The sequence below is a fragment of the Nuphar pumila genome, chromosome 1 (assembly GCF_984573655.1).
Source record: "Nuphar pumila chromosome 1, dmNupPumi1.hap1.1, whole genome shotgun sequence".
Classification (NCBI taxonomy): domain Eukaryota; kingdom Viridiplantae; phylum Streptophyta; class Magnoliopsida; order Nymphaeales; family Nymphaeaceae; genus Nuphar; species Nuphar pumila.
Window position 1 is genome coordinate 33319083 of NC_143249.1, and position 144179 is coordinate 33463261.

The following is a 144179-nucleotide window of genomic DNA, read 5'->3' on the forward strand; positions in this document are numbered from 1 at the left end:
GAGGGCCTTTTTAATTTCAATTCTTGTATGCTTTCTGAGCACTAGGCCCTACAACTCAAGGACTGAATGTTTTTTAGTGGCTGGGTGCAGCCGGTCAAGGCCTTTTTTTTTTTACCCTTAAATTTGGTTTCTTTTTTGGTGGAAGCCAACTTGAGCCACTTGATGGGAATGTTGGTGTCGTTGCATGAATTTCTTGTCTGATTTTGTGTGTTAGGCCAGTATGGTACTTGAACATATTTGCATTATTTACTTTTATCAGATCCCATAGACTATTATTTCACTATATGAGGATTTTGAAAATCTATTCACATGGCACGTATAATTGCCTCTCAAAAAATTTTGATTAAAAGAATTTGTTCACATGGAATGGGTGGTCTAAACAGTACATCCTGAATTCATTCAACTTTTCATATTGAAACGCAAGAAACATTAACTTACTGTTGTTGCTAGACGCAGAACTAAATTTTAATTTGATTTATGCTATGTTTCATGAAGATAATGGAGAACTTCTGATGTAATATTTACGTTATCCACAGTTTCAGAAAAAATATTATCATCAATGCTGGTGAAGTTCTATAAGAGACAATCTATACTGATAACTTATAGATCTGGATCTGCATTGCCCACAATTCATTTGTAGATATTCAATGCAATCATTCAAGCATGAGTTTCATCTCGTTAATTATGAATATGCTTTCTAAGCCCACTTCCATAGTTGATTGGTCTTCAGTCTTCCCTGTAGTTTTTTAACATTTTTTTTTTTATATATATATATTTACACGGAGACCCCCCCCCCCCCCCCCCCCCTCCCTTACAAACAGAGACCTAGCCGTGCTGGCTCTGCCTGCCATACTTATGGTTACTGTCCTGACAGCGTAAAACTCTATGGACTTACCCCTTGCCCCTAGGGAGTAGCCAGGCTTCGGCTTGCACATTTTTAACATCATCTTGAAAGCAAACCCTTTTATTGGACGATGGAGAGAAACCACCAATATGGTTTGGACATCTTGTTACGGCCGAGAAGTGTCGCGTTGACCATGGCTCGGTTTCAGTATGCACAATGCAAAAGTCCGGGGATGGTTACCCATTGGCTTTGACCTTGTGGTGAGGGACATGCACCTTGGGTTTTGAACTCATGACATCCTTCAACTTGAATGCCTTAAAGGCAAACATGTATCAAAGGCTATTTTTCCATATCTGTATACGCTTGAATTAGTGTCATGTTGATCGAATTGTATTCCTAGAATTTCAGGATATTGAGATTAATAAGGAATTCTCAACTTAGAAAAATAGGTTAGAAATTAACTGGATTTGATTTTGCCAAAGACGCAAAAACACACACATTTGCTTGCATGTCATTTGATTTGAAATCACATGATTTCCGTTATATGTGGTTCAGAACCATGTATGATCTAAAACCACAAGGTGGAGATGTGATTTGGAGTCACATGAAAAGTGAGTAAAATGGTCTCAGAATTTCAAATCTCACTGTATGATTTTTTGATGTTTGGATGCACATGAAAAATAGGGCAAATGAGAATCATCTTCTCACCATGAATCAATGAGTTAAGCCTCTTTTAGTACCTCCACTTGTAAAAATTTCTGAAAAACAGAACAGAGCAACACTCTTACAGAAAATAAGAGAATTTGACAGTGGCATGTGCACTGCAATAAGAGATAGATGCATGAGTTGTATTGTCATAACGTTGTGTACTACATGTTGAATAACAAATGGTGCATATTATATTTTCTCATGAAACATATGGCTGGCTTCAAGAAAATGACAAGCAAGAGAGAATATATTTGAGATAGTGACTTTTAAAGCACAATGATTCATTTGTAATTTGTGTAGATATTTTGAAGGGTACCCTTTTCACCATGTCATCTTTGCGTGGTGAATCTTAGGTAGGCATATCAGTCGAGGAATGGTCAGCTTTTTTTTATGATCAACCAAAAGATATAGGGGGTCCATTAGGGGCCAACCTTTTGCTACTAATTTCAAAAGTAGGCCACACTTTAATGAATTTCTTAATATGGGCCGCACTTTTTCTAAAAGCTGTCCAAGACCACTGGTTAACCTCCAACATCTTGGAAAATGTGGTTCTTTTGAGTTTTCTGTATTGCTATTTGGGGTTAAAAAAATACTTATTTACCCTCATGAAAAGAGAAGGGTAGGTATTTGTCATTTGAAGGTATTATTGTCACTTGATAATTCAATTAAACTAAGATTTAACCTGAAAGCCCAAAGATTTGGAGATTGGAAGGGATTAGTTATCCCTGTATTTTTGTAGATTCCTTGTGTATGGTTGATGTAATTTTGGGAATCATTGTATATAATTTTTTTTGGTATAGTTTTGTTGGTTAATGAAAGCTAGGGGGCCTTCCCCCAGCTCATTCATCAAAAAAAAAAAAAACAAGAGGTTTTTGTTTGACATTTTTCATAAAAACATAGATCTGTATCAGGAAATTGAGAAATATTAAGCTATTTGTTGGGATTAAGGGCAAAAGGTTGGCCTCCCAATAGAATTTCCCTTGATAGGAAGGATAGATAGAAACCATGGAAGTGGATGAGGTAAAAGAAAAAATAAATTATGGGACGCGGATAGATTTGGGGGGCAGTGGCATCCACTAGAGGACATTTTATGCCAGTTGGATGAAGTGATATTCATGCTAATTTTAGTGCAGATGCTCCTCTGCAAAGTACAGTAGGACAAGAAATGGGTCAGTGATGGCTAAGGCTGTGTATTTTTTTTTTGGCTGCAAGGTAGGAGAATATGTTCTTGTAGAAATGACATTAAAACTTCAACAAAATCAATGACTTCTTTGCAAAGGAAAACCAAACATGAAGTTGGTGACTGTTGGTTGGGGTCTTTGATCTTTTGTAGAGGAATACAATCTGCAAAATATAGACATACAACTTAATCACCCTTTTTGTGGATGTCGAGGTTCATAAGACAAAGTTCCATTCAGCTCTTTAATCTTTTCCTCTTTTTTTTTTTTTTTGATAACAAGGAGAAACCGCAACTATGAATCGGATATCGCGTTCCGGGTTGACAGGTGCCACATTGACCGTGGCCCTGTTTCAATGTCCACAGTGAAAAACTCTGCAAATACTCTTAATTGCTCATAAGAGATAGTTTTCCATTGGCTTCAACCTTTTCTTTTTGAAAGGCAAGCTGGGGTTAGGCAGACCGTCACCAGTTATTCTATGTACCACTGGGTTTTGAACCAACAAGGTCCCACCACAAGGAGACGTGCACTGACAGCTCCTACCAACCAGGCGGAGCCCACTTTAACCTTGTAACCAAAGAAACACACCCCCAGCATCCAACTCATAATATCCTTCAACTTGAATACCTTGAGCCAACCCAGCTAGCCAGGTGTGCAAAGACCTTGTGGGCCACTCCTTCGTATTAGTATTACAGATCATCATGGAACAAAAAAAAATGAATGTACACAAAGCTGAGTAGAGATCACAGCTTCAGCATTTGCATATATACAATATATATTAATCAAGGGAAGTAAGAAACATCATTCTTGCTGATGACTTACTACCACCAGAAAGTATCACAGTGGCAACAAGATTGCCTGCTATAATTATTGTTCTCATTTCAGAACTATTCGGACCTACGCTCTGCTACAAAAATACTAGAGGTGTAAATGAAACTAGCCTAGCTAGAAACCAAGTAGAGTTTTGCATCTCTCTTTCTAACTCGGTTTCTTGATCCCCACAAGTTATCACCATCTCATTGTTGCTAAGATTTTTGTAGTTGCTCAGGTTATTTCACATGGATACTCCATTTTGACTCGTTCCGTTATCTTTTTATATACAAGTCATATTGAAACTTTCATAAAAATAGCCGTATCCATGTGACATAGCAATAGGTATTCCCAGTAGGAAAAGACTAAGTCTTTGAACAGAGGTCCAGCTGAGGAAGCTCATTACTGTATGCTAATGGTAGCCCCAATTTCACATTCACAGATAGCATTAGCTTCAAACTCAGAGGCAATCATGCTCAAGGTTGTTAAATGCGATGAGGCGAAGCGAGGCGTTGAGCCTGCGCTTCGCCTCTGAGGCGTACGCCTCTCACAACATGAGATGATTTCAATATTTTTAATATATGTTTATTTTTTACACTTCTTTGTTTTTTTTTCCTCGTAGGGTATGGCCCGATAAAATATTGAAGCGTACGCCTACCTGATTTAAATAGTTTTAATATATGTTTATTTTTTACACAGTACCTGATTTCAATATTTACCTTAGGCGCATCACTGCAATGCCTCGGTACCTTGAGCGTGCGCTTCGCCTCTGAAGCGTACGCTTCAGGTACTGAGGCGTACGCCTCTCACAACACTGATCATGCTCATCTGCTTTAGCTTGTAAAGAAAACATGTCCTTTAACTGCAATATTTTTCTCAAGCTAGTGCCTGAGTGTTGGAGAAGCAAAGTAAACCTACGAGGGAAAAAAGAGGATATCAGGTCGGAGGCACCTCTTATGGTAATCTGTCAGAGGTGCCTCTGATACCATTCATCTTATAGATAAACAGCCTCCCAAATACTATCACAGTGTCCTTTGTATCTTAGATATAGGCAGTGTTGTGAGAGGAGTACGCCTCAGTAACTGAAGTGTACGCTTCAGAGGCGAAGCGCATGCTGAAGGTACCGAGGCATTGCAGTGATGCGCCTAAGGTAAATATTGAAATCAGGTACTGTGTAAAAAATAAACATATATTAAAAATATTTAAATCAGGTAGGCGTACGCTTCAATATTTTATCGGGTCATACCCTACGAGGAAAAAAAAAACGAAGAAGTGTAAAAAGTAAACATATATTAAAAATATTGAAATCATCTCATGTTGTGAGAGGCGTACGCCTCAGAGGCGAAGCGCAGGCTCAACGCCTCGCTTCGCCTCATCGCATTTAACAACCTTGGATATAGGTCCAACAAAATTTTTCCAGAGCCATTGATGTTATAGATGAAGTACACCTAAAGCATACAAAATGGATGGCTGAAAATTGAAACCAAAAGCTTTTGTTTCAGAGGCTGTTCATCCTGTGGATGAACGGTACCAGAGACACTTCTGACGGATTGCTGTTAGAGGTGCTTCTGACCTGATGCGCTCTCGAAAAAATAGACATATCAAACGTCAAGTCTAAATAACTTGTTCAATGTCTTGAGTATAAAGGGATTAAATGACCACCGCGGGGTCGCCGGCGTGGCCAGTGGGGTGATTGTCAAGGTGCTGAGATGAAGGCGCAAGGCGCAGATCAAACTCCACTGGCACACAGGTGTGTCCGTAGCTTTCGTGAGTCGCGTAAGGCAGGGTGGGCCTGGGTTTTCTTAGCTTCGGTCATCATAAAAAAAGGGAGAGTGGGGGATTAAATGGCTTTTGATTGGACTAGGTTTTATGATGCAACTATGTCATTATGTTAATAACTATATCACCGTAGGGCCACGTTCATAACACGAGTTGAATATGCTATCACAGTGACATATAACTTTGACACGTATGAACATTATTTTAACATTTTAAATATTACATTAATATGTTTTTATATATTTTAACCAAAAAATATATATATATATTAAAATATAAAAATTTATCGATGAAAATTAAAAAATCATGTGGCCTTAACCTGTTTTTCCAAAACAAATTTGAACTCGTGTATCGGGTCAAACTCCATATCTCTTAGACATAGGTTAATGGGGTGACTGCCTGCCTTGTAATCTGTGTAATTTACCATGTCTATTAGACAGTAACTTATGCCAGAAACTAACCAAAAATGTTAAAAGTTTTCCCAACAAAAATGTTCTTCACCCTTTCAGATGAATGAAAAAATACCAGATTTTGTAAAATTGGCAGCATAAGATCATGGTGATTGACATCTTCTTGTTATATTCTGGCTGTTTGTAAGCCCGTCACTTCTCTACCATGTAGTAAGATTTAGCTGATTAATCTAGCATCAAATTGTTAAAATACAATAAAATGTCAACATGATTCCGCTTTGAATGCAACTAAGAAGAATGGATTTGTTCTCCCAACATAGCCACAAGGTGTAACTGAAACTTTTAAAATTCCTGCCACTCTTGGAACTTACAGTGACTGAAAAATTAATTATAAAGCTCCTCTACAAACATTTCAAACAAGTTTGTCAGTCTCATCCTCCTGGAAACATGTTTCTGCAGGCAACCTAAAACTTAGACAAATCATCTCCTGCGGAAAAAAAGATGCAAACTAAGCAGATGGCAGTGCAGAATGATAGCCTTAAATTCCTTGGTGAAATCAATGTCTTATTGATGACAAACTGAAAAGTGCCGAAGCGCTACAGCTTCCACATACAACAAGCAAATTAGAAAACACATTGATGCTTGGGATACATAGGAAAAAAGAAGGCAGAAGCCTCCGTTATTGCAAAGCTTGTATAAAAAATCAATCTTCTATTTCACACTGAATGAAAATCAGTAAAGCCACTCAACTTAATTTTTCACTGGCTTCCCATATTTTGTAAAATTTTATTTAGTAAATCCAGTAGTAAAGTACTCATTGACCTTGTCAGCAGAAATACATGAAAGATAGGATGCATTGAAGCACACATTCTTCAGGTATTATAGATTTATTCATCAAGACTATTTTAAGAGTGTTGTCAAGAAACTTTTTTGTTAGTGCTTGAATTTTAGCAGGTTCCGCATCCACCTTATTGAAAAGGCACAAATATGCAGTACCAGTGGCATGAGGGTACAAAAAAGTTGCTTTGCAAAAGAATGTATGTTGCAAACGGGTTGTGAAATATGAATGGTGCACCTATTGATAGTTCTTGACAAATGACAATCGACCAGAACCGAAGTTCCAAGCTCAGGTTTATGCTTAAGAAGAACTTAAAAAATATAATTCGTGGCTGTCACAGGGATTCGGCCAACAGGGTGCCACACCAGCGTCGGCGCGATGCGACTCGGGTGCGGGTGGTCATAAATGTCCAAATCTGGACTCGAAAAAAAAACTGTTAAAAATTAGTGTTACTGCTGTTAACTGTTAAAAATTATAAATATATATAATTATATATACCCTCCCACACCCAAGTTTTTTTAAAGTGCCGCATCGCCGCACCCGCACCCGCACCTATGTGACAGATTCTTGGCAATGATACACTATCTAAATTTCACGCAAAAACATTGGCATACCTTATTTGGAGCGACATCCCTAACCCTATGAATGATTGGATCTTGTATCTGAGCTTTCAAAATAGCATCAGCCTCCTAGATGTAAATTAACAAAAAACATAATGAGATACTTGTGAAAGAAAGAGGTAAATATCTGCATATAATTGAATTGAATAATTTGCAAAATATTGATATTCTTTTCAAGATAGTTGTAGGCAGAATAAACAAACTCTCACAAGATCACAAATAAGCCTACAATAAATTCATGATTAGGTTTGGTACTGGGGTGGGTAACCTGTAGCCTGGCCTGTTTGTGCAGCCAGGCCCCAAGTCTTTTGTGACCCAGCCCAGCCTAGACCATGAACTGGTCCATCCAAGGACCACAAGCTTTAACCGGCCTGTGGCCCATCAACAGGCTGAGCGGCCCAATCAAAATTATAGACCAAATCCAGGTTGGCCCTAGACTCTCCATTGAAAATAGGTGAGCAATCTGTGGGCTTCCTGTGGAGAAGCTTGCCTGAGCTAGGGTTTTGAAACTCAGTCTTGGCTCAAACTGAATTGTGGCCTGGCTCCGCCCAAATGGATGGACCACTTTGACTGGGCCAAGCCAAGCCAAGCCAATCCAACTGTTGGCCACCCCTATATATGACCAACAAAAATTCAAGCAGCTGAATAACTGCAATATACAACTTACTGTCTACTAAAATAAATTATCACTTAAAATCAATTAATGTGACTGCAAAATTTATAACATTTTTATGTATTCATTATTGAGACTGGTTTATTCGGGTTACGGGTTTGGATCTGGACCCGGAAACATGAATTTGTGTAATACTTTGTATTCGTATTCGGGTCTGGAACAGATGTAATGTTATGTAATATCCAGACCCGATCCAGTTTGTAATACATATATATGTTGAATATAGGGTACGATCCCCAGTAAGTGGGATTGAATCTTCTATTGCAGCCGTCCCCTCCTCTCTCACCGTCTCTCCCTTCTTCTGCATCAACGATACTTCTGGAGACAAAATCTTACATGGTATCAGAGCGGGGCTTCGTCTGATCTCTGTTCAAGGGCGTGAAGTTGATCCCAGAACGTGTCTCGAGAGATCGGTCTTCAAGCTCCAGGTTAACATGATTCTGCCCTTCATTCCAACTTCTTCTATTGTCTCTCATCGTGAGTCTCATTCTTATCATTTTTTTTTTCAAGATAGATTTCTGTTTGCATCTTTACCCCATCTTTCAGATCTGTTTTCGATTTCAGATCTATGTCATCATCTTCTTCTTTGTTTTCATACCTAATTCCATACGCAGATCTGTTTTCGATTTCAGATCTGTGTCATCACCTGTTCCTTTGTTTCCAGATTTCCCACTTCGATTTCTGTTTTCAGATCTGACCTGATTATTTCATCAAATACGAAATCTGATTGTTTTTCCCAGATCTGCGTTACTTTCTCAAACACGAGATCTGATTATTCATCTCACGAATATAGATATATATTTTATCGTAAATCAGTCTTTGGTCCTTTTCTCTGTCACGGTTTGAGCACGCGTGAAACAGATTGTAATATGTTCACGCTCCATCAGTTAAGATATGTTTCTTTGTTCGTTACCAACATTGACGTCAGCAGCACGTTAGATTTAATATTTTTTTTTAATCAGACTGCTATCTTGATTGCCCTTTGCTGAATACTAGGCAGCACCAGCACAGTTGGGAATATTCGATCATCTACGACTAACTAATCTCAAAAAAAAAAAAAACTTTGATTGTTGGAATTTCTGCTACGTTGAAATTTCTATTATTGTTGTATTGGTTGTTGCCTTGTATTGCTGCTCTTGTACTTGACGCTTTCCCTTATTCATCCTGTTCATATTATTTTGTCATGGATTCTCCTTCTCTACCGTCAAGTTTCCTTGGTCAACTCATCTCTGAAAAACTGAACAATTCGAATTACTTGACCTGGAAGAGGCAAATTTTGCCCTTTATCAGAAGTTTGGATCTCTCAGGACACATCGACGGGACCGTTCATGCACCTCCAGAGTTTGTGGTGCAGGAAGAGCGATGTGTTACAGAGTACATGAACGGTCCTGTCGATGTGTTACAGAGTACATGAACAAAGTCAAGATCCTCACCAATCAACTGACCATGGTGGGTTGTGAAATTACTGACAAAGAAAAGGTTCAACAGACACTGAATGGACTTGGCTTCAATTATCACATGTTGGTCACTTCCCTTCTATGTCTTCCTTCATTGCCAAGTTTTGAAGATCTTCGCGCGAAGTTACTACAGTACGAAATTACCATTAGAGGAGAGGAAATGGCCATCAATTCCAGTAATCATGATGTATTGGTTACAGGGATGATGTCAGGAAGAGGACGTGGAGGCTTTCGAGGTGGACGCGGCCAAGGAAGGAACAGTCAAGGAGGTCGTGGGTTGTTTACCCACGCCCAATATGTCACTCAATTCCTTCTCAGGAAACCAGAGCTCCAGGAATATACCAACATGTTTTCAATGCAATAAAAGGGGGCACATCAAAGCTAATTGCTCGCACAACCCACAGAACAAAAGCAAATTTAATGGTGCAGGATCCTCCCACAAAGGAAGAATAGGAGGAGACTCGAAGGACGATGAAAAGGATAATATGAAGAATCTTCTGATATCTACTCTCTCAGAGATAAGCTTCAAGCAGAATGAACAAAGAACTTGGTACATTGATTCCAGGGCTGCGGCACATGTAACAGGTGATGTCGGTAAGATTTTGAAACCCATTCCTTATCATGAAAAATTTCGTATTAAAACTGGAGATGGTACTCTTCACTCTATATCTCACATTAAAAATGTTGATCTTCCACTTCTTAATTCTTCGTTAAATTTATCTAATGTCTATCATTCTCCCAGTATTGTCAAAAATATTGTTTTTGTCTCTAAACTTGTTGATGATACTAATTCTTTCGTCGAATTTACCCATTTTCTTCTGTACGTGTCAAGGATCTTCTCACGAAGAAGACGCTCGTTGAAGGAGAACGACAGGGAAATATGTATGTCCTCAAGGAATCTTCTCTTTCTCTTCGTGGTGCTTCATCGAGTTCGTCGGCCAGTCAGTCAGACCATCCAGTGTCCTTCAAAGATTGTTTTAGTTTAGCTCAGTGTAATAAGCCAGAGATTTGGCATCGTCGTTTGGGTCATTGTAATAAATCATTCATTGAGAAACTTGTGTCAAGTGGACTTGTTCCACGGTCTAGTTTGAGTGTTGAGTCTGAGACTTCTCTTTGTTCCAGCTGTCAATCATGTAAGAGTCATGTTCTTCCTTTTAGTTTAATAAATCAGAGAACTACGCCATTTGAAATTGTCTATTCTGATGTTTGGGGACCTGCCCCACAATCTTCCTTATCTGGTAGTCGCTATTACGTTATCTTCATTGATAGTTATTCCATATACACTTGGATTTATTTTATGAAACATAAATTTGAGGTGTTCAAGCTCTTTCACTCGTTTTACGCCCTAGTCTATAATCAATTCTTGTCCAAAATTCAACATTTCCAATGTGATGGGGGGGCGAGTATTTATCAAAGGAATTTACTGGTTTTCTCCAAGATAATGGAATAAGTCATCGTATATCTTGCCCACATACACCACAACAAAATGGTGTGGCGGAAAGAAAACATTGACACATTGTGGAAAGTGCCTTGAGCATGTTACATGACACTCACATTCCCATGAGTTTATGGACGGAAGCCTTCCATTTTGCTATGTATATCATAAATCGTCTACCCATGAGATTGCTAGAGAATCAATCTCCTTATTTCGCACTTTTCAAGGTTCAGCCTGATTACAATGAATTATGAGTGTTTGGTTGCATATGTTATGTTCATATTGATAGCTCTCAACGTGACAAGTTCCAGGACAAGGCATGCAGGTGCAAGTTTGTTGAATATGCTGATCAGTACAAATGGTATCGATGCTATGACTCCACCACTCATTGCATTAGAGTCTCATGAAATATTACTTTTGATGAAAACACTGTTGAGAACTCGAGGAATATAGATAGACACAACAGGGATGTCGAGTGGTATCAGCCATGGCTTGCCGCTGAGTTACTTAATCAGTTGGACACAGGGACACATGATGTCACCTCATGCCATACACCACCCGTTGAATGGAGTGAGACCAATGTAGAACCTCAGCCGAAAGGGCTGAGAAATATGCAGGTTCCTGTCATGCTTACTTCAGATGCCGCAAAATTCAAAGGAGTCGTCTATGAACGACGCCACAAGAATAGTGCTCAACACATCGATGTGCAACCCAGGAGAACAGGAAGAATCGGGCATCCTATTGAGCGATGGGTTAGTTATAACAACTTCTCCACGGATCTACAGTTATTCGTTTCACAGATTGAAAAGCAGGATGAACCCATCAATTTCGCGCAGGCATACATGTCAACTAAGTGGGTTGAGGCTATGAATGAAGAGATGGAAGCTTTGCATGAATGTGGAACTTGGCAAATTGTTCCTAGGCCCTCAGACAAAAATGTTGTAGGTTCTAAATGGGTCTATAAGATCAAGTATAAACCTGATGGATCCATTGAACGCTACAAAGCGAGACTTGTAGCCAAAGGCTTCACTCAAGAATACAGACAAGACTATGATGAGACCTTTAGTCCTGTTATTAAAATGGGAACCATTCGATTAGTTTTATCTTTGTCGGTCCAGTATGGATGGACTCTCAGTCAGCTTGATGTCAAAAATGCATTTTTGCATGGTAGTCTGAAAGAAGAAGTGTATATAGAGCAACACCCCGGTTATGCAGAACACAGCCCCAACACCCATGTTTGTAAATTACGAAGAGCCATCTATGGGCTAAAGCAGGCCTCCCATTCTTGGTTTGATAGCTTCTATGTTGAAGTTCAACGGCATGGGTTCATTCGGTCTCACCTCGATCATTCTCTATTTATTTTTCGGGATCGTCAGGTTAGTACATTACTTCTCATCTATGTGGATGATATTATCATTACTGGGAACTCTGATGAACATATAGAAGTTACAAAAGCTCTCCTAAGTCGAAAGTTTAAAATGAAAGATTTGGGGATTCTGCGTTATTTCTTAGGGGTTGAGGTAGATTGGCGGGATAGTTCTCTTTCACTAACTCAACACAAATATACCCTGGATTTAATAAATAAGGCAGGCATGAAGGATTGCAAAGCCCCTATCCACTCCCAGTGTGTTGAATCATAAGCTCAGTGCTCAGGATGGGGAGGTATATGGAGAACCCCGACAATATCGCAGCCTTGTGGGTATGCTTCAATATCTCACTTTCACAAGACCAGACATTGTATATGCAGTGAATCAAGTCTCACAGTTCATGCATGATCCACGCACAGAGCATATGAATGCCGTCAAGAGAATCCTTCGATACTTAAAGGGTACTCTTGGGGATGGCTTAATCTATCATCAAACTAAGACCAAAGGGGAGCAACATCGACTAGTTGTATATGCAGATGCTGATTGGGTTGTAGATCTGGATGACAGAAGGTCAGTTTTTGGGTATTGTGTTTTTATTGATGGGAACTTAGTAGCATGGAGTAGCAAGAAGCAACGTGCAATTGCACGATCTAGTACTGAGGCAGAGTATCGATCTATGGCAGCAGCCACAACAGAGGTTACATGGCTGAGACTTTTTTTGATGAAAATGGGAGAAACTATTCTACCCACTACTCTCCTATGTGATGATCAAAGTGCTATCCAGATTACTTTCAATCCCATTCATCATAGCCATACAAAACATATAGAGATTGATCAACATTTTATTCGGCAAAAGGTAGAAGAAAGAGAAGTTGAATCAGCCTACATTCGAACGGTGGATCAAGTAGCAGATTTGTTTACTAAAGGTCTTACCAGCATACGATTTTGGTTCTTGAAAAGCAAGTTGTCCATGGTGCACGACCATGCACAACTTGAGGGAGGGTATTGAGACTGGTTTATTCGGGTTACGGGTTTGGATCTGGACCCGGAAACATGAATCTGTGTAATACTTTGTATTTGTATTCGGGTCTGGAACAGATGTAATGTTATGTAATATCCAAACCCGATCCAGTTTGTAATACATATATATGTTGAATATAGGGTACGATCCCCAGTAAGTGGGATTGAATCTTCTATTGCAGTCGTCCCCTCCTCTCTCACTGTCTCTCCCTTCTTTTGCATCAACGATACTTCTGGAGACAAAATCTTACATTCATACTCTTAACTGTAGCTGGTACAATGCAAATAAGAAAGCCAACATTTCAAGATATAATCACCTCATTTCAAGATTAATACTATCAACCCAATTCAATGAAGTTCTTGGTATGAAATTTTGTTATGCCTGATGAAAATCACAAACTTGGCCATTACTTTATTAAGAAAACTCAAACAAGCATCCAGGTCAAGAAATTCTTTAAGCAAATTTATAAAATCTTAAAGCAACTTAAATTAATTTATTAAGTTTGTACAACAAGTAAATGGAAAAGATTACACTTTGTCTAGTTGGTACATGTCCACAAAGATCAAGTTTCTCAGAGCATGGTTGGCAACTGGTGAAATTTTTCATTGAAAATTTTAAAGTTTTCTTTTAGTATCAAAGGTGCCAAAATTAATTTAACATGCCGATCTTGGTTTACACACAAAAGAGAAAATTTCTCCGAGTCTCAGCAGATTACCTTGATGCTTTTCCATTATAAGAGAGGTATCATTTTCAGTTGGTATGACCTTTCTGCATTGATTCTTTTTATGTTTTGTATTGCTAAGCTCATTTTCTTTAACCTTTTCTTTACTAGGTTGAGTTCAGTATATACCCCATAGGTTTAGCTATGCTTACCCATCTATGTTCAATATTTATTTTCATTTTAGTACATGCATAGAAAATGCACGCATAGTTTCATTCTTATTCCCTACATCAAGAGCAACTCAGTTCATGGTAGTGAAAGTTGCACCTAGTTGGTCAACTAGGACCTAGTCAACCTAGTGCAGGTCTACACCTACTCGGACATTACTAGGTTGACCAACTAGGAATGAATAGGTTAACTATTAAGTTACACTTGTTCTTAATTTTTAACATCTAATTCTTAAGTGATCAACCAGATCAAAACCTTCCATATCAAGGATAGCCAGTTATATGAAAAAAATCAATATGTTGATTTTTAACAAAATTAAGTTACTAGTTAAAACATCTAACAAGGACTTATGGAAGAAATACACAATAGAAGAAAAAAAATACTACAAAAATCCAGTATATTGACCTTTCTCTGCCTTGGCTATTTCTGAAAACAATCCAAGTGTTAGGGAACTAAAGTGCCAGACGTATCTCTTATATGGACACAACATTGAAGTTCTTTTATATGTGTGCAACATTGAAGAACCGATGTGACACGTAATTCCAAATAATAAAAATCAGATAGTTTCTTCTATCACAACTGCTTTGAATTACAATAATATGGGTTTTACAAACTCTTTTATTCTTTTCAATTGAAGAAAATCAAGCCAAAGGCAAAAGACTCCAACAATACACACACGAAACTCGGGCACTTGAGAATACCAGCAATAGAAAAAAAATGGCTATCATGTTTGAAAAAAAAAATCAGGTTCTTACTTACAGCAACAATTGATTCTTCAGTTTCACTTGAATGCATGAAACAATAACAATGAATCCAAGGCAATGGTCCAGTCCAGTATCTCCTTTGGAAGAGCCCTTTGAAGACATCTACTTGAGGCACATGGAAAGCAGAATTTCATGCACAGGAGCATGGTGCCAGACAATATTAACCAGAGTATATAAACGATATGCAATGTTGACTTGAATATAGAAGAAAACAGAAGGATGACAATGTAAACAACATAATGCATAGAAATCTTAAAGAGTGACAGAGTTGCATGGCATAATGGAACATGCAAATATAGATCTATGCCAGCAAAATGCAAATACACCAGAAAAAAAAAATTGCAAATCTGAAAACATGATATTGCCAAAAAAACATCAGAAAAATCCAGCCATTTCATCTTTGTAAGCTACAGAATGCAACTCTAAAACTCAAATCTAGTAAAGTGGCACAAAAATAAAAGTTGTAAAATTGTAGTTAAAGAAAAAGCATATACCTGAAGCTAAAAGTTCATATGCATTACCATTGATTTAATTATCAGGTTCTTCAGTTGCAATATGTTAGAAGCCCCATGGCTTGGGCTAGATCCAGTTGGATCAGACCTATGTCACATAGGTGCGGGTGCGGCGATGCAGCACTTTAAAAAAACTTGGGTGCGGGAGGGTATATATATATATATATATATATATATATATATATATATAACTTATCCATAAAAAAGCTCTCAATAAAAAAATCTGTTTTTCACCAGAAACAGTCAAAAATTTAGAAGTATTGCTTAATCAAATTTTTAATCGGGTATTGCTTAATCAGATTTGGATTTATATACATTTAATACAAAAGTTCATTCCAATGCAGTTTTCACTTTTTTTATTAATGCATTTAATACAAAAGTTTGACCTACTCGGTTCTCTCCATTTAATACAAAAGTACATTTAATACAGAATCCAACCTACTCGGTTCTCCCCATTTAATATAGAAATTCAATCAAATGAAGTTTTCACTTTTTCTATTAATGCATTTATGACAAAGCACTATAAAAAGTATAAAAGAATGTAATGGCTCAACTTTTTATGACAAAACCTTTTAAAAAATAGTAAAAGAATGTACGTGGCTCAAAACATTTAATGCACAACTTTTCAAACTTTCAAAGCTTTGTATACGGGACAAAACTTTAAATAATTTAATTTTTATTTTAGTGTAACTATTTTGGACAAAAATAACCCTGGGTGTGGGTTGACCGCACCCTGGGTCACATTGACTGCACCGGGTGCGGAACCCACACCCGCGTCGCGTCGACGCAGGCCTCTATGCCGAGTCCCTGTGACATAGGATCAGACTACTTATAATTGGGCATGGGATATGTATTTTGGTCCACTTAGCTTGTAAGTTGGCTTAATGATCTTGTAATTGGGTCTTGGGTTTGGGATATCCTAGTATTAGGATCCATAATCCATGTGGAGGGTGTCAAAGGGAAACAAGGGTATTTTGGTCTTTTGAGAAGCTTCCTAGAGAAGACTTGTAGTAGAAATGTCTTGTATAGCTTCTAGAGGAAGCTTGGGCTTAGAAAGTCTATAAATAAGACCTCTAGCCTCCATTTTACAATCTTTTAGATAATTAATGAATTCAGCACTCTTCTTGAGTTCTCTTGGACTACCCTAGTCCTCTAGTGTAGGTTTGGCTCTAACTTAGTGTTAGAGAGCCTCTAGGGCTTAGATCTATCTAAGATCTAGAGATCATCTCATGCTCACCACTCCATCATAGTAGTCCATCTTATTCCATCTAAAATATTCCTCAATCCTAGCCATCCAACCTCTCCTTATTCAATTCTCCGTCATTTCCTTCTAATTCCACCTATAAGGTTGCAAGCTTGAGGCTTGTAACACAATAAACAGTATTCCCTACAGATCATGAAAAAAAATACAAGTTTGTAGACATGAACATAGCTAATGACAGTAGCAATAGCCTAGAAGAGTCCAAATCATGAGATAGCATGATTACATCAGAAGAATAATACTATCCAATGAAAGTGATCCTTACCTAGAAATTGGAGAGCAGAGGCAGGTAAGTTCATTATGACATGATCGATATGCTCCCAGGGTTTAGAAATAGAATGTTCAAATCCTTCAATCTTTTTCGTAGGAGCTTCTCTTCTTCTCTTCTTTCTTGTTGCAACAGCAACACTCACGTCTGAATCTTCTGTTAAAGAGAAAACACAAGCAACAAAAAGGGTGACAAGTAGACAAGGTCAAGTTTGATCAAAGGATATTTCAAAATTCAAACCCTAATAAATCTTCTCATTTAACAATTAACACTGTTTTCTGGTCGGATTATCAGATGGGAACCACAGAAAGTATACTAACACCAAGTGTTAACTGGCAAACAAATGTGACCAAGCCAAAGGTGCCACTTGAATTCCTCAGTTTATACAAATGCAAGCCTTATCACAGTTTTTTGAGAAAACTTGCAACTTACCGGATTTTGGGAAGCTCCCATCCAAGTTAATTTTATCACCTGCATAAAAGTCATTTGGAGAAACTTCTTTCACATTTCCTGACACAGAAGTAGAAAGTAGTAAGAACATCTGCTCCTGAACAATCCCCAATAGAATAACTAAACCTTGATCAGATAATGTGCTTCACCTTCATGTTCAGGGTATTCTGCTCCACTGCATTCCCGGACATTTTCTTCATCAGCATTAATTGAAGTAGCATCCTGGTCTGCATTGTCTCTGTAAGTTGAAGTCATTAAATGGCGCATGAAACTTCTGGCATCCATGTTATACACATGGATATTTGAGCTCACTTTGTTGAGAACCACATTTGTTTGCAGATAATTTACACTGGTTGGGTTTAAGTCGTTGGCATATACAAGGCATCCTTTTTGGGCAGCTGGGATGGCAAAAGGTCCAACTCCAGCAAACATATCACAGACGGTCTCCCCAGGACAAAATTTTGAAACCAGCCGTACATGCTCATGCTCCAGCCTTGAGTTCCAATACACTGAGCCATAGTCAAGCTTGAATCTGGCCCCATACTGCTTTATTTCTGTAACTAAATTATCAGTTCCGGCTAAAATTTCAAACTTTGGAACTCTAAACTCATTTGTAATTGTTCCAACTTTATTAACAACAGTTTTGATTCTTGGCTGGTTTTTCTGCTTAAAAGGACAAAAAATCAAATCAAAACAAGCTCCACTAAGAACCCATAGAACATAAATAGATAAATAAATAGATAGATAGATAGATAGATAGATAGAAATGGAGAGGGATAAAGACAGAATTCATTTACACAAACAAGAATTACTTAGACAGTTGAAAAAGATTATAACAAACGGCTGAGATTTTATAACAAAATCTAATACGGTTAGAAACAGAATTCATGATTAGGGATTCACAGCAGCAAATGTTGAAAACACATTGATATCCTACACAAGCATGCAGTAGATGTGTTAAAGGACAACAGAAATCCAGACAGTTACTGCATAACTTTTATCTCCAGCAGCAAAATGAGATAAATAACAGATAAAAACCAATAATGCATGAATTCAGTAACCAACAGCCAAACTCAAAAGTCACTCTTTCCTTTAATTCTCCATGATGAATTATTAACATCCAACTACTATAACAATTATCCATACCATAAACAGCCAAGGAGAGCACCACATGCACTGTAACTACCTTTGCCACGGTTAAATGTTTCTTTGTAATTCATCCTATATTGCTGATTACAATTTTTTGTAATGAACCATGCTTTGAACTGTTCAACGGTTTCATCTAATGTATACTTTACTTCTATGTCACACGGACTCTTCTAACAGGGCACCGCACCCGCACCCAGGAGGGTGCGACACTTGGAAACGGCTTCATTTGTGTTAGGTGAAGTCAACCACACTGAGGTCCATTTCTGTCCAAACGTAGATTCAATTAACCCTAATCAAGTCCATTTTTATCTATATTATATATATAAATACATAAATGCACACACATACACGTAGTGTTAACTTAAAACTGTTGTACCCTCCCTGCACCCCCACACCCAAGTTTTTTTAAAGTGCCGCATCGCCACATCTGCACCCGTACCCGCACCTATGTGACATAGCTTTACTTTATATACCCATATGCTTTCTAAAACATTCATATTTCTTGGTCTCTCCAGTCTCCGCTATATCTTAAGTCTTATTAATGTGTAATATCTTCAGTCATTACTTCAATCCACCTTGGATTCTTTATTGCTTCTTAAAATTTTGCAGGCTCTTTAATTTTGCCAATTTCCTGCAAGAATATATGAAATTCATGAGTAAAAATCTCAGATAAGATGAATCTCTCAATGGGATGTTATCTTCTTGTGATTCTTTGACCACTTCAGGTAAATTACAGTCTTTTTTTATTGAAAAAACATTATTTAATGACGGCTGCTTTATTGGATTGATATTCATTAGCGAATACATAAAGATGTACACAAATCCAAGTGTTTGTACGCATGTGTGCAATTATCAAGGCCTGAACCATAAAAAACTATAAGTAATATTTACCACAAACACCCTTACCTAAATCAAGTACCGTTTCTTACAGTCTACCTAAATTATTAGGAGTTTCACTTTCACTTCGCATAGCAGGATCAAACAAAGGTTTTATCCAAAGGCAAATGCAAAAGACAAGCACCAACACAAATAACAAAGCACTATTGAGTTTTAGTTCTTAACAGTGGCAAATTTATATCGATTTAGTATATAAAATTCCATAGAGCCAATCCTCCCTGTTGCGAATTTTAGGAGCTATGTCACACGGATACTCCATTTTGATTGCCGTTTTGAATCCCCTTATATACTAGTTACATTGAAAACTTCATAAAAATGGCTGTATCCCTATATCTTCAGTCGTATCCGCGTGACATAGCTTAGGAGTTATGAAACAGTGTTTCTCCTTGATTTGCCTCTCCTCTCTATTGCTGGCTCAAACGCAGTTTGTCAACATGTCTATATGATCAGCAAGATGATGAGCACAAATGTTGATGTGAGTCTTTAGAATATAACTTACAAAACTCTGTTAGAGAAACACGAGAATTCATTCTAGATAAATAGAAGAAATGAATTAACACTCATTTCACAAAATTATGAAGAGAAAAGCTGCCCATGGAAACTAATTCCAATAGATCCAGCATTATAGCATAATATAGATGATATGGGTTGATCTCAGTGAAACTTTGCCTCCACTCAGCTTAGATCTCTTGCAACTTGGCACAACTACACCAATCTTAAAAAGTTCACGTGATATTTATAGCATATTAAACAATGATGGGAGAGGGAAAGAAAAATAAAACTGATAATTGCCTCTTAGGGAACCCAAAACTCAGTCTCAAACACCAGGTAAAGGGTTCAACAGTGCATTTAATTAAAGTGTAAACAGGATTTAAGGTTAAAGTTGTTACAATACTTTTCCCGAGAATTTCCAAATGAATAATATCTCAAGAATCCCAAATTTTTCAAAGTATCACTAGATTTGAGTGCATGACAACAGTATCACTTTGTTATCACAAGACTATCCTGATACCATCCCCACACATTGGAACCAAATCAATTTTTCCATGTTTTCTCCCTTTTGCATAAATTTAGCTAATATTTTGAAAAATAAGTACATCACAAGAAAAAATCATGTAGCTAGTTAAACAAAAATATGTCGAGTAAGATATAATAACACAATGAGAAAAGTTTGACACCAGACAAGGAAAACAACAAAATAGAAGCCCAAAGGTTATGAGGACAATGGATGAACACGGCAATATGATGGCCACAATGCAGATAATAGCCAAGGGGCTGGGCTTCACATTCCAGAACCAACAAAGAGTTACATTGATAAGTGGAGAAGTATACACAATTCATAGATCGGTGAATGCGAGTTTAATCCTACAACACTATGGATGGATGAAGAAACTTCAAGCTGGAGTCCAATAATGAAAAGGTAATCAATTAGGATCTATATCACATAGGTGCGGGTGCGGGTGCGGGTGCGGGTGCGGGTGCGGGTATGGGTGCAGCGATGCGACACTTTAAAAAAACTTGGGTGCGGGGAGGATATATATATATAATTTTTAACAGTTTTAAGTTAACACTATGTGTATTTGTGTGCATTTATATATATAATATAGATAAAAATGAACTTGATTAGGGTTAAGTGAATCTACTTTTGGATAGAAATGGACCTCAGTGTGGTTGAATTCACCTAACATAAAGGAAGTTGTGTCCAAGTGTCGCACCCGCCTGGGTGAGGGTGCGACACGGGTGTGGTGCCCTGCTAAAAGAGTCCGTGTGACATAGATTAGGATTGAAGAAAAAAAATTAATGGAAAGGTGTATATCAAGTAGGTGACTGTCATCATACGTGTATGTGCATGCATGTGTTTCTTAATTGGAGAAAATATAGCAACCATGAATCTTTATAAGAATACAAAGTAGTTCCCACACAGAACTAACACAAGAGCTTTGATCGAAACTTGGACATACATCATAGATAACTTTTGCAATGACCTCTTTGAAATGTGAAAGCTCACCAGGTATGTTTAGATGCGCAATATGCCCTGAAACAAATGATAAATTGTTCATAGAAATTCAGTACAGTGCCAGAACTCATGAGATCCTAATCAAATTAAAAAGAAGAATAAAAACTAGTATTTGAGACCAATATTACCTATCGTTTCAAAAGAAGAAGGAACTTCTAACCCTGGAGGCAATATCAACTTCAGTATATGGTCTGCATTTAAAAAAAAAAACACTAACTGACAAGCTTTTTAGAGGGTCAAGTAGAATCAAAACAATTTCATCCATTGTACAGATAAAGATTATCTTTTAAAATCATCTTAATATAATTACAGAAGATTAAAAAAGGAAAATATCATGATATAATCAAAATATTAGCAAACTTTTTTATTTTTCTATTGTTCTAAATAGGGTTTCTACTAATTCTTCATTCTTTTATTTTAACTTTCCATCATTTATTTAAACTTTTGCCAAAACATTCATTTTGAATTACTCTTTATATATTCGCTTTCTAAATGTTATCTTCCTGATATTTATTAAAAACCTTATAACATTCCAAGAACTTTTCCTTCCTGAGAAAGAGCCAAGACTGATATGTTAGCACCTTTATTAAGAAGGTTTTGATGGAGGAGAAGGATCCATCAGATGAAGGAGCACTCCCATGGACATATCTTCCTCACCAAGATGGTCCTACCAAAAGGAATCTGAGGTACATTAAAGGTACACATACCGATGGTATTGTATACAGAAGATCTACAGGAAGATGCTTGAATGTTTTACAACTAATTGTTGCTCATTTGGATGTGGATTGGGCAGGTGATCCCGATACTAGAAGGTTAGTAACAAGTTAGTGTTTATTTGGGTTTTAATCTTATTTCTTGATCGAAAAGAAGGCAAAGGACCGCGACAAAAGTTGAGCATTGTGTCATGGCTGCAATCACAGCAAAAGTGTTGTGCACTCGACATCTATTATCTGCCTGCTCTACATCAGCCTCTCTGCAGATCCTTACTGTATTGTGGTAATAAGAGCACAGTAGCCATCTCAACAAATCCAGTACATTCATGGAAAGATGAAACATGTAAAGATAGATCAACACTGTGTAAGGGAAAAAGTAGAAGACAGGAAAATTCAGCAAGTTTTCATTAAAGGAGAAGATCAAGTTGCTGATTTGTTTACTGACTGTTATCAACATATCAGCATAAGTTATATAACTCCATGAATTCAGCCAGCACCCTTCTGATACATGTTACAACAAGCCTTTTCAGCATTACTTTGGGCAGATCCTTATGCTAGTATAACTCTCAGCAACCAACATAAGATAATGTAAGCTCCTGATGGAGAAAGGAAGAGAGACGTGAATGAGAAACAAAAATGTTTTGTGTAGAGTGAAGCAATAGAGAAAAGTTCCCAGATAGACAAGTGAGGCAAGTAAAACATGTCATTCAAAAGTATATGGTGTGTATAAAGTAATATTTGTCATAATCCAAGGTGGTAGCAGAAGTAGGTAACAGCAGATACATAGGTAAGGCCAAGAATCTAAGGATGCATCTTACATTTTAGGCATGATAATATATATTATCAAGGATTCAACTAAGCAAACAAATTTAGCAGGCACAAAAAGGCAAATGTCTCAAAGATATTAGACTGACCAGCACCCCAATAGGAATAGCCAAGCGTCAGTGAGTACGGAATGACTTCAAACCTGCATATCTTCTTTACAGCATCAAGCTTTTCCTCAGGGATTTCAAATAGCTCTGTTTGACAAATCGGAGTCAAAATGTCATTTACAATAAGCAACCTAACCTAACCTAACCATCATGAAATTAACAAACAGATCATAGAAACTGATAGCTTACAAAACCATCTACATGCAATTTAATACAAAATAATTAAGATGAGTGCCAGATAGAAAAATAATTACTGCATTAAAGCAATCTATGAGCCTGAGAACAAGACCAGTGACATTTAGAGAAAACAATGGAGGATGCATGAGAATAACACAAATAGACATATCGAAGTTACAGGAAAGAAATGTAGTCAGGGGCAGGTAGAAAACAGAGGAATAAGGGAATGGACCACATATGAACTGCAACTAGCAAGGAATTGCTCCCTAGTCCCTAGTTACCAACAAAATCCTGCTGGTACTTCCTCTGTTTCCTCTGCAAATAAAGGTAACTAATCCTAGGCAACTTCTTCGGCATCTGCAAATTGAAATAATTCTAGACTCAGATCAACTTTTTCTCTTTACCATTAAATGGTCTTAACATTAGGACTTTAATTGAGTACCCTCTAGTGCTTGGAGAACAGAGTACAGATTTTTTACTGTTATTGTAGATAATGGTATGAACCATAAACGAGAAGCTAGACGGTGTGCAAGGAGATAGAACATGATTGCTGCATGGGATAGAACACTGGCTAAACTTGATTGGGTACTGAATCCCTAGATACCTAGGGTAAGAAAACATTTGTTTAAATCAAATTTTAGTTTAACCAACTTGAACTGTAATTATAATTTTACAAGTGTGTTTAAGTTAAAAGAGAATGACAACATTCATGCAGTAGAAAAATGTACAGTAGCCCTTTTATGTATCCATTTTCCAAGAGATATCAGTTACAAAGTCTTATGAATTTATACCATACCACTACAGAGTCAACTCATCTCAAAGTTAGCTACAAAGTACAAAACTGCCGTTTATAGGCACGCTACATAAACTGAGCATTGATCTGAAGGGAACACAGTAGCTTGCGCTGTAATATATCATGCTTTGGAAAAAAAGAGGCACATGTAACAAACTAACCCTAGTGGCTAAAGTGACTTCAAAAGGATGAAGCACATGTAGCAACTCGGTTAAAAAAAACATTTGCAGCCAATAATAAAGGACAAAAACCTTAGCTTCTGGTAGCCTCGGGACTGATACATACATATATATGTATATATAGAGAGAGAGATGGGAACCTGCCGAATTAAATATGCAAAAGGGGATTTTCTGGGGGGTTTTGTTTTCCTTTTAAATTCTGACCATGTGATCTAGGTGCTTGATTTTATAGGGACTGACTCTTGGATCGTCCCACTCTCACACATGGGTAGGATTTTATAGGGTTTGAAAAACCAATGTCCCAAAATCTTAATAAACTTTTTGAGGCTCAAAAACATGATCCAGTTGTCGATTTTTAGCAAATTGACCATGCCGAACACATCTGTGGGATCAGAATTGCAAAAAATGTGCCAAAAAAAACAAATTTCAACCCATTTTCCACATTCCCATCTCTCTCTCTCTCTCTCTCTCTCTCTCTCTCTCTCTCTCTCTCTCTCTCTCTCTCTCTGTATATATATATATATATGTGTGTGTGTGTGTAGAGAGTAATGTGTAAGTTCCAGACCATTTATCTCCCAGACTATCCTAGATCCCTTTAAAAAACATATTTATATGTATTTTTTACTTAATCTAAATGTGTAGATGTGATCTCTATGCTTTATTTACTTGAAAACATGTATTGGCTTTAACATTTTTCATGTTTAGATGTGTTTTTAGCTGAACAAAAAAATCAATGGTTTATATTACACCAAAAACTTCATTAACTAAAAAACAAGAATTCTTGTCAAATTGATTCGATCTAAAGTATGACTCTTAGTGAATAATCAATGATAAACACATCTACAGGTTTGGATTAAGCATTAAACACATGCAAGTATGTTTTTTAAAGAAGTTTGGGATGGTCTGGGAGATAAATGGTCTGTAACTTACACATTACTCTCTCTCTCTCTCTCTCTCTCTCTCTCTCTCTCTATATATATATATATATATATATATATATATATATATATATATATATATATATATATATATATCAATGTCACCAATATCGCCGATATTTTGAAAATATTGGTGATATCAAGTCAGGTGATATTATCTGCAATTTATTGCGATGTTTGTGGGAAAACTAATTTTTTAATATTTTAAACATACATTTTCTATTTTTTGTTTCTTTATATTTTGCAAGAAAAATCATGTAAGACTATTATTTTCTTATCCTTTTTATTATTATTTATATTCTTTCAATATGTTTAAACTCCTGAGATTTTCTAACTTTTGAAAGTCTCTCTGAGAAATACTCTCGCCAGGAAAATACCTTAAATGATATAGGTGACTATGATATATATAGGGTTAATGTTTTCTATCATAGTGTGTAAGGAACCCCCTAGTTAAATAATGCACTATTTAAAAAAAAAATCCATATATTAAGCTTAGTAGAAACCAGTCTTTGGATCATGGTTTTCTGATGTATAATGTCAGATTTTACGAGGGTTGAAAAATCGATGACCTACAATGCAGCAAATTTTCAAACCTCAAAAGAATATATGTTTACATCAAAAAACTATGATCCAAGGGTCCATTCTGTTAGAGATCAGGACTCATCACCCACCAAAAGAGAGTCTTGGTGAAAGAGGTAACGTAAAGCCCACCAAAAGATCACGTCTTGGTGAAGGAGGTAAGTTCACCAAAAGAGAAAGTCTAGAAGGTAACACAAAGCAAGAAGGAAAATTCATTGAAAGAGAAAGTCTTGATGATGGCTTCAACATGAAAAATCTTCAAAAAATTAAGTAAACTAAGTTTCCTAATAAAGAAGGAATGCTCACTACTAAAAGAGAAGAAAACCTTCACATGGAAGAAGTTTCCAGAATTGATAGTCATAAGATAAGAATGTAAACTTCCAAAACGAAGTGAGCCTTTGAAAACTCCTCTAAACGTTGTATGTGGTTGAATCTTTATTTAATAAAGATCCTCTCTCTTTTGTTATCATTGTGAGAGATAGAGAGAGGAACATATCTTGGACGTAGATCCTTGAGATCGAATCACGTTAAAATCCCTTGTGAGTTTTTTGCTTTCATGGTGGTTTGGAAAGTCTAGTACTTTTGCATGGTATCAGAGCCATAACCACCATCATTGTTTCTCTCATCCAATATTGTGTCGGCATCATACATGGAGAATCACCAAAACAAGAGTGAGTTGTCCTCTCTTCCCATGCTTTCTGCTCCAAATACATTTCAATATTCACTGAGCACTAAGCTCACTGGAGAGAACTACACCTTATGGGCCTCCCAGTTCAAGCCCTTGTTGATCTCTTATGATCTATACGTGTATATTGATGGCTCGAAGACCAAACCAGCTAAGGTCATAACTCAAGACGGGAAGCAAGTTTCTAATCCTGAGTATGTAGTTTGGAGGAGACATGATCAGTTGTTAAGCTGAATGACCTCTTCCCTGTTGGAGATTGTCCACACTCAAGTCATGGACCTTGACACCTAGTATGAGGTATGGAAGACTCTCAAGGAGGCTTATGTTGCACATGAAAAAGTCATGCAACATAAAGAACAACTTGTATTGATGAATATATCCAGAAGATTAAGTCGATTGTGCATCAACTTGCAATTGCTGGAAAACCCATCCAAGAAGAGGATCTTATCCTTTATATTCTTCAAGGTTATCCTCATGAGTATGACCCCTTTGGGGTGTCGATTAGCACCCGCTCTGAATCCGCCCTAATTAAGTTGTCTGAACTTCACAATCTTCTTCTTTCACAAAAAGCTCATCTCTCTGAAGTGGATGAAAGCAAGAAAGATTTGCATGAAGCTAACTTTGTTCAAAGAGGCAGCAATCGAGGCAACTACCGAGGAGGTCGAGGTGGACAAGGGCATTTTAGAGGATGCGGTAGTGGTGGTCGGTTTTATGGAAGGTCGCCCAACTCGAATTAGTTTGGAGGACAGGCTTCATCAAGTGATCATGGCAACTCAGGCAGCAGTATCCTGTTTGTCAATTCTGTGACAAGCCTGGCCACTCTACCAAGACCTACTGGTTGATTTCAAGAGAAGGTCAAAGCGTACCTACTCATAAATATCACGCAACACCAGTTGTGTCAGGAGATGATGCATGGTATCCTGACTCAGGCACTTCTCACCATATCTCACCGGACTTGAATGCTCTATCATCTCATTCAGAATATCAAGGCCAAGACTCTGTCAAGAATCAAGATTGGTAATGGCAATGGTTTAGAGATTTCTCATATTGGTAGTTTTGTTTTTCAAGCTGAAAATTCTAAATTTCTTGTTAATGATATCTTGCATGTTCCTAAAATAACCAAGAAACTATTTTTTGTGCAAAGATTCACACAAGACAATAGAGTAGTGTTTGAGTTTCATCCATCTTATTGCAGTGTGAAGGACACCAAATCTGGACGAGAGCTTATTCGAGGGAAAGCAAAAGATGGTCTTCATTTCACAGATTCGTTTAGTAGTTCTAGTAATAAGACTGCTTATATAGGAGAAAGAGTTGATTTGATACTTGGCATAGTAGGCTTGGACATGCTAGTTTAAGAACTTTTCAAAAAGTTATTCAGCAGTTTGGTTTGCCTTATGTTAATAGTGATGTTCATGTGTGTATGGTATGTCAAATGGGTAAACAACATAAGTTACCATTTTCTCGTGTTTCTTATGATAACCTTGAGTCGTTACAAATTATATTTTCTGATGTGTGGGAACCAACCCCTATTTTGAGTGAAAACGGCTATAGGTATTACATAATCTTTGTTGAGGCCTTTTCAAAATATTCTTAGCTTTATCTGATGAACTACAAATGTGATGTGAATATTTTTTGAAAGTTCAAAGTCTTGGTTGAAAATCAGATTGGGAAGAAGATTAGATATTTGCATACTGACAGTGGTGGTGAGTATAGAGCTCTTGACTCTTTCTTAAAAAAAACAGTATTGAACATCAGGTCACTTGTCCTCACAAACAAGAACAAAACAGTGTGTTTGGGCAAAAGCATAGACATGTGATTGATACAAGCTTGAGACTTATGGCTCATGCAAGTGTTCCTCAAAAGTTTTGGACATATGCCTTCTGTACAGCTGAATATCTCATCAATAGATTGCCTACACTGAGGTTCTTTCAAAAAAAATGCCTGATTATAAATACCTTAAAACCGTTGGGTATGCATGTTATCCAAAACTAAGACCTTATCGAGTAAATAAACTTGATTTCAGGTCCAAGTTACATGTTTTCTTGGGTCATAGCAATAGTCATCATGGGTATATTTGTTTTGAGCCTCAATCACATAATGTTGTTATATCAAGGGATGTCACCTTTGATGAAAAAAAATCCTTAGGTGAAACCCAAGAAAAGTAGAAACTAACAAATAAGGTCAATCCCCATGTTTTCGTGTTTGTCAACCTTGAGCCTGTGACACCAGTGGTGAATTATTCCCAACTTGAGCCAGCCTCACCTAGCCTCACCTGTTAGAGAAGAAGAGTTTGAGTCTTCTCATTTTTCTCTACCTAACTCACATGGTATTAACGTTATTGTTGATCATGAAGAATTACAAGAAGTTCTTGGTGAACCTCATAATGTCATTCCTCTTGTGCCACAAAGAACTCATCATATAATAACTCGTACTCATGATGGAACACTCAAACCCAAAGTGTATCATGTTTCTAAATATTATCTTCCTATAGCCTTGTTAAGTGAGCTTACACGAGATCAGGAGTCATCTTCATATAGTCAGGCAGTCAAAGACCCTAGATGGCAACAAGCTATGCAAGAAGAATATGTTGCTCTTATAAAAAATAATACTTGATAGCTTATTCCTCCATAAGAGTCTTGCATTCTTGTAGGATGCAAATGAGTCTATAAGATCAAAAGGAGAGCTGATGTACAAAGCTCATTTGGTTGCCAAAAGATTTTATCAAGAGGAAGGAGTGGATTTTTTTTTTACTTTTAATCTAATTGTCAAGCCAACCACTATTCATAATGTGTTGTTTGTTGTCTTCACTGCAGGATGGGAGGTCAAATAACTTGATGTCAATAATGTGTTCCTTAATGGAATGTTAGAAGAAGATGTGTACATGATTCAGCCACCTGGTTTTGAAAATCCAAAAACTCAATAAAGCCTTAGCAATGCATTGATTAAGAGAAACTTTGTTAGCTCTAAAACTGATCCTTCATTAATTGTTTTTCATAGAGACAGCCTACAAATTTTTATATTGGTCTATGTTGATGATATTCTAGTCACTGAAAATTGTCAATCTTTCATTCATGATTTGGTTGCTTCTATTGGGAAACAGTTTTCTCTTAAAGATCATGGCAGGTTGCATTACTTTCTTAATATAGAAGCTATCTATGATCAGCAGGGTCTCTTTCTTTCACAAAGGAAGTATATTCCAGAGGTCTAACATGCTTGACACCAAATCTATTTCTACTCCAATGTCGGCTTCACTCAAGCTTTCAGCTACAAGTGGTCCAGAATTTGATAACTCGACTCTCTACGGAGGCATTGTTAGTGCTCTACAGTACGTTACATTAACAAGACCAGATATTGCATTTAATGTTAATAAAGTATGTCATTATATGCATCGACCCATTGTTGAACATTGGACAGTTGTTAAGTGCATACTACGGTACTTGAAATTTACTATTCAATATGGATTGTTATTAAGACCATCAAAATCTCGTGTTATATCAGTTTATTCTATGTTGATTGGGTCGGCTGCCCAGATGACCGCAAGTCAACTTCAGGATATGCAGTCAACTTGGGTCCAAATCTGGTGTCTTGGAGTTCTAGAAAGCAACACATTGTATCTCGGTCTAGTATAGAGGCTGAGTAGAAGGTTGTTGCTAATGCTACAGAAGAAATAACGTGGTTTCAATTTCTTTTTCAGAAACTTACCTTATCCACCTCTTGTATGGTGTGATAGCATGAATCCAACATATCTTGCAGCACATCCAACTTTTCATAACCAACTTTTCATAACGGGAGCAAACATATCGAAATTGATACGCATTTCATTTGTGAAAAATGGCTAAGCAGCTGTATGTTTAAAACCTGTCATCACGTGACTTGATTGTTGATATCTTAATAAAACCCTTGTCAGTTTCACGATTTCATTATTTCAGGTCCAAGCCCAATGTCACCTAAAAGACATTGAGCTTGCGGGAGGATGTTAGAGATCAAGTGTAACGGCTCGACAGATTTCAAACCAAAAATACCAGGAAAACTTTTTTTTCTAAAATGTAATAATGCAACGGTCTCATCAACAGACTCATTCCAACTGTACCAAGTACTAGACGGCCCGCCTGAGCGCAAACGCGAGAGTGTCTTAGCCTCCTAGTACCAGATCCAATACGAAACCACCATTAAAGAATCTGATTGAACCATTACAAAACAGAAATCATTAATCCAAGTTTTTCATCATTGACATCGCCTTAATCGAATCAAGCTCTAGGGAGTCAGCCTGTGCATACACCGGCGTTTAATAGCTCTGTAGATAAAGGTTCGAAGTTAAAGCATTCATATGACAAAATCTTTATGTTATTATTATGTGAGTAAACACAGCAAAAAATATTGATTTTGGAAATCAATTTCATAAACTGGTTTCTTGGTTAAATCTCCCGGACACATTACAAGAACTATTACCATCACATACCCGAATAGAAATTGCAATTCAGAATTGAACTAATAAATCAATTGTTTAATTAAAGTCATTCAAATAATCAAAAGATATTAAAATTTAAATGAAACAAGAAGCCCTTGGGATCATCGAAAACATCAATGTGCACAACCCCCTCCAGCCTCATGCACTCGCACTAGTCATCACATATCTCCTGAAAAATATTTTATTTTGAAACAATGAGACTTTAGAAAGTCTCGGTAAAATTCACACAGCTAATGCAAGATACAACACATAAAGCTTGCATGATATAAATCTCAAAATTTGCATCAATTATCAACAAGGCGGACATAAAATTTCTACAAGCTATTCATGAATTCAAAATTCATAAGTATGGAATAACACTCTTAGGCATGCTAACATCAATTCTAGATGAGAACAAGATATATATCAACGAGCATGAATTCAACAACTTTCAGGAAACATGAATAATTTGCAGTAATATAAAGTAAAGTAAAACAAAGTACAATAAAGTAATGTGAGCAAGTATTTTATGTTTTCTCTTGATTACCTAGTCTACCTGTGTATGACGTAGACCAACCCGAAACAGGCTGACAACTCAGGTGTTTATTATGTTATGTACTTTATTATGCTCGAGAATCCCCTTGAGTCGTAACCCCAAAGTACGGAGCCCACACACCATGAGAGAAAACGGTTGCTCCGAGAGAATTCTACTCAGGAGAGTGACGCTCGTGTCACAACGATGATCATGATCACTCACTTCTACAGTACCCAAGAATTGTCTACCTAAGACAATGTGACAGTCCTGGTCCCCTTAACCTCCCTAACTAAAGAACCGACGAGGTAATGCCCATCGCAAGCTCAAACCAACATGTTCAAGGAGTTTCATACATTTTACCCTCTTTAAGATAGATCGCTACCAAGCAATCGATTAAGCATACCTTGACGAAACAAGGCATACCCGGAAGAGCTATCACAAGGTATCTTTAAATTAGGCCATAAGTAACACATGCAACTACCATTTAGGCTAATGCACTTCTATCTCATTGTTCTCTCTTATGGAACCATTAATATCTTAATTTCATCAAGCACACCAAGTGTCCATCAAACCCTGTGGGATTTCACAATTCTTACATGTATTTACAAATACCGCATATCAAAGCATAACATGCATTCTCAAAATCAGGAATCATGTCAATCATGCTATTTAGCAATTCATTCATGCAGTATCATATTATTTTCAATATTTCAGAATAAACATGCAGCAATATCACATATACATCATCCTACATCCGCATATATGGCCAATATGTAACAACATTAACATGCTCATATTCATTTTTTTTTGCATGCTTTGCATTTACAATCATGTTCATAATCAGTTTATCATAAAAAACCACATGATCAAACTGTCATACTTAAATAAATCCAAAAATCTCAATCATAACATGTATAGAAACAATAAATCTCACAATTATCTCTATTACAAATATTTATATCAGATCAAATACGATTCAAAACTGAATTTATGAAAAGTTTAAAAAAAATATCAAAACATAATCAAAGTCATAAGCTCGACTTTCCCGATAAGAGCTCTCATAAACCCTTACCGATCAAATTCATATAACTCCAATTAATATCTTGACCTGTCAGTTCTCAAATCATATCAGACCTAATTAAAATATCTATGGTAACATACACATTAAAGAACCCATTACAACTGGCTCGTAACTAAAAACACCTAAGCCTTTTTCGCCGATTCAAGCCTTCATAAGCCTAAACCGAAAAGGCTCACAGGTTTCTAATTACATTCAGTTGTATTCATGCTTAAACAAGATGAATACACATAACTTAATTCTATTCATGTTGTAAAAACATGTAAACAAATCATATCTCATTTAAGTATGCCTTTAGAACCAATCAAGATAATTTATTTGCAAAATAATATGAAACGAGTCATATCTTACGCATACAATTAACATAAATCTTTATTCAAATCTTCTCACATGTCAAATACATTGTTTTTTTTATGCCATATGATTAACACTAATAATGTGCAATACATGTCAGAAATATAATAAACCCCTAGATCTTTAACATGTTACTAATCAAATACAAACATAAGTTTTCAGGATAAATTCAGATCTTTGTTGACCTATTTTTATAAATTCTGTCAAGAATAACAGAGCTCATATAAATTCATGATATTTTTACCGTAGTTACATGTACCATTCAAGAACACAACTCAACAAACAGATCTCAAAAATAATACGCAAAGAAATAATTAAAAATCATTTACGACCTCTGTTCTGATAGTGTTTCGATCCAAAATCTGCAATCTTCAATATTTTATTAGATTACCAGATTTCTTGAAATTTATATATAACGTTTTTAACAAAACCCCTTTTACACAGTCTGTTATTATGTTATAAGATTCACCCAAAAAATTTATAAAATATTTGGAGTCGTTTTCCAAAGGCGTTTACAACTTTTATCAAAGATGGGTTGAAATCATCTCGTAAACAGGGCCAGAAATTGGGGCTCTGTTAAAACAGATATAACTTCAACAATACGGATCCAAAACGAGTGAAACAAAATTCTAAATTCAAGATCAAGATGTGTAGATAATCGTGATGATTTTATTTAAATTTTTTGGTCTGATATTCATAGAGTTATCAATTTATTTCTGAAACTGGTTGAAAAATATATATCAAACATCGCAGCTTTAAGTTTCTCATAAAATGATTTTGTAAAAACCCTTTTTAAGATTATAAAACCTTTAGAATCTAATTATTTTTTGTTTGATCTGACTTAATATAGATTAATACATGAATAACACCATAAAGAATCATATTATAATTATATCTAATACAAAATAACAACAAAGCCCTAATTTTGTATGTTCCTCAAAATCGTTTTTAGAGAAAACTTATTATTTGTGTTTTTCGATTCAAGAAATGATTTCTTCAACCAAGAAAACCTGTAGAACAAATCAAGAACATGATCATATGCTGCTGGAAACAAAATAATCTAATCATGCATGCTCTAAGTACGTAAAAACATCGGCTACGTAAATCTTACCGGTCAAACTATAGATTTTTAAGGTAGAACGGGGTAAACAAGTGATCCGACTTTTATTCCACCACCACCAATCGAATAAGTGCAGGTTTAATGGTTGCACAAGAGTTCTCCAAACCTCCTAGATGTTTTGGAGGAGAGAAGAAACCAAAAGCAAAAAAGAAAAGAGGAGAGAAAGAAAGAGAGAGAGAGAAAACTAGCACTATTAATCCTCCTAACGAGGGTCTCTATTTATAGATGGGCTCAGGCAAGAGTCACATCTCTAATATAAGAGGTTAATATCTATTAATCTTTTTTATTAAAAAAATAAATTATTATTATTATTATAATTCATTAAATTTCAAAATTAATTAAGCTAGAGAAGAAAAGTGAGAACTTCTTACCCTGGCTTGGGCTCTAGTGACATGATAACCTTCTGATAGGCCTACAGACCCAAATACTCAACAAAATTTGATGTTCAAATAATCAATTTGATAGCCCTCAAAACGTAGATCATCGTGGTGGTCTTAGATTTAATCACACGCACACGGATTGGCAATAAAATCTAGTCGATGTCGAAAAACGTTAATTTTTTACTTATAATTAGGCATGAACTTCGATCGATGATAAAACGCTCAAATCAACACCAATTTGGGCACGTAGATGGTCGAATTTTATGCCCTCAAAATGAGGAACGTCAAGGTTAAATCCGAATTAACAAGTGAGTCACCGATCGGCCAAAATTTTTGTCGAAATAATAATGATGTTGTTCGGAGCGTCCTACGCTATGGGTCCATCATTTATTCATTTATTCATTTATTCATTATTAATGATGTTGTTGAAACACTAATAATTCATCATTTATTCATTTTAACTATCAAAGAAAAATCTCGGGTTTTCCATCAACCCTCGTCACCCACAAAAAGAGAAAATCTTAGTGAAAGAGGTAATATAAAGCCCACCAAAAAAGTGTGTCTTGGTGGAGGTATGTCCACCAAAAGAGAAAGTCTAGAAGTTAACACAAAGCAAAAAGGAAGTCCATTGAAAGTGAAAATCTTGACGATGGCATCAACATGAGAAATCTTCAGGAAATTAAGGAAACTAACTTTACTAATAAAGAAGGAAGACTCACTACCAAAAGAAAAGAAAATTTTTATATGCAAGAAGTTCTAAGAATTGATAGTCATAAGATATAAGAATATTATGAAACCTTGTAATCTTATATATTTTATATATATAAAGGATGATACATATATATATATATATATATGATATATATATATATGTATCTATCCATTTATATATATATATAATATATTTCTTTATTTTTAGTTATAGGGGTAGTTTAGTCATTTCCACTATTTTACGCACATTCGCTTTTATGAATGTGTGTAATTTATTTTTATTTTTTCTTTTATTTTTTTATTTATTTCTTTTTTTGTTAGTACCAAAAGGTACCTTGGGGAGGGGGGGGCACTCAAATAGACGTTGGAGGGGCTCCAACGCCTATGAGTGGAACCCCTCCAAGGCTCCTTTTTGGTTGTTATAAATAGGAGTTCTCCCCCTTGTATTTTTAAATGGCTTTGGGTCAAAGCCCAAGTGATTAATAAAGTTTTCCTATTGTTTTATGCTTTTGAGCATTTGTGAGATTTAGTGGGTTGTGATTTTGTGCACAAGTGTTCTAAGAGTTCTTATTGTGCATGAATGCACGTGTTTTATCATCAAGAATATTAAGGTCTTGATCATAGTATCTTATTGAAGATACTTTCACATGGTATCAAAGCAAGGTTTGAGGAAGGAAGATCGTGTGTTTCTCGACATTCTTGGGTGCTTCGAAAAGCGTGTCTTCAAGCTATTGGAGATTTGAGTGGATCATTTCCTTCGGCCAATATTTTAGAAGTCTTCTTTGTCAAGAAAGACTTAAAAATCTATTGAGGTGCGTGTTCCTTTTTTATTTCTATCCTCTCTACTGGGCGAAAAAGACTCTCACTTCTCCCTCGGGTTTAAGCTCAATGGTTTAAACTATCATGTTTGGGCCGATAACATGGAAGCACATATTAAAGGAAAGGGGCTTTAGGGGGTATGTTCAAGGTTCGATACCGAAACCCGAACAAAAAATTATCATTATCGAAAAATGAGATATTAAGATTCTTGAAGGAGAAGAAAGGCAAAGAGCTCTTAAAAATTATTCAAAAAAACATGACGAATGAGAAATGAAAAACTTCAAGATCTTATCTTGGTTTTTCTCATCCGTTAAAATGAAGATCAATGCCAACATCATCAAATTCAAGAAAACTTCCGAAGCTTGGCTATATCTTGAAAAAATGTATACTTCGAGAGACTTGTCACATAAATACTGTGAAAGTATCTTCAATAAGATACTATGATCAAGACCTCAATATTCTTTATAACAAACACGTGCACATATGCACAATAGGCACTCTTAGAACACTTGTGCACAAAAGCACAACTCACTAAATCTCACAAATGCACAAAGGCATAAAAGAATAAAAAGCTTTATTATCAAACACTTGGGCTTTGACCCAAAGCCTCGAGAAAATACAAGGGAAAGGGGCTCAATTTATAGAGCACTTAGTGGGCCTTGGAGGGGATCCACATGTAGTCGTTGGAGCCCCTCCAACGGTTACAAATGTGACCATTGGAGGGGCCCAACGACTATATGTGGGCCCCCCAAGGTACACAAAGTACAAGGAATAAAAAAGAAAAAAGAAAAGAAATAAAAAATAAAAAAAGTACAAACATATTCGAAAGATGAATATGCATAAAAAGAAGAAAAGACTAAAATACTCCTACAACTGATATATATTTTTATATATATAATTAGATAGATACATATACATATATATGACATATATATGTATATATATCTTTCTTTATATATATAAAATATATATTACAATGATAATGGATTACAATTTAACACCCCCCCCTCAAACTTAGGGTAGGATGACCGAAAGTTTGCCAAGGAGGAAATTGAATCGCGGAGCACACAAAGCTTTGGTGAAGAAGTCCGCCAACTGATATTCTGAAGTTACATATGGAAGATCTATAACTCCTTTCAACTACGCTTCTCGAACATAGTGACGGTTCATCTCAATGTGTTTAGTTCACTCATGAAAAGTATGATTTTTGGCAATGTATATTGCACTCTTGTTAACACAGCATAGCTTGGTGGGTCCTTCTATTGTGATCCCCATGTCTCCTAATAGCTGATGAATCCTTACAATTTTCATGGTAGTAGTTGTCATGGCACGATATTCAACTTCTGTTGAGGATAGAGACACTTTTTGTTGCTTCTTACATCTCCATGAGATCAGCGAGTCTCCTAAAAACACACAAAAACCAGTGGTGGAGTGACGGTTATTTGGGTCACCTCTCCAATCAGAGTCAATATAAGCAATTAACTTTAATTCAGAAGAAGAGGACAAAAATACTCCATTATTTAGTGTGCCCTTTATGTATCTTACAACCCGCAAGATGACACTCATGTGGACAGATGTCGGTGCATGTTAAAATTGACTTGTAGTATGAACTGCATGAGAGATATCTGGTCTAGTAATACTTAGATACATTAATGATCACACAAGTTGTCTGTAGGGGTGGGATCGGAAAGAGGAATACCATCATCAATCTTCATTTTGGCTCCTACTATAGCAGGAGTTTCACAAATCTTATCATCCGTAATACCTGACTTGTCAATAATCTCAGAGGCAAGCTTAGTTTGAGATAAAAAAATATCCTCTATGGGAGTAAGCTACTTCAATACGCAAAAAATAAGTTAGAAATCCCAAATCAGACATTTCAAATTTATCCTTCAAAATTGTTTTTATTCTTTTAACCCCCTTAGAATCACTTTCGGTTATAAGCATATCATCCACATATAAAAGTAGAATGACAATCCCTGCATTGGTTTTTCTAACAAATAAGGCAGTGTTAGTGAAACATGATGAAAAACCATTTTCTAAAATTACGGAGTTAAACCTATCATACCAAGCCTTGGGGGCTTGTTTTAAATCATAAAGTGTTTTTCGAAGATGAAGCACTTTCCCTTTGGGAGTCTCCATTCCTGGTGGAGCCTCCATATATACCTCTTCATTCAGATCACCATTTATGAAAGCGTTTTTAACATCCATTTGATAGATGTTCCATTTGTTGATTGAGGCAACGGTGATGAGACATCGGACAGTGATCATTCGAGCCATAGGGGCAAAAGTTTATTCATAGTCAATCTTGTATTCTTGACTATATCTCTTTGTTACTAATCGAGTCTTATATCTCTCAAGAGATCCATCGCTCTTAGTTTTAACCTTAAAAACTCATCTACATCCTATTGCTTTCTTACCCTTAGAGAGATCTTTGAACTCCCAAGTCTTTGCCCTGTTAAGAGTTGAAAGCTCACATTTCATTGCTTTCAACCATTCATTATTCTTTTTGGCTTCTTCGAAGTTTTCGGGTTCTATATAAAAATGAATAACGTTCAGGCAGGCTCTATGTTTAGGAGTAAAAGAATCATATGAAATAAACCTAGAAGGCATCTTTCTACTTCTCTCAATCCTACGTAGGTTTTTAACATTTGTTGAATTGGAACTACTAGGTTCACTATATTTTTCAATTGCACTCCTAAAATTGTTCTTATCTCTATGGGTATATGTTATGAGATCTCTCAATGCTCTTTTATTACTATGTTGGGAGATAGGGGGATGGGAAGAACCATCTTCTTTATCAATGACTTCATTATAAATGAAATTGTCATCACTATCATCATCATGTGCTAACATTTCAAATAAAAAGGAGTAATCCATATTTTCTTCAAGGGGTTCACTCCTTTCAAAACCATTAACATTTTTCAGAAAACTCACATTTCTGAAGACATATAGCTTATCATTCTTAATATCATAACAACGAAACCTTTTTTGGGTTTCCGAATATCCGAGAAAAGCGCAGGCAATGGCTTTAGGTGAAAGTTTGTCGTTCTTGTTAGTAAGAACGAAACATTTACAACCGAAGATTCTCAACCGACTATAGTCGGGTTCTTTGGTATATAATTTTTCAAAAAGCGAGATATTGTTCAAAATTTTAGAAGGTAGTCGGTTTATCAGATAAACAGATGCTAAAGCCACTTCAGCCCAAAAACCTTTTTGGGTGTTTTGAGAAACAAGTAATGTTTGAGTCGTCTCTATTATATGTTTATGTTTTCTTTCGACTAATCCATTTTGTTGAGGGGTTTTCGGAGAAGATCTTTGGTGAAGAATACCATGACTTTCAAGATAAATTTTGAATTCACTTGAAAGGTATTCTCCTCCAGAGTCAGTTCTAAAATTTTTTAGATTCCCATTAAATTGGTTTTTAATCATCATGTGTGAAATTGTCTACGAAGAGACAATACGCATACAAACATAAATACTTAAAAAAGAATTGTACGAAGGCACTCTCACAGCACTTGAACACAATACGCAAAAAGCGTATAAATAATAAACATGCAATAATGCATGTATTTCATAAAGAGGAAGCAAGTGCTTGAGACTCTCAAGCTTGAGAAATACAAGAGAGGAACACCCCTATTTATACAAATGCAAGAAGGTGCAAAGGGGGGGCTCCCAAAGGAGTCGTTGGGAGCCCCCAACGATCACATTTGTGACCGTTGGGGACCCCCAACGACTCTATTGGGGGACCCCCAATGCACATTAAAAAATGTGAAAAATAAAAAGAAAAAAAGAATTACAAAAAATAAAAAAGAAAAAAGAAAGTTACAACATATTCCAAAAGGGAATATGCGCAAAACAGGAAATGACAAAAATACCCTTTCGGGTAAATATATATAAATATATATATATTTATATATAGAGAGATATATGTACATATAATATATTATATGTAAATATATCTCTATGTATATAAATATATATATTTATATTTACAATAATGATTTTTAGGAGATACATTTTAACACCCCCCCCCCTCAAACTTACGGTGTGATAACCGCAAGTTTGTCAAGAAGAAAATGAAATCTGGGCGAACATAGAGCTTTTGTGAAGAAGTCGGCAAGTTGATACTCAGATGTCACATATGGTAGATCAATGACCTTCTTCAAGTATTTTTCTCGGACATAATGACAATCCATCTCTATATGCTTTGTTCGCTCGTGAAAGGTGTGGTTCTTGGCAATGTAGATTGCACTTTTATTGTCACAGCATAGCTTTGTTGGTTCTTTGACAACTACTCACATATCTTCCAAAAGACGTCGAATCCATACAATTTCCATGGTAGTGGATGCCATGGCTCTGTATTCGGCTTCAGTGGATGACAGAGAGACCTTCTGTTGCTTTTTACATCACCATGAAATCAAAAATTCACCTAAGAAAACACAAAAACCAGTGGTGGAGTGACGGTTACTAGGGTCACCTCCCCAATCTGAGTCAGTATAAGCAAGTAATTTTAAATCAGAAGAAGAAGATAGAAATACTCCCTTATTTATTGTGCCCTTCAAGTATCTGATGATGCGAAAAACAACACTCATATGAACGGTTGTGGGAGCATGTTGAAACTGACTGGCGATGTGTATAGCATGTGACAAGTCAGGTCGAGTAATACTAAGATACATTAACGAACCTACCAACTGCCTGTAAGGGGTAGGATCGGTTAAGGGAACACCATCGTCAATTTTCATTTTTGCTCCCACAACTTCAGGAGTTTCGCACACTTTGTCATCAGAAATCCCGGATCTGTCAATAATCTCACAAGCAAGTTTAGACTAAGATAGAAAATAACCACGTTGCGAATAGGCAACCTCAATTCCAAGAAAATATGTCAGAAAACCCAAGTCTGACATCTCAAATTTTGAAGTCAAGACAGACTTAATACCCTTGACTCCTTGAACATAATCACCTGTAATTAACATATCATCAACATAGAGCAATAATATGTCAATCCCTACCTTAGATTTTTTTGTAAATAGAGCAGTGTCAGTATAACATGAGGAGAAACCATTTTCCAACATTACACTGGTAAATCTGTCATACCAGGCTTTGGGAGCCTGTTTCAAACCATAGAGAACCTTTCGAAGACAAAGAACTTTATCTTTAGGAATCTTCATGCTTGGTGGGGCATCCATATACACTTCTTCGTTAAGATCACCATTTAAAAAAGCATTTTTCACATCCATTTGAAAATTGTTTCAATTTTTAATAGATGCAATAGTAATGAGACATCTAACTGTAACCATTCGGGCTACAGGAGCAAAAGTTTTTTCATAATCAATTCCATACTCCTGCCCATACCCTTTTGCAACTAAGCGAGCTTTATACCTTTCCAGGGATCCGTCGCTTTTAGTTTTAACTTTAAAAACCCATCGACAACCTATAGTTTTCTTTCCTATGGGTAGAGTTTGGAAATCCCAAGTTTCAGCCCTTTTGAGAGCACTAAGTTCATTTTGCATGGCTTCTTGCCATTCTATACATTTTTTAGCTTCTTCAAAATTCCTTGGCTCAAAATAAGAGTGAATGGCACTAAAACAAGCCCTATACCGGGGTGAAAAAGAATCAAAAGAGACAAAACGAGTTGGCGGTCTCCTATTCCTCTCAGATCTTCGGTGATCGAGAGTAGGTACAAGCTCACTATATTGGTCAATGGCACTTCTAAACGTGTCTTGGTTTCTACGGGAGTAGGTTATCAGATCACTTGATATCCTGTTTTCTTGATCATTGAGAAGGTTATGTTCTTCAACATCACCATCATTTTCCTCATCGTGATTTGATGATACATCATCATCACTAGATATATCATTATTACTAGCCAATAAATCAAAAAGGAAAGAGTAAACAAAATTTTCTTGTTGAGAAACATTTTTTTTAAATCCACTCTCATTTTCTAAAAACGTTACATTTCTAGAAACATATAACTTATCATCTCGAAGATCAAAGCAACGAAACTCTTTTTGAGTTGCGGAATACCCAAGAAAGGCGCAGGGGATAGCTTTGGGAGAGAGCTTGTCATTTTTATCCGTAAGTATAAAACATTTACACCCAAAAACACGTAACCTATTATAATCAGGTTCAAGTTTATATAAGATCTCAAAAGGGGATATTTTTCCTAATATCCTAGATGGTAAGCGGTTTATCAGATAAACAGAAGCGAGGGCTGCTTCAGCCCAAAAGTTCTTAAGAATGTTTTGAGAAATAAGCAGGGTCCTAGTGGTCTCAATGATGTGCTTATGTTTTCTTTCGGCCAATCCATTCTGTTGAGGGGTTTTAGGACAAGACCTTTGGTAAATAATTCTGTGATCCTCAAGATATGATTTAAATTGGTTGGAGAGATATTCTCCTCCAGAATCACTTCTAAAAATCTTTATATTACTGTTGAATTGATTCTTGATCATTGAGTGGAAGGTTTTAAAACATGTAAAAACTTCATATTTATACTTTAGGAAATAGATCCATGAATACCTGGAGAAATCATCCACAAAAATAACATAGTAAGAAAAGCCTCCTTTTGAAACAACAGGTGCGGGTCCCCAAACATCGGAATGAACAATTTCGAAGGTTTTAGATGAGAACATAGTTCTTTGCTCAAAAGGTAAACTTTGCATTTTTCCGAGAATACAATCATTACAGGAAAATGAACTTTTACATAGATCCTTTGCAAAATGTAAATAAGATAACTTGGTGACATTAGGATGACCAAGTCTTTTGTGCCATATGTTTATATATTTGTTCCAGGCAACATTACAAAATGATTTTGGAACTTGGAGAGATTCCATATAGTATAAGTCGCCTTTTCTAAAGCCTTCCCCAATCAATTTCCCGGACCGGCGATCCTGTATAAAACATTTGTCACATGAAAATTTAATATCGCATGGTCCGAGAGTTGAGAAACAGAGAGAAGGTTTAAGTTAAGTTTAGGTATAAATCTAATTTTTGGAATGAAAAAATCTTGAGTTTCAAAATTACCTATTCCTTTAATTTCAAGAGAGGTTCCATCCGCAGTGGAAACAAAGGATGGAGAAACATTTTTTGAAAAATCGGAAAGTGAAAACATGTTTGGGGATATATGAAAAGATGCACCTGAGTCCAAAAGCCAAGAGACTTTACCTGGAATGGAAGAGGTAGACACGGCGGCACCGGATGTAGCTCCCTTGAGAAGAGGTTGAAGGGCTTCCACTATTTGATTCAACGAGAGTGACCCACTTGATGATGCCTCTTCCTTTTGTGGTACATCGGTGGTGGCCATAGCGAGAAGCCTCTTCCATTTGGGACATACGGGCTTGATATGCCCCGGTTCCTTACAAAAGTGATAAATAGTCTTGCTATAGTCCCTCTTTCCTCTTTGTCCACCATCTTCTCCTTGATTTTGGAATTTGAAATGAGGAGGACGATAGGTCTTTACATTATTTCCGGGTCTTGATATGGCATTGACCTCATTGTTTTCTTCATGATTACAAGGAACCACAAGAACATTTGATCCTTGTTTACATAAACTCATACGAGTTTCCTCACCACTTAATTTGGTGAGAACATCTTCAAGAGATGGAGGAGTAAATGAGGATAGAAGTGATGACCTTATTTGCTCAAATTCTGTTCTTAACTCATTCAAAAAGTTGAAGAACCGATCTTCTTCAAGTTGCTTGTGGCGGAGTTCAATTGCCTCTCCACTCCATTTTGGTTCAAGCATGAAAAGCTCATTCCAAATGGAGGAGAGGTCGGCATAATATTCTCTAATGGACATTTCACCTTAAGGGAGAGGGCCTTCTTTTGAAGGTAATACTTATGGGATAGATCTCTTGATGTATACATTTTCTCGAAATAATGCCAAGCTTCTGATGCTTTCTTGAACTTGATAATGTTGGCATTAATCTTTGTTTCGACGGATGCGAAGAACCAAGAAAGAATCTTGAAGTTCTTCATTTCCCATTCGTCGTGCTTCTTGGAGTATTCTTCAAGAGCTTTGATCCTTTCCTCTCCCTCAAGAACCTTGATTTCATTTCTGTCCATCACGGTTATTTTGGGTTCCGGTTCCGGAATTGTGCCTTGCACATAGCCCCATAATCCTCTACCTTTTATGTGAGCCTCCATGTTCCCGGCCCAAATATGGTAGTTGGACCAATTCAACTTGAAGCCAAGAGCGAAGTGAGACTTTTTTTCACCCATTGAGGAGTAAAGAAAAGGAGGAGGCGTACCAACACAATGCTTCAACTTCTAGCTTGCACAAGATCCTTCTAAAATATTTGAGAAGCAAGATCCACCACTTAAACTTCTAAGAATCTGAAGGCACGGTTTTTGAGGCACTCGAAAAAAGAAGAATCTCACGATCCTTAATCACCAACCGAGCTCTGATACCATGTGAAATTGTATACGAAGAGACAATACGCATACAAACATAAATACTTAAAAAAGAAGTGGACGAAGGCACTCTCACAACACTTAACATAATACGCAAAAAGCGTATAAATAATAAACATGCAATAATGCATGTATTTCATAAAGAGGAAGCAAGTGCTTGAGACTCTCAAGCTTGAGAAATACAAGGGAGGAACACCCCTATTTATACAAATGCAAGAAGGTGCAAAGGGGGGGGCTCCCAAAGGAGTCGTTGGGAGCCCTCAACGGTCACATTTGTGACCGTTGGGGGCCCCCAACGACTCTATTGGGGGACCCCCAATGCACATTAAAAAATGTGAAAAATAAAAAGAAAAAAAAGAATTACAAAAAATAAAAAAGAAAAAAGAAAGTTACAACATATTCCAAAAGGGAATATGCGCAAAACAAGAAATGACAAAAATACCCTTTCAGGTAAATATATATAAATATATATATTTATATAGAGAGAGATATATGTACATATAATATATTATATGTAAATATATCTCTATGTATATAAATATATATATATTTATATTTATAATAATGATTTTTAGGAGATACATTTTAACAATATGATAGGTTTTAAAGATCGAGAAAACTTCATATTTGTGTTTAAGAAAATAAATCCAAGAATATCTCGTGTAGTCGTCAACAAAAATGACATAATAAGCGAAGCCTCCTTTTGATAAAATGGGTGTCGGTCCCCATACATCCGAATGGACAATTTTAAAAGGGCGTGTTGTAAACATTGATCTTTGACAAACGGGCAATTTTTTCATTTTCTCAAGTATACAGTCATTACAAATGAAATCACTTTTACATAGATTTTTAACAAAAGGTAAATGGAAAATTTTTACAATATTTGGTTGTCCAAGTCTCTTATGCCACACATTAATATCCTTTTATTGGACAATATAACAAAATGGGTTCTTTGAAATTTGAAGGGAATCGACATAGTATAGATCGCCCTTCCTAGAGCCTTCCTCAATCAATCTCCCGGACCAATCAATCTCCTGGACCGGTGATCCTGTATCCAACATTTGTTAGATGAAAACTTTATCACACCCATGATCCAAGAGTTGAGAAACGGAAAGCAACTTTAAGTTTAATTTGGGTATAAATCTAATTTTTGGAATAAAAAACCCTTGTTTTTCAAAATTTCCTATTCATTTTACTTCAAGAGATGTTTCATCCATGGTTGAAACAAAAGAAGAGGGATTTTTTGAATATTCGAAAAAAGAGCTAAAACTTGGAGTCATGTGAAAAGAAGCACCCGAATCTAAAAGCCAAGAGGTCTTACCGGGAGGAGAATAGGTTGACATGGCGGCTCCGGAGATAGCCCCTTTTAGAAGAGGTTGAAGTGGATTCATGATTTGTTGCAATGAGAGAGCTCCATTTGAAGATGACGAGCACTCTTCCTTTTGAGGTTGGGATGTAGTAGCCATCGCTAGTAACTTTTTTCACTTTGAGCAGATAGGCTTAATGTGCCCCAGTTCCTTACAAAAGTGGCATAAAAGCTTGCTATAATTTCTCTTTCCTCCTTGACCACTTGAGTTTTGATTGTTGAAGTGAGGAGGCTTGTAGGTCCTCAAGTTACTCCCCGGTCTTGAAACGGCATTAACATCTTCATTTTCTTCATTGTTGGAAGGTGTAGCAAGAACACTTGGGTTGTTCTTGCTAATACTCATATGAGTCTCTTCCCCACTTAGTTTAGTGATTACATTTTCAAGAGAAGGAGAAGTGAAGGCGGATAAAAGAGAAGACCGGATTTGTTTGAATTCAGGCCTAAGCCCATTCAAAAAATTAAAAAATCTATCTTCTTCCAATTGTTTATGACGAAGCACTATGGCTTCTCCACTCCACTTGGGTTCGAGCATAGCAAGCTCGTCCCAAATAGAAGAGAGTTCAGCAAAATACTCTCTTATAGTCATTTCTCCTCGATGAAGAGTTAGCGCCCTCTTTTAGAGGTAATACCTATGGGACAAGTCCCTAGAGGTGTACATCTTCTCAAGGTATTCCCATGCTTGAGAAGCCTTCTTAAACTTGATAATATTGGCATTAATTCTTGTTTCTACGGATGAGAAAATCCATGAGGATTTTAAAATTCCTCATCTCTCATTCTTCATGGCTTTTGGTGTAGTCTTCAAGAGCCTTGGCTCTTTCTTTGCTTTCAAGGATTTTTATTTTTCCTTCCTCCATCAAGGTTATCTTTGGCTCTGGTTCAGTAAGCGAGCCTTGGACATAGCCCCAAAACCCTTTTCCTTTGATATGAGCCTCCATGTTTTTGGCCCAAACATGATAGTTGGATCCATTGAGTTTGAAGCCGAGAGAGAAATGGGAGTCCTTTAAGAGATGAAAAAGAATACGTACCGCAAAGAATTTTTTGATCTTTTTTTATAGAAGAGTCTTCTACAATATTGGATGAACAAGAGAATCCACTCCAATCTAAAAAAATTGAGAGCACGCTTTTCGAAGCACCAAAAAAAAGGAGAATCAACACAATCTTTCTTTCTCCAACCTGGCTTTGATACCATGTGAAAGTATCTTCAATAAGATACTATGATCAAGACCTCAATATTCTTGATAACAAACATGTGCACATATGCACAATAGGCACTCTTAGAACACTTGTGCACAAAAGCACAACTCACTAAATCTCACAAATGCACAAAGGCATAAAAGAATAAAAAGCGTTATTATCAAACACTTGGGCTTTCACCCAAAGCCTTGAGAAAATACAAGGGAGTGGGGCTCAATTTATAGAGCACTTAGTGGGCCTTGGAGGGGCTCCACATGTAGTCGTTGGAGCCCCTCCAACGGTCATAAATGTGACCGTAGGAGGGGCCCAACGACTGTATATAGGCCCCCCAAGGTACACAAAGTACAAGGAATAAAAAAGAAAAAAGAAAAGAAATAAAAAAGAAAACAAACATATTCAAAAGATGAATATGCGTAAAAAGAGGAAAAGACTAAAATACCCCTATGACTGATATATATTTATATATATATATAATTAAATAGATACATATACATATATATGTATATGTATCTTTCTTTATATATATAAAATATATATTACAATGATAATGGATTACAATTTAACAAATACTACCTTCAAAAGAGGGCCTTAACCTTACAACAAAATGAGATGACTATTCAGGAATACTTTGCTAATTGTCTTCCATTTGAGACGATCTTGCTATGCTTGAACCCAAATGGAGTGGTGAAGCTATCGAGCTTAGACACAAACAACTTGAGAAAGATCGTTTTTTTAACTTCCTAAATAGTCTTAGACCCGAATTTGAACAAATTCGGTCTTCTCTTCTTTCTTTCTTCACATCTCCCACCATTGAAGATGTTATTACTAAATTGAGTGGGGAAAAAACCTGTATGGGCATTAGTAAAAGCAATCCTAGCATCCTTGCCACCTCCTCTACTCAAGAAGAAAGTGAAGGGGTGAATGTAGTTTCAAGACCGGGTAACAATGTGAGAACTTACAAACCTCCTCATTTTAAGATTTAAAATCAAGGAGGAAATTAGCAAAATGGAAAGAGAGACTATAGCAAATTAACTTGTCACTTTTGTAAAGAACTGGGGCATATCAAACCGATTTGCCCAAAATGGAAGAAATTTCTTGCAATGGCCACCACCACTCAACCGGAAGATCGGCCATCCTCTTCCAATGGGTCTTTCTCTCTTTATAACAAATTATGGAAGCTCTTCAACCTCTTATCAAAGGAGGAATTTCCAGAGCCGCTATGTCAACCTCTTCCCCTCCCGGTAAGACATCTTGGCTCTTAGATTTCGCTGCATCATTTCATATGACCCCAAGTGCTTGTTCTCTTTCTGAATACTCTAAATTTTTTTTTTCATCTTTTGTCTCAACGGCGCATGAAACATCCCTTGAAATTAAAGAAATACGCAATTTCGAAAAACAAGATTATTTATTTCAAAAATTAGATTCATACCAAAATTAAATTTGAATTTGCTTTCGGTTTCTCAACTCTTGAACCATAGTTGCGATATAAAATTTTCTTCTAATAAATATTAGATATAGGATCGTCGGTCCGGGAGGTTGATTGAGGAAGGCTCTAGGAAAGGAGATCTCTATTATGTCGACTTTCTCCAAGTTCCCAAGAATCAATTTTGTAATGTTGTCCAAAATAAAGATATTTGTGTGTGGCATAAGAGACTTGAACATCCCAATATTGTTAAAATTTCATATTTACCTTTTGTTAAACATCTTTGTAAACGAGATTTTACATGTAATGAATGTATTCTTAGGAAAATAAAAAGTTTATCCTTTTATCAAAGATCCATGTTTACAACAAAACCTTTTGAAATCGTTCATTCCGATGTATGGGGTCCGGCTCCTGTGATATCTAAAGAAAGATTCTCATATTATGTGATTTTTGTTGATGATTACACTAGGTATTATTGGATATACTTTCCCAAACATAAGCATGAAGTTTTTTCGACTTTCAAAACCTTTTATATCATGATCTTAAATCAATTCAATGGGAACTTAAAAATCTTTAGATCCGACTCTGGAAGAGAATACCTATCAAATGAATTCAAGAGTTATCTTGAAAGTTATGGTATTCTCCATCAAAAATCTTGTCCAAAAACCCCTCAACAAAATGGATTAGCCGAACAAAAGCATAGGCATATTATTGAAACAATTCGAACTTTGCTTATTTCGCAAAACATTCCAAAAAAACTCTGGGTTGAGGCAGATCTTACATCTATCTATCTCATAAATAAACTTTCATCAAAAAATTTGAACAAAATTTCCCCTTTTGAAAAATTATACTAGAATGAACCTGACTACAGCAGGTTAAGGGTGTTTGGATGTAAATGTTTTGTTCGTACGGATAAAAATGATAAGCAGGGTTTTCGGTGTTATGATGTTAAAAATGACAAATTGTATGTCTCCAGAAATGTGAGTTTTTTGGAAAATCTTAGTGGTTTCGAAAGTCTTGTATCTCATGATGAGAATGTGGATTATTCCTTTATATTTGAAATGTTAGCTAAAAATGATACAAGTGATGATGAGTCAACTCAGAATAACTCAAGCGATAATGAAACTGAGAAAACTATCACCTCTCTGCTCTCTTCTCCTCATCAACATATCGATAAGGGATCATCTAGAGAGCCCATTACCTATGTCCATAGAGATAAAAACACCTTTAAAAGTGCTCTTGAAAGATATGATGACACCAATAGGATTGTTTCTCCAAGAGAGAAGAACCTACGAAGGACCGAAAGACATAGGAAAGCTCCCTCTAGGTTTATCTCATATGAATCTTTTTCACCTAAATATAGGGCTTGTTTTAGTGTCATTCATTCTTACATAGAACCTAGAAATTTTGAGGAAGCACGAAAATATTCTAAATGGATAGAAGCTATGGAGAATGAATTTGGTGCTCTGAAAAGAGCCAAGACTTGAGAATTTCAATATCTTCCTAAGGGTAAGAAAACAATAGGATGTAGATGAGTATTTAAAGTAAACTAAGAGCGATGGATCTCTTGAGAGATATAAAGCAAGATTAGTTGCAAAGGGATATAGTCAAGAATATGAGATTCCCTATGAAGAAACTTTTGCCCCTGTGGCCCGAATGGTCACTGTTAGATGTCTCATCATCGTTGTCTCAATCAAAAAATAGAACATCTATCAAATGGATGTTAAAAATGTCTTTCTAAATAGTGATCTGAATGAAAAGGTATATATGAATGCTCCACCAGGAATGGAGACTCCCAAAGGGAAAGTGTTTCGCCTTTGCAAAGCACTTTATGGTTTAAAACAAGTCCCCAAGGCTTGGTATGATAGGTTTAACTCCGTAATGTTAGAAAATGGATTTTCATCCTGTTTCACTGACATTGCCTTATTTGTTAGAAAAACTAATGCAGAGATTGTCATTCTGTTTTTATATGTGGATGATATGCTTATAACCAGAAGTGATTCTAAGGGGGTTAAAAGCATAAAAACAAATTTGAATGATAGATTTGAAATGTCTGATTTGGGATTTCTAACTTATTTTTTGGGTATTGAAGTAGCATACTCTCATAGAGGGTATTTTTTATCTCAAACTAAGCATGCCTCTGAGATTATTGACAAGTCAGATATTACGGATGATAAGATTTGTGAAACTCCTGCTATAGTAGGAGCCAAAATGAAGATTGATGATGGTATTCCTCTCTCTGATCCCACCCCCTACAGACAACTTGTGGGATCTTTAATGTATCTGAGTATTACTAGACCAGATATCTCTCATGCAGTTCATACTGGAAGTCAGTTTCAACATACACTGACATCTGCCCACATGAGTGCCATCTTGCAGGTCGTAAGATACATAAAGGGCACATTAAATAAGGGAGTATTATTGTCTTCTTCTTCTGAATTAAAGTTAATTGCTTATACTGACTCTGATTGGAGAGGTGACCCAAATAACCGTCATTCCACCATTGGTTTTTGTGTGTTTTTAGGAAACTCGTTGATCTCATAGAGATGTAAGAAGCAGCAAAAAATATCTTTATCCTCAACAGAAGCTGAATATCATGCCATGGAAACTACTACCATGGAAATTGCATGGATTCATCAGCTATTAGAAGACATGAGGATCACAATAGAAGGGCCCACCAAACTATGCTGTGATAACAAGAGTGCAATATACATTGCCAAAAATCATATTTTTCATGAGCGAACTAAACACATTGAGATGGATTGTCACTATGTTCGAAAAGCGTATCTGAAAGGAGTTATAGATCTTCCATATGTAACTTCAGAATATCAGTTGGCAGATTTCTTCACCAAAGCTTTGTGTGCTCCAGGGTTCAATTTCCTCCTTGGCAAACTTTCGGTTATCCTACCCTAAGTTTGAGGGGGGTGTTAAATTATTTTACGAAACCTTGTAATCTTATATATTTTATATATATAAAGGATGATACATATATATATATATGATATATATATATATCCATTTATATATATATATATATAAAATATATATTTCCTTATTTTTAGTCATAGGGGTATTTTAGTCATTTCCATTGTTTTACGCATATTCACTTTTATGAATGTGATTGTAATTTATTTGTATTTTTCTTTTCTTTTATTTTTTTATTTATTTCTTTTTTTGTTAGTACCAAGAGGTACCTTGGGAGGGGCACTCAAATAGACGTTGGGCCCCTCCAAGGAGGGGCTCCAAGGTCTATGAGTGGAGCCCCTCCAAGGCTCCTTTTTGGTTGTTATAAATAAGGGTTCTCCCCTTTGTATTTTTAAATGGCTTTGGTCAAAGCCCAAGTGATAAATAAAGTTTTCCTATTCTTTTATGCTTTTGAGCATTTGTGAGATTTAGTGGGTTGTGCTTTTGTGCACAAGTGTTCTAAGAGTTCTTATTGTGCATGAATGCACGTGTTTTATCATCAAGAATGTTAAGGTCTTGATCATAGTATCTTATTGAAGATACTTTCACACTGACCCGGTGAAAGAAACACCAAATCGGGTATTCAACCCGACTAACAAATATGGCAAGTATGTTTTATATAAAAAGATAAATGACTCCAGGGATTTGAACCCCTAACCGCTCACTTTACACATAGTATGCTGACCCACACACCAGACTACTTTCTTTGTGAACACAAAGAAAAAAAAAAAGTTATTTCTACACTTCCTAAACCTACGTTTCATAATCAACCAACCCGACACCGATCCAACCTGTTAACAAGTCAACCCAGGTATGGGAATTTGGAAAAATGTATTTAGTAGGATATGGTTTTTTTATGCTTGACCCGACATATGCTCCACATAATCTGAATTTTATCTAAATCATTGGATTCAATCTAATGCAATAATTCAGATGTCACATATGCTCCACATAAAGTTGGTTGCATCCTTCTCCTTCTCTGCACATATACATACATGTGTTTGTGTCTGTGTATATGTAAGGGTAAATGCTCAGGGGAGTCATAATAAAAACATAAACATGATTATTTATTATCTGCTTTAAGATAAGATTACATAGGTCATTAGTTACTAGTCAGCTCTTGGATTATCTGAATAGGGGAACAAAGAATTATCCCTAAAACCTCACAAAGAATTTATTTTCTAGTCTTCTGAAATTTTATAGTCATTGTATCATAGTATGTGCAGTTCTTTAAATTTCTATACCTGATTCAGGAACAGCACTACGTAATAAAACTCTCTCTTACCAGAATTCTGAATCCTTTCAGACAGTATCATCAAGCGGTTTCTTTCACATGATGGGTCTTGTGTCACAGGTTTGATCCGATCCCTATCTAGCAGGTACCTGGTTATCAAAGTTGCAATCATTGTGACAGCTAAATAAGATTGCAATAATAAATTTATTCTGAAAAGAAATGAGTAAAAAGATAATGCAATATAAGCTTTTAGAAAAAAACGACAAAATTTTGCCGTATTATGAGTTTAATCTGAATGTTATGTGTCAGAAGGATGAAAACTCTGTCATTTAGGCAAAAGTGCAGGTATAGGGTATGATAGGTATGAAGGCTACGATGACGACATTTGTAAGAAGGTAGTACAGAGCTGAGGGTGGAAGATTATTGGCCTTCCAGATGATGTGCATGCAATTGGGATGAAGGCGTTTGTACCTACAAATGTTTGTAATAAAGCATTACCCTATATATTGAAACAGTGTATCCTCAAACAGGCTGAGGCGCCAAACAAATCGGATGTGTGGTCACATGCCACACATCTGATTTGGGACCCCTTTAGAGGTGGTCATGACCACTAAAGGGTCTTGGGCGTAAAGTGTCTGATTGTCGTCAGACATTTTGGGTGTTCAATGATACACCCATCTCCCCTATCCATATATATATGGGTAAATATTGGCTACTAATGAGTAGAAATCAATCTTTTCTTCAAAAAATTCCATTTTTTTGTAGATCAAATGTTACTGGTGTGATCTACATGGTTTGTTTAGTAGGAAACTTGTTTTGAATCATGTGATTATGACAAGTAATTAGGTTTTTAATAGGGTCCAAAAATCAACGACCCAAAATGTGCCAAAATTTTATAACTCAAAAGATCACATTTTTACATCAGAAAAGCACAATCCAAGGCTTAATACTTAGCAAACAAACCATGTTGAACACATCTATGTGGTTAGATTGAGTGGATACAACTTGCACCTATGATTTCTAGCTCATTAGTTCCTTGCCTTCATTAGTGTGTATATATATATATATATATATATATATATATATATATATATATATATATATATATATTGCTACAATTGTTTGTATGTATAAATGACTTAGCAAACTTCTTTTCTTTTCTTTTTTTTGCTTCTTAAGTCCAAATGACCCCATGGATGTGACCTACATGTTATTTTTAGCGGAAACCAGCTTTTGAATTGATGGGATCTGTGAGAATATCTCAAAAGAAGATAAAATGTGCTATAAGCACAACACCACCAATAGGTACGTGCACAAAGGCACAAGAACACTTAGAACAAATGTATAATAAAGAAACACAAATGCACAAAGGCATATAAAATATAAAGATTTTTTATTAAGAAGAATGGAGAACAAAAACTCCAAGAAGTGGTTTTTACAAAGGGAGAACTCCCCTATTTATAAGCTAGCAAGGGGCCCTGGAGGGACTCCACTAGAATTCTAACCGTTGGAGAGGCCCAACAGCTAGTGTTGAGCCCCCTCTAAGTTGATTTTAGTCAACAAACAAGAAAAAGAAAAAAGAAAAAAAGAAAAAAAAGAAAAAAAAAGTACAAAAACATTACAGCATATTCATAATTATGAACATGCGCAAAAGAGGGGAAATGACTATAATACCCTTGTGGGTTTTACAAGAAGAGAGAGAAACACACACACACACACACACACACATATATATATATATACATAAGAGATACAGTTTAACACCCTCCCTCAAACTTAGAGCGCAATGACTGAAAATTTGCCAAGGAGAAAGTTGAATCTTGGAGAGCAAAGCGCCTTGGTGAAGAAATCTGTCAACTGATATTCTGAAGTCACATAAGGAAGGTCGATGACTTTTTGTAGATATGCTTCTCTGACATAATGGCAGTCCATCTCAATATGCTTTGTCCGCTCATGAAAAGTGTGATTCTTAGCAATATAGATTGCACTCTTATTATCACAACACAACTTTGTGGGTTCTTGAATTTGAATTCTCATGTCTTGCAGCAACTGATGAATCCAGACAATCTCCATAGTTGTAGAAGTCATGGCTCGATATTCTGCTTCGGTGGATTATAGAGACACCTTCTATTATTTCTTGCATCTCCATGAGATCAGGGATTCACCTAAAAAAATGCAAAAGCTTGTAGTGGAGTAAAGATTATTTGGGTCACCTCCCCAATCAGAGTCAATATATGCAATTAAATTTAACTCAGAAGATGAGGAAAGAAAAACTCATTTGTTTAAAGTTCCCCTTATGTATCTAACAACTCGGAGAACGACGCTCATATGGACGGATGTAGGAGCATACTGAAAATGGCTTGCAGTATGCACTGCATGAGAGATGTCTGGCCTTGTGATGCTAAGATACATTAGAGACCCCACAAGTTGTCGGTAGGGGGTAGGATCCTCCAAGGGTATCCCATCATCGATTTTCATTTTTGATCCCACAATTTCAGGGGTCTCACAGATTTTATCGTCAGTAATACCTGATCTGTCAAGAATCTCACATGCAAGTTTAGTTTGAGACAAAAAATAGCCTCTATGAGAGTAGGTTACCTCGATACCAAGAAAGTAAGTCAGATACCCCAAGTCTGACATTTCAAACCTTTCTTTTAAAGTGGTTTTAATGTTTCTGATGCCCTTTATGTCACTACCTGTTATCAACATATCATCAACATACAACAGTAAAATCACAATTCCTGCATTAGACTTTTTGACAAACAAAGCAGTGTCAGTGTAGCATGAAGTAAAACCATCTTGAACCATTACTTCATTAAATCGATCATACCAAGCCTTAGGGGCTTGTTTTAAACCATAAAGCGCTTTTTGCAAACGAAGAACTTTTCCCTTTGGTATGTTCATACCATGAGGAGCATCCATGTAGACTTACTCATTAAAGTCCCCATTTAAAAAAGCATTTTTAACATTCATTTAGTAAATGTTCCATTTTTCAATAGATGCAATGGTGATCAAACATCTTAAAGTAACCATTCGTGCAACGGGGGCAAGTGTTTCTTCGTAATCGATGTCGTATTCTTGACTATATCCTTTTGCGACAAGGCGGGCTTTATATCTTTTGAGAGTGCCATCACTCTTGGTTTTGACTTTAAAAACCCATCTACATCCTATTATTTTCTTTCCTTTTGGAAGACATTGAAAAACCCAAGTTTTGTCTTTGTTGAGGGCTCTAAGTTCGTTATCCATGGCATCCCTCCATTCTATCATTTCCTTAGCTTCTTCAAAAAATTTAGGTTCTTGATATGAGTGAATGGCAATAAGACATGCCTTATGCTTTGGAGAAAAAGACTCATAGGATATAAATTTTGAAGGATTTTTCCTAGATCTTTCAGTTCTTCGAGAGTGGTTGGAAGGTTCACTAGGGTCACTATATTTCTCTATCGCACATCTAAAAGTATTTTTATCTCTATGTGTATAGGTAATTGGTTTAATTATCATTTCTTCTTCATATTGGATGGTTTGAGGAATACTTTCACTGATATCCTCATTCTCATTCAATTCATCATCGCTAAAAAGGTCTTTATTTCTAGATAATAGTTCCAACAAGAAAGAGTAATCGGCATTATCTTCATGAGTTTTGTGTTCTTCAAAACCACTCATGTTTTCTAAAAAGGTTATGTTTCTTGAAACATATAGTTTATCATTTTTAATATCATAACACCTAAAACCTTTTTATGTTTTCGAATATCCCAAAAATGCACAAGGAATAGCTTTGGGAGATAGTTTATCATTCTTGTCGATGAGAACAAAACATTTACAACAAAAAATTCTTAACCTATTGTAATCGGGTTCTTTTTTATAGAAGGTTTCATATGGAAATATTTGATTCAAATTTTTAGGTGAAAGTCGGTTTATGAGATAAACTGATGCAAGAGCCGCTTCGGCCCAAAATCTTTTTAAAATTTTTTGAGAAATGAGCAAAGTCCTTGTAGTTTCAATTATATGTCTATGTTTTCGTTCTGCCAACCCATTTTGTTGAGGTGTTTTGGGGCAAGACCTTTGATGAACAATCCCATTATTTTCAATATAACTTTTGAAATCATTTGAGAGATATTCTCTCCCGAAATCGGTTCTAAAAATTTATAATTTACTATTAAATTGATTTTGTATTATCATATAAAAAACCTTAAAAGTAGAGAAAACCTCACGTTTATGTTTGAGGAAGTATATCCCACTATATCTTGAGAAATCATTCACATAAATAACATAATACAAAAACCCTCCCTTAGACACTACGGGTGCCGGTCCCCAAACATCCGAATGCACAATTTCAAAAGGCTTAGTTGAAAATATAGTTCTTTGTCCAAAAGGTAAGCTTCTCATTTTACCAAGAATACAATCATTACAATTAAAGTTGTCTTTACATAAAGTTTTAGCAAAATGTAAATAAGAAAGCTTGACAATATTTGGATGCCCAAGGCGTTTATGCAAAACATTTATATCTTTATGTTGGGAAACATTACAAAAAGAGGGTTTTGGAATTTGAAGAAATTCCATAAGGTAAAGATCTCCCTTCCTAGAGCCTTTCACAATCAACTTCTCGGACTGGTGATCCTGTATCCAATATTTATTTGATGAGAATTTGATATCACACCCATGATCCGATAGTTGAGAGACGGAAAACAAATTTAAATTTAGTTTTAGTATAAATCTAACTTTAGGAATAGAAAAACCTTGTCTTTCAAAATCACCAATTCCTTTTATTTCAAGAGAAGCCCCATCCGCGGTAGAGCCAAAAGAGGGTGACAAATTTTTTGATTATTTAGAAAGTGCAAAAACATTTGGAGTCATATGAAAGGATGCACCCAAGTCTAAGAGCCAAAGAATCTTATCGGGAGGAGAGAAGGTGGTCATGGCGACTCCGAAAACGGATCTCTTGAGGATTGGTTGAGCTTTCATGATTTGATTTAGAGATAAAGTAGCATTGTTGGAAGTTGATGGTCCTTCCTCCTTGGTTGGTTGGAAAGTAGTAGACATAGTCACCATCTTTTTCCATTTAGGGCATACCGGTTTAATGTGTCCCGGTTCTTTACAAAAGTGGCATATGATTTTACTATAATCTCTTCTTCCATAATGCCCACAATTTTCTCTTCCTCCTTAATTTTTGTTGAAATGAGGGGGTTTATAAGTTTTAACATTATTCCCCGATCTTGAGACGGCATAAGCACCCCCATCCTCATCCTTAGAGGGAACGACCAACACACTTAGATTGGTTTTATTCATCCCCAATCTAGTTTCTTCTCCACTTAGTTTGATAAGCACGTCTTCCAATGGAGGAGAAGAGAAAGAAGACAAGAGGGAGGATCTAGTTTGTTCGAACTCAGGTCTAAGCCCATTTAAAAAGTTGAAGAAATGACCCTCTTCTAATTGTTTGGCCCACAATTCAATAGCCTCTCTACTCCATTTAGGTTCTTGGAGAGCAAGTTCATCCCAAATAGTGGATAGCTCGGCAAAATACTCTCTAACGAACATTTCTCCTTGTTGAAGGGTTAAAGTCTTCTTTTAGAGATAGTATTTATGGGACAAATCTCTTGAAGTATACATTCTTTCAAGATACTCTCATCCTTGAAAGGCTTTTTTAAACTTCAAAATATTGGCATTTATTTTCGTTTCAACGAAAGAAAAGAACCATGAAAGAATTTTATAGTTCTTCATCTCCCATTCTTCATGCTTTTTGTTGTATTCTTCAAAAGCTCTCTCTCTCTCTCTCTTCACCATCAAGAACTTTGATTTCACCCCTCTCAGTAATGGTAATCTTAGGTTCGAGTTCGGGAATAGTTCCTTTGACGTATCCCCAAAAGCCTTTCTCCTTAATGTGAGCCTCCATGTTCTCGGCCCAAACATGGTAGTTGGAGCCATTCAATTTAAAACCAAGTGAAAAATGACTCTTTTTCACCCATTAGAGAGGGAAGAGTGGAGAAAAAATGCGTACCATAAAGGGACTTTCAAATCTTACTTGACATAAAAACCTTCCAAAATATTGAAGGAAGAGAAGCCCCCATGCCTTTCACCAAGAAACCAAAGGCACGCTTTTCGAGGCACTAGCAAATACGAGGAATCACACAATCTTCAAACTTCAACCTGGCTCTGATACCATGTGAGAATATCTCAAAAGGAGATAAAGTGTGCTATAAGCACAACACCACCAATAGGTATGTGCACAAAGGCACAAGAACACTTAGAACAAATGTACAATACAAAAACACAAATGCACGAAGGCATATAAAATATAAAGAATTTTTATTGAGATGAATGGAGAACAAAAGCTCCAAGAAGTGGTTTTTACAAAGGGGGAACTCCCCTATTTCTAAGCTAGCAAGGGGCCTTGGAGGGGCTCCACTAGCTGTTGGAGCCCCTCCAACTATTAGAATTCTAACCGTTGGAGAGGCCCAACAGCTAGTGTTGAGCCCCCTCCAAGTTGACTTTAGTCAACAAACAAGAAAAAGGAAAAAGAAAATGAAAAGAAAAAAAGGAAAAGAAGAAAAAAATAAAAGCACAAAAACATTACAGTATATTCATAATTATGAACATGCGCAAAAGAGGGGAAATGACTATAATACCCTTGCAGGTTTTACAAGAAGAGAGAGAAACATATATATTTACATATATATAAAGATAGATACATATACATATATATATCATATATATATATATATGTATCTTTCTTTATATATATATATATATATATATATGTAAATATATATATATATATACATAAGAGAGATACAGTTTAACAGGATCCAACCCATGTAGAGGTTTTTCAAGCGATTCAGAAATCAACAGTCATAAATGCACTAATTTTTCTTGATTCAAGAAAACATGAACCAAGTCGTTTCCCCCTAAATCAAGCATGCAAAACACATCTACAAGGTTAGATTGAGACAAAACAACTAGCATCGTGGATTCCAACTAGATTGTACCGATAATATATATATATACATGTTTATATATATATATATAATCTTTAATTCTTTTGTATTGCCCGGTAGGGGCATTTTGGTCTTTTTACTTGTATAATAAGTTGTTTATTAGAAACAACTTAATTCTTTTTTTGTTCTTTTCTTTTGAGCATTGGGCCCCCACATTTGGAGTCGTTGGGAGCTCCCCAACGACTCTAAGAGTGGGAAGCCCCCAAGGGCTCCTCCTCTTTCTTGTATATAATATAGGGGTGTTTCCCCTTCATTTGTAAGGTGTTCTTACACTCATATTTTCACTAATATTTGCCTTTTGGCATTATCCCTTTGTGGATTTATGTGTGTGCGCTTAAAGTGCTTGTATTCTCTCTTTATTTATTGTCCATTGTTGGACTTGTAAGTGTTCTACACTTGATATTTGTATTTTCGCTTACTTCTTTACATGGTATCAAAGCCAAGAAACTCTTCTTGGCATTTTGCCTCTTTTGGGTCTTGGAATTATTTGGTTCGAGTCATGGTTTGCCAGTTGAGGAAGCAGGAACGGAAAGCGGGAGCAGAAAGCGAGGCACTTTCAAAATTTTAGGAAGCGGGAAGTGTGGGACCACTTAGGAGCGAATCAGGAATCGTCTCGGAAGCGACCTAGGAAGCGAATCGAAAGTGACCTAAGAAGCGAGGGGAAAGCGAGGGAGAAGCAAAAAAATAAAAAAAATACAAAAATTTTGAAAAAAAGGGGGCAAGCACGGGGAAGTGCAGGGAAGCATGATGGGAAGTGTGCTTCACATTAAAAAATGGTGCTTCCCCACGCATTTCGAAAGCGCGACATTTCGCATTTCGGAAGTGCAACATTTCGCGCTTCGGGAAAGCGCGCTTCCCCACTTACCTAGGTGCTTCCGGTAACTCTGGTTCGAGTTCGTGCTTTGTGAAGGATTCATGATCGTTGTGTGCCTTGGATTCAAGGAAAATATTTACCCGGTATCTATCTTATATTTTTAAGCATTTCTTGTGTTATTTATTTCATGCATTATGCATGAGAAAACACTTATTTTCTTTATCGTTATATATATATATATATATATATTTTTTGTTATTATTTTTAAAACAAAAAAAAAACTTTAAATGGTTTTTTAATCATCGATGAACTTGTTCTTTATTAAATATCTTATAAAACTTATTTGTTTATTTTTTAGCAAATTAGATATATGTATGTTTTGAAATCATGTTTGAATCTTAATTTTTTTCAAAACTTGCTTTGATATATATATATATATATATATATATATATATATATATATATATATAATCATGTATGTTTGAGCATGTATTGTTGCCATTTAGATGTTTTATTTGAACAAGTCTGATTATAAATGTCAAATCATGTTCGTATTGTTGAACATGGTTTTGTTCTTTTTGATAAATTGTTACATATTTTAAAATAATTTGATATTTCAAAATAATGATGTTGTGTGTATTTCACAAGTATAATTTTATGAAATTTTTCTTGAACTTGTGTTTAATATTTCTCTTTATTCTTGGTATATTAAAAGTAACATATAAAGTATTAAAAATTATGATCTAGCTTATAAAATAATTTTTCTTAAAATTTGATCCTTATGCACTTATAATTGTCTTACATGATGAATAAGACTGTTTGTTCGTGCATAAGGTATTGAGCATAATTTCTTATGGGAAGTCATTCACTTTAATAAATGTCCTTTGTGGGTCTTTTTGGGGACAATAGTTATGATATTAGGCGTTTATATTATTGATCCTTTTTGTGGAACTTATGATTATGTTACTAGTCTCATGGCATTATTTTTACATGTTTTGCATATGATTTAAATATTGTGTTGAATACTTGGTTTTTAATAGAATACTAAGTTAAGAATCATGAGAAAATCCTTTTTGTGGGAGCTATATGTGTTTCTCTCATTGTTCACTTTAGTACTTGTCTATTATTGATGGACGTGTTTGTCCACTTAGATCCTTGGTGGATATGTGCTTTCGTGATTAAAGACTCTTGACTCATTGTATACTTATTATTTTTAAAATATAAATTTTTATATTGTGCCCTTAGGGCTTTAAATCTATCACTTGCATATATGCTTAAATTTGTTCATATGCATGTCTTTTGTATGCGATATGTAGTTTTAAGTTACTTAGATTATTGCATATACATGAGTTCTTTTGATCTCTTTGTGAGAATATATGCACTTGTTTTTTTCTGTATAGATCTTTGAGAATCTCTATATATGTTTTGGTCTTCTTTAATGGCATTGATTGTCTCTTAGTAGTTGCACTATATTCAGTCCAAGTTTTCCATCTACCATTATTGGATTTGATTTGAAACTTTGTTTTTTCAAATCAGTACTTATATTTGAACTCACTTGTTTGGAAAATGATTTTCGTGAGTATTTATCAGTGTTTTAAAACTCGCCGAGTCAACTCGTTGACTCGGCTCAGCTCGCCCCTCCAGCGAGTCAACCCGGCAATGCAAACTCGGTTTGCCAAAACTCGGGCTTGACTCGAGCTTGACTCGGGCTTGACTCGGCTTGACGCGGCCTGACTCGGCTTGACTCGGGCGAGTTTTGGGATGTTTGAAATTTGTTTTTTGAGTTTCAAATTACAGTTTCGAAATATATAATAACATATATTTTAACAAGGGTTACCCCCAGATTTTGTATAAAAAAGAAAATAAAAATCATTTAAAGATAAAAAAGCATTTACATCCATAGAATAAAATCGCTATGTTGTTCGAACTATTGTTCACCCTGTGTTATCAACTTATTCTAGCAAAATATTTTAAAGAAATGATTCTCACTATATATGGCGGGTCAATTGTGCCTATGGGAAGTCACATTTAGGTTTCATCATCCATTTGTTATGTGAACAAGCATTGTACATATTCAAATATTAGTAGTCTTTTTATAGTTGTGCCATTAATATATTTCCTGCATAGTTTTATACATGAGAAAATTGCTTATTTATGTTGATATTGGGCACTCTGTAAACTTTCAATATGCACATATATCCCTGTTTTACATTTATGGATTTGTTAGAGAGGGAATTAAAACTTTTAAAACAAGCTAGCATATATGATTGGTCATTTTAGGAACCTTAGGTAGTGGCAGACTGAACTCATGGTGACCAAATCCTCTAATTCAAGTCATGAATTAGTCAAAGTGCTTGTATAGATATCAAATTCAATTATTCAAGCAAACCTCTATAGCTCTTTGCAGTTGTTTTTATATTCTTACAGACGTTTGGAGACTATGTTTACTCAAAAACATGGTTTCAGACAAATTATATATTGTTTTTCTTTTAAAATCAAAAGTTAACAAAACCCGGTCCGAGTCACCGAGTTAACCCGCTGAGTCACGAGTCAATAAAGAACGAGTCGAGTTCCGAGTCACGGGTTTTAAAACCTTGGTATTTATTGTCTTCTTATGGCATTTGTTATGTCTATCACAAAATTTTATATGATGCAACATTTCTCTTGACCGTGTTACTTTTTATTCAGAGATGTTGGGGTGAGTTGTGTTCACCTCATTTTATGTCAGTTTAGATTGTCAGCTTATGGTTTGGCTCTAACTGACAATTGTTTAATCTCTAGATCTGAGTGTCTTGTATCACTCATTTGTTATATGGCCATTATTATGTTGGATGCTCATAATTATGCTTATTTGTGATGGCTATTTGTTTAGCCCATTGTTGGCATTATACTCTTGATCTAGTCGTTGATACACTTAATTTTTTGAGTGTCATTATATGTAGACAAAAGATATTTATTCACACATTCGTGTGTGTTTTTAGCCCATTGTTGGCATTATATTCTTGATCTAGTCACTCATGCACTTGATTTTTAGTGTCATCGTATGTAGACAAGAGTTGTTTATTTACACCTTCATGTATAATTTTAGCCCATTGTTGGCATTATACTCTTGTTCTAGACGTTGATATACTATTTTTTAAGTGTCACTATATGTATACAAGAGATGTTTATGTTGGGAGGGGAGTTAACCGTCGGACCGAAGTCGCCGACGCCTCAGCCACCAGCCCGTCGGAGCCCCTGCAAAAGCAAAACATATAGAATGCATACCTGAAGCCGACATTGCCGGAGGGCGGAGGATGCTGCCGGAGAGGGGTTTCCTTCAACTCAGCCGGTCTGCAGCCACCACAAGCGCACGCCTCCGAATGCCATCGGTGAGTCGACCCTATTCCCTCTTTCACTATGTTTTTCACTGTATACACAGTTTTGATTTTTCAACATTGTTTTTCTCTCGTATGAGGTTGCTCATGAAACCTCTTTCTTATAGTCACCGAATGAGAACGGTTGAACAATTGTTCCCCCTTTTATTCGGTGATGGGTTTAACGAAAGGAGCACTTTATGTGAGGAAACGTTACCCACATCGTGGGTAACCACCACCAACGTGGTGGTTTAACCCAACATTCTCCCACTTGTTCCGACGATAAACACTTTAACCAAAAAACCCTATGGGAATAACTTGATGAATAGAATAGCCTTTTTATTCTATTCTATAGGTCCTTAGTTGAATCTCTAATCCTTATGAGATTAACAACAACCATAATGAGAATCAAAAACTGAAAGTGATCACTTTATTTATGTGCATATGTCAAAAAGAGTTTAACAATCCTATCCTCATTACATGTTCGGAATATAATCTCGGTGATAGCCCTTTAGTAAGAGGATCAGCGATCATCTCTTTTGTACCAATATTAACAATATGCACTAAATGATTCTCCATCCTTTCTTTAACAACAAAATACTTCAATTCCATATGCTTGCATGACGTAGTACTTTTGTTGTTGGAAAAAGACACCACAGCTTCATTATCACAGTAGGCCTTCAGTGGCTTCCCAATGGAATCGACCACTTTTAACTGTGATATGAAGTTCTTTAACCATATAGCCTGCGAAGTAGTCTCGTACAATGCTATGAATTCTGCCTCCATGGTGTGGGCAGCAGTGGTCATCTGTTTTCCACTCCTCTAAGAGATCGCGCCCCCAGCAAGTAAGAAGACGTACCCAGTAATAGACTTTCTACTATCAAGGCATCCTCCTAAATGCGCATCTGAGTAGCCAATGACCTCGAGGTGATCAATTTTATGATACGTTAACATATAGTCCTTTGTCCGTTGCAAGTACCGCAAGACTTTCTTGGCAGCCTTCCAATGGGGTAAACCTGGGTTAGACTGAAATTTGTCAAGTACCCCTACTGCAAAAGAAATATCTGGTCGAGAACATGTTTGTGCATACTGCAAGCTGCCAACAACTGATACATATGGATAAGCACTCGTTTGTGCTTTGTCAATATCGTTTTGTGCACAATCATTTAGGCTCGGTTTATCACCTTTTGATATGGGTGTAGAACTAGGAGAACAATTCTCCATCCCATATCGTTTTAACACTTTATTTATATAGGATCTCTGGAAGAGGCCTAGAACACCTTTTGCTCTGTCTCGACGGATCTCAATGCCAAGAACATAAGCAGCCTCACCCATATCTTTCATATCAAAATGTGATGCAAGAAATTGTTTTGTCTCTGAAAGCAACTTTATATCGTTGGTTGCAAGTAAAATGTCATCCACATACAACATCAATATAATGAATTTACTCCCACTTTCCTTAAGGTATATACATTGATCAATAATGTTTTCTGTAAACCCGAAAGTCACAATGACTTGGGAAAATTTAATATACCACTATCGAGAGGCCTGTTTAATTCCATATAATGATTTGTTAAGCTTGCAAACCAAACGATCATTTTCAGAGAAACCAATAGGTTGTTCCATGTATACCTCTTCATTTAGATCTCCGTTGAGAAACGTTGTTTTCACATCCATCTGATGTAGCTCTAAGTCATAATGAGCTACGAGGGCCAAAATTATCCTCATTGACTCCTTAGTTGAGATAGGAGAAAATGTCTCATTATAGTCAATGCCCTCCATCTGGGTGAATCCTTTAGCAACCAATCTAGCTTTATGTCTCTCTATGTTACCTTTGGAGTTCTTCTTGGTCTTAAAGACCCATTTACACCCTACGGGCTTTACTCCTTTAGGTAACGTGACAAGATCCCACACTTGATTTTTAGTCATAGAGTCTAACTCTTCTTTCATTGCTTTAATCCATTGTGAAGATTGTTTGCTTTCAACAGCTTCCATAAAAGTCAATGAGTCATCATCCATATCTATGAAATCACCAGGCTCCTGAAGGTACACCACATAATCAGGATGTATAGCATATCTCCTAATCCTTGTGGATCTCCAAACAGATCGTTCATCAAGCTCAGATTGAACCTGATCATCCTGTTTGTGCTCTTCCGCATTGTCCACAATAGATTCATTTTGGATTTGTGCATTAACAATCGAATGATCAACCACACAATCATTAGGAATAATAATGTGGTATCTTTCGATGTTTTCCTTAACCGGTGACGAAACTGGATCTTGTACTTCTTCAAAACCAAGGCTTTGAAGTACACGCAATCCTACTGAACCATCTTTTAGGAATTTTGCCTTATCCGTTTCAACAATCTATGGTGAGTGAGATGGGCAATAAAACTTGTACCCTTTTGATCTTTCTGGATAACCAATGAAATATCCACTGGTTGTTCTTGGATCAAAGGCTTTAATGTGGGGATTATACAGTTTAGCCTCTGCAGGACATTCCCATATGTGCATATAAAACAGTGATGGTTTCCTACCTGCCCACAGCTCGTAAGAAGTTTTAGGCACAGATTTCGTAGGAACCTTATTAAAAATATTCACAGCAGTCCTTAAGGCTTCATCCCACAACTTTATGAGAAGCGTTGAATAATTCAACATAGCTCTGACCATTTTCTTAAGCGTACGATTTCTCTTTTCAGCTACATCATTCTGATAGGCACTACCAGGCATGGTATATTGAGGCACAATACCTTCTTCTTTGAGAAATTGCGCTAATGGTCCTTCCATTTGCCCCATCTCAGTAAATCTACCATAATATTCGTCACCTCTATCAGACCTGACTATCTTAATAACCTTATTGGTTTGTTTCTCTACTTCTTTCTTGAATTCCTTAAACATCTGAAAAACATCAGATTTTTCAAAGATCAAGTATAGATACATATACCGAGAATAGTCATCAATAAATGTGACAAAATATTTTTCGCCTGTGTAACAAGGGAAAAACGGTCCGCATACATCCGTATGGACTATCTTCAATATCTCACTGCTGCGTTTGGCACCCTCTTTATATGTGTTTGTATGCTTAGCCTTTATGCAATCACAACATGGGTCATTGTCGGTAAAATCTAGAGATTTCAAGATCTCTTCATTTACGAGTCTCTTTATTCTCTTTTCAGAGATATGACCCAACCTTCGATGCCAAAGCATGTAAGATTTATCATTTATCAAGCTACGTTTATTTTCAACCAATGCGTATTCAGAAGTCAGAGACTCTTGGATCTTCACATTCAATCTATATAAACCATCATAAACTGATGCAGAACCAATTTCAATTGAATTTTTGAATATGAACAATTTGGAAATTTCAAACTTAAAACAATATCCAAATTTATCCAACTTTGAAATTGAAATTAAGTTTCTACTATATGATGGAATATAAAAGACATCATGAAGATCTAAAACTACGTATGTATCTCGAGTAATCCTGCAGGTTCCAACACCCTTCACATATTAACGCATCTTGTTTCCCAAATAGATGTTTTTCTCATGCATTGTTGGTTCCCTTCTGCTCAGAAACAGCTGTAGACAATTGGAAATATGAACAGTAGCACCAGAATCAATCCACCAGCTATTTTCAGGAATATGTAATAAATTACATTCATGAGAAACTAATAACAAATTACCTCTCTTTTCCAACCACTTTTTATACTTTATGCAATCTGCCTTTATGTGTCCATTCTTCTTGCAAAAGAAGCACTTTATGGGAGCAGAGTTAGATTGCTTGTCTTGGGATGACTTATCCCCAGTTAGCTTCTTCCTAGCATTTCTCTTAAATGCATTCTTCCTTGGTCTTACTTTGGATGTATAAGAAGCCATATGTGCACTCTGCACTTTCTCCTCTTTCAACCTCTCTTCTTCTTCAACACACTTGGACATAAGTTCATTGAACGTCCATTCATCATTATGTGTGTTGTAAGAGATTTTGAAAGGTCCGTATTTCAAAGGTAAGGACGTTAAAACCAAATGCACTAGAAAAGAATCAGAGATGGTGAGCTTCATGTCATTTAGCTGAGACGCTATGTTCCTCATCTCCAAAATGTGTTGACGAATGTTTTCCCCTCCAGTATATTTCATAGATATGAGTTTTGACATCAAAGTACTGGCTCCGGCCTTGTTTGAACGCACAAACTGTGCCTCAATGGCATTCAGAAATTCTCTCACTGTTCTGCATTGTGGGATAGCACTACGAATGTTCTTAGCTACTTTAGATTGCAGAAGCAACAAGCTAAGCCTATTCGAGCGCTCCCACTTCTCAAAAGCAATCTTTGGATCAGCAGTGCTCTGATCAGTGAGGGCAGCGGGTTCATCTATCCTTAGGGCCAGATCTAAATCTATATACCCTAATGTAAAAAAAACAGTTTCTTTTCAATCACTAAAGTTAGATCCATCATGAAAAGGTATAGAGCTAGAGTCATCTAAAATCACAGAACTAGAAACTGCATGACAAAAAGACACGTATCAAGAAGCATTCGTATGAGACTAAACTTTAATGGAAAAAGCAAAAGAATAAAGGCCCTTGATATGCTTATTTCCTGACGAGTGAAGGGGGTCATCGGAGTCCTACATTGGTAAGAGCTCCGGCACGCGAAACCACTTCGTCTACCGTCCATATTCGAATAAAACTAAGGTTCTTGTGAAGTTAGACCATCAACACAAGGTGCCTTTGGATACTCACGTGTGATGTATCTCAACACATTTACCTTATTTTACCCTACTTAAATTCCAAACACGATAAAACTACCTTTGGGTCCTTTATCGTTTCATGAATCTAAGTACAATGTGGATATCGGCTTAAACTGTATGATAGTATAAAATTCTTTGATGACATACGTATTTTCAGTCACTTTGGTGACATGAAAACACTAAGTCATCTAACTATCCTTAATGTCAATATGAAAACAGTATCTTGAAATGGTCCGTAAACTGAATGGACCAGACATATGACCTTCGAAATGGTTCAAAAACTGAATGAATCAGTCATATGTATCACTAACCGGTCTTAAAGCACTCTGAACCGGTCTGAAATAGCCCTGAACCGGTCATCTAAGGGTCTGAACCGGTTCTGAACCTTATGAGTCGGGTCAAGTATGAACAAAAGTTCATAAAAACCTTATAACCACATGCCAAAATCCTTGTATTTTCTTATATTTAAGAAAACAAGGTCTTAGCATCTCGGAACCGATGAGAAATTGGAAGGAACCAGTCAAAAACGGCTCTGAACCGGTCCCGAAAGGGGGCTGAATCAGTCCCTGATCCGGTTCAGGCCAAATAGTGCCTGGACCCTACTGGATCCGGGTCGGACCCGACTGTAACCGGATCCGGGTCAGACCCGGTACGAACCGAAACTGAGTCAGACCCGGTACGAACCGGATCTGAGTCGGACCCAGTATGAACTGAATCCGGGTCGGGCCTAGTATGAAGTGGATCCGGGTCGGGCCCAGTATGAACTGGATCCGGGTCGGACCCGGCTTGGACTGGATCTGGGTCAGACCCGGCTTGGACTGGATCCGGGTCGGGCCCGGGGTTTAACCGAATCCGGTCGGACCCGGTACTAACTTGATCTGGGCCAGACCCGAGTTGTATCCCAATTCGGGTCAGACCCGGTATAACCGGATCTGGGTTTGACCCAAAAAGAACTGTATCCGGGTCTGACCCGGTATGACTTGATCCGGGTAGACCTAGTATGAACTGGATCTGGGTCCGAACAAACACCGGACCCGATCTGATTCCACACGTTAAAAAAAACTGAAAAGGGGTAGAAAAAACCCCGATTTTTCTCAAAAGAGGGGTTTTCCCCATCTGGCAGTCGACGACCAATGTCGCCTACCGGCGACCAACGTCGCCTGCCGACAACCCAATGTCACCCGTCGACGACCAACGTCGTCTGCCGGTGAGCCGCCACATCTTCCGACGACCCTCACGAAGCCCAGACCCGACACAACTGCTTTACCGAAAACCCAAAGCGTCGTCAGTTGGATGCTTACATCGCCGAACAGTGGCTGGCAAGAATAACGGCGACTCTGCGCGGCAGTCTCAGGCGACGGCGAAAGAACCAACAGCCTAATGGCCTCAGATAAAAACCCGAAACCCCTGATTTTTTGTTTGTCGTCCAACGGCGACATTCGTCGGCTGTCGTCGACTTGCTGCAGAATCACCCCACGGCGATCTGCTATGCCGGACGGCCAGAGCACACCCCGCAGCGGATGCGGTGTGGGCCCATAACCCGATGTTGGGGGGGGGGGGGGGGAGTTAACCGTCGGACCGAAGTCGCCGGCGCCTCAGCCACCAGCCCGTCAGAGCCCCTGCAAAAGCAAAACATACAGAATGCATACCTGAAGCGGACATTGCCGGAGGGCGGAGGATGTTGCCGGAGAGGGGTTTCCTTCAACTCAGCCGGTCTGCAGCCACCACAAGCGCAGGCCTCCGAATGCCACCGGTGAGTCGACCCTATTCCCTCTTTCACTGTAATTTTCACTGTATACACTATTTTGATTTTTCAACACTGTTTTTCTCCCGTATGAGGTTGCTCATGAAACCTCTTTCTTATAGTCACCGAATAAGAACGGTTGAACAACCATTCCCCCTTTTATTCGGTGATGGTTTTAACGGAAGGAGCACTTTATGTAGAGAAACGTTACCCACATCATGGGTAACCACCACCAACGTGGTGGTTTAACCCAACAGTTTATACATACCTTCATGTGTGTCGTTGGCCCTTTAGTGGCATTATGTCTATACACTTGTTCTAGTCGTTGATACACTTGATTTTTGAGGTTTGGAGGCCTAGTGAGATGATTGTTTGTGGTGGTCAAACTATTGTTAAAGTTTGCAAAATAGCACTTTTTGATATTTGTGAGAATTTAAGTTTTTCATATTTTTCACAATTGGTGTTGACTTGCAAATATCATTCTCTTTGTTACGTGAGATTTTTAAAATCTCTCTTTGAAATTTCTAAACTTTTACTACTTATTTTTATAGAAGATGTTTATAAATAAAAACTCCAAGCATTTTTGCATACTCATGACAATCTTATTCATTATATTGTGAGTCTTTCTTGTGTATCCCTTTATGGGTTTTATGAATGTCCCTTAAATAAACACTTGTGTACTATTATGATAGAGACGTTAGTTCATAATTGAAGGTACTTGATTCTTTATATTAAATTCATGCATGTTATGTGCATTTTTTTTATAAAAACAATTATCTTTTTATTGTTGTTTCATGTGCATTAAATATGTTTTAATAGCACGATGCATATATGTGTCTATTAGCTTAGTTTACATAATTGTATGCATGAATTTAATTAGCTCTTTTTTTATTGTATGTTTGATTGAAATGTTTAGGATATTATTTATGCATAATTGTTTATCTCCTCTCGATGAATCATATGTCCTTTAATGATCAAATTTTCTTATAATCAATGTTATGTTTTCTTGAAAAATAAGTTGATTTTATGATTATGATTTGATTTCATAAAAATTCATCTTTGAGGAATACTCCTCTTGTCTTTCTTAATGATTATCTAATGTTTCTAAAAGTATTACTATTTTGTTTGAAAAATTATATTCTTGTTTTAAAATATTTTGGTTTTAAAATTTAGGATATTTTTCTTGTGTCCTTGAAACCTTTTGGTTTGTTCTTTCTCTAAAGGTTCTTAAAGATGTGGTGGATTGAGAAAGGAATACCTTTGATACATCATGGAGATAGCCAATAAAGGTGATTGGGGATGATCACCAATAAAAACATATGAAGATTTGTATTTGCAAAATCCTCTGATATGTCATAAAGATGGAGATTTCCCTTGAAGACCTGGATTCCTTCCTTTGATTCTTTTTTGTATTTCCAAACTTTCGGTATAACTTTCTCCGACAAGTTTGAGGGAGAGTGTTATATATATATATATATATATATATATATATATATATATATATATATATATATATATATACCAGTATTGTGAAAAGCGTTAAGGTGTAGCGAGGCGCTCCACCAAAAACCGAAGCGAGGCGTAAAGCGTAAGCCTTAAATTTTTTTTTGAAAACTTTAAAAAATTTATAAAAAAAATCTAAAAATACAATTAAATAAAGAAATGTTTTATTGATGATATAACAACCAATAAGAAATGGAAAATCTCAAATAAGCACCAAAAAATATGAGATTAACATATAAAAGTAACTAAAAACTAATTACATAACTGGAAAATATATGAGATTAACCAACAAAAGTTAAAATATACTAAGAAACTGATTACATAACTGAAATAACTCGAAAATATATGAGATTAACCTACAAAAATCTTGTTGATTATATCTTACAAATTTTTTTGTAAAAACAAAAACAAAAAAAAAAATTGCCTTGAGGCACAGAGGGCTGCGCCTCAAGGTGAGGCGTGCCTTTTGCACCTCAAGGCGTGTTTTTTATAACACTGATATATACATATTTATATATATAATATGTAATCCATTTGTATTGCTCGATAGGGGCATTTTGGTGTTTTTACTTGTATAATAAGTTGTTTATTAGAAATAACTTAATTATTTTTTTCTTATTTTTTCTTTTTTCTTTTTATTCTTTTTTTGTTCTTTTCTTTTAAGCATTGAGGCCCCACATTTGGAGTCGTTGGGGCCCCAACGGTCATAAATATGACCGTTGGGAGCTCCCCAGCGACTCCAAGAGTGGGGAGCTCGCAAATGGCTCCTCCTCCTCCTTCTTGTATATATAGGGGTGTTCCTCCTTCATTTGTAAGGTGTTCTTACACCCATATTCTCAATAATATTTGCCTTTTTGCCTTTTATCATTATTCCTTTGTGGATTTATGTGTGTGCACTTAAAGTGCTTGTATTCTCTCTTTGTTTATTGTTCATTGTTGGACTTGTAAGTGTTCTACACTTGATATTTGTATTTTCGCTTACTTCCTTACAATATGGCCCACGGTACCACAGTATCTAATTAGAAATCATAGGTGTAAGATTTAACCAGTCAATCTGACCCCATAGAGGCATTCAATGCGGCTTTGTGTTAGGGATTGCATCTTGAGAGTGTATTACTTCGACTTAAAAAACATGCTTTTCTGATTCATGAAATTCTGGCACATTATAAGACAATGGGTTTTCAAGCCCTTGAGGAAACTACTTGCACAGCATAATCTCATGATCCAAAACATGTTTCTTCATAAATATATTATCAAGATCACATCTGTAAGGTTATATCCATGAAAAAAACAAAAATTGTGAAAAACATGTCTACCAGATCATATATATAATTAACTGTAGCAAATATTTACCCACACACACACAGAAAAGCAAACTCCTATATGTACGAAGCTATAGATTGTCAATCATGAATAGGGGTGGGCATCGAGCTGGCCCGGCCCGCTAATGTACCAGGCCAACCGGGCCGGGTTTTGGCCCAGTTCTTAATAGGCTCAGTTTTGAAGAGAAGTCCATTGGCCCAACGGGCCAATGTGAAGCGGGCTGGGTCCCAGCACAGCCCAAACCCATTTGTAAGTTATTTTTTAATAAAATTAATACATTAATTCTTACAACAACAACAACAACAACAACTACGCCTTCATCCCAAAACAATTGGGGTCAGCGATATGAACCAAAAAAGAAATTCATTTTGGGTCTTCCACATGAATCCTTTTCCTCCAATCATTTCTATCCAACGCCATGTCCTCAGTGAGGTTCAAAGCATTCATATCCTTTCCTATCATCTCCATCCAAGTCTTCCTAGGCCTACCCCTACCTCTTTTAACTAATATATTTTCCCATTTCTCCAACCTTCTAACTGGAGCATCATTAGGCCTTCGCCGAATATGTCCAAACCACCGTAAACGATTCTCTCGCATCTTATTCTCAATGGGTGCAACACCTACCTTCTTACGTATCTCTTCGTTCCGAATCTTATCTTTTATTGTATTTCCACACATCCATCTAAGCATCCGCATCTCAGCTACACTCATTTTTTGAATATGATGTCTCTTGGCAGCCCAACATTCCGTACCATATAGTAAAGCGGGTCTAATAGTCGTCCTATAAAACTTTCCCTTCAACCGCAATGGCATTCTACGATCGCACAGCACTCCAGTAGCACTTTTCCATTTCATCCACCCAACCTTTATCCTATGATTTACATCTCCATCAATTTCTCCATACTTTTGAATGATGGATCCCAAATATTTGAAATAATCATTCACCGGTATATCTTGCTCACCAAGCTTCACTACACTCCCATCACTACTTCGTTGCTTACTAAACCGACATTCCATATATTCAGTCTTACTCTTACTCAACTTAAAACCTCTAGCTTCCAAAGTCTGTCTCCATAATTCTAACTTAGCATTAACCCCAGCTCTAGACTCATCAATCAAAACAATATCATCAGCAAACAACATACACCACGGTACATTTTCTTGAATTGATCTCGTAAGCTCATCCATCACTATCGCAAATAGGAAAGGGCTTAAAGCAGATCCTTGATGTAACCCAACCGTTATCGGAAAATTGGTTGTCACCCCTCCACAAGTGCGGACATTGGTTACTACTCCTTCATACATATCTTTAATACATTAATTCTTAGAATACTGAAAAATGAATTAAATGAAAAAAAACATAAAATTCAAAAATTCACATCTGATAATGTTCAATGTATCCAAATCTGATAATATTATGATGTGAGCTGCATACTGAATCCCGAATCCAATTGTTAATTGGACATCATATGCTCTACTGAATCTGGCTAAACAGCTTTGCACTCGGTTGGATATCTGACCCAAATCTGATTCATTGATGTCCCTATTCAAGATTTTGCTGACTCAATTCCAGCTCTATGTCTGACATGTTTTCCTTCTAATTCTCAGTTTATTTCACATTTACTGCTTCTGTGTCATATTCTTAGTCTTCAAAGTGCACAATATCTGTGCTAGAATATCTGAAAATCTGGTTTGCTTTGTCTTATTGAATATAACGTGTAACTTTCATTTTGTAAGTTTGTTTCGGTATCTTTGAGAATTTTCTTCAGGTCCAAATAAATTATTTCTCATTTTAATCAATTACTGTAAAAGGAAAATGGAGATTGATCAGCATAGGAATGGAAAATCTGAAAATTCAGTGGAGCTATGGTAAAGAGAGAAGATCGGCATCGAGCAGTTAAGGAGCAGAAAATTCCAGATCATATACGGTATTCTTTTGAAATTGGGTTCCTTGAGTCACCAACGCCAAAGAAGGCGCCATTTCATCCCTTGATCAGCCCAATGAGCCAAAATCAGATCTCTAATAAAAATTGTTTGGCATCCCTAACCTTGGGGACTGGCTTTGGGCTGAGTCAAGCAAAAGGCTGTCAAAAGGTTGGAAGGGCGAAGGAAACCTTACTCATGCTCAAGTATGCCTGAAGCCATTTCCACTTGATCCATCGATGCTCTGACCTGTGGCTGTTGGTGTTGGTTACTTGATGGAGAACTTGCAGTTTGCACGTTGAAGGTGATGGGAAAAAATTCCAGAAAACCTAATTCCTAAAGAAACCCAATCTCATATTATTATCTTTCTGTTTCTCCTAAAATTAGTGCAACTAATTTTATAAATAGTTGCCACCGAGGTTGTATCCCATGTGGTAAGCAGGGTCCTGTGTCAAGCTGAAGTCCCGGGATTGAATCACTCTGCCACATGGGGCGGCTGTTGTTCTGGTAGGGGTCCGCCCAACCCTAGCCTGCCTTTGAAAAAAAAATTATAAATAGTAAATAATTAACAAGTTCCCATGTACCCAAATTAATTATCTTACTAGTTTTCATAAATATTATATAACTAATTAGGTAAATAATAATAGCCATTTATGTATTTATATACATAATATAGATATAACTGGACTTGGTTAGGGTCAACCAAATCTACTTTTAGACAAAAATGGACCTCAGTGTGGTTGACTTCACCTGGCACAAAGGAAGTCATGTCCAAGTGTCGCATCCACATGGATGTGGGTGTGATGCGGGTGTGGTGCCCTGTTAGAAGAGTCCGTGTGACATAGTATTCCTCCCTCCTGCCACTCAATCTGTTTCTAAACTTATTGCGGAAGAGACCAAAATAAAGTCTCTTCAGTCATATCCTGTTGGTGATTCAGTTATGGTTGCATCTAAGTAGTCGAGTAGCTATGATGGGCCCAAGGGTGGGACACTCAAGTTTGATATGAGTGGTGTGCGATGTAACTACTACAAGGAAATGGGGTGCGTGAAAAAGTTGTGTCCAGCATTGAAAAGGAATAATGTAAAGATGGGTGGAAGTTGTGATGTTTAGTACAATTGGTGGAAAAAAGAGCATAGGGAAGGAGGATCAAAGCATATCTGCAGCTGTCTCCACCTCCACTTATGATGTGCAGGTGCAGGCTTCTGTGACCTCTACGCTTGATCAGCTTGCACAACAAGTCCAACATCCTCTTTCTCTATCAGCTTCATTCAGTTCAGCTACACCTGGTACATCTGATTGTACTTATACAAGTATCCATAGCATTAGTTCTAGTTGGTTGATAGATTCTGAAGTGTTATGTTGTCAGGAATATAGGGATATGTTTGAAATTGTGTTGTTGGTATGTTAATACTTTTGTGTCGTGTAAAGGTCATTTTGGTAAATCAACAACAACAACAACAACAACAACTACGCCTTCATCCCAAAACAATTGGGGTCGGCGATATGAACCAACAAAGAAAATCATTATGGGTCTTCCACATGAATCCTTCTCCTCCATTCATTTCTATCCAATGCCATGTCCTCGGTGAGGTTCAAAGCATTCATATCCTTTCTTATCACCTCCATCCATGTCTTCCTAGGGCCTCATCCATTATGAAGTACACTATTGATTGCAAAATATGCAGTAAACTTACTGTTTCAGTAATGATATGAAAGAAATCGACTAAATGTCAATATGGTGAAGTAAAACCTAAGTAAGAACGTAGGTTATAAGTCACAATCCTGTAGACTTCCACAAACAAAATATACACCAATTTATGCATTCTTTGAAAACAAGACATGAGATTGCTTCACAAAAACATAGAAGCAAGTGGTGTTTTCTTCGGATGGGAACATCTCCAAGGCAATCAAATCAGTGATGGCTATCTTAGCTAAGGCAGAATCTTTATCTACATTCGCAATCCATGATATGCTCCCTCAAACATCTTGCAAAACTAGTGTACATCAATAGGCATGTTATGCAAAATGGTAACTCTAAGCCAAAATCAATCCCATTAACTTTTTGTTCATTTTAACTGGTAGATTAATGCAAAGGACAAAGAGTAACAGCTTTTCCCTACTAGGAGAATTCAAATGCACTTCTAACCACCACAGACACATTTAGAATTGCTATTTGTTCGTGACAAGTTTTCATCATAAACAATGTGATCAAAGTAACCTTATGCTATTTCCAAATAATATGCTGAACTTTTTGCCATCTAAGAATAAATGCACTGGAAAATTAATGGATGGGAAATTTTGTGCATAAATATTATATTATTACATATCACAACATGTCAGATTGTCAGCTTTACTAAGAAAAGCCAACCTTATAAAAGAATATTTCTAATTGCACATACAAAGGAACCAACTTGACAACAGAACTTTCAGGCATAATCCAGTTTAAAAGAATACGAATACTGAATCACTTGATGGAACATTTCACTGATAAAACTGAGTTGGTTTTTCAAGTCCACAACAAAAGAGACACAAAGTACCAAATCAATACAAAATGGCCGAGCATCCATGTTGGTGTGTTGAGGTGTTCAAAAAATAGAAGAATGCGCATACCCTTTTAGCAAGCGACCAACAGTGGTGCAGTGCTCACAAGGAATTTGCAGTGCAAACAGCCGAAGTTGCACATCAAACTTGTTCTCGTCCAATATCAGCTGTGGGTCCATCTTCTAGATTCAAAATTTAGAGATCAATGTTGAAAGCACAGTCACAAATCTCGTTATTGGGAAAATCATGATGAAGCAAAAACTTGCAATATTCTCAAGGAGCTGGTTTTCTTGGAAAAATCTTGAGAAAATATTGGTGCAGGCAGACAAAAGTACAATCTATATATTACAAAACTTGAAAAAAAATTCATTGTTAATGCAATAATACTGTCTTGAAAACATGATATTTTCAAAATATGTCATCATCATCATCAAGCCTTATCCCAACTACATGGGGTCGGCTTTACGAGTCATATTTCTCCATTCATATCTATCTAGAGCTAAAACTTCGGTCACTTTACAATTTTTTATGTCACCTCTAACTGCATTCTTCCAAATCTTCAGTGGTCTTCCACCTTTCCAAGCTCCTTCTACGTGTACAATGGCAATCTTTCTCACAAGCACCGTGAGAGGTCTTCGTGCAACATGTCCAAACCATCTTAAATGGCATTCACTTATTTTATCTTTCATCGGTATAACTCCTAGGTGCATTCTAATATATTTATTTCTAATTTTATCCTTTCATGTAACCCCAGACATCCATCTTAGCAGATGCATCTCTGCAACATGCACGCTGTATTGTCGCTTTTTACTCGCCCAACATTCAGCTCCATATGATATTTTCAAAATAAAGTTTTTTCTTTTTTCAAAAAATAATGATACAATATTATTGCACTAAAATCATAATATTTCCAAAACAGCAGCCATATTTGTAACTCTTCGAAATGCCAAATGCAACAGTGAAATCGCAATTACATCATCTGCATATGGATTTAGGACTTTTTTTTAGGTTACCCACATCAAGAACAAATAACTCAATACGAACTAACCAAGAAATAAAACGAATTACACAGTATTCCATCATGTCGTTCTTCTACCGTGCTAATACACTTCAAGTTCAACCACTAGATTCCAAAAAAATTGCATAGCAGATTCTTTCTTTTTGAACTCGAACTATCTACAGGATCACGAATTTGATTGATGCAATAGAGTAGACCCTAGTCTGTATACTATATCAAAACAGCTACATAATATATCACGACGCATGTAAATAAGATAACTTATCAGTGTACACAACTTTGCATATCACTTTGCCGTTCTTTTTGTGATGGAAATGCAGAGCTCATGAAGAGTCCTATGGGGTGGATCATCGACCAAATCGACTGAACCAAACACTCATGACCGGAAAACCACCAAAGGGGGGAGATCAAACTCGGAAAATTTTCGCCAAAAAAGAATCGAAGATTTGGAAAAAGGCGAAGCCGAAGAGGCGTCGAGAACGATACCTGGAGAGAGGGCAGTGCCTGAATTGGTTGAGGGGAGGTTTCTTCTGCTTCTGCTGCTGGACGGCGGGCAACCAGAACCGCTTCCTCAGCTTGCAGGGGATCTTTTTCATCCTTCACCGGCATCTCGTGCCCCTATGGAAGGAAGGCCGGAGTGGGATAGCCCAACAATAACCACCCCTTCTCCTCCGGTTCTTTCTTACTTGCCGCCACAATCGCTGCCCGCTGCTGCCGTCTCTGTCCTCTAAGCCTTTCGCAAAATACCTGAACGGGCGGGTGAATAGAAACGAATTAGCTAACGAGGGTTGTTGCCCGCGTGGCTAGCAGGTTGGTTGTGAGAGTGCTGAGATGAAGGTACTGGATCAAACACGCTGGTGCACAGGTCTATAGCTTTCAGTAAGTGGGCCACGTAAAGCAGGGTGACCGTGGAGCCCACCTGGGGTTTTCTCCACTTTGGTGAGGGTTCCTTGTCATAAAAAAAAAAAATATGCTATCAACGGGGAGCAAGGATCTAGGCAGCGGTTATGTGCCATAGCCAATCAAATGACAGCATTTTATGTGGGGCCTGCACTCTGTAACTGTGGGCCCCATGCAATGGGGTCATGTGATTGGCTATGACACTCAGCTAACCGCTCCTTTGATCTCAACTCAACGTTGGGTATGAGAAAGTAGTGCATGTAACCTTGTGTTGGGACGTTGCAGGTTCAAAACCCAATGGTATAGTTCTATAATGGATAAGGTCTGCCTAACCCCAGCTTGCCTTTAAAAAAAAAAAATTATGCTAAGGTGAGTTGATCTCAATGGGTTAGATCAAGGTGGAATTGGATCCTTGGTCTTGGAGGAGGAACGAGAGGCAAAGATGTTCATGGCCGCCCCTCCCTCTGTGGAGGACTGAAGCATGATGTGTCTCATATCCCAAGCCCTCCTTGAAGGAAATGTACCTTAGAGAAGAGCTTCAAATTCTCCAGGAGATAGAGGAAGCAATGTGCCAGCAGAAGTCCCAAATGAAGTGACTTAAGTAGGTCAACAAGAGCACAACCTTCTACCAATCTTTGGTCAACAGAAATGTGATAAGGAAACAACTTTTCTCTTTAACACATGATGATGGCATTTTCCTAGATCGTGAATTGGCAGATTCTATGGCGCATGGGAATAAAATATGTGATGTTTAAAACAGATCTAACCAAAGCATATGATCGAATGGAGTGAGATTTTTTAGAAGACTCCTTTCACTTCTTTGGATATGCAGAATCATGGATCAAGAGGATTATGATTTGTGTTAAATCCTCATCTTTTGTAGTCTTAATTAATGGAGAGCCCTCAAAGCAATTTTGGAGCAGCTGGGTATCCATCAAGGTGACCCCAACTCACCCTTCCCTTTTCTTACTGTGATGGAGAACCTTTTGTGCAGTTGGCTAAACAAGAGTACCATATTGTAAGGCTATATGGTCATAAGGTAATTGTTGTGGGCTATCCCAATAGTCATTATATTTGAATTTTAAAGAGACGCGTCTCTTGGGGACGAAGGGATTTCTCTTCGGGATGTGTCCCAAAACTTAAACTCTTTACAAGATTATAAATGCAATGAAATAGTATGGGATCGTACAATAAAAAAGGCATTCAATTGTAAGTGAGTTGAGAGTGTGGATCTCCCTAGCAATTTTGAGTGTAACAATGTATACTTCATCCCGCAGTAATTCTACATCCGTGCATCCAAGTGCTAACAATAGTATCAAAACGGGTTTGAGAGATCCCTTATGGTGCCGGAACCTGTCGGTACGTGCAGGTGTATTGACGCAGGAAACGAACACGGTCGATCTCGACAAAAACAAGAGAAAGAATATTTTAGCGAAAAAAGGTTAGTGGGAAATTTTGTTTTCTGACAAACAAAGAGTGAAAAGAAAATTCTTGTTTCTGAAAGTCGAAGGGGTCTTTAGAACGTACCATGTCTGATTGGTTGCCCTAGTGTCGCCAAAAAATCGAGCGTCGCTGGAGTCATTGTTGGTTGTCGATGAAAGTAAACCCTCAAAAATTTGAGGAAACCACCATTTGTGCAGTGGTGTCTGATTGCCCAACAAAGGGTTAAATCATCAATCTTAAAAAGAAGAGACAGAGGGAGACGGGAGTGCCACCCATCGCAGCCCTCTAAACATGTGCCCTTGGCGAAAATAGGCATCAGTCGCAAGGTTGTTGGTGTTACCGAGAGGATCTCTTGATTTTGAAACAAAAATCAGCAATTTGTTGAGACACGATGTCGGAAGTCGCTCGACGTAAGGTGCAGATGAGAGAGGATGGAGCCCCTCAGTTGCATTGTCAAAGAAAAAAAACTAGTGGTTCCCTTCATCGTTGTCGTTGGGGGTGCCGCCTGACGTTGAGCGGGTTCTCCATTTTTGACGGGTCATTGTCAAAAATCACATGCATCAACAAGGCCATTGAAACAAAAAAGAAAAAAAAAACAAAGGGCCCAAAATTGTGCTCATCTTTTTCGATCGGAGGCTGAATTCACCACCGAAGGTGCCAGTAGTGGTGTTGTTGCTGGGGACTGACTGGCCAGATTTTTTCAACCCTCAAAACCTCACCGGTGATGGCCTCGTTCTCTAAGGTCATGCAGTGACCGCCACCCCCCTACCTTTTTGTAGTGGGTCGACTGGGGGACTGAGCCCCCTGTTGTTTTTCGTTCACCTCTGCTTTTTTTCTTTTGCTTCCCAGTAGGGGGCGAGCCCCCCCTGTCGTTGCTCTTGTTTTTCGGCAGGGGGCTTTGCCCCGTGCCTTATGTTGTTGTCCCGATAGGGGGCGGAGCCCCCCTGCTCTCTTGTTGTTTCTCGGTAGGGGGCGAGGTCCCCCTGCCTTTGTGTTGCTTCTCGGCAGGGGGCAAGCCCCCTGCCTTCAGTTGTTTTCCCTGTAGGGAGCAGAGCCCCCCTGCACCCTCTGTTGCTCTTCGGCAGGGGGTTTTGTCCCCCTGCCTCCTGCGTTTTGCCAGCAGGGCGCGAAGCCCCCCCTGCTTTCCTGTTTTCGAGCAGGGGCTTGCCCCCTGCGTTTCATTGTTCTCTGGTAAGGGGCTTTGCCCCCTTGCCTTGTTCTTGCTGTCGGCAGGGGCAGAGCTCCTGCCTGTTTCGTTCCCAGCAAGGGGCACAGCCCCTGTCTCGTGTTTTGACAGGGGGTGTTCCCCCCTGCCTTGTTGCGGCAGTTGTGGCGGGGAGCCTATGCTCCCTCCCCTGCCTTTCTTTGTTCTGGCAGACAGGGAGCTTCTACTCCTTGCCTCTGCTATTGTTGCCAACAGGGCTGAGGCCCCTGCCTCTGGCACCCTTGTCTGCAGGATGCAGAGTTCTTGCATCTGCCTCCTGCAAGCAGGAGGCCTTGCTGTGTCTGTTGTTTCTCATTTATCTTACGGCATATACTAACGTTCTAAGTTCTCCAGGTTGAATGGTGGATCTAGCTCGCCCTCTGTGGCTTGAGCTCTTGTTTGCCTTCGCTGCATGTGTACGAGGACCCGCAACCCCTTAAGGTAGGGGATTCTTGTGTGAAAGGACAATGAACTGATAAATGCTAAAATAAGGAAAAATAACTAAAAGAGGATGATATATGTATGCGTATAATATATATATGTATATCTTTACCTTCAAGGATGCAGTTTCGTGATCCTTGTCCTCTTTACTTTCTCGCATTTTCTTTTCTATTGTCGCTGCGCTATATGTGCCTAGGCTTTTCATTCATGTATTTACATTACATGTCTTTTAACTCAAGGATGTGGTTTCGCGATCCTTGTCCTCTCTATTTTCTCGCACTTTTCTTTCATGTTGCCCCACGCTTTGCGCTATGGCATTTACTTGTTTATGTCTGCCTTGTTCTCCAGGATGCAAATTCGAGTCCTCCTTTACGTTCGTGCACTTTACTTTCTTGCATTTACTTGTTGCCCCGCGCTTTATGCGCCATGGCCTTGCTTCTTGCCTTACTCTTCGTACTTTACTTTCCTGTGTTGTCGTGCTTGCTCTTGCACTTACCTTTTGCATGTGTTCGTCCTTACCTTGTTGTTGCCCTTCGTGCATGTATTCTTATCTTTGTCGTATGCTTCTTTACTTGTTTACGCTTATCGTTTAATCGAGATGCAACCCCATGCCTCGTGAGTCATCATTTACACTTGCGTAGTCAGTGTAGGATCTTATACCTTGTGAGTTGCGTGCGTAGTTTCCTGCTTGTGTGTTTCGATGATCGAGGTATGATCTCATACCTTGTGTGTAGCTCTAGCGTTCTACCCTCGCGGTGTAGCTTCGTCCATCGAGTCTTGCCCCTCAATTTATCATTATATTAGTATGTGCACGAGTTTGCTCCTTGTTAGCTTGCACTTTCTAAGTGCAGCTTCGAGTGTATAGTGTATATCGTTTCACTTGTCTTAAAGGTCATGACACACACTTATGCACTTCGGTTCTCCAAAGATGATGGTCTTAGGTGCGAACCTATTTTCAAGGATGTATAGCTTGTAAAATAGCGATAGCGGCCGGATCTTCCAAATCGATGTATTTGGGAGAGGTGTGTTACAACCTCAGTTCGCCTATCCGATACGACTCAGATAACCTTGTTTACGAACCTGTGCACGAGTAGGGCGGGAATCCTATTGAGGTATTTGCATCATCGCTAGATCGGTGTTGCATCACTTCTGATGCAAGACCTAGTTCTAGGCTTTCTGGTTCAACCAAGATAGTAGCGCTTTCCTTCATTCGTGAAGGTATTGTTGGATTTCTTACGAGGAATCCATGTTCCTCCTCTTGTAGTTGCACTCTTAGTTATGTACGATATGTTTAGGCTACGAAGAGCATAACAAAAGGTTTGTAGTAACCTCTAAGCGTGTATTGACAAATTAAGCTAATCCTGTTATGTTGTTTTTGCCTAATAGGCAGAATGCTTGTGATTGTCTAAAGAACCCAAGCACGATAAGTTGAAACTTAAATAAGTTCGTTGTAGGCTTCTGTAAAGCAGAAGTGTTGGGATTTCCTGTGAGAGATTCATTCCCCTCTCATTGTGGTTGTACTTTTGAACAGGTATGTTGCGTACTACGATGAGTAGGATGAGAGGTTTATGTATACCTCGTACATGCAATGGCATGTGTTTGAGATCACAAGAGTGATGTTTCTATCCTCACTACGGATTGGCCCTTTTCATCGTAGTTGTACATTTGAATAGGTATGTTGTGTACTACGGTGAGTAGAATGAGAAGTGTATGGTTGCCTTGAACGCGCAATGGCGCGTATAATTCACCTAAATAACGGTCATGCACCTTCACAGGCAAGATGCTCGATTGGGTTGAAAGACCAGAGCATGTAGAATGGGACGGCAGTTAAGAAAACCCTCCGTCGTGCTCATTCGGGACGGTTCATCAAGAGAGAGGATGGATGGTACAAAACTCCGATGGATAGTCATTAATGGCAATCTCGGGAAAAGATCCGACTTCCTTAGTCATTGGAGGTTAGGGGAATCCTTCGGGCCACTTCTGCAGAAGTTCGAATGCGCATCCATTGGGCCTTTGTTTGCCTTTGGGGATTTACTCTCTTGGTCACTGACCGTCCCCTTAGGAGCGGACTCAGTCAGTCATTCAAGGTATAATAAAATACATAACATAATGGACCCCCGAATCGATCTCGGTTGTTTTTATGTTTTGCCTTGTGTGTACCTACAACGGCCTACTCATAATGAGACAAGATATAACTTATACACATGATCATGAGATATGCGTGTTGTGACTTGAATTGATTACTTGTTTGTTAGCTCGGTAGTTTGGTGCGCTACTCGTTGAGCTATGTATGTCTGTCGAGGCATTACCCTTGTTGTTTAAACTGCTTTTGCAATTCTGCTAAGTAATCACTAGCTTCTCATACTAGTCCATTGCTTATAACACTAGTATTATGCTAGTTACATATTGTGATATAATTGCTACCGTATGATTGCTTATCATGTGTAGCTTATGAATTGCTTGTGATACAATAGCGTGTGCTTTACGATTAATGTAGCTACTTGCCGATAGACTGAACCATATAATGGTAATGGTATGTATTACGAGTGTTGTTATGGATGCTTGTCTTATGCAATTGCTTTGCTTGACTGGTGGATATAGTTAGTTACTCTTCACCTTTAGAATTTGTGGGATTGCTATAGTTGCTTGTTTAGCAGTATGATCCATATTGCTCTTGTACGTAGCTGTTTGTTTTACTAGAGCTTTGCTTACTCCACAGTACGTTTTGTTAGATCTGCTAGTCTTGCTTTTCCTGCTTGATCTAGCGATTATCTTGCTTATTGTAGCTTTTGTTCTTTCTTGTCTTTTGCACCCCTACTAGTCTATTGTGAGACTGACCCATTTCATGGGCAGGTTGAGACAGCTTGCGATGGCACAATGACGTGATGCATTCAAGGCAAGGCCCTTTCCTGACGTTGCGCTCCTGGGGACACTTTTGGTAAATGTGGTATAAAGTCTCTTTGAAAATATTTATTCTGATTAGAACTCTGGATTTCTAAAACTGTATTACCAAAACTTGGTTCTTCATTTCATTTCAATAATACATATATTTGAACTGCAAATCGGTTTATAAGGGGAAGTCTGCTTTTGTGTTGTAATGAGCCCAAAGTCTAGGGACTTGCTATTTTGAACTTGATCTTCTGCTGAACTTCTGTTTCAAACTCTGATAAATGATTGATTTCAAAGCTTTCAACCTTTCTCATAAAAGGTTTCAAGTCCACGATTTTGGGGCATTACAGTTCACCATGTCTGGTGCGACGTGCTGCCATCAGATTGGTCGTCGGGTTCCGCCTGGTGCGTGACCTCATCACCGGAGAAAGGAACCTGCGAGGTTCTTCGAGAAGAAAGGTTGGGAACTCTTCTTCTCTCATTACTTATAAAAAAATTAATTTTTAATTTAAATCCATATATTTTACTTAATTCCTTTTAGGACCTCTATGGAATTTATGTTCAAAGGGTCTATTTTCTGGAAATTCCAGAAAGAGGCTTACTTTCTAATTGTTTTCAAAAGAAGCCTCTGCGCAGAAATAGACTTTCGGTTTTTTGAAATTATAGAAAGAGAGTTGAATCTTTTTGTTTAACTGAGAAAATTTTTAGTTTGAAGTTTTTGTTTTTGTTTTTTCTTAGAAAGGCTTTTGCTTTTTTGAAAATTGCAGAAAGGTGGTTCATCTTTTCTGATAAACTTAGAAATTTCAGAAAGTGTTTTGCTTTATTGAATTTTTGCAGAACAAAGATCTAATCTTTTCTGATATTACAGAAAGAGGGTCAAAGACTTTATGTTTAACTCAGAAAGTTGCAGAAAGAGGCTTATGTGCTTTTGCTTACATAAAGCATCTTTTTAATTTTCTAAAATTGCAAAAAGGTTGTCCTAAGTTTTTGAAAACCACCTAGTACTTGTTTTTGTTAAAGTATTTAGAATTTAGCATTTTTGTGCATATTCTTGCACATTTAAGTATCATATTATATGATAAACTTGTTCTGAAGGATCAAGCTAGTTACATTCACAAATATTAGTTGAAATAAGTTTTAATAATTCTAATATTTGTTTATCACTAAGAAAATGGCAAATCGAGTAGTAATGGATGAGTTCTCCAAAATCGAAAAACTCAATTGAACGGATTTTGAAATATGGAAAAGAAAGATAGAATATTATTAATGCAAGACAAGACTCTATATGTATTGAAACGTAAAATCTTCACTAAATGATAAATCTAGTGAAGAATGGAAGAAAGCTCATAATAAGTTTATCGAAAAGGATCAAATTACTTGAGCAACTCTTCTAACATTCATATAAGATGACCTCTTCCGAATATTTGAAGACTTTGACACCGCAAATAGAATGATGAAAGAAGTATGATATGACTTCAGAAACCCACATTCAACTTCTTCTGGAGCAATACAACTCATGCAGGATGAAAGAGTCAGAGAATGTAGTCGATCATGTGAATTGAATGCTGGTAATGGCTAAGGATTTAGCTATAGTTGGGAATGATATTCCTGAGCAAATACAAATCTCCATCATACTAAACAACCTTCCTCCAACTTGGAAGATGGTGTCAATTACCATGAGGTTAAAACAGAAAATTCTATCTCTAACTGAGCTCCCTCTGCAATTAGCTATTGAGAAAGAGTACATGTCAAAAAAAAAGAAAGGGAGAAATCATGAATACTCAAAAATCCTTTCCAACAACCTCTCATAGGTTCAAGCCTAAAGTCACACTCTTCAATAAATTCAAGAAGAATAAATTCAATAAGAACCGTCTAGTGCAAACCAAGAACTCCAAGACTGCAATCAAGGGAGCATGTTTTTCTTGCGAAAAGATTGGGCATTTCTTGAATAATTGCTTAAATAGAACCAAGAAAGAAAATCCAAGAAAGAAAGTAAATGGAGAACGAGAAATAGTCTACTCTGTGTCTAAACCATTGATCACAGATAATGATCTCCCAAGATAGTGGATTGATTCAGGATTGACGCGACATGTGTCTAAGTCAAAAGAAGGGCTCATGGAGTTTAAGGAGCTAAAGCCTAAATATCACAAGGTATATATGAGAAATAACACATATAATAATATGGTCGGGATAAAGACCTACATGCTCTAAATAGAAGGGGTCAATCTTCTAGTAACAAATATACTTTATGTACCTTCCATGAGAATGAATCTTTTAATAGTAAGAGATTTTGCTAAAAAGGGCTTCGAAATTCGCTTCTGAGGTAACAAGGTCACTATTAGGAAAGATGAAAAAGTGAAGTTCAGGGGTCACTATGATGCTGACCATAGTCTCTTTCCTTTAAATGCAACTCTTTCTATAAATAATGCAATGAATATTTTTAATTATATTGATTGTGCACTTAATGTCGATGCATATTTATGGCATTTAAGGTTAAGATATGTAAATATTAATAAAATAAAAAGAATAATTAGCATGAGATTATTATCTTTTCTTAAAAATATATAATTTGAACAATGTGCAACATGCATATCAAGAAAATATTATTTTAAAGAAAGTAGGTCATGTGACTTACTGGTTTTGGTACACACAGATGTTTGTGGATCCTTAACAGTAAAAACACATGAAAGAAAATCATATTTCATCACATTTATAGATGACTACTCAAGGTATGGATACACGTACCTAATCTCTAAGAAATATGAAGCTCTAGAAAAGTTTAAGGTATATAAACATGAAATTGAAGGATTACTAGGAAGAAAAATTCAAGTTATTAGATCTGATAGAGGAGGTGAATATAACTCTGAAGAGTTTAAGACTTTTTGTACTAATAATAATATAACTTCTCATACAATTATGCCTTATACACCTCAACAAAATGGTGTAGCAGAAAGAAAGAATATAACTCTAATGGATATGACAAGGCCCATGTTGGCACATGCAAATCTTTTCAAGAAATTCTCGGGAGAAGCAATTTACACTGCCATGTATATCCTAAACAAGGTTCCTTCTAAGGTTGTAGGGCTTACACCCCATAAATTATGGACTGGTAGCAAGCCATATTTGAGTCATTTGCAAAAGCGGGGGTCACTTGCTCATGTATCGATTCCTAGTCAGATAAGAGACAAGTTAGATAGCAAGAAGACTATCAAATGCATCTTTATGAGATACCTAAAAGAATCAAAATGATATCGTTTGTATAATCTTGAAAAGGGATTTATAGAGAGTAGAGAAGTAGAGTTCCTGGAAACCATAAAAAGTGATTTTAATTCTGAAGATGATGGTATCCTTCTAGACATCATAAATGATTTTGGGGTACCTACTCAAGAGTTAGAAAATAATGATTTAGTTATAAATAATAAGCAAACTTCATAATCAATAATTGGACAAAAAAACAAGAACTCCATCTTATCTGAATGATTATTATACATTCTTGAGTAAGGAATTATGTTATTCTATGGATCTGGATGAAACTCTTGACAACCTGAGTTTTGAAGATACAATTGCTTTAAAAGCATTTGAATTATGAAAAGAAGCAATGAAAGATGAGTTGGACTCTATAGAAAAAAATGAAGTTTGGAAACTAGCCACATTGACTAATGGATATAGAGCAATTCGAAGTAAGTGGGTTCTCAAGAAAAAACTCAAGTCAGATGAATCTATTGATAAATTCAATGCAAGATTAGTAGCTTGTGTGATTTAGCAAACGATTACTTTTAGAACAAGAACTGCACACCAAATAATAAATTTAAAACCAGTCATTACACTTGTGTAGGGTGGCAAGTCGGATCGTCTCCTCAGGGAACGGGGAATAAGGAATAATATTTTACTTAAAAACCTCACTTTATTAATATTTCAAAAGAAAATAAAAGAATTATATTATCTCTTTAATTACAAAGCAAGAAACATAAACACAATTAAAAATAAAAGCAAATTTTAAACTAGGCTCGGAACTCCATCTCTTTTAGGCTCAAGTAAAGAGGTAATGATAGATATCCCTCTCTCCAAAGAAAGCAGCCTCTAAGAAAAAATACCTGCAAAACAAATTACACAACTATACCTATACTAACAAGACTATTATTAAACTAACAAAAAGGGTTGCAGGACTAACTGTTAAAAACTCACATAAATTAATTCTAACTAAATTTGAGGGCAACTGAAAGGAAATCAATAACTAATCAAATAAGCAATAATAAATCTATCTAATTTAACACTATTCAAAAACTAAAACAGAAACAAAAAAAACTATACTAATGGCTATAATTAAACTAAACTAATGCAAAGATAAGGAAGCTGACCTTACCGATTTCTACTCTTAACTCAACTAAATTCCAACTAAAATACAATTTAAAACTAATTAAAAAACAGAGCAATTAATTCTAATTTACTATTTAATAGAATGTAATCTACCTTATAATCAATTCCGAAATATGCAACAAAAAGGAAGTTAACGACAACTAATTTCAAATTACTTAAAAACTATGAAAATCTAAACTAATCCTAACCAGCTTAATATGTGCCTAAATCAGACCCTACAGCTATGAACAAAAATTAATGTTAAGTAATTTAAATTCTAACTCTAATTGTTTATCACCAACTACTAACTTCAATTACTATTAAGTACTAATAAAAAATAAGAAGTCTAATTAAACTATGAAAGCTTACTTAATTTCAACTTAAACTTAGATAGAAACTTACCTAAACTAATTAAACCTGCTTAATTACAACTTACCTTTTATAAACAAATTAAAATTTATAAACTAGCCTTTAAAAAAAAGGAAATGCTAACTAAGAAAGTTTCTAAAAACTTAAACGTGTTATAGCATGAAACCTTATGTCAGAAAGTAATAAGTGCAACACCTAATCTAGCATGAAACCCTAAGAAACTACCCAGATTTACATTAAAATAAAAACAATCTATCCTATGTTTAACCGAATTCAAATAAAGCAAACCTAATCTATCAAAATTCAATCTAACTATAAGCAATAACAAAACTAATTACTCCAACCTAGAATCAACAATAAACTAATCTTAAACTAACCTAAACTTGGTTCGAAGACCACAGTTTAGTTGAGAACTACCTAACCAGCCCTCACAGCTGAATAGGTGCCCATGGCCAGACCTAAGGTCTTCACCTTAGGTGTCGACGATGCTAAAAAAATCAAATGCTAAAAAGAAAACTGCAACTAGATGAAACCTATTTTAAGATGCAAAATAGAGAAAGACTAATCAAAATTAAAACTAAAACCTAAACTACAATGCAAAAGAACAAACTAAAATCCTAAGACTCAATGAAATTATCTAAATCTATGCATAACTACAAGCAGTGGATGAGAAGACTTGCCTCAAGGGCTGTTCGACGATTTCTAGGAAGAAGAGAGCGGTCCGCCTTCCTTGGAACCACGTACCCACATTCTCTTTGTTGCAACTTCGAATTCTTCTTGCTAAAACATGTCCCAGAGTGGAGTTGTCAAAGGGGAAGAACGGTGGAGAAGAAAAGAGATGTTGGCGGTTGATAGAAGAGGAGTCTCGACCGCCAAGGGTGAAGGTAAGTGGTACAACTGCACCACATCTGAGTTCTAGCTCCAAGACAATGTTTCTGTAGATAACAACAAAAAAATCTCAGCAAAGCACACACCAAAAATGAAGAAAAACCGATGGAGGTGGAAGAGACAACAAAAAAGAAAACGATGGAAGGAAAAGAAGAAGAAGAAGAAGAAGAAGAAGAAGAAGAAGAAGAAGAGAAGAAATGGAAAATACGATGGAAGAGGGGGGGGGGGGTTCCCAAGGATTGCTGGACGACTGTTAGAGTTGTTGTTGTCCTTTTAAACAAAATATTTTAAAACAATTCCTAAAATAGTCTAATGTTAAAACTATTTTAAAAACAACACCTAAACTATAAAATTATTCTAGGTGCCACTTTTGAGGAGGTTTGGTATTTTTTCACTTTAGATCTCGGGTTCTTAAGTAGATTTGGACCTGGATTTGATCCAAGGACCATGATGGAATCTTTGGATCGGATCTAGATCCATATCTCATCGAAAACTGATCTATTACCTTGAAGTCGATTTATCTTCCTCATTTTGACTCAGTTTCGCATGAAATTTAAACTGAAGTCTCTTTGCACCTCAAACATCATAAACATCAATACTTAATCTATAAAATTAAATATACATGTATGAATTTGCAATAAAATATCATGCATCTCATGCATTAGCAGTAGCGAAAGGCTATTCTCAACGAGAAGGGATTGATTGTGAAGAAACTTACTCTCCTGTAGCCAAACTAGCATCTAGTCGTATCATTTTGGCATTGATAGCTTATTTTGATCTTGACCTATAGCAAATGGATGTGAAAATGACTTTCTTAAATGGTGAACTAAATTAACTATTTTTATGTAGCAAACATAAGGTTTTGAAATTGAAGGTCAAGAGGATAAAGTGATGAATAAATCCTTGTATGGACTTAAGCAGTCACTAAGATGATGGTATTTGACTTTTAATAATGTTATAACCAAATTGGGTTATAAGGCAAATAGTTTGGACAACTGTGTATATACCGAGAATAGTGAGAGTAAGTTTATTGTGTTATCCCTCTATGTTGATGATATATTAACTGCAATAAATGACATAGACATGATAAATATGATTAAATCATGGTTAAGTTCTCGATTTGAAATAAAGGATATGAGTGAAGCTTCATATATCCTTCGAATTAAGATACAGAGAAATAGAAAATCAAGATTGCCATGTCTAAGTCAAGAAAAATATTTTGACTACATTCTAAAGAAATTTAAAATGAAAAGTATCAAGGCAAAAGGTACTTCTGTAGTAAAAGGTTTAAAACTTAGTAAGAATGATTGTCTAAAAGATGGACAAGAAAAGTTGAATGTTCCTTATGCTCAGGCAATTGGAAGCCTAATGTATGCAATGCTTTGCACTAGACCTGATTTAAGTTTTGTTATAAGTCTAGTAAGTAGATATCAAAGTAATCATGGGCTCTTTCACTGAAAAGCAATGAAAAGAATTTTTCGATATCTAGGGAGAACTAAGGAACTGAAGCTTTGTTATCAATCAGATAATTTAAAGCTTATAGGTTATTTAGATGCTAACTTTACTGGTGATAGAGATGAAACAAAGTCCACCTCTGAATATGTATTTATTTATGAGGTAGGGCAATTGCATGGTCATGCAAGAAACAAGGGTGTGTGGCATAACATACCCAACAAGCTGAGTATATTGCCTATAAATGACAGTCACATTTGGTGTGTGGATAAATCGCTTCCTAAATAAGTTGAAATTTGATATTTCAAAAGATCTCGTTCAACTTTATTGTGACAATAAAGCTGCTATATGACTAATACAAACAAGAGCTGATAGCTTTAAAAGTAAGCATATTGAAGTTAAATATCAATATATTCATGACATGCTTATGAAAAATGAAATAGCAGTAGACTATGTTTCTTCAAGTGACATGGTAGCAGATTTGCTAACCAAAGCAGTCACTGAGGATGTTTTCACTAGACATGTGAGCCAGATGTGACTCAGATATGTCTAAGTGGTGAGTGAATAAAGATCACTTAGAAAGTGTGTATGCAAGGTTTCAGTTGAGAACAAGCATAGAAACACAGAATATCCCTTATAGCCAAGTAGGAGATGTAAGGCTATATAGCTATAAGGTGACTGTTGGGGGGCTATCCCAAAAATCACTATGTTTGAATTTCAAAGAGACGTGTCTCTTGGGGCTGAAGGGATTTCTCCCAAGGTTGTGTCCCAAAACTTGAACTCTTTACACGATTATAAATGCATTGAAATAGTATACGATCATACAATAAAGAAGGCATTCAATTGTAAGTGAGTTGAGAGTGTGGATCTCTTTGGCAATTTTGAGCGTAACAGTGTATACTTCATCCTACAATAATTTTACATCAGTGCATCCAAGTGCTAACACATATCCCGATTGAAAGTGAAGGGTTTCAAGTGGAACCATTCCTTATGTGCAAACGATGCACTCTTCTTCCTTCAAGACAAGAACTCTGTCATAAACTTCTTAAAAATTATTCAATCATTTGGAGAGGCATATGGGCTCATGGTTAGCAAGTCAAAATCAGTTTTTGTTGTCTTTAATGTGAAACAACAGAGAGCTAACTACATTCAAAGACTGTGTGGTTGGAACCACGACTCGCTGCCATTAACTTACCTGGGCCTTCCTCTTTTCAAGGCAATGGGAGACTCAAAAAAATCTGTGTGAGTAGTTATTTGCTAAGTTTGGTAGAAGGCTGGAGATGTGGAACAATGAGCTTCTAGCCATGACAGGCCACATTTTCGATGTTTTGGATGGGCAATTTCAAATTCCTCAAAGCAACAATAGCAAAGATGGAGTGAATTATTAGATGTTTCTTGTGGTATGATACTGATCACTAGAAGCATTTCCACCTCATAGGGTGGAAGCATGCAAACCAGCTTCAACATTCACGATCTAAGGGAAATCAACTTGGCATGTTTAGCTAAATTGGCTTGGAGAGCCTTCAATCAACCAAATAACCCCGTCTTGTTTGGTTTCTGCTAAGTGTATGTCCATAGAGTCAATTTGGATGCCAAAGGCTCAATTTGTGACATCCCATAATTATAGGGGTATCAAAACATGGCTTTTAATTATAATTTAAGGTTGTCAATGGAGTGTTGGAAACGGGCATACTATAGAGTATTGGTTCAACCCAATGGGGGTTGGCTTAGTGGGGTAGGGCCTTGGCTGCTAGATGGGCACTCAAGGTTCGGTTTTCATGAGTGCTGCCCCTTTGCGCAAGCCAATACATAGCATAGGCTCCGAGGGGCAAGGGTCCTAGCCTTGAAGTTTTACCCTATGAAAATGGGAGACTAGATGATATGGACTCGATAAGCACTGATCCACAATCCAAGATCCAAACGGATCTTGACACGTGCAAAAGTTTTTTCACGGGGATGAGTCCGAATAGGACTCCGAAAAATAGAGTTTTGCGATCTGTGCGCTTTGTTTCAACAAAGGCAGTCCAAAGGAAAATTGTGCATGACTTGTGCACCTTTTCAACGAATCTAAAATTACTATATTCGGATTTGAACTGTCTGATCCATGGACTCAAAACTGGACTATTCAGACTGGTCTTCGACAGACTTCCCAAACTTGTCAGGCAGTCTGTTTGAAGGAGTTCTCGACCTCTTAGACGATGGAGTTTCTAAAACCTCTCAACAGATGAATTAAAGGTCGGATCAAGACCTTTTAAAAAAGCTAAAATTCTAAATTTTTGGGCAATCTTACGGGTGTCTACGAATTTTTGAAGTTTCTGATCTGTTGGGTTTCAACTATCGTACCCTACAACAGAAGGTCCTATACGGTCACTCGAATCACCCTAGATTTGGGCACTCAGATGAGGGTTTCAGAAGAAACCCCAAACTTTACTAATTTGTAGACACATGTTAATTAACCAGACCAATTTTTAGTTTTAGAAATCATGCAGTAAAACTCCAGATATTCGAAAATCAAAACAACCTATGTAGGATTCTACAACAGTCAATTTGCATGCTCCATTTATAACATGTGTAGAAATATTGATTCTTTCAAACCACTTGCAGGATGATTTGGAAAAAGTTGTAAACATAAAAGTTACATACCTTTGTCTTAATTTTCCACAGAATCAAACGGATCTAATTTTCATGAAAAGGATTATGAGAAATCTCAAAAATACGGAATGTTGTCTGAAATGTTCTGGACTGGGCAGAGACTAACAACTCTGTCCACCCGACAGCTTGACAAGGATTTTCAAGGATCCTGCAGGCTGAATCAGACCAAGACTTCAACAACAAAGTTGGAGGTATGTATCTTGGCTTTGCAGAAAGCCTAAGAACACCAAAATATGACCAGTATTTAGGCAGATACTATTGATTCTTTGGAGTCATCTCTGACAACTCTAGAACCAAGACCCGTTTCTTGACAGAAATTAAAAATAACACAAACCACGATTTACAGGATGTTAAAACAACTTCAAAAACTCTCAATAACATAAAAAAAATTCAGAATTTTCATTCAATATACATCAACAAACTAATTGCAGGATACAAAGATTAGAAACATCAAGATCGAAGTACAAAACAAGAGAGATCAAGGTATACAAGCACAGTTTCGTAAATAAGATGGTGCGGTTGTGTAGCAGCCAACACCGACACCAACTCGTGGAAGGTGGGAAGTGCAGAGCTCTTCAGTCATGGGCATGATTCCTACAACAACTCGGCCAATGTGACCTTCCCTAAACAAACCTCCAAACACACACCAAGCTCCAACTCGAGTTTTCCTTTCACCTTCTTCCTTGATGTCATCATCAGGAAACTTATCTGGGACTTAAGCAGCTTAACCGAGCCGGATCAAGCCAAATAATAAACAACAAACTTGTAGAGCAAAATCTTAGCTTTCCAACAAACTAAAAATCATGCAATTTAAACCAGTATCTAGGGAGATACAGTCAAAATATAGAGACTGTGTTCACCCTTTAAACAACCTCTTCCACTCTCTCATCACCATTTCGAATTTCTTTAAAATTTAGACAAAAGACCCCTCACTAATTTTTCTGCTGAAATTTAAGGGGCACAAAGAGAACAAGTTCTCTCATTGGCCACGTGAGAGGCAGCCGCTCTTGAGGTCAATGAGGGCAGCCTCCCTTGAAGCCAATGAGAGAGCTTAATTCAAGCAAGTTCTAGCTCTTATTGCACCTCAATTTGGCCCAATGACGCAACACCCTTTTGAATTAATTGGACTAGCTTGGTGGCACCTCAATTACGCCCAATGAGGATGGGCTGATGTGGCTGGTCAAGGGAAGCTTGAATATCATTGACCCAAGTCCATATTAGTCAAGCTCTAGGGCATCAATATGGATCCAAGTGGCGGTATTAGATCTTGTTACAAGATCCAATACTCAAACTGGATCTTTACACAGATTACTTTGGATCCAACATTAAAATTATAAAAAATAAAACTACCCAATTACCCCGTACACCCTCTAGCGCCACAAAAGATCCTACAAGGCACTAAAACTATCCGGATCCGTAGAATCTGACACATAAAAAACTAAAAACTAAAAATAAAAATAAAAATAAAAATAAAAATAAAAATAAAAATTACATAAAATAAAATACATAAAAAGCATAAATGATTCCAGACATACAAAATAGAATCAAACATAAAAATACAATTTCTGAGAAAAAATAAAGTATCCCAGAAATTGAAACATGATATTCAAAGCTGATATGGGTATGTAAAGATCCAACAAATGGTCCTACATGATTGGATCTGTCACAGATCTTATCCCAGATCGAATCTGATGAGTTAAATATGGATCTAACTTGTCTTCAATGCACGGACCCTCAGGATGCTCTTAGCCTTGGAGTTTTACCCTGTGAAAATGGGAGACCAGACCTAGTGGTTAGAATGCAGTGCATGGTAGAAGGGAGGAGCAACGCACCGGGTAGTCTCTCGATTAATGTACATTTTGTATATATTTAACAGATTTCAGGTTGTTAAAGTTTGTAATAAACTTTTTTTTTTGCCAACTTGCTATCCAATTTGTCTAGCTCGGGGATGTGTAAATCTTGGAAAGACCATCCCCTGGCTGCTTAGTGGGGAATAGAATTTTTGTATACTTGATTACTATATTGGAATAAACTGGTAGGGGTGTGCCTAACACCAACTTGCCTATAAAAAAACTAAAAATAAAAAACGTGGATTTGGATTTGCTAAATCACGTTTTCTGGGCTTTGGATTTGTAACTTTGGCCAAGTTTAACTTGGAGCTAAGTCAAAATCCAATCTGATTTCATTTTTAAATTTTTACTTTTAAGAAGTTTTTTTTTGCTTTCCTATGCATCATTATTGCCACATATATTATGGGTATGAACTCGACTGTATTATATTGGGTCCAAATTCAGGTCTATAATGTATATTTTTTTAATTCAAATCTAATATGACCCGATCCATATATGATACACTTGCAACCCTAAACCCTAATAGAACTTTCAACCAAACATACTAGTATCAAGCACTGCAAGTCCCAAACTAAAGTGATTGGGACCAAGCCCATGTCTGACTAGACTTCATATAGGTGAAATCAAAGTCGGGTCTAGACATAATATGAACTGCATCCAAGCCTAAATTTTGTTGTGCAAGAACATAAATCATACCTAGCTCCATACACTGCTAGGCCTTATGGCCAGACTCGTTTGAACAAACAAGCCAAGACCCTACAAGGGTATAAGGTAAGCTTGGTAGGCTCGATCATAGTTACTGGAAGCTTCTTGCTACATGGGGAAGTTCGCTTCTCTGGTAGCTCACTTTAGAATCGAAAAACTCTTTGCTTCTTCAAAATGAGAGAAAGTTTTGGGAAACCCGCTTCCAAAATACTGGAAACTTGATTCCCTTTAGTAAGAAGCCCACTTCCTCATCATTTCTCAAATCAATTTACTTTCACTTTGTTAACATTTTTTTCTAGCTTTTTGCCATTTTTCTCTCACTTCCCTTCACTTCTTACATGTTTTTTTTTAAAGATACGCGAGCTTGGGGTTAGGCAGACCCCCACCAGTAGTTATACAACCATATCGTTGAGATTTGAACTTGCAACGTCCCAACACAAGGTGACATACACTAGCTGCTCCTACCAAACACTTAAAGTGCTCATTGGTCACTTCTTACATTTTTTGTATTAGAAAATTATAATTATTTTATAACAAGCTTGTAGGTTGGTTTTTATATTTACTTATATTTGTGCTTACATTATTTCTTATCAGTTTCTGCCCACACTTGATAATTGTTTTTTATGTGTTCTTTTCACTTTTTAATGCATTTTCATAATCGTTTCACAACCGTATCCCACTTCTCGCTTCATGTTACCTTTTAACACTCGCTTCTCTACTTCCACTTCATGCATCACTTCTCATATCCATTTCGTTCACTGGTAACTATGGACTCAATAAGGCTTGAATAGTTGTAATATTAGAATTTAATTTGAATAATTTATTAAATAGGCAAGAGTGCAGATTTTAAGAAAAAATCAATAAAACTCATAGGGTTTCATTTTCGTTGCTTTTGGCATCTCCTTTCCTGACTTGATTTGATTCGATTTGGGCAGATTTTCTAAATCTTTTTTTTATATGATTTAAAAAAATCGTATCTACGACTCAACTTGCCATACCTACATCCTAAAGGCGTCTCCTTCTCTCCTAACTTGATTTAATCTGATTTAAACAGATTTTTTAAATCTTTTTATTTTGTTTTTGCATAAGAAAAAATTTGCATTTAAGATTGAAGACCTAGTCATGCTGACTCAACCTGACATACATACCAAAGGCGTAAAACTCACTTTGAGGCTAGGACCTATGCTGGTTGTCAGCTTGTGCAAGAGAATGATGACTGTAGGAATCGAACCTCGACAGCCTAAAACTCTGAGGCTAGGACCAGTGTTGTGAGAGGTGTACGCTCAAATACCTGAAGCGTCAGAGGCGAGGCACACGCTCAAGGTACTGAGGCGTGCTGTGATGCGCAAATTGCCCCTCATCAACCTCCAGAATCCCCTCCTTCATCCCCAAGTCTTCCTCCTCCGCCCGATTCGTCGGCTGTGCTAACCTCAAGTGCCGGTGGATCCACCGCCACGTGCCAGCCAACTGCTCCTCCGCCGCTCCCTGCCTCCCCTCCCACTGCTTCACTTCCATACCAGTTGTGAGAGGCGTACGCCTCAGAGGCGAAGCGCAGGCTCAACGCCTCCCTTCGCCTCATCGCATTTAACAACCTTGGCTAGGACCTATGCTGGACGTCAGCTTGAGCGAGAGAATGATGCCCTTAGGAATCGAACCTCGACAGCCTAGGCCTTACCTTAACTATGCCAAACCCCCATGGGGCTTTTAAATCTTTTCGAAAAACGAATTCTGACAACATTGCTTAATACTGTAAGTCCGGATCTAATGCGAGTCCGATCTGTTGACGGGTCTCCTGTCCATGTTTGGGTTCCGACCCATATTGGACTAGTCCGAACCGATTACATCTCCTGCAGATATTTTTGTTAGGGTCAGGACAGCGGCACGTGGGCCCCACCCTTTGTTTCTTTTGTCTATAACCATCCATCTCGAAGATGGACGATAGAGAACCCCTCGCATAACCATCGTTCCCAGACAGCGACAAAAAATCTACTATTTAGATACACAAAGCAAACGAAACGAACAAAGGAAGAAGAGGACGTCAGGAGAAGGGAGAAATGATGGATGAAGGGGGTGAGGGAGAGATCACAGGGAGGGTGGTTGGGAACTACGTGGTGACCAAGAGAGTCGGTGCTGGCTCGAACGCGGTGGTTTGGAAGGCGGAGCACGTGAGCAGCGGCAGGAGCGTCGCCCTGAAGAGGGTGAACCTCTCGAAGCTCACCAAGAGGCTCAGGGAGTCCCTAGATTGCGAGGTCGCCTTCTTGTCTAAGGTTGACCATCCAAACATCGTCCACCTGTTTGAAGTAATCCAGGTTGGTGTTTTCTGATCAAAATTCGGGTACCCAATGCAGAAAAATTGTGTATGAGGATTAGTTTTCATGTGGGTGATAGAGTGCTCATTTGAAATTTGCTTCATGGTGTTTGTTGCTGATGTGAAATTGGGTTGTGTTGATCCTAAAGATGTAATACCCATGTTTTGTTTTGGGGGAAGGATTACTTTTCATGTGGATGATTGAGTTTTCGTTTGATTTTTTGCATTATGGTGTTTGTTGGTGATGGTGAATTTGTGTTGTGTTGGTGTTAGAGATGTAATACACAAGGGTCCTGGTGGGGTTTCTAGAAGAGGAAATGGTTTTGAGAGGGTTGAAATGAATTAAAAAATCGGTGCTAAGAGTGTGGTTTACTTAAGGAATTTTGGTTTTGGTGATGTTTGATGGTATGATTGGTTCTGTTGGTTATGATACTTTTGTGAGTAATTGGTTGCTGTGATTCAATTAGATGGGGACTCCATTTTGTGGGTTTATGCTGTCGGATTTAAGATTTTGAAGTTCATGTTGAGTGGTTGTAGACTTATAGTTTGTGTGTTCATGATTTATAATCATGCTTGATTATGTTTCTTATGATTATACAGTTTTACTTTTTGCAAATGTAAACCTTCTGTACCCAACCCCAAGGGGGGTTGGCGTAGTGGGGTGGGGCCTTGGCTGCTAGGCGGGCAGTTAAGGTTCCATTCCCATGGGGGTCGCCCCTCTGCGCAAGTCAACGAGTAACATAGGCCCTGGGGGCAGGGGTCCTAGCCTCAGAGTTTTAGGCTGCGATGACCGTAGGTATGGCAGGCTGAGCCAGCGTGACCTGGTCTTCGAGCGGGTTGCGGTTTTTTCGGGTTATAAATCCAAAAAAAAAAACTCCAGTACCCAGATGTGTTCTTACTATGTTTGATTTTGGTGGTTTGAACAATTCCAGAACTGAATATGTAATCATGCTCTTTTGTTCCAACCAGCTCTATGGTAATTGAAATTGGGAAGTGGTTATGTTGGTGCCTGATTTCGACGAGAGTCATATTCTGTATAAGATGATAAAAGCACACGTGTGGTTACTTTTTGTTTGAAGGTCCTTTTCCGATTTGCTTGTGATAGCTGGTAATTGAGAGTTCTCATTTCAAACTCTACTGGGGGGTTCCATGTCTTCATAGAAAAGAACCTAAAGAGTTGCAGATGATCATGATCAAAAGAAGATTGGAAATGGTAATAACTAATAACTATGGATGACAAACTTGTATATGGTTTCTGAGATTACTAAATAGTAATAGTGCCTAGTGAACATAACGAGAAAAATTCAATTAAAGATAAGAATTACAGGGGGGGGGGAATCATCCATCATCATCAAGCCTTATCCCACCTACATGGGACGGGGGGAAAGATGTAGTAGGAAATTGATCACGAGATACAGCAGTTAGATGAGGGTAAAAGGAAAATTTCAGTGACAAAGCCACAGATGCCATGGTAAGCGTATTGCTACTTTTGAGATGGTCTTTTCTAAATATTGTGCCCTGACTAATTTTTGGTAGTCAGAACCTGTTGGTTGTAACTTCGTTCTTTCATTTACTGTGGAATATATGATTTCATCTTGGAGTTAAAAAAGCATAAATGGTAATAAACCGGTATGCTGGTTTCATAATTCATACTTTGAGTTCAACAAAAATGTTAATGAAGTATGTCCAAGTTGGAATTAACAGTTTAGAAAATCTTTTCTTGGCAGTGGCACTTTGTGATAAGTCTGATTCCTGTGCTAGCAGTCTTATTCAAATACCTAAATCGTGGCATCAGACAGGTTAAGGATGTTCTGGTTTTGTAACAGTGGTACGATTGTAATTAAGTAAAATCTGCTGGGAAACTTTCATGCTGGTTTAGGTTCCAAGACAAATTTGATTGGTGAAATATTTTGTGATTAATTTCACTCTTATTGATTCAGAGGCTGTGTTTTGAATGTTCATTCTCTTAAAGGTGGAACTAGAGCCTAAAGTAGAAAATTTTGAGCATGTGTGCATCTTCCTATGCACTACTGCTTGCCAGCTTGGTAATGTACCACCTAGGGATAAGTGTGAGATGTTTCAACAGTTCCATACAGTATGACAATAAAAATGAGTTAGAAATAAGGCCATTCCTTCCTTGAGAAAGGTGCATAGCTTCCATGGATCCTAGAATTCTTAGCATCTTCTGGAGATCCATCAAAACAAGTTCAGATCTGCAGGAATATTTTCTTTGAATGTGTTGTTTTTGGGGACAACTCAGCACGGTAGGTTCATCTTAGGGCATTGATTAGCAATGATACTTTTGTATACTGTTCAATTGCTGTTATGATAAGATTAACTTGTGTGACATTTGATAAGTAACAAGTAAATCATAATCATCTACAGTAGAATGTTGAAACTTGTAAATTTTCATATTTCATGAAACCTGGTGGCAAAAGATTGACAAAGAAAAGACTGCAAGAAGGGCCTTCTTGTACTAGAAAAGGGCCTTCTATAAAAAAATTGTTTTCTAATGGTCATTTATCTTTTATTTGCTTCCTGTAGGTTAATGGATATCTGTTCCTTGTCTTGGAGTTCTGTGATGGCGGAGACTTATCTTCCTACATTCAGCAACATGGGAGGGTTTTGGAACATACTGCAAGAAGATTCATACAGCAACTTGGTAATCCCTTTCCTTTTATTCACATGGTGCAGAGTAAGTTTTGTTGCTACTGCAGTGTTACTAAGACATTCATCTGTATGTTCCAGCTGCTGGTTTGGAGGTCCTACATGCTCACCACATTATCCATCGAGATTTGAAGCCTGAAGTATGGAAATGTTTATCTTTTATGCTCATGTGAATGATCATGAATTTCAGAATTCAGATCGTGATTTGGGACAGAGCTTTTCTTCTTGCAGAACATTCTTCTTTCTAGTCCTGATGGTGATGCCGTGCTAAAAATATGTGATTTCAGCCTTTCAAGGTTATTCTAGAAACTTGTTCCTGGGTGTTTATATTTGGCATTCAAAACTTTGAGAAAGCAAAAAAGAAGAAATGAAAGGATTCTTTTATGTTAGATAATTGAATAATTTCAACTATATTACAGGACATTAGATCCAGGGGATGATGCGGACACAGTTTGTGGATCACCATTATACATGGCTCCAGAAGTTCTGCAGTTTAAAAAATACAATGAAAAGGTAAACACAACTGCACTAGAATATTTGCTTAATGAATTGAGATGAAATCATCCTCTTTGCTTGTAGGTTGATATGTGGAGTGTTGGTGCCATTATTTTTGAGCTTCTAAATGGGTATCCTCCATTCCGAGGGAGAAACAATGTTCAGGTAGCTTCTCTTTGACATGCATTTTTCTTTTTCTCGTCCAAGGCCATTTTCTTGCTAATGTCCTCCTTTATGTAACCCTTCTCAGCTGCTTCAGAATATCACCAACTCTACAAGTCTACCGTTTTCACAGCTTGTTCTTCCAAGACTGCATCCAGACTGTGTAGATATATGTAGAAGACTGTTGTGTAAAAATCCAGGTCTGTAAACCAACTTCAATGCCTTTCTCATCTTTCTACTTTGAATTCTGATGAAGCTGTACCTATGCAGTCAAGCGCTTGTCGTTTGAAGAATTTTATCACCACAGATTCCTGAGAAGGTAACGATCACAATTGCCAGGAGATCCCAGTGAGTTTTTTTTATTTCATGGGATCAGCATGACGAATCTGTTGTATGCATTTCATGTAGCAGTGTTTATTGCTAGCCTGTATTCCACATCTGATAAATCTACTATGGTGTACTGATTGTGAATACTAGCCTTCTTATAATGAACCAAATTGTTTACCTCAATCAAGCTGCATCCTCATGTTTGCTTCACCTGCTTATTCTTCATTAATTTTAGCATTTGCAAGACATCATCCCATCGGCATTCATGTGTGTAAATATTCGATAGCAAGACAAGCTCAACAATGTATTCTAACACTCAAAGTGAATTCTGCAAGCACTGAGCAAAAATAGCCCCATACGGTTGCATGTGGTTTGGATATATCCTTTATGAATTTGAGAGCAGAATTAAGTTGACCCCTTCGGCCAAGAAGGTCAACCGAGCGTCCATAGTGTTTAACACAGGATAGATATGGCAAACTTTAATCTGGGACCCCAAAAAACACTCAAGATCTTCATAAAAAAGTCCACCATGCACACAGTCTGACAGAAGACTTGAGGAAAGTGATCGGTTGATAACATATAAGCAATGCTAATCTCATCAGATTTCAATTCAGAGAATTTCATATGATGAAACACCCTGAACGCTTGGTCGTAACTGTTGCTTTTAGCACACCAGATATCATCACGGTTCAACCCGGCAATACATCAAACACTTGTTTGGCAATACTTACCTCCCCTACCCTTGGGTACCTAGATAAGATGGTGCTGAATAATATAATCTCACTTTGAGACATTTCGTCAAGCATTTGCTGTGCAGATTCCTAGCAATCTGCATACTCTGATCATGCGGACAGGCCATAAAGTTGGTACAATCGGTCTGATCATGGTGTGTTGGCACAATTGGTGCACTGTATACAATTGAACAGACATGAAGACCAACAGTCCTACACCATTCATTCCTGACGCATATAAAATGTAAAAGCTCATAAAGGTATAATTCTCTCTCTCTCAATGTCTATTCTAGTGCTTTCTATTTTGCAAGACCATAGAATTGAGCCTAAGCATTACTCTAAGAGAAACATCACAATGTATTAGACAAAATTACACTGGCGATGACAAAGTGAAAAAATAGAGATAAGCGAGCACAAAATCATGCAGGTGCAATCCCAAGTTTCCGTTTATCGCCTACCGCGACGGCCCATGCCACTGCCAGACCTTGGCCCGGGATTCCGAGCAAACTGCATCCGAAGAACAGGCGAGTCTGGATCTTGTTCATCCATTTTGTAACCTGACGGAAACAAACCCCAGTTTACTGAGAGCTGAAACCACCAATTCATCAACAACTTGAATAAAGCAAAAATGTACAGTAAGCATAGAAGTGTTCAAGGGCAACCACCAACTAACTGCAGGAAAGCACAAATGTAGTGTAATTTAACAATCTAAATATAACGCGACCTGAATACAGCATTAAATCCATCTGCCAATCATAATAACGAACTTCAAACACATAGCATGACAAAGTTTGCTGAAGCGAGTTCAGCAACAGTGGAAGGTGGCAAGTCATAAAACGAGATCCAATCCTCTGAAGGCATTTTCTTATGTTTGTCACACATGGATCACATTTACTCCCATCTATAAAATTCAACCAGAAACATGGTGTATATAGACCCAGTTGTGAGTTTTTGAAAATAAAAAAGGGAAAAAAAGTTATGTAAACTGTTTATTGATACTTGTAAGGATACCAAAGTCTTCTCTTTCTCCCTCAACTTTTTACCAAGTCTATAGTACACCCTGATTTTGTACAATAGGCAGCATCACATGATGGGAACTTAAGTTTTTGTGCTGCGTTCTAGGTCATTGTATCATTATTTGATTCAAATTATCCTTACAAAATCTGTATCTACCATCTAGAGAAACAATTCTCCCAAAACACTCTCATCCACCTTCCCCTGTAGTCCCAAGCAAGAACGTCAAATCATAGAGGATTTATCTTTTTCCATGGAATTGTGGGCAGAATTTGAACCAATGATCCTCCAGTTAGAATGACCAAGTTTTTATCAGTCGTCCATCATATTCAACAATAATTGAGCACCCAAATAATCTTAAATCCTAAAGTATTATTTATTGGCAACAGAATTTGAACCAATGATTCCCCAGTTGGGGTGGCCCAACTTTTATCATCCGCCCATCATTTTTTACACTAATTAATCATCCAAATTATCTATAATCACATTAAAATCCAAATGAAATTCATGTTCTCTCCAGGAAGGCAAAAGCAAACTCACCTTGCAACACACTCAATGCAGTTGTAGCACAGCTGGGATTTGCAAAGTCGACAAAACATAGGACTAATGGATCTCCTCCGTGCTGCAACATAGAATGTTTGAGAGCAGGAAATAGATAAAAGGAATAGCCTAAACATAAAGGAATAAATGGAAGTTCAGATATAGATGGAACCTGAAGAAATTCTAGAGCAAGCACAATAATATTATAACAAACCCATACAGTAAGCTGACCAAGAAGTCTAAATCAAATATATCTACTACCTTGTGAAATCAAACTTCTCTGACTAATATTTAATTTGTCTCCGGAAAAGCCTAGCTTTCCATTTTTCAAAATGTGCACAAAGAGGCAACAAGATGATGCTCTCTTGCCACATGCCTTTTGGCTTGGCAGACAGTTCCTTGTAGTCATAGTCTACGATGATATATCATGTTGCTAAAACAAGAGAAATCTCCAGTGTCGGTACTACTGAAAAATTAGTAATGATACAGAACACTGGGTGCACCAGTCCTAATGTAGACCATTGGATCTTGTTTGAACTAACAGTTGTAATAATGTAGACAAAGAGCACATATTGCCTTTATTAAGATGAAGCTTTGAAACTCTTTCAAGATAAATGCAAAAGCATGGCGACCCTTATTTGAAGGTTTTTGTTCCAATTTAGCACAACCATTAGATCCAAAATAATCCAATGCTCGATACAAGGGAGTAGGTACACTCAGTGCACTGAGTCTTTACTATTGAGAAATTGACACCATCTTATAGTTAGTGTCTTCACATAAAAACAGCTATTATTTTACTGTACCACATATTGGAATAAACAAATAACAATTAACCTCCTATTTTTTGGGGGAAAAAGTACACATGAAAACACGTGTTCGAATGAACAAATTACAGTTACGGTCTTCCATTTGGAAAAAATACCTACTAAATGAAAAGGAACATCACTTTAAGATTACCAATATCCCACAAAATTCTCAGTTCAGGAACTTACATGTATTGACTCTCTGGTTACAAGTCTCACTTCTTTGTAACCAAGAAACGGCCGAAATATATCTTTACAAACTTGTCAAGAAACACAGACACCTAAGAAAATAAAATAATACCATACCACATACCAAAGAACAAAAAATATAAAACCAACCCAAGTACAAATTTAATTTGTAAGGATACGAGCTACTTCTCGGTGTGTGGAGTCAGTTTGAAGCCCCTCAACAAAAAGAGTACTGGAAGCATTAGGAGGAAGATGTACTTCAGGGACAGGCCTTGTGATTGGATTAACAGGTGGCTGGTTCCCAAACATCATGTTTTGACCATATGATGGAACATTTGGAAGGACAAGCCCGGGACCACCCATCAAAACAGGCTCACTGATGGGCGGCCCAGCCGCCCCTCCAACAACCAGCCTTCCACCAAATCCAGCAGCAGCCATATTAGTGGGTTCTCCAGCACCATGACTAGAAATTTGCTGCAAAATGATCACAATGTAAACAACTATACATTTACCCAAAGATAGAGGCTCACAAATTTTTTTGGCATGATACCCCATTTTGGAGATAGCGGTCATAAGATGCCATAATGGATTTAGTGTCTTTTACAACATGGGTAGCAGCGTGGCTACCATCACTTGCCAAATAACCGGGCATTCCCTGACCAACATGCATTCCCATCTCAGCTCCAGCTCCAGCTCCAGGAGGTACAAAATCTAAATATTGTCCAAAAGAGACAGATAAGATATATATATTCACTACTAAGTTTCAATTAAAGAGAGAGAAAGGAACAATTGGATACTGTGTTAAAATGTAAACTGTAATATATATATATATATATATATATATATATTATTTAATATTATTATATTTTCTTTTTCTATTTTTCTTTATTTTCTTTTTTAGCATCTAGTTCAATAGAAACTAGATATTTGATCCAGTCAAGTTCCTGTTGGAACTTGACTGTGCAAATAGCTGTTGGACTGTAGTCCAACAGCTATAATAAATGCTGTTGGACTATAGTCCAACAGCTATAATAATAAATGTAGTCAAACAGCTATATTAAGAGACGTTGGAATCCAACGTCTCTTTTGGAGAGCTCAAAATGAGCTCTCCTCTCTTCCACTTTTTTTTATATATATATAGGGGTGAACCCCTTCAATATAAATAACCATGCTTCTTAAGCATTTTGTTCATGAATAAAGTATTATTTATTTTTCAAGTGTTCTTCCTTTTATACCCTTTCAAGGGTCATGCTTGTAGTGTCTCCAATAGACACTTGTTTGTGAGTTATTTGTGCATTTGTTGAAGACCACCATTTCATTACATGGTATCAAAGCTACAAAATCCTTAGATCTTGAAGTGTTTCCGCCTCGATTTCCGTGCCACATTTACAAAATGTGTTTCATCACCTTGTTCTTGGCTCAAGAAGATTTGTTTGAAGAAAGGCGAACTTGTGCTACAAAAATTTTTGGTTTTGTATCCTCTCTTATTCCTTTGTCTACTATTTTTCTTTTTCTCTCTCTCTCCTCCTATTTATTCCTCTCTTACCCTTGTAAAAGATGGATGACAATGATAAGATCACCATCATTCCTATGAAGTTAAATGATACTAACTATGTAATGTGGGCTTCGATTATGAAGCACCACATTTGGGGAAAAGGTTTATGGGGTATAGTGGATGGTTCCGATTTGGAACCTAAACTATCTCTTACCAAGAAATAGGGTGATAAAGAGGTTCCTCTAACGGAAGAAGAGAAGAGTAAGGCGTTAGCCACTTATGAAAAGAAATGGAAAGAATGGAGGATAGGGCATGCAAAAATTATGTCATGGCTCATCAATAGCATAAACATTAAAAAATGCTCTAGTCTAGCTAAGTTTGAGCATGCCGATAAGGCTGAAGAATACCTCAAAAATATGTATTCCCTTAAAGATATTGCACATGTATGCAATTTACAAGATAAAGTTCGGACAATGACTCAAAAAGATAAAACTATTCGAGAATATTATAATGAGTTGTCCGAACATTGGGAAGAGTTGACTCTTCTTGAGCCCAAATGACATTGTGCCGAAGACATCGAGCTTCGCCAAAAGCAACTCGATATGGAACATTTCTATCAATTTGTAAATGGTCTAAGGCCGGAGTTTGAATCCACCAAATCGGCCCTTTTACATCGTGGAAAAATTCCTTCTATTGTTGATACTCTAGAATAGCTCACTATGGAGGAAAATAGACTTAGAAAAAGTACTCCAAAAGTTGATGATGACTCCGTTTTAGCTGTATCTAGACCGGGGAATCATACTCGTACTTACAAGCTGCCTCATTTTGGAAGGCAAAATGACGACTTTGATAAAAGAAAAGTTATTTGTCATCATTGTCATGAACCGGGGCACTATAGGCCTCAATGTCCAAAGTTAAAAAGAAGAGAAGAAAAAAAAATTGCATCTGTTGAATCTAAGTCAAAAGATCCAGATGCACCTGTGTCTATGGCTCAACTGATGGAAATCCTTCAACCTCTTCTCAAAGGGGTATCCCCCTCAACCGAAGCCTCAACTGGAGCGGCAATTGCATCTTTCTCCGGTCCAGGTAACTTTCCTTGGCTTTTAGATTCTGGTGCTTCTTTTCATATGACCCCAAATGTTAATAGTCTATCCGAATGTCTTAAAAATAACTCAAGTGTGTCAAAGGTTTTTACAGCCGATGGCACATCTCTTGAAGTAAAAGGAATAGGATGTTTTGAAAATCTTCAAAAATCCAAAAGATTTTTTATCCCAGAAGTTAGATATATCTCTAAACTTAATTTGAATCTCTTATCTGTCTCGCAAATATCTGATTATGGATGTAATATCTCCTTCTCTTCTCATGGTTGTTGAGTACAGGATCGCCAGTCAGGGAAGCTGATTGGGGAAGGCTATAGAGAAGGAGGACTTTATTACATGGACTTTTTGGAATTACCCAAGAATGCATTTTGTTATAATATTCAGAAATTAGAATTGGATTTATGGCACAAAAGGCTTGGCCATCCTCATATGTCTAAAATTCAATATTTTCCAAGTTTGGAAACATTTTGTAATTTTGAAAATTTTTCTTGTAAAGACTGCATTCTTGGCAAAATGAAAAGGTTACCATTTCTTAGTAGAACTTTTGTTTCCTCACGACCACTTGAGTTAATACATTCGGATGTTTGGGCCCCGCACCAGTTATTTCCAAAGGTGGTTATACATATTATGTCATTTTTGTTGATGACTTTTCTAGACATACTTGGATTTATTTTTTTAAACATAAATCTAATGTCTTTGCTAACTTCCAAATATTTCATAAAATGGTTAAAAATAAGTTTCAAAATGATATTTCTGTTTTTCGCACTGATTCAGGGGGAGAATTTATGTCCAACGAATTCAAAGACTATCTCAATTTACATGGTATTACACATCAAAGATCATGTTCACACACTCCACAACAGAATGGCCTAGCCAAACGCAAACATCGGCACATTATGGAAACTACTGGGACATTGCTAATTGCAAATCAAGTTCCAAAAAGTTTTTGGGCTGAAGCGGTTCTAACTGCCACCTACCTCATTAATAGGATGCCATCTTCCTCATTAAAGAATACAACTCCAATAGAAAAGCTTGTTAATTTAACTCCAGATTATTCTAGATTAAGAGTCTTTGGATGCAAATGTTTTGTTTTCACCAACAGAAATGACAAACTCTCTCCTCGTGCAATCTCATGTGCCTTTTTAGGATATGTTGATAATCAAAAAGGCTACAGGTGTTTCGATTTTCAAAATGACAAATTATATGTGTCAAGAAATGTATCTTTTTTGGAAAAAGAAAGCTTCTTTGAATTTGAAAAATCCAAGGATGTCACTGAATACTCGTTTTTAATTGATCCAACTTCAAAATCCAATGAATGTGATGTTGGATGTGACCTTGACAATGATCAAAGTCCTATTGTTGTTGAAAATAATGATAATGAAGAGCAAATCCATAGGGATGTTAGTCTACAATATTCAAGACGTAGAGAGCAAAACCTTTCATGTGCATTACAAAAATACTCTGAAGTCTCACCTAGAAGAACGTCTAGAATCTCTAAACCTCCAGAAAAATTTGTGTTTTATGAATCTTTTTCACCCACGTATAGGGCCGCCATTACATTAATACAATCATATGTTGAACCATCATCCTATTCTCAAGCAAAAAATCATATAGAATTGATAGAAGCCATGAAAATAGAATTGGATGCACTAGAAAAGGCCAATACTTGGACGATACAAGATATCCCTCAGGGTAAGAAACCTATAGGTTGTAGGTGGGTATACAAAGTCAAAACCAAAAGTGATGGGACCCTGGAAAGATATAAGGCTCGTTTAGTAGCAAAAGGATATGCCCAAGAGTATGACATCGATTATGAAGAAACATTTGCTCATGTGGCCCGTATGACCACTGTTAGAACTTTAATAGCCTTGGCCTCCATTAGAACATGGCTTATCTTTCAATTAGATGTCAAAAATGCTTTCCTGAATGAGAATCTCGTTAAAGAAGTATACATGGAAGCCCCACCTGGTATTAGTTGTGAAAATATCTCAAAAAGAGATAAAGTGTGCGATAAGCACAACACCACCAATGTGCACAAATGCACAAGAACACTTAGAACAAATGTACAATAAAGAAACTCAAATGCACAAAGGCATACAAAATATAAAGAATTTTATTGAGAAGCTTGGAGAACAAAAGCTCCAAGAAGTGAGTATTACAAAGGGGGAACTCCCCTATTTATAATGAGAAAGGAAGCCTTGGAGGGGCTCCACTAGCTGTTGGAGCCCCTCCAACGGTTAGAATTCTAACCGTTGGAGAGGCTCAACAGCTAGTGTTGAGTCCTCCAAGTTGACTTTGAGTCAACACAAAAAAAAGATAAAAAATGAAAAAGAAAAAAGAAAAAGAATAAAAGTGAAAAAGCAAAAAGAATTACAGCATATTCATAATTATGAATATGCGCAAAAGGTGAATGACTAAAATACCCTTGCAGGTTTTACAAGAAAAGAAAAGAAACAAAAAGAAACATACATATTTACATATATATATAAAGATAAATACATATACATATATACGTGATATATATATATGTATATGTATCTCTCTTTATATATATATGTAAATATTTACATAAAGAGAGATACATTTTAACACCCTCCCTCAAACTTAGGGCACAATGACCGAAAGTTTGCTAAGGAGAAAGTTGAATCTTGGAGAGCAGAGCGCCTTGGTGAAGAAATCTGTCAACTGATATTCTGACGTTACATAAGGAAGGTCGATGACTTTTTGTAGATATGCCTCTCGGACATAATGGCAGTCCATCTCAATATGCTTTGTCCGCTCATGAAACGTGTGATTCTTAGCAATATAGATTGCACTCTTATTATCACAACACAACTTTGTGGGTTCTTGAATTGGAATCCCCATGTCTTGCAACAACTGATGAATCCAGACAATCTCCATAGTTGTAGACGCCATGGCTCGATATTCTGCTTCGGTGGATGATAGAGACACCTTCTGTTGTTTCTTACATCTCCATGAGATCAGGGATTCACCTAAGAAAATGCAAAAGCCTGTAGTGGAGTGACGGTTATTTGGGTCACCTCCCCAATCAGAGTCAGTATATGCAATTAAATTCAACTCAGAAGAAGAGGAAAGGAAAACTCCCTTGTTTAAAGTTCCCTTTAAGTATCTGACAACTCGGAGAACGGCACTCATATGAACGGATGTAGGAGCATACTGAAATTGGCTTGCAGTATGCACGGCATGAGAGATGTCCGGCCTTGTGATGCTAAGATACATTAGAGATCCCACAAGTTGCCGGTAGGGGGTAGGATCCTCCAAAGGTTTCCCATCATCGATCTTCATTTTTGATCCCACAACTTCAGGGGTCTCACAGATTTTATCATCAGTAATACCTGATCTGTCAAGAATCTCACAGGCAAGTTTTGTTTGAGACAAAAAATAGCCTCTATGAGAGTAGGCTACCTCGATACCAAGAAAGTAAGTCAGATACCCCAGGTCTGACATTTCAAACCTTTCTTTTAAAGTGGTTTTAATGTTTCTGATGCCCTTTATGTCACTACCTGTTATCAACATATCATCAACATACAACAGTAAAATCACAATTCCTGCATCAGACTTTTTGACAAACAAAGCAGTGTCAGTGTAGCATGAGGAAAAACCATTTTGAACCATTACATCATTAAATCTATCATACCAAGCCTTAGGGGCTTGTTTTAAACCATAAAGCGCTTTTTGCAAACGAAGGACTTTCCCCTTTGGTACGTTCATACCAGGAGGAGCATCCATATAAACTTCTTCATTAAGATCCCCATTTAGAAATGCATTTTTAACATCCATTTGGTAAATATTTCATTTTTTAATAGATGCAATGGTGATCAAACACCTTACAGTAACCATTCGTGCAACAGGAGCAAAGGTTTCTTCGTAATCGATGCCGTATTCTTGACTATATCCTTTTGCGACAAGACAGGCTTTATATCTTTCGAGAGTGCCATCACTCTTGGTTTTGACTTTAAAAATCCATCTACATCCTATTGTTTTCTTTCCTTCTGGAAGACATTGAAAAACCCACGTTTTGGCTTTGTTGAGGGCTCTAAGTTCGTTGTCCATGGCATCCCTCCATTCAATCATTTCCTTAGCTTCTTTAAAATTTCTAGGTTCTTGATATGAGTGAATGGCACTAAGGCATGCCCTATGTTTTGGAGAAAAAAACTCATAGGATATAAATCTAGAAGGATTTTTCCTAGATCTTTCAGTTCTTCGAGAATTGTTGGAAGATTCACTAAGATCACTATATTTCTCTATTGCACTTCTAAAAGTGCTTTTATCTCTATGAGTATAGGTAATGGGTTCATTTATCATTTCTTCTTCATCATGAATGGTTTGAGGAATGCTTTCACTTATATCCTCATTCTCTTTTAATTCATGATCGCTAAAAAAATCTTCATTTCTAGATAATAGTTCAAACAAAAAAGAATAATCGGCATTATCTTCATGATTTTTGTGTTCTTCAAAACCACTTATGTTTTCTAAAAAGGTTACATTTCTTGAAACATATAGTTTATCATTTTTAATATCACAACATCTAAACCCTTTTTGAGTTTCCGAATATCCCAAAAAAGCACAAGGAATAGCTTTGGGAGATAATTTATCATTCTTATCGGTGAGAACAAAACATTTACAACCAAAAATTCTTAACCTATTGTAGTCGGGTTCTTTTTTATACAAGATTTCATATGGAGATATTTGATTCAAGTTTTTGGATGGAAGTCGGTTGATGAGATAAACCGATGCAAGAGCCACTTCGGCCCAAAATCTTTTTGGAATTTTTTGAGAAATTAGTAAAGTTCTTGTAGTTTCAATTATGTGTCTATGTTTACGTTCGGCCAACCCATTTTGTTGGGGAGTTTTGGGACAAGACCTTTGATGAACAATCCCATTATTTTCAATATAACTTTTGAAATCATTTGAGAGATATTCTCCCCCGGAATCGGTTCTAAAAATTTGTAACTTACTATTGAATTGATTTTGTATTAACATGTGAAAGATCTTGAAAGTAGAAAAAACCTCATGTTTATGTTTGAGGAAGTATATCCAACTATACCTTGAAAAATCATCCACATAAATAACATAATATGAAAAACCTCCCTTAGACACAACGGGTGCCGGTCCCCATACATCCGAATGCACAATTTCGAAAGGTTTGGTTGAAAACATAGTTCTTTGTCCAAAAGGTAAGCTTCTCATTTTACCAAGAATGCAATCATTACAATTGAAATTGTCTTTACATAAGGTTTTAGCAAAATGTAAATACGAAAGCTTGACAATATTTGGATGCCCAAGGCGTTTATGCCAAACATTTATATCCTTATGTTGGGCAACATTACAAAAAGAGGTTTTTGGAATTTGAAGAAACTCCATGAGATAAAGATCTCCCTTCCTAGAGCCTTCCCCAATCAACTTCCCGGACCGGCGATCCTGTATCCAACATTTATTTGATGAGAATTTGATATCACACCCATGATCCGATAGTTGAGAGACAGAAAACAAATTTAAATTTAGTTTTGGTATAAATCTAACTTTTGGAATAAAAAAACCTTGTCTTTCAAAATCACCAATTCCTTTTATTTCAAGAGAAGCCCCATCCGCGGTGGAGACAAAAGAGGGTGACAAATTTTTTGAGTATTTAGAAAGTGAAAAAACATTTGGAGTCATATGAAAGGATGCACCCGAGTCTAAGAGCCAAAGAGTCTTACCGGGAGGAGAGAAGGTGGTCATGGCGGCTCCGGAAACGGATCCCTTGAGGAGTGGTTGAAGAGCTTCCATGATTTGATTGAGAGCCAAAGTAGCATGATTGGAAGTAGAAGGACCTTCCTCCTTGGTTGATTGAAAAGTAGTAGACATAGCCACCATCTTCTTCCATTTAGGGCATACCGGTTTAATGTGACCCGGTTCTTTGCAAAAATGGCATATGATCTTACTATAATCTCTCCTACCATAATGCCCACCATTTTCTCTTCCTCCTTGATTTTTGTTAAAATGAGGGGGTTTATAGATTTTAACATTATTCCCTGGTCTTGAGACGGCATAAGCACCCTCATCCTGATCTTTAGAGGGGACGGCCAACACACTTAGATTGGTTTTATTCAATACCAATCTAGTTTCTTCTCCACTTAATTTGGTAAGCACATCTTCCAACGGAGGGGAAGAGAAAGAAGACAAGAGAGAGGATCTAGTTTGTTCAAACTCGGGTCTAAGCCCATTTAAAAAATTGAAGAAATGATTTTCTTCTAATTGTTTGGCTCTCAATTCAATAGCCTCACCACTCCATTTAGGTTCTTGGAGGGCAAGCTCATCCCAAATAGTGGATAACTCGGCGAAATACTCTTTAACGGACATTTCTCCTTGTTGAAGGGTTAAGGCCTTCTTTTGGAGATAGTATTTATGGGACAAATCTCTTGAAGTATACATTCTTTCAAGATATTCCCATACTTGACATGCCTTTTTGAACTTTAGAATATTGACATTAATTTTGGTCTCAACCGAAGAGAAGAACCATGAGAGTATTTTGTAGTTTTTCATTTCCCATTCCTCATGCTTCTTATTGTAATCTTCAAAAGCCTTTTCTCTTTCTTCTCCCTCAAGAACTTTGATCTCCCCTTTGTCAAGGGTAGTAATTTTTGGTACGGGTTCGGGAATAGTTCCTTGAACATATCCCCAAAGACCCTTTCCTTTTATATGGGCCTCCATATTCCCGGCCCATACATGATAATTCGTTCCATTCAATTTGAAGCCAAGAGAGAAGTGAGAATCCTTTTCGCCCATTAGAGAGGATACAAAGAGAAATAAATGCGTACCACAATGTGAAATGAGTCCCTTCTTGATGTAGGAAGCTTCCAAAATATAGAATGAAGAGCCGAGTCTTCACTTCAACCACCACAACTTAATGGCACGCTTTACGAGGTATTCCAACGAAGAGAAAAAAGAGCACGATCTTCTTTTCCTTTAAGCCTAGCTCTGATACCATGTGAAAATATCTCAAAAAGAGATAAAGTGTGCGATAAGCACAACACCACCAATGTGCACAAATGCACAAGAACACTTAGAACAAATGTACACAAAGGTACAATAAAGAAACTCAAATGCACAAAGGCATACAAAATATAAAGAATTTTATTGAGAAGCTTGGAGAACAAAAGCTCCAAGAAGTGAGTATTACAAAGGGGGAACTCCCCTATTTATAATGAGAAAGGAAGCCTTGGAGGGGCTCCACTAGCTGTTGGAGCCCCTCCAACGGTTAGAATTCTAACCGTTGGAGAGGCTCAATAGCTAGTGTTGAGTCCTCCAAGTTGACTTTGAGTCAACACAAAAAAAAGACAAAAAATGAAAAAGAAAAAAGAAAAAGAATAAAAGTGAAAAAGCAAAAAGAATTATAGGCGCAAAAGGTGAATGACTAAAATACCCTTGCGGGTTTTACAAGAAAAGAAAAGAAACAAAAAGAAACATACATATTTACATATATATATAAAGATAGATACATATACATATATACGTGATATATATATATGTATATGTATCTCTCTTTATATATATATGTAAATATTTACATAAAGAGAGATACATTTTAACATTAGTATCCCTAAGGGTAAAGCTCTTCGTCTAGAAAAAACTCTTTATGGTCTTAAACAGGCTCCAAAAGCCTGGTATGACCGATTTAGTCATGTTATGCTTGATATTGGTTTTCAACCTTGTTTAACTGACATTGCTTTGTTTGTTAAGAAATCTGATGCAGGCATCATTATTCTTCTTCTCTATGTGGACGATATGATCATCACCGGAGGCGACAAACAGGGAGTTGCAAATATCAAATCTCTTCTTAAAACTCACTTTAAAATGACTGACTTAGGTTTATTAAGATATTTTTTAGGCATTGAAGTTGCTTATTCCCCTCGGGGGTATTTGTTATCTCAATCTAAATTTGCTCTTGATATCGTTTTCAGGTCTGAAATTACAGATGATAAGAAAGTAGACACTCCAGAAGTTGTCAATGTTAAAATGAAAATTGATGATGGAGAACTTCTTGATGATCCTACTCCTTATAGACAGCTTGTTGGAGCTCTTTCTTATCTTTCCATTACTAGGCCAGATATAACTCATGCGGTTCATACAGTCAGTCAGTTTCAGCATGCTCCCACCTCCGTGCACATGGGAGCGATTTTGCGTATTATTAGATACTTAAAATCCTGTCTTTCACGAAAACTCTTCTTGTCTGCTTCATCTTCATTAAATTTAATTGCATATACTAATGGTGACTGGGGAGGTGATCGCAATAATAAACACTCAACTACTGGTTTTTGTGTGTTCCTAGGTGAAACCTTAATTTCGTAGAGGTGCAAGAAGCAACATAAAGTCTCTCTTTCCTCCACCGAAGCTGAATACAGAGCCATGACAACCACCACTATGGAGGTTGTTTGGCTCAGACGATTGCTAGCGGATATGGGAGCTAAAGCAACGCAAGCTTCAAAGATGTGCTGTGACAACAAAAGTGCGATCTACATTGCAAGCAACCGGACATTCCATGAGCGCACTAAACACATTGAGATGGACTGTCACTATGTCAGAGAGGAATACTTACATGGAGCCATTGGTCTGCCATATGTTACATCAGAATATCAATTAGCAGACTTCTTCACCAAGCCTCTCGCTGCTCCCAGATTTCACTTCCTCTTAGACAAACTTTCGCTCATTGTACCGTAAGTTTGAGGGGGAGTGTTAAAATGTAAACTGTAATATATATATATATATATATATATTATTTAATATTATTATATTTTTTTATTATTTTCTTTTTCTATTTTTCTTTATTTTCTTTTTTAGCATCTAGTTCAATAGAAACTAGATATTTGATCTAGTCAAGTTCCTGTTTGAACTTGACGGTGCAAATAGTTGTTGGACTGTAGTCCAACAGCTATAATAAATGCTGTTGGACTATAGTCCAACAACTATAATAATAAATGTTGTTGGACTGTAGTCCAACAACTATATTAAGAGACGTTGGAATCCAACGTCTCTTTTGGAGAGCTCAAAATGAGCTCTCCTCTCTCTTCCACTTTTTTTGTATATATAGGGGTGAACCCCTTCAATGTAAATAACCATGCTTCTTAAGCATTTTGTTCATGAATAAAGTATTATTTATTTTTCAAGTGTTCTTCCTTTTATACCCTTTCAAGGGTCATGCTTGTAGTATCTCCAATAGACACTTGTTTGTGAGTTATTTGTGCATTTGTTGAAGACCACCATTTCATTACATACTGCACTGGAGTCACACAAGCATTCTTACTAGTGACAGAACCACACGAACAAGAACTATTACAAAAATTACCCTGCATCTACTCAACAAATGATACCTGAAACAGAAAAATATCAAGCACCAAAAAAATACCATATCTGGAACAGAAAAAGGAAGAATAACAAGATAATATTGAAAACTACAGCATCTTATTCAGGCGACCATATAAGAAAATGCTTGAATATAAAGATTCATGCATTCAACTAAGCCACATAATAGACTTTTATCATTTCATAAGGCTGAATGGAAAGAATATGCTTTCACCCATAAACGCGTTCTTTCTTGTGCTAACTATGTGCTATCAATGGATTTTACTGATCTGACACACAGTTGCAACCCATGTCTTGATATAGATCAATTTGTTACAGAAGCTCTACCATGAGTATTTCATAGCTGCAGGAGTAAAAAAAGCACTTCAAAAAAAAAATGCCCAGTTCATAGAAAAACTAAACACAAGAATAGGTATCTATGTTTTAAGATATCCATGTTCCCAAAGCATATCTATGTCATGGCATGCAAAGACATCTCTAAGGAGAGGGCTGAATAAGTTCATTTCTCCAGAAAAAGAGGATAAGCTTAAACGTTGTGCTATGCTCCACAGCTTATCCCGTTCATCTATACAAGTGAGCACATCCAAGCACACCATAAAAGCTCGCAAAACACAGACACAATGCTAAGATTAACACAGATGTACTAAAATTTCTCTGAATGCTTACGAACTGCTCAATATCTTCAAAAAGCTGAAAATTCAAGTTCATGCCGCGTAGAAAACTTTTAACACTATTACGTAACAACTAGCTGAATTGTGAAGCTAATTCACATTTTTTATACTTGGCAAAAACTTCCCTAGGAATATGCATAATTTATCGCTAGAAAAGGGTAGTTACAAACAGAAAATAAATATCAAGTTATCAACCATATGAGATATCGTAACATCTTGGTTTACTCGTGAGAAAATCTACCAACAAATAGGTTCCAGCGATTTCTATACACTGAATCAATAAAAAAACAATGATCATTCTTTGCCCTATATTAAACAAGAAATTAAGCGTTGTAAGGTTTCTTCTTCTCTAGTTTCACGCCAATTTTTGAGTTCCAGAATTCTAGTTCTCTAAACCTAATCCCATCACAAAACTATGAGTTCCAGTGAAATTTGTTCTACCTAAACCTAAATCAGCAGCAAAATCACTGTGTTCTTTGCTATACTCTTCCTGGTAATCCCATTTTCACAAGTTAAACCGATAACTTCAAGTGTGCGTCTCATTCTATCCCCGGTTTCACAACGAACTAGGGTTTCGATCATTCTACTCCACGCACCACCACGAAATTCCGAGCTCTAAGGTTTTTATTATTTCTAAAACTAATTTCATCCAGAAATTACGAGCACGAGGGTTCGAATCCGAAGGATAGACACCTCATCCAACGGCATAAGTCACTGAAACCAAAATCTATGGTTTTGCTCTACCATACAAGAAATTCACAAACGCGATCGTTGCAGAGCCCGAAGAAAAGAGATAAGCGATCGGAAGCAACGAGATCAATCGAAAGTACAGAATAAAAAAAACGAGAAAGTACTGCAAACGAAAAAGGTGTCATCCCTAGGATTTCCAAAGAGGAGGCGTACCGTAGACGGATCTCGGCCTCTTCTCCGCCGGCGCTGAGGGATCTCCTCCGGTGTTCCAGTAGGGATTCGCCATTTCCGGTGGGGATCGCCTGATTCCGCCACAGACGGTGAGAGGAGGGAGAGCTGTTGCTGCAAAAGCCCTAGCAACCGGAATGTTAAACCCTAAGCCCTCCGTCTTCCGTCTCGCGCCCGTGCGCGCGTCGTATAAAGACTCCGATCCGACTCGAGAAATAAGAGTAGACTCGGCTTCATTCCGATTCATATTTGGGACATCAAAGGTCGTGGTCAACAGTTTATCCGATCCGTTTGTGCAAAATTCCGATTTGTTACGGAGAGACGAGTCAGACGAAGTGGAATACCGGCTGTTCGGATTTCGGGTTGGATGTGAGAACACCAGATCCAACTAATCAGATATTGGCTAAATGAATCCGGATCTGGATTCTTTTTTCATGTAATCAGATTCGATAGCAAAAATAAAAACCCATGTTGAATTCCGATTACAATGGAATATGGTTTTTGCTTATCAAATCCGTCCAAACAGATTCAGTCAAATTTTGAATATAATCCAGTATGCTGACAAGGAATCAACCTAGAATCGAGCCACATCAAGCCCTACCCTTGGTTCGCCTTGAGTGAAAAGTAGCCTCAGAATTGCATCCTTGATAGTTATACTACACCCTGTGATAGTTTGACCCATAGACTATAGTTATCAGGAAGCAATGCGTCAACTAGGGATGCACACGAGCTGTGTATGAGTCTAGCCTGAACTGTTCGAACTCGGTTATGAGGTTGAGCCGAGCCAAGCTTCAACAAAATCTATTAAAAAAATTTTTATGGAGGAATTTGATCCCCCATCCTCTCTAATGATAACCAAGTGACCCACCATTAAGCCAAATACAAGATTCAAACCTAACCCATTTTGAAGAAAGACTAACGTCCTACCCATTACAGTAACAATGCATATGTGAAATTATTTGCATAGATATTATATATATTGGGTTTGCAAAGAAATGAGCCTTATTGAACCCTGGCTCGAAAGAACATTCAAGCTCCGCTTGATAGCTCGTTTACAAAGCCGTTCAAGCTCAGCTCATTTACAAAGCGGACGAGCTCGAGCCAAGCTTTAAATGAGACGAGCCCGAGCCGGCTGGGTTCGGTGTGCATCCCTAGCTTCAAGTAGAAGTGAGGAAATAGGTGTTAGAAGGTCGTATGAAGTGTGAAGCAGGATTGATCTTGAAAGCAAAGTATGTGAAAAGCAAAAAAAGAAATGTAAAGAAAATGAGTGGAAAGCAAAAAGAAAAAGAGACTCTAACCACATGGTTCAAATTATGTATAAGAAAACCTAATTCTCCACAAATTCATCACATTGTTCAAATTTGGTTCCTACTTATCATATATGCTCCAGAGAGACTCTAATCACATGTCGATCTTGGAACACCAAGAGAGCAGCCTTCGAACATGATTTCGAGCAGTACTTCCAAGTAAGGGTGCGCAATGGCCCGATGGGCCAAACCAACCTGACCCACCATGGGCCGGGTTTGGGTTAAGATTTTAGGCTCGGGTCTGTTAGGTACCGGGCCGAAACCCGGCCCTTTATATACATGAGCTGGGTTCAGGCTGGATCGATGGGCCTAAGTTATTTATTAATTTTTAATAATATATATATATATATTTAAATTAACCATTGCATAGTAACTTGGTAACTACTACTATTTACTTAATTAGTTGCATTAATTTTATCGAAACTATAAAGATAATTAGTTGAGAACTTGTTAATTATTTGTAACACCCCGATCTGGGACCTCAGGAGTCCGAGTTCGGTTGGTATTACTTTCCAAAAGGAAGAGTGCAAAGCTTACACAGAGAAAAACGTGGCTAAAAAAAAACTTTTTATTTTATTTTCATAATCAACTTTCTCTTACAATATTCATTATTCATAACAGAAAAAGAACAATTACAATTACAATTTTATTCTCAATGACAAGGAAAGTAAAAATACCAATGCTTTGTTGTATACTGAAATAGCTGCTCACAAGCGACTGATCTAATGCCTGAAACTTACAGTTGTAATTTAAACAAGAATGAAGTTGAGTCTACAACCCAGTAAAAAATAATTATAAGTAAATAAACAATAATGTACAACTGTAGTGGGCTCTAAGCCCCTAGTCTTATTTAATTCTCGATACATCACACATGTTTGTATATTTTAATTTCCCCAATTTTCATTCTTAAACTTTCTCTCTCTCTCAACTATCACTAGGCTGGTTATACCGATAATAGTCATCTATGGGCGTAGCAACCCTGTAGAACACCCCAATTCTACATGTTGGCCAAACAATGAACCATACACTCCTACTGATCTCCAGACCACCAGGCACTGCAGTGAACCACCACGGGGACCCCACCGGTAGCTAGCCGGGAGGTCAAGCTCTCAATCTTGGCATGGTTCATGCTACATCCTAAACATGATGGTTATCAACCATCCATGATCCTCCAGAGTCCCAAACCAGTGTGAGTGAAATCCTAAGTCATAACTAATTCACATATTAAACAAATTCTCAATTATAAAGTTCACTCGTTCTCTCATGAGTGGTGTCATGAATAATCACAACAATCTCATTCTTAATCTCATGATGACGTTAGGACTCACACCGCTCTCACTTAGCACGCAATGATGTAGTGTCTCTACACCATTAAATCACCGGCGGCCCACTCTCCATGGTGGTTGCATTCTGGCCGCGAACCAGGTAGCCCTTGCCACAGGTCGCCACTTTCGGGATTTAAGGGGTATTACATGTTGAACTCTAAATATCCATTCATACTACATGAATGAACTAAATGAGACTTTAATCTAAACTTAAATCTCATCACAATGCATTATATTAATGATCAATTAAACATGCAATTACAATTGCTTTCTATCATGCATGACATATTACAACTAACATGCATTTCACAATACACATGTATTTAAATGAACTCATAATGTCAAGCATAGAATTTATGCATGTCATGGTCTCACTCAAAGCTATCATGCTAATCACATAACCCCTATAGTAATACGATAACAAACAACGTGAAACAAATTTATTTACATCTAAAGTTACTTATAATATCCTTTACCTCAAGTGCAAACAACGTACTCTCTCCGAAATTGAGCCTCACGAAGCTCTAACAATAGGATCTGGTCATTAAAGCAATGTACTTGAATCAGTTCACAAACCTCTTACCAAATTACCAAAATACCTTTCCTGAATCTTATTCAAGAAACCATGGTTTCTGCATTATTAGTTTGACTGAATTTTATAAACCAATGGATTTCCCTCTTCAATACAAATCCAACGCACCAAACCTCACTCGATTCTGAGTTCGGAGTGCGAAGATATGTCCATTTTACTGAAATGGATCTCACGTATCAAAATGGATCGCTTGGTACATTTTGAATTTCGGGCCAATTCGAGACTCTCTTATGATCCAATTCTGATCTGGATCCAAGCCCTGTCTGTTTGCATTCAGATCCATTTCATAACTGGATCCAAAACTGTTTGACTGGATCCAAAAAGTCTTACTGGATCCAGAATATTCTAACTGGATCCAGAATAGGATCCATGCTCTCTTACTGGATCTAGGACTGTCAGACTGGATCTGAATCTGTCTGTCTGGACCCCGAGCATTTAGACTGGATCCAGACCTGTCTGACTGGATCCAGTTCTGATTGTCTGGTCTAGACCCGAGACTGATCCAATTAGATCCAAAACTGTTCTGGTTCAGTTCAGCTGGATCCAAACAGTCCCAATCCAATCAGACCCGGTTTGGATCAAACCGGTTCGATCCAACCCAACACGGTCTGAACCGGTTTCCCCCAAACTGGTTTGGGTCTGAACCAGTTCAACTTGAACCGGTTCACCCAAACTGGTTTGGGTCTGAACCGGTTCACCCAACTGGTTTGGGTCTGAACCGGTTCGACTCGAACCGATCCACCTAAATTGGTTTGGGTATGACCCGGTTCACCCAAACTGGTTTGGGTCTGAACCGATTCGACCCAAACCGGTCAACCCAAACTGGGTTGGGTCTGAACCGGTTCGATCCGAACCAGTTCACCCAAATCACAATTTTTTTTCAAAGTATTCGGTCTGGGCGCGACCCAGACCGGAGGGCTCGGTCTGGGTCGCACCCAGACCGACCCGGTTCGGTCCGACCCGGACCAAACCGGTCCCCCCAATTAAAAGGGCGGAAGGGGCTGTGCCCCTTCCGATCACTGGTGCAGAAGGTCGGCCCCTACCGACCCTCTCTCTCCACCCACCTGTCTGGGCAGGCCAATGGCGTCGGCCGGTCGCCGGGGCCGACCGTCGGAGTCGGCTGCCATAGGGGCCGACCGACCCCTCTCTCTTTCTCTGTCTGTTTTTTTTTTCTTTAATTGTAACTCGCCGGCAGCCATGGTTGCCGCCCCTCCGAACTCCAAATAGGAAAGAAGAACGAAGAAGTAGACGGAGGGGGTGGCTTACCTTGCTGCCGTCGCTGTCGCCGCCGCCGTCTCAGGTAAGAGCCTCTCTCTCTCTCTCGCTCTCTTTCCCTCTCTGTCTCTTCCTCTGCCGCTCGTTTGGTGCGGTGGAGGGAGGCTGCGTGAGGATTTTTATAACCCTCACGCAGGGTGAGGATAACCCTCACCCTCGCGGATTTGTGGGGGTGAGGTTTATCCTCACCCCCTTCCCGTTACGCGGTTTCCCCTTTGGGGAAACCGTTACATTTTTTTATTTTTATTTTTAATGTTTATCCCCTCCGACGACTCTGTCGGAGGGTTTTTTACAATTCTACCCCCCTTAAAAGAAGATTCGTCCCGAATCTTACCTGGAAACAAATGTGGAAATTGCTTGCGGATGTCAGATTCACGCTCCGAAGTAGCCTCCTTATTGTTGTGATGACTCCATTTAACCAGTACGAGAGATAACTCCTTGTTTCTCAGCTTTTGCACTTCCGTGTCGAGGATTTCGATGGGCTTTTCTCTCATACTCAAATCATCTTGCAAATCTAATACAATCTCAACTGTATCCAATATATGGGAGGGATCTGGCACGTACTTCCGCAACATGAAAACATGGAACACGTTGTGAATTCGAGATAAGGAAGGTGGTAGAGCTAACCGGTATGCTGCTTGACCAACCCTCGCAAGTATCTCAAATGGTCGAATATATCTGGGGTTCAACTTTCCTCTTCAACCAAAACGCATTACTCCCTTAAACGGAGATATCTTTAAAAACACGTGATCACCTTGCTCAAATTCCAACTTACGACGTCTTTTATCCGCATAACTCTTCTGTCGACTTTGTGTTGTGAGAAGACGCTCTCGAATGAATCTCACTTGGTCTGCCATTCGCTGAACCATCTCTGGTCCTAACAAACTCCTTTCTTCGACTTCATCCCAACACAAAAGAGTTCAACATCGTCGACCATACAATGCCTCAAATGGAGCCATGCCTATACTTGCTTGAAAGTTGTTGTTGTAGGCAAACTCCATTAATGGCAAAATATCATTCCACGAGTCACTATACTCCAAACTACATGCACGGAGCATGTCTTCTAGGGTCTGAATGGTTCGCTCTGACTGACCATCTGACTGAGGGTGAAAAGCTGTACTCATTTTTAATTGTGTCCCCATTGCTTCTTGAAAACTTTGCCAAAATCGTGATGTGAACTTCGAGTCTCTATCTGAAACAATTGAATCTGGTACTCCATGAAGTCTCACAATTTCTCTAATAAACAATTAAGACAGTTGGTCACACGAGTGAGTTGTCTTACAAACTAAAAAGTGAGCTGACTTCGTTAGCCTGTTGACAATCACCCACACCGAATCCATCCCATTCTTCATCTTTGAAAGCCCCGAAATGAAGTCCATTGATATATCCGTCCATTTCCACTCGGGTATGGGAAGTGGTTGCAAAAGACCACCTAGTCTTTGGTGCTCAATCTTCACCTGCTGACATACTAGACATTTGCTAACAAACTCAGCAATGTCTCTCTTAATACCATTCCACCAAAACGTATCTTTCAGATCTCGGTACATTTTAGTGGTACCGGGATGGATGACATATCTAGAATTATGTGCATCTTCCATCAACAGATTTCTAAGTTGATCATCTTTGGGAATGCAAACTCTCTGACGATATCTAAGAAGTCCTTGATCAACAATTTCGATTTCTGTTTCTTCATTTTCTGAAATCTTTTTTCTTACTTGCATCAATTCTGGGTCTAAGGGTTGCTTTTCCTTAATTTGATCCCATAATTCTGACCTCAATGTGGTTTGTACGAATAATAAATGACCTGGTAAGCATTGAGCATCTGCCTTCTGATTAGCCACCGAGGAAAATAACTCCCAATCTGCAAGTCTAGCTAGTGCTCCTGCTTTTCTGCTAAGAGCATCAACGACTACATTCGCCTCACCCGGATGATATTTTAGCTCGAAATCATAATCTTTCAGAAATTCCAACCATCTCCTTTGCCTCAAGTTCAAATCTTTCTGAGAAAATTAATACTTAAGGCTTTGATGGTCGGTAAAGACCTCAAATTGCTCGCCATAGAGGTAGTGCCTCCATATCTTAAGGGCAAAAACCACCGCTGCTAGCTTTAGATCATGCGTTGGATAGTTGACTTCATGAGTTTTGAGCTGACGAGATGCATAAGCTATCACTTTTCAGTGTTGCATCAGAACACAACCCAATCCTTTGTGAGAGGCATCACTATAAATAGTGAAACCTCCAGATCCAGAAGGTAAGACCAACACTGGAGCCATGGTCAAACACTTCTTTATCTTCTGAAAACTTTGCTCACATTTATCGTTCCACTTGAACTTTACATCTTTCTTTGTGAGCCTTGTCATAGGAGCCGCCAACAACAAAAATTCTTCAACGAATCTCCGATAGTACCCAGCTAATCCCAAAAAGCTGTGAATCTCTATAGGATTCTTGGGTCTTGACCAATTGGTGACTGCTTTAATCTTTGCAGGGTCTACCATAATCCCATCTTTAGAAACAATGCGTCCAAGAAAAGACACTTGTTCTAACCAAAAAGCACACTTAGAGAATTTGGCATAGAGCTGATGTTCTCTAAGTGTTTGTAGAACTATCCTCAAATGCTCTTCATGTTGCTCTTTTGAGGTAGAGTATATGAGGATGTCATCGACAAATACCACGACGAACTTATCCAAATAGGGTCTGAAGACTCTATTCATCATGTCCATGAAGGCAGCTGGTGCGTTGGTCAGACCAAAAGGCATGACCATAAATTCGTAATGGCCATATCTTGATCTGAATGCTGTCTTGGCCATATCTTCCTTCTTAATTCTCAGCTGGTGATAACCTGATCTCAAATCTAACTTCGAGAAGCATGCCGCTCCTTGCAGTTGATCGAACAAATCATCAATTCTTGGCAAAGGGTATTTATTCTTTATGGTTACTGCATTCAATTGACGATAGTCTATACACATACGTAGTGATCCGTCCTTCTTCTTGACGAACAAAATTGGAGCACCCCAAGGAGATATTGAAGGTCAAATAAATCCTTTCTCCAATAACTCATGTATTTGCTCCTTGAGTTTCTTGAGTTCCGCAGGGCCCATCCGATAGGGAGCCTTCGAAATGGGTGTTGTTCCCGGAACTAGATCGATTTGGAACTCAGTCTCCTGATCAGGAGGGAGACCTGGCATATCTTCTGGAAAAACATCATCATATTCACGGACTATGTCTACATCTTATATTGGGAGGTCTTCTTTCTCTTCGGTTTTCATGTACGCCAGGAATCCCATGTATCCCTTTTCAATATATATATATTGGCCTTTAAACACGATATGATAGCTGGCTTATGTAACTTTCTAACACCCTGATATATGAAAGTTGGAGTATAGAGTATTTGAAAGTTGATACACTTTCTTCTACAATCGATAGTGGCATGATGGTCCGACAACCAATCCATGCCCAGAACAACATCTAGATCTTTGAAGTCGAGTTGCAACAAGTTCACAGGCAACTCGCGATCTTCGATTTTTACAACGCAATTAGAATACACAGTATCCACAATGGTGGATGCTCCTATAGGTGTCTCTATTAAATAAGAAACACTCAATCACAAAGGTGACACTGGCAACCGTTTCAAAAAATTTGAAATGGTAAAACTATGTGTAGCTATAGAGTCAAACAATCCATGTGCTACATTAAATTAATCACGTAATAGGCTTCTTATTTGATTCATTTATACTTGTAAAAAATTCTATCACATATTAATGATTACGCTACTCAGTTACTCAAAATATCTTATTTTATTTCATTGCTCATCCAAGTACACATAAGTAAAATATTACTAAGCAAACAAAAAGAACACAAAGCAAAATAATAGATAATCGAACTAGACTAAATAAAGCTAAGTATCCCTAAATTCATCGTCATGTTCCTCTTTGATCTATCTGAAGCTTGGTTCTCTTCTTGAACTCTTTTGCATTGGTTGAAGGTGGGTCGGAAGAGAAGTATTCAAGTCATATTGGGGTAAAACAAGAGTGTAGGTAGGTGAAGTAGGATTAACTGTAAGATCTTCATCCTCACTTCCCTCTCACAAATTTCCCGAAATCGCTCGCCCTTGCCCAAACCCTGGGTCATCTTGGTTGGCTCTCGCTGCCTGTCGAGCTGCTTCGACGACCTGAAATGCCGCTCTTCGAGCTTCTTCAGCCAGAAGCTCGTGGAATGAAGGTGGAACCCTCTGGTTTCCCCCACTCATGGCAGCCACATAACTAGCTCGGGACATATGTCGTCCCCGTGCTCTGGCCATACGAGACCCTCCCCGAAGCACAAAGTCTGTGTTCGGAGCTGCTCTTCTCCCGATTTCTCTTCGAGCCACCATCCGATTTCCTCTCATCCACCCACGTGTCGACCTTGCTCTCTGACAATTGCATTGACGATTCCTCCTTCCGTACGGTGGTGGGTGTGGCCCCTAGGTAGTGTAGGGATAGTTCTGATGATAAGCGTCCCGGTCTCCGAGTATGATGTAGATCGGAGGGGGCTGAGGTGTCAACTCTCTAACCACCTGAGTCATGCTTGTGATGACTCCAGTAACCATCGCCATTTCGGCGAAGAATTCCTCTCTCCCAACCATGGGAGGCTCAGCTGAGCCTTGAGCCCGTGGGACTTCATTGTTCCCTTGTTCGTTAGTCATTCTTAATTAAGCAATAATTTAATCACTAATGTGTATTATTCAAGCAGAGACTTATATCTTGTCATTGAGTCTTATTATGAATGCTGAACAACTTTTTTGTGTAAACCTGACTTTGATACCACTTTGCAACACCCCGATCTGAGACCTCAGGAGTCCGAGTTCGGTTGATATTACTTCTCAGAGGGAAGAGTGCAAAGCTTACACAGAGAAAACGTGGCTAAAAAAAAAACTTTTTATTTTATTTTCATAATCAACTTTCTCTTACAATATTCATCATTTATAACAGAAAAAGAACAATTACAATTACAATTACAATTTTATTCTCAATGACAAGGAAAGTAAAAATACCAATGCTTTGTTGTAGACTGAAATAGCTGCTCACAAGCGACTGATCTAATGCCTGGAACCTACAGTTGTAATTTAAACAAGAATGGAGTTGAGTCTACAACCCAGTAAAAAATAATTATAAGTAAATAAACAATAATGTACAACTGTAGTGGGCTCTAAGCCCCTAGTCTTATTTAATTCTCGATACATCACACATGTTTGTATATTTTAATTTCCCCAATTTTCATTCTTAAACTTTCTCTCTCTCTCTCAACTATCACTAGGCTGGTTATACCGATAATAGTCATCTATGGGCGTAGCAACCCTGTAGAACACCCCAATTCTACATGTTGGCCAAACAATGAACCATACACTCCTACTGATCTCCAGACCACCAGGCACTGCAGTGAACCACCACGGGGACCCCACCGGTAGCTAGCCGGGAGGTCAAGCTCTCAATCTTGGCATGGTTCATGCTACATCCTAAACATGATGGTTATCAACCATCCATGATCCTCCAGAGTCCCAAACCAGTGTGAGTGAAATCTTAAGTCATAACTAATTCACATATTAAACAAATTCTCAATTATAAAGTTCACTCGTTCTCTCATGAGTGGTGTCATGAATAATCTCAATAATCTCATTCTTAATCTCATGATGACGTTAGGACTCACACCGCTCTCACTTAGCACGCAATGATGTAGTGTCTCTACACCATTAAATCACCGGCGGCCCACTCTCCATGGTGGCTGCACTCTGGCCGCGAACCAGGTAGCCCTTGCCACAGATCGCCACTTTCGGGATTTAAGGGGTACTGCATGCTGAACTCTAAATATCCATTCATACTACATGAATGAACTAAATGAGACTTTAATCTAAACTTAAATCTCATCACAATGCATGATATTAATGATCAATTAGACATGCAATTACAATTGCTTTCTATCATGCATGACATATTACAACTAACATGCATTTCACAATACACATGTATTTAAATGAACTCATAATGTCAAACATAGAATTTATGCATGTCATGGTCTCACTCAAAGCTATTATGCTAATCACATAACCACTATAGCACTACGATAACAAACAATGTGAAACAAGTTTATTTACATCTAAAGTTACTTATAATATCCCTTACCTCAAGTGTGAACAACGTACTCTCTCCGAAATCGAGCCTCACGAAGCTCTAACAATAGGATCTGGTCATTAAAGCAATGTACTTGAATCAGTTCACAAACCTCTTACCAAATTACCAAAATACCTTTCCCGAATCTTATTCAAGAAACCACGGTTTCTGCATTATTAGTTTGACTGAATTTTATAGACCAATGGATTCCCCTCTTTAATACAAATCCAACGCACCAAACCTCACTCGATTCTGAGTTTGGAGTGCGAAGATATGTCCATTTTACTGAAATGGATCTCACGTATCCAAATGGATCACTTGGTACATTTTGGATTTCGGGCCAATTCGAGACTCTCTTATGATCCAATTCTGATTTGGATCCAAACCTTGTCTGTTTGGATTCAGATCCATTTCATAACTGGATCCAAAACTGTTTGACTGGATCCAGAAAGTCTGACTGGATCCAAAATATTCTAACAGGATCCAGAACAGGATCCATGCTCTCTTACTTGATCTAGGACTGTCAGACTGGATCTGAATTTGTCTGTCTGGACCTAGAGCATTCAGACTGGATCCAGACCTGCCTGAGTGGATCCGGGACAGTCTGACTGGATCCAGTTCTGATTGTCTGGTCTAGACCCGAGACTGATCCAATTGGATCCAGAACCGTTCTGGTTCAGTTCAGCTGGATCCAAACCGTCCCAATCCAATCAGACCCGGTTTGGATCAAACCGGTTCGATCCAACCCAACACGGTCTGAACCGGTTTCCCCCAAGCTGGTTTGGGTCTGAACCAGTTCAACTTGAACCGGTTCACCCAAACTGGTTTGGGTCTGAACTGGTTCACCCAACTGGTTTGGGTCTGAACCGGTTCGACCCAAACCGGTCCACCCAAATTGGTTTGGGTCTGACCCGCTTCACCCAAACTGGTTTGGGTATGAACCGGTTTGACCCGAACCGGTCCACCCAAACTGGTTTGGGTATGAACCGGTTCGACCCGAACTGGTCCACCCAAACTGGGTTGGGTCTAAACCGGTTCGACCAAACCGGTTCACCCAAATCACAATTTTTTTTTCAAAGTATTCGGTCTGGGCGTGACCTAGACCGGAGGGCTCGGTCTGGGTCGCACCCAGACCGACCCGGACCGAACCGGTCCCCCCAATTAAAAGGGCGGAAGGGGCACAACCCCTTCCGATCACTGGTGCAGAGGGTCGACCCCTGCCGACCCTCTCTCTCCACCCACCTGTCTGGGACGGCCTCTGGGGCCGGCCGTCGAAGTCGGCCGCCATAGGGGCCGGCCGACCCCTCTCTCTTTCTTTGTCTGTTTTTTTTTCTTTAATTGTAACTCCGAACTCCAAATAGGAAAGAAGAACGAATAAGAAGATGGAGGGGGTGTCTTACCTTGCTGTCGTCGTCGTCGCCGTCTCAGGTAAGAGCCTCTCTCTCTCTCGCTCTCTTTCCCTCTCTGTCTCTCCCTCTGCCGCTCGTTTGGTGCGGTGGAGAGAGGTTGCGTGAGGGTTTTTATAACCCTCACGCAGGGTGAGGATTACCCTCACCCCCGCGGATTTTGGGGGGTGAGGTTTATCCTTACCCCCTTCCCGTTACGCGGTTTCCCCTTTGAGGAAATCGTTACATTTTTTTTTTAATGTTTATCCCATCCGGCGACTCTGCCGGAGGGGGTTTTACATTATTACTAATGTAAATAGATTTGGGTCGGGTCAAGTCAGCCCCGACCCACTTCTCATTGAACCAAATGGGCCAGGCCATGGGTTGCTCTTCAAACCCGAGCCCGTTAAGAACCGGAGCATCTCCGGGCTGGGCTGCACTTCAAGCCTGGCAGGCAGGCTGAGCTCTAAATGGGCCTGGGCTGGCCTGATTCCCGCCCCTACTTCTAAGTTTTGATTAGCATGACGGAACCAACAACCTTCAATTCATAGCTACAATAATATATTCGGTCGTGAATGCCTTGACACTAATTTAACTCCATTATCAGCAATGTCCTTCATAATGCCCTAGTTCCATCGCAAATTTGTATATGAGAATCTTGTCCAAAATGACCCTCTAAAATGCACTTCCCAGCATCTGACTTCATTTTTTTTATGTGTAATCTGATTTACTTTCACCGAACTATTGTTTTGTATTTGAACAAACAATGCGAAAGCATTACTAGAGAACTAAACTTTTAAGGTCCAAATGAGTCTGAGCTTACCAAACGCCCTCAGTGGGCATTTTGAATTCTGCTACTGTCAGGCCTTCCAATTATTTAGGGAATATGCAGTTCCACAGTACAATCCCTTTGAATAACCCTGTAGATTTCTAAATCCCAGAAACTCAATATTGGGTCCACCCCTATCCCTCATTAATGATACGGGAAAGTGGAGCCACCCACTGCTTCTTATTAATGCAGGAGAAGTTGAAGGACCAAAATTCCTTCGGTTTCTTGAATGAGTCTAGAAGGCTCTATGCCATCTATAAGTAGGAGGGCAGAGTGTCGTGAGTGGAATGGTAGTGTGAAGAGAGAAAAGAAGTGAGAGAGAGAGAGAGAGAGAGTAGAGCGAAGAAGAAGAGGGAGAAGATTCGTTACCACGCATTGATCTTCAGAGAGAGGTGTTGGTTGTGGTTTGAGTTTTGACTCGGGTTGTGCACCCAGAAGATAATCTTGTATTCATCTCTTCATGTGATTCCTTTGTTGTTATTCTCTTTAGCTTTGAGCAAGCTATTGGACGTTGTACTCTCTATGTTGTACTCTCTACTTTTATTATAGTGGATTATTCTCTCTGTACCCCGTGGATGTAGGTCGTGTTGACCGAGCCACGTAAACCCTTGTGTTGTGACTTGATTGTGCCTTTATTAGATTCTATATTGCTTCTACGCGATTTTTTTGTTATATTCATTACTTTACAAGTAGTATCAGAGCCAGGTTTGTAGAAAATCATGTCTTCTAAGTCAGTTAGCTCTAAGTTTGAGATGGAGAGGTTTGATGGCAAAAGAAACTTCTCCTTATGGCAAAGAAGGGTGAAGACTCTACTTGCACATCAATGGTTGCACAAGGCTTTTGTCGAGAAGACGAATAAGCCAAAGATCATGACTGATGATGAATGAGATGATCTTAACTTGAGGGCCGCTGGTGTGATTGAGTTGTGTCTATCAGATGAAGTCATGTATAACGTGATGGAAGAGAGGACAATGGCGAGATTGTGGTTGCGGCTAAAGAGCCTCTATATGATCAAGAACTTGTCCAACAAGTTACACCCCAAGAAATAACTTTATAGTCTTCGTATGAAGGAAGATACTCTCATTCTTGATCATCTTAGAGTGTTTAATAAGATTATTGCTGGTATGCTTAGTCTGGATGTTAAACTTGAAAATGATAATAAATCTTTGTTGTTACTAACCTAATTGTCACCATCTTATGAGCATCTTGTGACAACCATAATTTATGGAAAAGAAACATTGGATATGTAAGATGTCACAGGTACGCTCATTTCAAATGAAATTAGGAGAAGACCATCACTGAATGAGAATTCTGGTGAATGATTGATGGTGAGTTCATCTAAAGGCAGGGGTCAATGAAATGACAAGAAAAATGACTGTAAATATAGGAGCAAATCCAGATCAAGGAAGGACATCACTTGCTACAATTATTGAAAGAAATGACACTTCCATAATCAGTGCAAAGAGCCAAAGAAAATTCAGAAAAAGAAGAAAGAGGCAGAATCATCAGAAACCAAAGAAGATACCACAGCCACAGTTGAAGGTGAGCTTATGATTTTGTCTACTACTAATGATCCATGTATCTGTGTGTGCCAGGATACAGATTGGGTCATAGACACAGAAACCTTGTACCATGCCCCACCACAGAGAGAGTATTTCAATACATACATGACCGGTAATTTTGGTGTTGTTCGAATGAGAAACACAAGAACGTAAAAAATTATAGGGATTGAAGATATTCATCTCCAGACCAGTCTTGGGTACATGTTGGTGCTCAAGGATGTCAGACATATTCCAGACTTGAGGTTGAATTTGCTTTCAGTAGGAAAGCTTGATGAAGAGGGCAAAAGCAATGTTTTTAGTCAAGGACAGTGGAAACTCAGCAACGGGTCATTGGTTCAGGCCAAAGGAAAGAGATGTTATACTCTTTACAAGATGCAATGTAAGGTATGCAAGGATCAGTTGAGGACTCTTTTATTGATTTGTGGCACAGTCGATCAGGTCACATGAGTGAGAAAGGCTTGCAGATTCTTGCTAAGAGAGAGCAACTTCCAGAGTTAAAAGGTACACATCTAAACTCATGTATTTATTACTTAGCTGGTAAGCAACATAGAGTATCTTTTGTTAGAAATGCCTTTCATAGAAAATCACACATTCTGTAGCAAGTTTATATTGATCTTTGTGGTCATCTGAGAACAAAAATTGTTAATGGTTTTACTGATATGAAAACTTTCAGTGGTGCACTTTATTTTGTTACTTTGATAAATGACTTCTCCAGAAAAGTTTGGGCATACCCTCTGAAAACCAAGGATCAAGTTCTTGATATATTCAAGCAATTTCATGATATGGTTGAGAGGGAAATAGGAAAACAACTGAAATGCATCAGTTTAGATAATGGTGGCGAGTACACAAGTCCATTCTATGAATATTATAAAATTCAGGGAATTCGCCATGAGTTGACGGTTTCAGGTACCCCTCAGCACAATGCAGTTGCAAAAAAGATGAACCGTACAATTGCAGAAATAATCAGTTGTATGCTTGCGCAGTCCAAGCTACCAAAGAAATTCTGGGGTGAGGCTTTAAGGATAATAGTTGATATGATCAACTTGTCTCATGCTCATGCCTTAGAAAATGATGTTGCAGATAGGGTGTGGTCAGGAAAGGATGTGTCCTATAAGCACTTGAGGGTATTTGGATGCAGGGCATTTGCACATATCCCCAAAGAGGAGAGGTTCAAGCTTGATGATAAGATAAGGCAATGCATTTTTCTGAGATATGGTGATGCTGAATTCGGGTACAGGCTATGGGAATCAGAGAAGCAGAAGGTATTCAGATTCAAAGATGTGGTATTCTTTGAAGACCAGACACTTGAAGATATCAAGAAAGATGTGCTAATTCAGACTTCTGCAGGTGGATCTATCCACTTAGATCCAGTTACTCCTCTAGTGGCACGAGTTGAAGGAAGAGTAGTACAGAAAGATGATGCAGAGGCTGATGTTAATTTACCTGCAAGCCATGTTGAGCAGGAAGAAGTTGGAGAGCAACCTCCTCCAAAACCCCAGCTGAGAAGATCTTCCAGAGAGTCACAACCTTTCAGAAGGTATTCTCCACATGAGTATATAATGCTTACTGATGCAGGTGAACCAGAGAGTTATCAGGAAGCACAAGAGTGTGAGCAAAAAGAGCAGTAGCTAATTTCTATGCACGACCAGATGAATGCATTGCAGAAGAACCACACTTATGACTTGGTGGAACTACCAGAAGGTAGAAAGGCCTTGAAGAACAAGTGGGTTTTCAGGTTGAAGACTTAAGAACAATGTTCTCAACCAAAGTACAAAGCTAGATTGGTTGTGAAAGGCTTTGGACAAAAGCAAGATATTGACTTTGAAGAGATTTTTTCTCCTATTGTTAAAATGTTTTCTATTCGTGTTGCTCTAGGTATTGCTGCTAGCCTAGATTTGAAGATTGAGTAGCTATATATGAAGACTGTTTTTCTCCATGGTGATTTGGAGGAGGAGATATACATGAAGCAACCAGAAGGCTTCAAAGTCAAAGGTAAAGAAAATCTTATATGCAGGTTGAAAAAGAGCTTGTATGGGCTGAAGCAAGCTCCAAAATAGTTGTACAAGAAATTTGATTCATTTATAGCTGAAAATAGATACAAAAGATCAGCTTCAGATCATTGTGTCTACATAAAATGGTTCAGTGAGAATTTTGTTATTCTCTTGTTATATGTTGATGATATGCTTATCCTTGAAAAAGATATATCTATAATTGACAGACTCAAGAAGAAACTGAGTAAGACCTTTGTAATGAAGGACATGAGGCCAACAAAGAAAATATTGGTCATGCAGATCTCTCGTGATAGAAAAACCAAGAAGATATGTTTATCACAGGAAAAGTACATCGAGAAGGTGTTGGACAGGTTCAGTATGAACAGTGCAAAGCCAGTTGATTCTCCTTTGGAGGTCACTTTAAGCTGAACTCAGAGAAGAGTCCATCAAGTGATGAGGAGAAGGAGAAAATGAAGAAAGTTCCTTATGCTTCAACAGTCGGAAGTTTGATGTACGCGATGGTATGTACGAGACCAGACATCACATATGCAGTAGGTGTTGCTAACAGATTTCTTGCAAATCTAGGAAAAGAGCATTGGGCAACAGTAAAGTAAATCTTTAGATATCTCAGAGGGAGCTCCAAAGTTTTTTAAGTTTTGGGGGTGGACCACCTGTATTGACATGTTACACAAATGCATATATGGCTGGAGATATTGATACAAGAAAGTCTACATCAGGTTTTGTACTCACTTTTGCAGGGGGAGCTATATCATGGCAGTCAAAATTGCAAAGGTGTATTGCTTTGTCTACTACTGAGGCAGAGTACATTGCTCTTACTGAAGCTTGCAAAGAGATGCTATGGATGAAAAGATTCTTGAAAGAGTTGGGTTTAGAGCAAGACAAGTACTTGGTGTACTGCAACAGTCAGAGTGTCATTCATCTCGCCAAGAATTCGAGTTTTCACTCAAAGTCAAAGCATATAGATATCAGGTACCATTGGATCCGATATGTGTTTGAAAAAAATTTGCTTCAGCTTGCAAAGATCTCCACAAATGATAATGGTGCAGATATGCTGACAAAGGCCTTATCGATGGAGAAACAAAATACATGTCGGCAGCTGACCGACATGGGCTCCAGTTGATTAGATGTATTGGAGTACCCCTTGGGCTTGAGGGAGAGATTATTAGGTTCAACCCTATCCCTCATTAATGATACGGGGAAGTGGAATAGCCACCCACTGCTTCTCATTAATGCAGGAGAAGTTAAAGGGCAAAAACCCCTTCAATTTCTGGAATGAATCTAGAAGGCTCACATCTAGAAGGCTCTGTGACATCTATAAGTAGGAGGGCAGAGTGCAGTGAGCAGAGTGGTAGTGTGAAGAGAGAAAAGAAGTGAGAGAGAGAGTAGAGAAAAGAAGAAGAGGGAAGAATGTTTGTCATCATGCATTGATCTTCAAAGAGAGGTGTTGGTTGTGATGTGGGTTTTGACTCGGGTTGTGCACCCGGGAGGTAATTTTGTATTCATCTCTTCCTGTGATTCCTTTGTTGTTATTTTTTTTAGCTTTAGGCAAAATATTGGATGTTGTACTCTCTATGTTGTACTATTTACTTTTATTATAGTAGATTATTCTCTCCATGCCGCGTGAATGTAGGTCGTGTTGATCGAACCACGTAAACTCACGTGTTGTGATTTGATTGTGCCTTTATTAGATCTTATATTACTTCCGAGCGAATATTTTTGTTATCTTCGTTACTCTACACTCAATTCTCCATCCTGATGTTGAATGTAAAGAAAAATTGAAAATTTACATACCAACATCCACTCTGAAAACCCAAAATGAACCAGCAAAGCATACAGTAAAATAAAGAAAAACATGAAAAAACACAGAAAAGGAAAACTAAAACGCTCATATCACATGAGAAGGCAGAACACGTCGACAAAAAAGAAAAAAACAAGCACAAGAATACCTACATATTCATATCCTAACTAAAAACACAATCAAAAGAAAACAAAATAAAACATACAAATACCCAATATGGAGAACAGAAAAAATTTCCTAATATTCCTGCATAAAGCACATAGCAAAAACCTCACAAACCATCACCAAAATATGTACTGGAAAACATTCTTCTCCCAAGGTTCTAAAGAAAGGAATGCACCACTCACCTGGTAGTACCTGCCATCCAATTTCTTGATCCCATACCTCAAATGAATCTTCCCAAATGATTTGATGTCCGTAACCACTACGTTTCTTTTGTATACATGGTTTCCCAGTTTTGCCACCAAATCAATTAGAGCTGCTTTCTCTATGTGGGGCTTTAAAAGAAGCATGCAATCATAGAGTGGCATTGTTTCTGCAATATTGCCTTAAAAAAATGAACACCCACAAGAGGGAAAGCCCAGAACTTATCAAAGACATAAAACCCATAAAGGTGGAAGAAAGAAACCATCTTCACGAGAGAGAGAGAGAGAGAGAGAGAGAGAGAGAGAGAGCTCATCAGGAACAGCAACGGATCTAAGGTCGGCCCAGCTAATCTCTTACTACAGAAAGTGGCTTCAATGCCCGTGTTTCCTATGTTTGGAAGTGGGAAAAAGATTGGAAAATTATGTACGAAATGATAGAATCTTTTAAGTTCATGAGAATCTAGTTTTGCAATTTAATTAGAAGGCCCTAGAGATTGAGGTTATAAGGTCAATTCTCTACTTTCTGGCTCTTTGATCTTCTCCCGAGGTCTGTTTGTTATGCACGAGGGTGGGGAAGCCATTTCCCGCGGGAAAGGGCACATATTTCCAAAAGAAAAAAAAAGCACTGCACGTGCCCTTTCTCACGGGAAAGTGCTTCACCACCCACCTGGCACCCCCTGGGGAAGACTTTTCCTATGAGAAGGCCACATCAGTAGGAAGCTGTTGGGCACATGCCTGTGCCACGTCGGACCTATTTTCCACAGACAGTGTTTGTTTCACTCCCCGCAGAAAACACCCCCATTTCCTTTCTATTCAATCGTAATTTTTGTTCCGCTATTTCAAGGCTAGGAACACATCTAACTTCGACAAAAAACTAAGCCAACAATTGGCTGGCTGCCATTTGCACAGATTGGCGGCCAGTTTCTATCTCCTGCCCCACTTTTTCACAGTTTGATTAGAAATTTCTGTTGCTGCCAAACACATGCTGCAGTTGGTTTGAAGAGTGGGCAAAGAACAGTTCCACACCTCAACTCTGCCACAAATCAAAACTAAAGAACGGCAGAAAATGAATTAACTTCAAACCCACGTCCTCCAGTAATGCTGCAAATGTAACTCAAAGTGGCAGCATCCAACCAGAAACACAGTTCCTATGCTAACTCCACTGGGGTCAGACTTAACCTGTTCCAATCCCATAAGTCTCTGTTTGGGAGCCATATTTGAGATGGAGATGGGGATTCACTGAATTCCATACCACATCCTCAACTGTTCGGTAGCCCAGATTTGGGAGATGAAATTGGAGACATCAAGAATGTAGTTGACAACTCCACCCTCATCACCCATTTTCCTCTCTACTCCATCACCCCTCTCATCTCCGCTTGAACACCAGCTCCCAAACACAGCCTAAATTACTCAGCAAACGGTGTCTGGGAATGACATTTCAACACCGGGCAGTACTTCTGACATCACCAGACACAATAGAGAAGGATTGACGCACTAGCAAGCACCCTCCACATTTGCAGGGATACTCAACATGGTCACAAATCTAGTTCTCGGGATATTCTCGGCAAAAGAATATCTCAGGGTATTGAAAAATGAGATTTTCTTAGGAAAAATTCAAGAAAATCTCGGCAAGTTGAGAAAATAAGAATATAGATAAATATATTTTGAGAGAGAGAGAGAGAGAGAAGATTATTTTGAGAAAGTCCTGGGTTTAGTCACGTATCCAAGAAACTAGTGAGGGCTGACCCTCCTTTAGTCTATAAAAAGGAGGACAAAGAGCGCAAGGCAGATGGCGCAGTATTCATCGTGATTTAAAAAATTTATGATAAAATACGCGAGATAATGAATATCTCACAAATTGAACAGAAATATCTTGTTTTCTGAAAATATCATGATATTTTCACGATAAATTGAAATAAAAATGCTGATATTTGTTACTATGCTCAGCAGCCACGTGGGTTCCATGGTGTAAGCACTCTTGTGGTAGACCACTCAAGCATGGCTAAAACAGATGCCACGATCATGTAAAGCTGAAGCGAGAGAACAGGCTAAATATTAAAACATGAAACTCCAGGATTTTTATAGGTCCCAAGATATTGTTTATGGCACAATTATGAAAATCAAGGAACTAGAGATTAAGGAGATCATCTTTTATTTCTGTTATGCCCTTTCTGGTGTGTGGACAACTGCAAGACATCGATTTTGAAAACATAGAAATGCTACATACTTTATAAACCTAGTTGAAGAACATACAATGTGGTACAAAATGCAAATGGCATCTCCTGAAGAAAATCTAACACCAACCTATTGGGGTAAAATGGCACACTGGGAGTAAGAACTGAGCAAAGCAGAGAAAGGAAACCCGGCCTTTCGCGTATTTGTTTGCGTTAAGGGTTTAGCTGCCTTGACTGGTTCAGTCATACAGCCATTGCCTGGTAGCCTGATCATCACAAGTTGCAATTGCAACTTTTCATCAAAGCATCCAAAATGGCTTCTAGGGAAGAATCCTCCACAAGGACCACCTTGTCTCTTGACTTTGAACCGGAAGCAATGGATACTTGTCTTCTCTTCAACCCTACAACCTGTAATAGCATGCGATATTTCTGAATCACTCGAGTGGCTAAAACGAGAAGGAAGAAAATTAGTATAATTTAAGCAAAAATTCAACGTAGATGTCTACTGGATGCATAGCAAAGTGCAAGAGAGAGAGAGAGAGAGAGAGAGAGAGAATTTCAAAATTTTGTGAAGATTTGAACACTAGATTGTATCAAAGACTATTATTTTGCAGCTTAATGTATGCCCTATTAAGTTGGCCAGTAACAAATATCATGATTGGTTATTCTCTGGACGCTCTAGGTGGTATTTTTGGGAAATGATCAGTAAAATTGTGAAAATTTAAGGATAAAAACTGGAAAAGAGAATTACAAACTCTCATCTTTAGTTAAAATTGAGAGAAATCTCATGTAAATCATGAAAAATGGTGTTAATATGAAATCCTCAATTATGTTAATAAATTAAAATTTTTAGAAAAATCCAAAATCTCTGTTATGATTTTTTGCACATAACATCAGTAGAAAAAAAATGTTCTAGGAATTTAAAATCTTAGAGGCACTTACTACTATAAGCTTGAGAGTAAATTATACAATTTCGCATTAGTTGTACGTTGATGTTCATGAGTCATGTCCTTTGTCTTTTTGGCCTTAAAAAAACAGTTTAAAAAAATTGGTGCTACTCATATAAATCTTGCATACATCCACTCAACGGTCCTGGGGAACTTTGCCAACTGAATGGGTATAGCTGCCACATACTTGAAAGTACGTTTTGATCTAGAACCATGTGTGATCCCAAGAAGCTGGCTGCTGATGTGATCAATATCTCCAAATATCCTCCAACAATTCCTTTACAGTGCATGAGACTTTTAATCTGCCATATTGCAAGATGGTTGTGTCTTCTATCCATGCTAGGATGTAGAGAGTTCTGGAGATGGTCGACTCAACACTCATAAGGTTAAAAGACATTAATGCAATAGAAACTCATTCTGTGGCCTTGGATATGTTCTTTTCTTCCTAGTGCTTTTGCAGGGAAGGAGCCACTGGCGCATCTATTACGGCCCTATAGTAATGCTTGACCAATCCCAGGTTCCCATCAACTATCACATGCATTTAAGACACCCTTGTGGTAAAAAACTTAACAGACTCTACCACCAACAATGATATCAATTAGCACCAATTACCCAAACCAAAATCTTCTTAGGAGTTGAAAAAATCAGTCAGACATTGCTGTCTATCAAAAGTGCAATCCTCTATTAGCTCATCCATTGAGAAGGGTCTCGTTTCATAGGCAGGTATTAACACACAATGGCTCATGGACCATCCATATATTGATTAGTGGATTTTCTTTTAACACCTATATGGTCTCTCCCACCCCAACATTTTTAGAAAAGCTCCACTGAACTGTAGATTTTGCTAAGTTGCAACTTAAAAATTTCCAATCTTTCATACATCAAAGTATGATAAGTGATTGAAAATGCGTGGTTTCACCACCAGTTCAAAATTTCAATTAATTAATCATTACGCTCAAAACAGGCCAGAAACTTTTTCACAAACATATTTTCCATTTGGCCAAATGAATAACCTTGGCAATTGCTCCCTTAAGGCAGAAATTTTAAAATCTTCTTTACAAATATGTTTTCCATTCAGCCAAATGAATAATAACCCTGGTAATGGGTGCCGCTTATGACAGATTTTCAGTTTTCTCCACCAACTTCACAAAGATGAATAGAAGAGAAACAGGAGGATCACAAACACTTCTACCTTATTAGTTTTCAATATGTTTTTCACTTTATGATGACAAACAAGATAAAAGATCAAATGGCATCAAGTAAACATTTCAAAGTTCGACCTTAACATTAGCTGTTTCATTTCATCTCAAGGTTTTGTTTGGGAGCCTAGAATCAGAGGTGTGGTGTGCTGTGGTTTCCACCAGTGATCCCATGCTCTCTGCAGCTTGGGAGCAATGGTGTTGCCAAAACACGGAATGGAGTTTGTCAGCCACACAACACATTTCAACGCTACTCATAATAGGATCCTTTTGGAAACTCAATCCTCGACACCACATTTTGGCAACACATGGAAATGGCGTTTCCACCTCGATGCAAGGCATCCAAAAATAGCCTAAATGTTATCACCAATTGCATGTTCTGTGTATCAATAAATCAAGAGTACTTCATAATGAACACTGGTATGGGTTACACAAGTTCTCCATTCTAATGAAGTTGATTGCAAAAGCAGATATGATCGCTCTAAGATCGAAGGAAACTACAGCATCTCCTAAACAGAAATGTCCCCTTCTATGTTCTGACCTACACCTACTTTCCAATATGCAAAAAAATGAAAGTTCATTGACTTCCATCTAATTTTGACCCTATTAAACCTAAATGTGAACCAAACTACAAATCGAAGTTTTCTGATGTTCAAAACTATAAGAAATATTACACGACGACGACGATCTAAGATCTACAAACGATCGCAGCTACAGCAGTTCTTACACGCAAAGCAAACGAAACAAAGAACACTAGATGATGAATCACAAAAGGAAGGCGAAAATTTACAAATCCGCCGAGCTGAATTAAGCTTCTGAGACGAAAGCATGGATTCAAAACCCCTAATTTTCATCCACAGAAGAAAGTGACAAAAACGAAACCATAATTAACCTAAAAAAAGGCACAGAACGAGAACCGATATGTCAAGATACTCACGGAGCTAATGAAATCGAGCAACGCCGCGTTCGCCTCACCGTCCTTCGCCGGAGCATCGATCT

The 144179-nt window shown here is 37.7% G+C and overlaps 4 protein-coding genes across 6 annotated transcripts in view; 1 reads left to right on the top strand and 3 right to left on the bottom strand.

The window, feature by feature from the left end:
- Positions 1–6046: 6046 nt before the first annotated feature.
- On the bottom strand, positions 6047–79084 carry LOC149848628 (S-adenosyl-L-methionine-dependent methyltransferases superfamily protein). 3 transcript variants are annotated; one of them, XM_089996599.1, is made up of 12 exons: positions 78822–79084; positions 77387–77496; positions 52432–52529; positions 22975–23079; positions 21476–21538; positions 21292–21365; positions 17434–17947; positions 17267–17344; positions 16832–16990; positions 14789–14895; positions 7182–7256; positions 6047–6216 (listed from the first exon to the last, which is right to left on the bottom strand). In XM_089996599.1, the coding sequence occupies exons 1-12, from the start codon at positions 78942–78944 to the stop codon at positions 6142–6144; spliced, it is 1581 nt and encodes a 526-aa protein (XP_089852725.1). In that variant the 5' UTR covers positions 78945–79084; the 3' UTR covers positions 6047–6141. The 3 variants fall into 3 exon arrangements, 2 of the variants coding, with proteins under 2 accessions (XP_089852725.1, XP_089852717.1); XM_089996591.1 differs by having other exon boundaries at positions 14789–14898; XR_016430321.1 differs by having other exon boundaries at positions 6158–6216; positions 14785–14898.
- A 20442-nt stretch (positions 79085–99526) lies between these two features.
- Positions 99527–104162, top strand: LOC149848629 (protein kinase family protein). The gene is made up of 8 exons (XM_089996467.1): positions 99527–99793; positions 102337–102454; positions 102541–102599; positions 102691–102755; positions 102879–102972; positions 103039–103119; positions 103205–103316; positions 103387–104162. The coding sequence occupies exons 1-8, from the start codon at positions 99539–99541 to the stop codon at positions 103437–103439; spliced, it is 837 nt and encodes a 278-aa protein (XP_089852593.1). The 5' UTR covers positions 99527–99538; the 3' UTR covers positions 103440–104162.
- Positions 104163–104476: 314 nt separating this feature from the next.
- Positions 104477–120426, bottom strand: LOC149848630 (RNA-binding protein 2-like). The gene is made up of 6 exons (XM_089996475.1): positions 120253–120426; positions 107271–107431; positions 106900–107194; positions 106721–106782; positions 105729–105810; positions 104477–104731 (listed from the first exon to the last, which is right to left on the bottom strand). Exons 1-6 carry the CDS (start codon positions 120323–120325, stop codon positions 104622–104624), a joined length of 783 nt encoding a protein of 260 aa, XP_089852601.1. The 5' UTR covers positions 120326–120426; the 3' UTR covers positions 104477–104621.
- A 20552-nt stretch (positions 120427–140978) lies between these two features.
- Positions 140979–144179, bottom strand: part of LOC149848631 (uncharacterized) — a 3539-nt gene continuing 338 nt past the window's right edge. The window contains exons 2-3 of the mRNA XM_090011975.1: positions 144118–144179; positions 140979–141442 (exon numbers count right to left, since the gene is read on the bottom strand). The exon at positions 144118–144179 is cut by the window's right edge and continues 27 nt beyond it. Coding sequence (XP_089868101.1) covers positions 141308–141442; positions 144118–144179 — 197 coding nt within the window. The 3' untranslated portion in view covers positions 140979–141307. The remainder of the gene's footprint in view (positions 141443–144117) is intronic.

Excerpts from the sequence above, each read along its gene's own strand:
- LOC149848629 (XM_089996467.1), top strand. The coding sequence starts at position 99,539 with ATGATGGATGAAGGGGGTGAGGGAGAGATCACAGGGAGGGTGGTTGGG. Across the intron at positions 99,794-102,336 it reads ACCTGTTTGAAGTAATCCAG|GTTAATGGATATCTGTTCCT; the intron begins GTTGGTGTTTTC and ends TGCTTCCTGTAG. Across the intron at positions 102,756-102,878 it reads TGTGATTTCAGCCTTTCAAG|GACATTAGATCCAGGGGATG; the intron begins GTTATTCTAGAA and ends ACTATATTACAG.
- LOC149848628 (XM_089996591.1), bottom strand. The coding sequence starts at position 78,944 with ATGCCGGTGAAGGATGAAAAAGATCCCCTGCAAGCTGAGGAAGCGGTT. Across the intron at positions 17,345-17,433 it reads AGAATACCCTGAACATGAAG|GAAATGTGAAAGAAGTTTCT; the intron begins GTGAAGCACATT and ends CTTCTGTGTCAG. Across the intron at positions 6,217-7,181 it reads GGGATGTCGCTCCAAATAAG|GAGATGATTTGTCTAAGTTT; the intron begins GTATGCCAATGT and ends TTTTTTCCGCAG.
- LOC149848630 (XM_089996475.1), bottom strand. The coding sequence starts at position 120,325 with ATGGCGAATCCCTACTGGAACACCGGAGGAGATCCCTCAGCGCCGGCG. Across the intron at positions 105,811-106,720 it reads TAACCAGAGAGTCAATACAT|CACGGAGGAGATCCATTAGT; the intron begins GTAAGTTCCTGA and ends TCTATGTTGCAG. Across the intron at positions 104,732-105,728 it reads TGCATTGAGTGTGTTGCAAG|GTTACAAAATGGATGAACAA; the intron begins GTGAGTTTGCTT and ends TGTTTCCGTCAG.